This window comes from Sminthopsis crassicaudata, chromosome 3, assembly GCF_048593235.1.
Source record: "Sminthopsis crassicaudata isolate SCR6 chromosome 3, ASM4859323v1, whole genome shotgun sequence".
Lineage (NCBI taxonomy): Eukaryota > Metazoa > Chordata > Mammalia > Dasyuromorphia > Dasyuridae > Sminthopsis > Sminthopsis crassicaudata.
This window is the reverse complement of record NC_133619.1, coordinates 639,165,922-639,308,290: the sequence shown is the minus strand read 5'-3', so window position 1 is coordinate 639,308,290 and position 142,369 is coordinate 639,165,922. Positions and strand designations below refer to the sequence as shown.

The 142,369-nt window shown below is 45.7% G+C and overlaps 3 protein-coding genes and 2 long non-coding RNA genes across 10 annotated transcripts in view; 3 read left to right on the top strand and 2 right to left on the bottom strand.

Annotated features, from left to right (window-relative positions):
* Positions 1 to 526, bottom strand: part of TMEM160 (transmembrane protein 160) — a 3,211-nt gene extending 2,685 nt beyond the window's left edge. The window contains exon 1 of the mRNA XM_074306949.1: positions 240 to 526. Coding sequence (XP_074163050.1) covers positions 240 to 456 — 217 coding nt within the window. The 5' untranslated portion in view covers positions 457 to 526. The remainder of the gene's footprint in view (positions 1 to 239) is intronic.
* A 20,570-nt stretch (positions 527 to 21,096) lies between these two features.
* ZC3H4 (zinc finger CCCH-type containing 4) lies at positions 21,097 to 74,686 on the bottom strand. Of its 6 annotated transcripts, XM_074306945.1 has the most exons (17): positions 74,147 to 74,686; positions 61,099 to 61,318; positions 59,700 to 59,810; positions 58,179 to 58,398; positions 57,669 to 57,820; positions 57,129 to 57,225; positions 56,863 to 57,005; positions 56,477 to 56,587; positions 56,071 to 56,182; positions 55,601 to 55,710; positions 49,334 to 49,698; positions 48,774 to 49,177; positions 47,208 to 47,459; positions 45,315 to 46,560; positions 35,478 to 35,534; positions 22,006 to 22,061; positions 21,097 to 21,684 (listed from the first exon to the last, which is right to left on the bottom strand). In XM_074306945.1, the coding sequence occupies exons 1-16, from the start codon at positions 74,293 to 74,295 to the stop codon at positions 22,049 to 22,051; spliced, it is 3,762 nt and encodes a 1,253-aa protein (XP_074163046.1). In that variant the 5' UTR covers positions 74,296 to 74,686; the 3' UTR covers positions 21,097 to 21,684; positions 22,006 to 22,048. The 6 variants fall into 6 exon arrangements, with proteins under 6 accessions (XP_074163046.1, XP_074163049.1, XP_074163043.1 ...); XM_074306948.1 differs by lacking the exon at positions 35,478 to 35,534 and having other exon boundaries at positions 74,147 to 74,685; XM_074306942.1 differs by lacking the exons at positions 21,097 to 21,684; positions 22,006 to 22,061; positions 35,478 to 35,534 and having other exon boundaries at positions 43,378 to 46,560.
* LOC141564453 (uncharacterized) lies at positions 55,342 to 61,732 on the top strand. The gene is made up of 3 exons (XR_012488633.1): positions 55,342 to 55,429; positions 60,340 to 60,481; positions 61,617 to 61,732. It is a non-coding gene; the product is annotated as an uncharacterized LOC141564453 (long non-coding RNA).
* On the top strand, positions 71,782 to 73,092 carry LOC141564452 (uncharacterized). The gene is made up of 2 exons (XR_012488632.1): positions 71,782 to 71,923; positions 72,235 to 73,092. It is a non-coding gene; the product is annotated as an uncharacterized LOC141564452 (long non-coding RNA).
* A 14,454-nt stretch (positions 74,687 to 89,140) lies between the features above and the next one.
* SAE1 (SUMO1 activating enzyme subunit 1) lies at positions 89,141 to 141,206 on the top strand. Its single transcript, XM_074306941.1, has 9 exons — positions 89,141 to 89,416; positions 103,297 to 103,408; positions 104,391 to 104,567; positions 106,485 to 106,627; positions 108,043 to 108,142; positions 117,941 to 118,046; positions 136,009 to 136,153; positions 138,751 to 138,820; positions 140,287 to 141,206. Exons 1-9 carry the CDS (start codon positions 89,322 to 89,324, stop codon positions 140,377 to 140,379), a joined length of 1,041 nt encoding a protein of 346 aa, XP_074163042.1. The 5' UTR covers positions 89,141 to 89,321; the 3' UTR covers positions 140,380 to 141,206.
* The last annotated feature ends 1,163 nt before the right edge of the window (positions 141,207 to 142,369 follow it).

Sequence of the window (142,369 nt, the reverse complement as noted above, 5' to 3'; positions counted from 1 at the left end):
CCCACCGCCGGGGGCAAAGCCCGGGCACCTCTCCGGGCCTCATTCTCCCCTTGTGCAGAAGGAGGGGATCGGGCCAGGGGATCTTCCCCCAGTCTCTCCAGGACCTGGGCTGCCTCCCCTCCCCCAACCCTGCCCCGGACCCGCTCCTCCGGCCGGGCCACCAGGACCCCCCTACCCGGAGCGCCTCCTTCATGCAGACTCTCCTCCTCTCCCTCCCCCCAGCCTCCTCTCGCACTGACCCGTCTCGTGCGCCTTCCGCAGGAGCCAAGCGTCTGCACGGTCCAGCTCGGACACCGGGGGCGGCGAGGCCGCAGCACGGGCCCCGGGCCCCGGGCCGAAGGAGCCCCGGCCGGCCCGGCCTCGCTTCGGGGCTGCCAGCAGCAGCGCCCCCCGGAAGCCGGGGCGCCGGGCCAGGCGAGCCGCCCGACCCCACCACCAGCAGCCTCCGCCTCCCATGGCTCTGCGGCCCTCTCGGCCCCGCCCCGGCCCAGGGAGAGGGCCGCCGATCCGTTCATCAGCGGCAAGCTCAGTCCTCCTCCCTCGCTCAGTGGCCAGCCTGCCCGAGGACCCGCCCCTCTGTCACTCCAGAGAGCGCTTGCCTCGCTGTCCAGGCGCCGGCGAAGGCCTAGCCTCCCGAGGACTACAAATCCCAGGATGCCCGGGCACTCGAGGCACAGCGCGCACGCGCCAGGGACTTGGAGTTTTCCTGGGCCTCGACCAGTGTCCTTTAAGAGCTAGTCCCTCCCTCCCGTTTTCCTGATGCCATCTTTGGGCTCCTTTTTACGTCCAGCCAAGTAAAACAAACATTTATTAAGCGCTAGCTGTTTGTGTGCTTGTCAAGAGGCCGCCTCTTAGCCTAATTCAAAGTTTTAGGAAGGAGCGTTCTTTGCTCTTCCGAGAACCCGCCTGTGCCTCAGTTTCCTCATCTGTAAAAGACGCGCGTGGCTTATCGCCGGGCCCCCAGAAAGTGCCTAATAAATGCTGTGGCTTGATTGACTGCAGTACTCCCCCGCAGCAATTAACTATCCGCCTGACGTGGGCAGCCAGAGGATGCTCGGGGGAAATGCTGCTGACTCGGGTCCCATCAAGGGCGCCCCCCAGGAGCGTGACGTCACAGCCCTCTTAGTCCAAGAGGCGTATGACGTCACCAGCCCGTTCTCCTAGAAAACGCTCCGTGGCGTGGAGTGACGCAGTCCCGCAGAGGGTCGGAGCATTGCAGCTGCACAGCGCCCCCTCGTGGGCTCGCCCCCAACAGCGCTTCGCAGAGCTGATTCCTCGCGACCCCCGGCGTGGCCAGCTCCCTGGCCGCCAGGGGGGGAAGCCGGCCTGGCCCACGGGAAGATCCGCGTGTACGCGGAAACGTGGAAACGAAACCCGGACAAAGACTTTGCTCAAGGTTTCTCCGATAAAAGTCTCGTAATCCAGGCTATCGAAGGCTCGAGTGCCCGGGCATCCTGGGATTTGTAGTCCTCGGGAGGCTAGGCCTTCGCCGGCGCCTGGATAGCGAGGCAATACTGTGAAAAAGCCTCCAAACCGCCAATAACAGAAATGCTCGTCTCCTCGCACCCGGCAGACGCGGAAGGGGACGAGGCGGCAGCTGCGGGGGGAGGGGCCCACGCTCCACGACCCGCGTCGGAGTTTTCGTGCAGACTCCGGAGCGGTCTGCCGTCTCCTTCTCCGGCTCCTCTGACAGAAAAGGAAACTGAGGCAGGCGGCGTGAGGTGGCGCCACCAGCTAGCACGGGCGGAGGCCCGAGCTGGATCCTCCGCACCAGCTGAGGGGCGGCCCAGCCAGGCCCGAGAGCAATTCAGCACCGTGGGACTCAGCTGCGAACGTCCTGCCAGCCTCCCCCCAGAGACCCAAGAAAGGAAGAGCACCCGGCGGGCACAAACGTCTGGGTCCGGATCCGAGCCTCACGTGACAATCCACCGCATTCCGGCCTGGCCAGACCCGGGGGGGGGGGGGCCGGGCCCGCGCCCCCAGTGCGGGAGGAGCATCTGCTGAGGGACCTGCAGGGGGCAAGACCCGGGAGCTCCGGTCCCCCGGTCCTGCTTGCAAGGAAAGAAAGAGCCTTTGCAGGGAGGGAGATTGGGGAGGGGGCAGCGGGGGCTGCTTCTCCTCCTCCCCTTGTTCCTTCCTTTTCCCCTTCCTGACCCCTGCAGAGAGTGTTTCTAACGGGGCTGTTCTTGTCCTTCATCTCTCGTCTCTTTATTCTCTCCCTAGCAACTGGATTCGCTGATTGAATCAAGATTCCACGGCCTCAGTGCAGATGATTTTCCAATATCTAGCTCCAGTTCTGTCTCTGTATTTGTGTCCCTCAGTCTGTCTTGTTTCTGTCTGTCCGCTTGTTTCTGCCTCTGAGAGCCTTTGGAGTAGGGACCCAGGTATGACCGGTGTTGTGGGAAGAGGCCCACGCCAAGGGAAGGATGATTTGTGGGAAGAGTACCCAGGACTGAATCAGTCCATCCAACCCCATCACTTCTGTCTTCACAACAGCTCTCCCATCTACCCCCGGGGGCCCCCCCCTGGAGCGGACCTCCTTGCCTCACAGGGCAGCGAGGGAGCACCAGCGTGCACAGAGCACCAGGCCCGGAGTCCGGAAGACTCATCTTCCTGAGTTCAGTTCCAGCCTCGGACACTTCCTAGCTGTGTGACCTTGACCTACTCTGTTTGCCTCAGTTTCCTCGTATGGAAAATGAGCTGGAGAAGGACACGGCCAACCACTCCAGTGTCTCTGCCAAGAAAACACCAGATGGGGTGACGGAGAGTCAGTTATGACTGAAATGACTCAACAACAAAAGAAAAAGAGAGGGTGACCAAACGTACAATAACAAAACAAACGAATTTAGTAGCCTAGTGTTGAAAAACCACAAAGCCCCCAGCTAAGGAGCATGAATTCATTGTTTGTAAAAACTGCTGGGGAAACTGGGACACAGTGTGGTAGAAACTAGGATGGGGGCAGTAGATGGCACAGTGAATAGAGCACTGGCTCTGAAGTCAGGAGGACCTGAATTCAAATCCAGGCTCAAACATTAATACTAACTAGCTTGTGACCCTGGACAAGTCACTTAACCCCAGTTGCCTTGCAAAAGAAAAAAAGGAAGGAAGGAAGAAAAAGAGAGAAAGAAAAAAAGAAAAGAAAGGAACTAAGTATGAACCAACATGGGACATCATATATCAAGATAAGCTACCAACTAACACATTATTTAGACATAAAGGGTAAAAAAATTAATAAATAAGAAGATTGGGAAAGAAATTACCTTTCAGATCCAGAGGTGGAAGAGTTAGTGACCAAGTAAAAAATAAAGAAAATCAAAGAAGATAAAATGGACTATATTGATTAAATAAAATTTAAAAGTTTATAAAATTAATAAAACTAAAATTAGAAAATAAAAAAGTAATGGAGGGAAATCTCTAAAGTAAATTTCTCTAATAAGGGTCTCATTTCCATGTTATATAAGGAAATAATTTAAATTTATAATAATAAAAATTATTCTCCAAATGATAAATGTCAGAGGATAGGAAGAGTCAGTTTTCTAAAGGAAAAAATAAAATTTTAATTTATTTAGCCTATATGAATATATGCTCTAAATCACTAATAACTAGAAAAATGCACATTAATGCAAGGCTGACTTTTCTTCTCTTATCCATCAGGCTAGCAGTAGTGAAAAAAAAAAAAAAAAAAAAAAGGAAAATGACAAATGTAAGTAAACCTACAGGAAAACATATACTGATGCATTGTGGATGGAGCTATGAATTGATCTAGCCATTCTAGAAAGTAGAAAATATTTCCCCAAAGTCAACAAAATGTGAACCAATGACATGACTGCTAGGCCTGTACCCCTTTAAGAAACCAAAAAAAGAAGAAAAAAGGGTGGCGAGATCTTTGTTAGGATTCTTGTGGTTGTGCAAGTAAACTTCATAACTGATAAACAAGTAACAAATATTACATTAATTAATATTAGTTAATAATAGAGTGGGGATCCAAATGAATAATTTCTCAAATTTAAGTATGTATATTTGCTATAAGAATTTTGTTTTCAACTATTGGACTGGAGGGTAAAACCAAGATGGCAGAATCAAGGGTGAGATCTCCCAGATTCCTCTTCAACCTAGTAAGTAATGCCTCAAAAATTTTTGGAAGGGCAAAATTCACAAAAGGCCAAAGTAAAACAATTATCCAGCCCAAAACAACTTAGAAGGTTGGCAGGAAAAGTTTGTTACACTGGGGTGAAGTGGAGAACAGTCCAGCACAAGCTTTATCTGCACCCCATCCCACCAGACTAGAAGCAGATCCTGAAGGCAATTAAATCAGCAGTGGCAGCCATTGCTTTTGGAACTCTCTGCCCACAGAAGATAAGGAGGACAGACAACTGGTCAGAAGAAGATTAGAGGGATCCCTTTGCTGGTATTGAACACAGAACTCTGTTGTATTGCTCATACTCAGATATGGATCATAGTCCCAATAAAAGTAAAAACAGTAATACACCAGAGCTTGTGGCCACAGAGTAACAGTTCCAGGGTAAAAAAGAGTTCTTGTGATCATTCACAGACCAGAACACAGGCCAGGAAAGCAGTAAACACATCTTCCGTTAAATCATACCACCTTGGAAGAACCGAAAAGTTACAGATCCCTAAAACTAACTCTGAAAACTGCTGCACAAAAAAACCTGAAACTTGGAATAGTGGCCCCCTCCAGAAGCTTTAATATACAGTTAAAAATAAAAAAATAGGCTGGAAAAACTGAGTAAACAAAAAAGATCTTAGCATAGAAAGTTACTATGTCAATAGAGAAGATCACAGTGCAAACTAAGAATACAACAAAGTCAAAATTCTACATCCAAAATCTCACAAAAAAATGTGAATTTATATCTTGCCATGGAAGAGCTCAAAATCTTTTTTAAATCAAATAAGCGAGATTAAGGGAATATTGAGAAAAGATATGAGAATGATGGAAGGAAATCATAAAGTCAACAGCCTGGTAAAAGAGGCACAAAAAATATGGAAGAAAATAACTGAAGAATACTGAGAAAATAGAATGAAATAATGAACATGGTTTTTAAAAGCACAAAAAATCAATGAAAAGAAGATTTTTTTAAAGAATGGAATTGGCCAAATGGAAAAGGAGTTACAAAAGCTCAACAACCAAAAAATAGAATCAGACAAGAGGAAGCCAATGAAGAAACAATCAAGAAACATCAAGAAACAATAAAACAAAATAAAAAGATTGAAAGAAGAAATGTGAAATATATCATTTGAAAAACAACTGATCTGTAAAATAGATCCAGGAAAAATAATTTAAGAATTATTGGACTACCTAAAATCCATGATCAAAAAAACAAAACAAAACAAAACAAACTCTAAGTAGTAGCTTGCAATAAAGTATCAAGGAAAACTGTCTTGATATTGTAGAAGCAAAGGATAAAGCAGAAATTGAAAGAATTCACTGATCATTTCTTAAAAGAGATCCGCAAAGGAAAACTCCCAGGAATATTTTGGCCAAATTGCCAGGCCAGAGCTCCCAGGTCAAGAAGAAAACACTGCAAAGAGCCAAAAGAAACAATTCAATGTGGAGCCATAGTTAAGAACACACAAGATTTAGCAGATTCCACATTAAAGGATCAGAAGGCTTGGATTATGATATTCTGGAGGTCAAAGGAGTGAGGATTACAAGCAAGAATCACCTACCCAGCAAAACTGAATATAATCCCATAGGGAGGGGGAATATATAATCAATAAAATGGAAGACTTTCAGACATTTCTGATGAAAAGTCCAGAACTGAATAAAAATAACTGCTTTTCAAACACAAGATTTAAGAGAAGCATAAAAATGTAAACATGATAGAGAATTCATAAAGGATTCAATAAGGTTAAATTGTTTACATTCTACCATGGGAAGATGATACTTGTAACACCAAAGAACTTTCTCATTATTAAGGCAGTTGGAAGGCATGTACCCACAGGGCATGTGTATAAATTGAAAATTATGGGATTATATCTAAAAAAGAATAAATAAAATGATATCTTTAAAAATGTACTGGGAATTGGATAAATTATCTCACATAAAAGAGGCATGAAAGAGCTATTACAATGGAAGATGAGGAAAATAGTGAGGGTACATTTGGTTTTGTTTTGTTTTTTCTGAGGCTGGGTTAAGTGACTTGCCCAGGGTTACACAGATAGGAAGTGTTAAGTGTCTGAAATCAGATTTGAACTGGGGTCTTCCTGAATTCAGGGCTGGTGCTCTATCCACTGTGCCATCTAGTGGCCCCTGTGAGGGGACATTTGAAACTTATTCTCAAGAGAATCGATTCAAAGAGGGAATAACACACACACACTCAGTTGTGTATCAGTAATCTGTTTTACCCCAAAGGAAAGTAAGAGAAGGGAGAGAACAAAAGAAAGGGGAAACTGATAGAAGATAGAGCAGATTAGAGAAAATGGTAGTTAGAAGTCATCATTTTTATGGATGGATAGGATGAATGGAGAAAGAGAATAGAATGAATGGAGAAAAATGATGGAGGAAAATACAGTTAGTAATCATAATTGTGAAAAGTTTTTATAGAAAGTTTCTCTGATAAAGGCCTCATTTCTCAAATGTATAGAGAATTGAATCAAATTTATAGCCGTATGAAAACATGTTCCAAATCACTATTGATTAGAAAAATCCAAATTAAAAACAACTCTTGAAGAACCATCTCACACATCTCAGATTGGCTAATATGACAGAAAAGGAAAATGATAAACACTGGAGAGGATGTGGGGGAAATGAGACACTAAAGTACAGTTGGAGTTGTAAACTGATTCAACCATTCCGGAAAGCAATTTGGAACTATGCCCAAAGGACTATAAAACCTTGTGTGCTCTTTCACTTAGCAATACTATTATTAGGTGTGTATCCCAAATGGATAAAAAAAGAAAAAAGTACTTATGTGCACAAAAATCTTTATAGTATCTCTTTTTGTGGTGGCAAAAAATTAGAAATTGAGAGGATGCTCATCACCTGGGGAATAGCTGAACAAGTTGTGGTATATAATTGTGATAGGATACTATTATGCTATTTAAAAAATGATTACCAGGCTGATTTCAGAAAAACCTAGAAAGACTTACATAAACTGATACAAAGTAAAATGAGCAGAACCAGGCAAACTTTGTACACAGTAATAGCAACATTGTACAATGATCAACTATGAATGCCTTAGATATTCCCAATAAAACAATTCATTATCCAAAAGAATGTTTTTTCTTGGATGAAGTCTTTTTTTTTCCTAGTAAATTTATTTATTTTTAATACACATTGTTTTTATGAATCATGTTGGGGGAAAAAATCAGAGCAAAAGGAGAAAACGACAGGAGAGGGGGAAAACAGAAAAAAAGAAGTGAACATAGCATGTGTTGATTTACACTGAGTCTCCTTAATTCTTTCTCTGGAGGCAGATGGCATTTTCTGTCCAAAGTCTATTGGGATTGCTTTGGATCACTGAACCACTGAGAAGAACTGAATCTTTCATAATTAATCATCACACAATGCTGTTACTCTGTACAGTGTATTCCTGGTTCTGCTTGTTTTGCTCAGCATCAGTTCATGTAAGTCTTTCTAGGCCTTTCTAAAACCAGAAGATCCAACTCACTTCCAGTTGATCAATGATGGACAGAAACAACTACACCCAGAGAAGGAACACTGGGAAGTGAATGTAAACTGTTAGCACTACTGTCTCTCTACCCAGGTTACTTATACCTTCGGAATCCAATTCTTAACGTGCAACAAGAAAATTGGATTTACACACATATATTGTATCTAGGTTATACTCTAACACATGTAAAATGTATGGGATTGCCTGTCATCTAGGGGAGGGAGTAAAGGGAGGGAGGGAAAAATTGGAAAAATGAATATAAGGGATAATGTTATTTTAAAAAATTATTCATGCATATGTACTGTCAAAAAAATTTATAATTATAAAATTAATTTCAAAAAATAAATTTCAAAAAAATCAGCTTGTTCATCATTTTTAATAGAACAATAATATTCATTATCTTCATATACTACAACTTGTTTAGCCATTTATTTATCTACTCTCTTTCCAATTCTTGGCTATCACAAAAAGAGATGCTTACAAACATTTTTGCACATATGGGTTCTTTTTGATTTTCTTGGGATACAGACCTAGTAATGATACTGATGGGTCAAAGGGTATGCACAGTTTGATAACCCTTTGGGCATAGTTCCAAATTGCTCTTCACAATGGTTGAATCATTTCACAACTCCAACAATGCATTAGTGTCCCAGTTTTCCCATATTTCTTCCAACATTTATCATTATCTTTTCCTGTCATCTTAACCAATCTGAGAGGTGTGAGGTGGCACCTCAGCATTGTTTTAATTTGCATTTCTCTAAACAATAGTGATGTAGAGCATTTTTTCATGTAACCATAGATGGCTTTAATTTTATCATCTGAAAATTGTCTGTTCATATCTTTTGACCATTTACAATAGGGGAATGGCTTGTAATCTTATGAATTTGACACAGTTCTTTATATATTTTAGAAATGAGATGTAAGAGAATTCTAAAGAACTTATAAAAAATGTTATCCACCTCCAAAGAACGAACTGATATAATCTGAATATTGATCAAAGCATACTTAAAACAAAAACAAACAAACAAAAAAAAAACTATTTTTCTTGGGGTTTTTTTTGGCCTGTTTTCTTTCACAACATATGAAAATATGTTTTGTAGGACTGCACAATGTATAACATATCAAACTGCTTGCCTTCTCAATGACGGGAGAAAGTGAAAGAATTTAGAAGTCAAAATTTTAAAAATTGTTAAAATTGTTTTTACCTAAAATTGGGGGGAATAAAATACTGAATAATTTTTAATTTAAATTTTTTTTTCTTTTTGCAATGGAGGCAGAAGGTGGGAGGGAAAGAAATACTCATGCTCACTGAATTTTTTTTTTCAAAAGCAGATTAATGCATTGTTGGTGGAGTTCTGTGTTGACTCAGCCATTTTGGGACACAATTTGAAACTATGCCCATAAAAGTCAACAAACTGTGTGTACTTTGAGATTTTTGACCCATTGATACCACTACCAGGCAAATATACCAAAGACACCAGATAGCAGCTTTTTGGAAAGTTTTTAATAGTATTTTGTTTTTTCCAATTACATGTAAAAATTGTTAATATTCATTTTTATAAAACTTTGAATTCCAAATTTTCTCCTTCCTTCTCTACTCTTTCCCCTCCCTAAGATGGTAAGCAATTTGATATAAATTATATATGTATAATGATATAAAACATAATTATATTAGTTATGATGTGAAAGAACAATTTATAAAAAAAATTACTAAGAAGAAAGTGATTATAAAAGAAAGTGAAAATAACATGTCATGACCCTGTGATACAGTTGTGTCGCTACTGGATCTGTATACCAAAGAGATAATAAAGAGGGAAAAGGACTCTCACATGTACGAAAAATGTTTGTTGCAGTCTTTTTTGTAGTGGCAAGAAACTGGAACTTAAGTGGATGCCCATCAAGTGGGGAATGGCTGAATAAGTTATGGGACATGAATGTTATGGAATATTATTGTTCTGTAAGAAATGATGAGCAGGATGATTTCAGAAAAACCTGGAAAGACTGACACGAAGTAATGTTGAATGAAGTGAGCAGCACCAGAAGAACATTATACACAGCAACAACATGATTATGTGATGATCAGTTGTGATGCACTTCTCAGCAATGTAGTGATTCAAGGTAATAAATAGACTTGAAATGGAAAATACCATTAGCATCCAGAGACCAACCATTCAGAGAGACACTGAATGTGGGTTGAAGCATCGTATTTTCACTTTTTTGTTTTTTTCTTTCTCATGTTCTGATTTGTTCTGATCTTTCTTGTACAACATGGAAAATATGTTTAAAAGAATCACACATATTTAACCTATATTAGATTGCTTGCTGTCTTGGGGATAAGGGAGAGAAGGAGAAAAATTAAGAACAAAAAGTCTTACAAAAATGAAGATTGAAAGCTATCTTTACACATATTTGGAAAACTAAAATATTATTAAGAAAAAAAAAACTTTTAATATGCTTTGATCTGCATTCAGACTCCATCAGTTCTCTCTAGATGTGGATGGCAGTTTCCAATCATGAGTCTTAGAATTGTCTTGGATCACTGTATTGTTGAGAAGGGACAAATTATTCATAGCTGATCATCTGTTCAATTTTGCTGTTACTGTGTACAGTATTCTCCTGATTTTGTTCTCTTCACTTTGCATCATGTAAGTCTTTTGGGGTTTTTCTGCAATCTGACTGCTCATTATTTTTTACAGCAAAATTGTAATCCATTACATTCATAAACTACAGCTTGTTTAGCTATTTCCCAATTCATAGACAACCCCTCAATATCCAATTCTTTGCCACTACAAAGACGTGCTACAAATATTTTTGCATTATGTGGGTCCTTTTCCCTTTTTAATGATCTCTTTGGGATACAAAACTAATAATGGAATTGCTGGATCAAAAGGCATGCAGAGATCTATAGCCCTTTGGGCACAGTTCCAAATTGCTCATCAGAATGTTTGGATCAGTTCACAACTCCCCCAACAATGCATTAGTGTCCCAATTTTCCTACAACTTCACCAACATTTATCATTTTCCTTTTTTATCATATTAGTCAATCTGATAGGAGTGGGCAGTACCTCAGACTTGTTTTAATTTGGATTTCTATAACCAATAGTGATTTATAGCATTTTTATATAACTAAAAATAGCTTTTTTTTGGTATCCATTTTAAAAAATTTTCTTGATTTATTTTTATGTATTTTACCCTCCTTTTTATTCTTTAGTTTCCCCTTTTCATCATTTTAAAATTCTTTTACATTACGCTTTAGGGTAGCAACTTTTTTTTTTTAATAAAATATCCTCCTCTGAAGATGAATCCCAGTTCCCATAATATGTTTCAATGGTGAGGTTCATTCTTCTTTGCCAGTTCACTTTTTAAAAATAAATGTTATTAGTGTAAGCACCTTTGATCATGGGGTGAGAGGATGGTATCTCAAGCTTCCCTTCAGTTTTCTACTCTGACCACGAACCCCAAACCAAGAGCTCCACCCTCCTGAATGAGCCCACACCCAACAGAGTCCCTCCCGGCTGTCTCTACACTTACTGGGGGCATCTCAGTAGCATAGCTCGGCCTAGAAATACCCAGCCAGATCAATAGGTTTATTGGACTTAGAACAAGAAGACTAGAGCAAGTTGGTAAAGAACCAATATATGCTAAGGTCTCAGCCACGTAGGACCAGGCTAGTTTTTCCCAAATACATAATAAAAAATGTCCTTCTGACTTAACCACAGACCTGGGTCTTCTGGTCACCTAAATATAAAAATTCTTCCCAATTCTCCCCTACCTACCTAAAAGATTTGGTGACTTCTCAGGCTTACCATACCCTGCTGACCAGACACAAGACAATGGCAAATGTTTAGGCAGGGGAGCTCTGGCCCACTTGAACCAATGCCATCTCCTTGTGGGCTATTATTAATTAAACTTTCCTTTGCTAACTGTTAGGATGGTCTACGAGTGTCTCATTCTATTCCAAATCATGAGTCTGAATCACTGACTTAGTCTGAGATAAGTCTAGTCCAGAAACCAAGCTTTGAATTAGCTGGGAAGCCAGTTGTTCTCAGTGTTGGAAGCTGCCCAGTGGGTACAATCAGACCCCCATGGCAGAGGAAGAAGATGCTAAAATGATGGCCATTCTGCCTCGTGACATCTGCAAGGGTGAGCACGTGGCCCAAGAAATTTCAGATGGGTGGACACCATTTCTAATGGCTTCCCCTCTCTCTCTTGCCAAATTTCAATCCAAAGTTGGTCCAGGCTTTCTCTCCCCTGTTGTTGGGTGACCTGATTATGATGTCACTGGCTTAGAGGACAATGGAGTACTTGAACAGTCCAGTTTCTGGAGTAGAATCTTCTGTAGTCTTGGCGACAGTCTCATTGTGCTCTCATTATCGGTGCCTCAGTTCATCTCCTGCTCACTGTGACCTTGTCAACCTCTTGCTTGGCAATGCTGTGGCTGTCCAGAAGGATTCAACTGATGATACGTGAGTACGGCCTGAGTCTCCCCTTCAAGGACTCTTCTTGTCATTATCTCAATTTCTTGAGGTTAATTACTTGCAAAAAAAAAAAAAAAACATTAAAAAGAAGGAAGCTAAAAATCTAGAATAACCACAATAGCAAATCCTGCCAGCATAACAGTTAATGGAAAATAACCTTCTTCCTCTCAGAACAGAGGCAGGGAGCTACTGGGGTGCAACGTGACATAGCTGATCAGATTCAGTCCATTGTTTTTTGCTTGAGTAGATGTTCTTTCAATTCTTGCTCTTTGGGGGGAGGATAGAGTAGAATTGGGTAGAAGAAGAAGTAGCGGGTAATAGCCAGAAATAACTATAGGGTAAAGACAGAAAGCATTGATAAACCTGAATTTTTTTTTCCAAAATGAGATTGGAGAACATCAGAGAGAATTTCAGGAAGAGTTGTTAAGATGTTAAGTTGTGTTGAGCTACTTTTCTTTCTTTTTTAAATCTTTGTTATAAAGATTGGTTCACCAGTTAGAGGATGGAGGAAGGATAGATTTGGAATTGATAATGATGTTTTAAAAGAAGATTAAAAATGCATATATATGAACATATACATATATGTATGTATTTTATATGCCACATAGATAATTGTCACACATAACTGTATAATGTAATTATAGATAATTATATATTATAAAATGGGCCTTAATAAATATAATTTTATTGCATACTCTAATTCATTTATTATATTTATAGTATATAATATTTTGTATCTCTAATGAGACTAGGGTATTGCAGAATTGTAATGCTCAATCCTGGCCCCAGGAAAAAAAAAAAAAAGGTGAGGATATATACTTCCATCCCTGGAGAAATAAAGATCAGTGGGTACAGAATGTTATATAATCAAGTCAACAAGCATTTATTAAGCACTTACTATATGCCAGGAACTGAACTAGGTGCTGAGGATACAAAGAAAGGTAAAAACTATCACTATGTAGGACAAAAAAGATATAGCCAGGATAACTAGGGGGCAAAGAGGGAAGAGGAGGACTGGCAAAAAGCTTCTTAGAGGATGTGGACTTTTAGCTGCCTTTGGTTTGGATTAACTGGTCTTTGTTATTACAGAGAAATCTCCCTGGGTAAAGTGGGGGGAGGGAGCAGTGTATCTAGAAATCACTGGGACATAAAATCAAAGGCTCCATGGAAAATGAAGCTGGACACTTCTAAGGACAATGAAGTCTCTCCAAGTTAACTTCTAACCCTAGGGGCTCCTCTTTAACTCTTAAGTCATTGCCCAATGACCTTCCCTCCAACATAAAGCTTACTCCGGCCAGCTTTTTTCCTGACTTTTGGTGCTTTAATATTTTTTTTTCTCTCCATCCTTCTTTCCTTCTTCCCTTTTAAATTTCTCTCCCTTTCTTTTATTCTTCTTCCTTCTCTCCCTTCCTTCTCCCTCCCTCCCCTCTGTTTCTTTCTTTCTTTTCTTTTTTTCCTGGGTTTCACTATCAGATAACCATTCAAGGGCCCCAGTTGCACTATTGTGTAAGGCAGCTTTGACCTGTTCTATTTTCCAAATTGGGGCTGCTCCCCACTCCTGAGGTATGTGTAGTGGGGTTCACTACATTCCTCATTCTATGTCCACTCTTCGGTTTCTGACACACAGAAGCTGGAGAGGGTGATGGAGGCAGAAGAGAAGGGGGTCAAAGTACTCTTGGAGCCATCTATAAAGGTCACCTTTCAGCACCAGTATTGTAAATGTGGAATCCTTCTTTAGCAACGGTACTGGGAAAGTGGAACATTATTCATGTTAACATCAAGAATGGTTGATTTGAGTGGAAGGGTACTTAACAACTTAATGATAAGGAAGACTATGCTATATAAGTTATGGTGGCCATATGGTCAGGGAGTGAATAAGACAAATTATTAAGAACCCCCAAAATTCAGACCAAGCTCAGCTGCCCAAGGAAGGAAGGAAGGAAGGAAGGAAGGAAGGAAGGAAGGAAGGAAGGAAGCAAGGAAGGAAGCAAGGAAGGAAGGAAGGAAGGAAGGAAGGAAGGAAGGAAGGAAGGAAGGAAGGAAGGAAGGAAAAGAAAGAAAGAAAGAAAGAAAGAAAGAAAGAAAGAAAGAAAGAAAGAAAGAAAGAAAGAAAGAAAGAAAGAAAGAAAGAAAGAAAGAAAGAAAGAAAGAAAGAAAGAAAGAAAGAAAGAAAGAAAGAAAGAAAGAAAGAAAGAAAGAGAAAGGAAGGAAGAAAGGAAGGAAGGAAGGAAGGAAGAGAAAGAAAGAAAAAGAGAAAGAAAGAGAAAGAGAAAGAAAGAGAGAGAGAAAGAAAGAAAGAAAAAGAAAGAAAGAAAGAAAGAGATGTAGATCTCTCACTTGACATGTGTTACACCTACTGGGGTAACACTTGGCTCCCCACTTGTTCATGGGGTATTAAAAATTTTGGACAACTAGTAACAACACTTTTTGAACTCTGAAGCTTCATCCTCTCCAAAAAGGAAAAAGCAGCTGCCGATGCCTGAGAGTACACCATCCCTTACCCAGGAAGCCTTTGAGAGCTTTACTGGACATTGCTCACATGGAAAGTCCAGTGTTTGGCAGACTTGGGACTCTTGGATTTGTCTGGTGGGCAGTTCTCTCATTTGTAGCACTTCCTGGTAGCTGGGGTGAGCACACTGGCACCCTTCTGAGATGGGATATAACTTGGGTTAAAGGGCTTAGGATAAGAGGGAGAGCAAGGAAAGGAAATAAGCATTTATAGAGCACCTCCTGTATGTGTAAAGTGCAAAGCACTCAACAGACACTGTCTCATTTGGTGTGTATTTATCTTCTATTCTCTTTAAAGTAACATAGCTCAAAGGCCAATAGAGGCCATAGGGAATCACCGAATTCAGCTTTACAGATGAAGAAACTGAGGATTAGAGAGGGGAAGGAATTTGTCCCTAGCTAGTGGATCAACCAGGTCGCCCTGGCTCCAGCAGCCATTATCTCTTACATTACTTAGCTTTTGACATTAATGGCAGCTCAGTCAAATGTTAAGTGGAACTTATTGAACCGTGCACTCAGAGAGGGTCACAGAGCCTGAATGTGGTGGGTAGGGGGCTCCCACTCACTGTGTCCTCCACTGCTGAGCAAGATCAAATCCCTCACAGAGAAATTAGGGTGATCGGGATTGTGGAAGGAGTCTAGTGGGCAGTGAGCCACAGCAGGCTCCCCTTTGTGGAGAGGGCTGACTGAGAGCAAGGTCAAGGATCCATCCCAGAGCCCAGATGGGTCATCTTTCAGTCCTTGTGATGGTCCAAAGAAACTCAGCCTGGATAATTATTGTCATTTTAATGGGAAGCCTTTGATGCCTCCTAGAACTTGCCACTGGGGTGATCTGAGAGCGTCAGCCAAAAAGGGGCAATTGTTGGAGTGCCTTTAGCTGCCTGCTGTGACATCCTGGAAGACCCACTGTAAGCACTTCATTTTACTTAGGAAACTGGGCAGTTAATGCTTTATGTGTCTGCCTACCTGCTTGCTTGTCTCTCTAGAACACGAATCGATTGCAAGATACAGGAGACAAGGGCACAATATAGCCCATGGTCAGGACACGAGAGACAGTGGCACAGTACGGCCCACAGTCAAGATGGCCCTGAGCTCTACAAGCAAGGTAGAATGGCAGCAGCAACAAACGAACACGAGATGTGCGCATTTACGGCCATCTCCACTCCAAAGGTTCACATGAATTCTCTGTGTCTCTAAGGTGGAGCCTCTGAGCTCATTTTGGTCAAGTCACAGGATGCCCCCCAAGCAGCTTGCTGGTCTTTCTGCCATGTACCAGACACAGTGCAGAATACCCTTAGGGTCCTGGGAGTTTGGGGGCAGACAGGCCATGGGATGCCAGCATCCAGCCCATGGCCCACAGCCAGGAAAGGGAATCACGGACAAATGTCACGGACAGCTCCAGATTCAAAAGTTCCTAAGTGGGAGAGTTCAGGCACCTCACAGGCCTCCTTCCTTACTCAAAGGTTTCCTCAGCTGCTTTGGGGGCTTGCTTCTTTCTTTGCATAGACCTTCCTGGGCCCCCGAGCTTCACCATCCCCACGATAAATGATAAGCTGCTTGAGGGCAAGGACCGTTCAAGGCTCTCTTTTTAGTGTCTATGGAAGGGGAGGCCGGGGACAGGAACCACCTGGAGGTGCTGGCCTTCCTGGAAGACTTTATTATGTTTGGGATGACTTAAAAAAGCATGCAGAAAGAGGGCTGGAGAAATACTGGCTCTGTTAAAAGCATCCAGGTACAAGCGGATGATTTGAGTCTGGGTCAAGTGTCTCCTCTGGGAATGAAAACCAGCCTCGATGAAACAAAAGTGTTCATTCCACAAACCCTTCTGGAGAAAAATCAAAAGAAGATGATGCTTCTGGATGGGGGAGGTGCCCTTCCCAGACTGCTTCACTTCCAAGGCTCTCAGACATCTCCCATCCAGAGCCCTTCATCATCCAATTCCTTCACCCCTTTCTGCTCTTCCTATGCTACTCCTATGGCTCTAAATTGCAGCCACTGGCCTTTTTGCTGCTCCACAAATAAGACATTCCATCTCCCACCTGCAGGCATTTGCCTGGGCTGTTCGTCATTCCTGGAATGCACTTCCTCCTCATCTCTGTCTTCTGGCTTTGCTGGCTTCCTTCAGTCTCAGCTCCCGTTCCACCTTCTTCAAGAAGCATTAGTAATGCTTAGTTAATAATTCCCTCTGAGATTACTCCCATTTGTCTTACCAATATCTTATAAGTATAGCAGTCTCCTCCATTAATATGTGAGTCTCTTGAAGGCTAGAGTCAAGTTTTTAACTTTTTTTATAACTAACTCAGCATTTAAGTACCTGATATGCAGGAAGTGCTTAATAAATGCTTACTGGCTTATTAATTTGTCAAACCATTGTTGTTTGAGGTCTCATTTAGACCTCATTAGACCTAAATGAGACCTCTGGGTTACACATGGATGCTGCTGGGGGCAGGAGAATGAAAGACAACAGAAATATCTTACATTTTAGGTTAGTAGGGCCCATCGACAGTAAGACATAGTGTCCTACCAATTGACTGAAGTTCTGGGTATGGAGCCCAATTTCAGATATGGGTGAACATAATCCATTGACTTCTATTTTGATAAGGACTGAGCTGAATAACAGGGGCTACTTTATTTCTATCCTCAGATCCCTTGTACATGATATAGTGGAGAGAAGACCAGCCTTAGAACACAGCAACACCTGACAGGAAAGTTACGTAACCTTTCAGGGCTCTCTAAAGCATTAAGTTAGAGGAATTGCCGATACACTTAGATGGATGGAATTTCCACACTGAGCTTTTCTCACACCAATAGTATCACAGATGTGGACAAAACTACAACAACAAAAACTATAAAAGGTCTTGGTTAGTAGAAGCAACTGAAAATATAATTTTGATTACTTGAAGCTAAAAAAACTTTTGCATAAACAAAATTAATACACAGGATAAGAATGGAAGAGTTGAATGGAAAAAAAAAAAAAACCTTTCCAAAAAAACCCAAATTTTCCTTATAAAGATCTAGTATCCAAGATATATTTTAAAAATCAGATAAGTGGATAGAGCACTGGCTCTGGAATCAGAAGGCTCCAAGTTCAAATCCGACCTCAAACACTTGCTGAGGTATTGTTGGTGGGCTGATGAATCTGGAAAAGACGTAGGAAAGAAATTTGGAATTAAGCCAATGAAGGGGCTAATATATTCTTATCCTTGATTCAGAGATTCCATTACTAGGCTTATAGCCCAAAGTGGCCCTTGATAAAAAGAAAATCCCCTTATCTACCAAAATATTTGAAGCAGGAATTTTTGTGATAGCAAAGAAATGGAAAGCCAAGTAGATGTGCATTGATTGGAAACTAGCTACACAAGCTGTGATACATGAATGCAATAGAATATGACTGTGCTGTGAGAAATGATGCATGCAGTGAATACAGAGAAATATAGAAAGATCTCCATGAACTGATGTAAAAGGAAGTAATCCGAGCCAAGAAAATATACACAATTACTATAATAATGTGAATAGAAAGGAGAACCAGACACACACAAAATCCAGAGTGAATGTTGCAAAATGATCAAGCACAAGCTTGATTTGAAAGAAGAAATATGAGAAGACATTCTTAGACACATCCCCTTTTCAGAGGTAAGGAGGTTCCTAATTGCATATATTTTTTGCATTGTCAGACTTTTCTTAACATCCTGATCACTTAAGCTGATTCCCCCTCCTTTTTCTTGTCTTAAAAGATACTATTTGTTATGTGAGATAGCTTTCTGAAAAGTAAGGGATATCAGGGGAAATTATGGTGGTACAAAAAAAACAAAAAAAAAATCAATAAAAACTTTTAGTTTTAGAAAAGAAATTTACACAATAGAAGCTCCAAGCTTCACTCCCCTTCCCTACCCCAACAATTGCAGTATTTTTCTCTGTTTAAAAAGAAAAAAGTCAGCTATTTGCAACATTAATTGATAACATTGTTACTCTACTTACTCTACTTACCTAATAAGACTCAAAGTTAATATTCTATTGATCTATAATTTTGGCAGTAGCAGCTGTGTTGTTTTGTAAATGTGCCACATATGTCAAAGTGATACTTCAGATGTGGACAGTTGTATTCTGAGGGGAAGATGGAGCCTTCATTAGAGGTGGTTTTTTTTTAATTCAATGTAATATTAAAAATTATTAAAGCATGTTTCTGTTTAGAGTAGTGTAAGAAAAAAATTTAAAGTGAAATTTATATATTGTATTTTGTCTGAAACAATTTTTAAGTGCTTTTGAAAAGTTTGGGAGGAAAACATGTCCAGAGCATCAAGAAGGGCCCAGTGAGGAATAAAGGAAGAACCATTGGTAGCCTAAATGCTATTCCTTAAAAATGGAGGTTCCAGGAGGAAATGACCAATCCTTCAGTCACCAAGAATTAAATCCCTAACCAGGAGTAGAGATCTCCCAGAGGGAGGAGATAAGATGATAGAACATATAGTGGTGAAAGTATCTGCAAGGGTTAAGTTCATACCAGACCAAATAATGAGCAAGAAATCCAATGAAAAACCATTTCTTAGGCAACAACAGTACAAAAGGCCAACCAGAAGCCCACAGGCAATTGGAAAGGGAGTTCCCTGCAAAGCCAGTGACAGCACAGGATAATCCAGGACAACCAGGGGATGAACTGAAGAATTGTACACTGAAGTCCTCCTGTTCAGGGCCAGCAAGACTGGAGGCTTTCATGAGCAAGCTCCAGGGTGAGGACTGAGCACAAACCAGCACATAGATCCTAATACTGTTTCCTAAGACATCAGAGACAGGTCTAACCCTAAGAGACAGAGGAACCTGGGCAATGCTATTCCTGAGACACCATGCTACGTCAACCACTTTACCCAAAAGTAGAGCATTGCACATATGACCCTCATGCAAAATCTCAATTCAAAATTAATGCTAAAGAGACAGAGAAAACACCAGACAATATCAGAAATTATTGTACCCCCAAAGAAGGAGAATATAACTCAGTAACAACTAGAACCAAAAACTCAAAAGAAAAAAAAAATAGCTTTTACATCAAGGACTATAATAATGCAACCAATGCAAGAGAATAAAAAGGAGAAGCTTCTTATAGGAAAAAAAAAACTAAAAGAATAAATAGCTTAGAAGAGAATATGATAAAGCTTACCCCAGTAAAGTACTCACCAGAAAACTAAAATAGCCCAAACAAATCAATGACATAGTGTAACAGTAATAAATATTGGAACAAAAATCTAGAGATTGAAAAAAAATTGTAGAAAATATAAAATATACATATATGTAAAAAATCAACTGACATAAAAGGGGGGAAGATAATTTTTAAATCATTGGACTCCCTGAAAATGATTTAAGAAAAACCTAGGTTCTACATTCCAAAAAAATCATGAAAAGTAGCTATATTTATTAGAATCAGAGGGCAAAGATAAGAAAGAATCTGCTAATCACTTCCTAAAAAGAGCTCCATAAGGAAATATCCCAGGAATGCCATAGCCAAAATCCAGAGCTCCCATGTCCAGGAAAACACATTGCAAGGATTCAGAAAGAAGCAGTTTCAAGTATCAAGGCACTCCAAGTAGGATCATACAAGACCTGGAAGCTTCTTCCTTAAATGAAAGGAGATCTTGGCAATATTCTAAGAAGCAAAAGATAAAAGCTTACAACCAAGAATAATTTACTGTTTTATACACACACACACATATACACATACACACACACACACATATACACATACACACACACAAGTTTAGTGTAGAAGTATATGAAACTCAATAAAAATACAACCAAAGATAAAAAAGGTAAGCTGTTAAAAGAGAAAAGGAGGAAGGTAGATAAGCAAAAACAAATTCCTCATTCTTAAAGGGGAGTAGGAAAGATTCAAAGGGAAAAAAATTTAAAAATACGTGCTAAGACCTAGAATCTTAGGAAGAGGATGCCTGAGATAGTCTCTTGAACAACCAGGAAATATTTGAACCCATTATGATATATGAATGTAATGGAATATTATTACGACATACAAAATGACAAAAAGAAAAAATTTCAGAGAATCCTGAATGGTATGAACTGAAGGAGAATGAAGTTAGTAAAACCAGGAGAAATTATATAAAGACAGAAGCATTCTAAAGGAAAACTGCTTTGAAGAAGTTAAGCTCTCTGAGCCATGCAGTAATCAACCATGTCTCCAAAGGCTCTGTTACCCACCCATCTCCTGAAAGAGAAGTAATATATATAAGGTAAAGAATCACATGTTTTGGGATAGGGCCACTGTAAGGATTCTGATTGCTAGAAACTCTATTTTCATCAAGAAATGGGTTTTTTTTCCATTTCTTTCAGTTTTTAATAAAAGAGGGAGACAAGGAGTTAGCAAGAATAATGCAAAAAAAAAAAAAAAAAAAAAGGAGGGCCATTGTAACATCATTGAAAATGTGTTGAAGAGAACAAAAGCAAGTACTGAAAGAAACACAGATAAACAGGACTGTTTTGAAAATAACATAGAATTTATTATGTACTTTTTTTTTTAAAAGCAAGCAATATGACAGTCATGATTTCATATAGAATCTTTTTTGTGATCTGTTGTACGTATGGAAATACTCTTGGGTAAGGAGGTTAAGTTCAAAATAAAAAATAATTTTTTTAAAAAGTGCTGCCAATCCAGGGAAGACATAAGAATCATATTTCCTTCTCTTCTTTGTAGAGAGAAGAAGCTATGGCAGAAAGAGAGGGGTGAAAGGTGGGAACGTGGCATAAACCATTGGCCTTAGTTGTGTATCGGTTTAGCTGAATTTTTCCCACTCTGATTTTCCTTTTTTTTTTTTTTTTTAATCCTTTGTAGAAGGGACAGGTCACTGGATAGGGGAAAAAGGTAGGGATATATTAAAAAATGAAAGTGATGTAAAAACAGAAGTTATCCATTACAATTCTTTAAAAACAAACAAGTATGGCTAGGCATTTTGGAACCTCTTTTGAAGAGTGCTCCCAGGAACAATACGTTTTTGTAGTTTTGCCACCATCCTTCATGCCCAGAATGAGTGTGGACTGGGGAAGCGCAGGAGCAAGATGAAACTCTACAAGAAATGACAGAAGAGAGAATGTTGTGAGCCTTGTGAGCCTTGTGGAATCAAGATTCCCACCCTGAGGACCTTGTACACTTGAGGGAGTGACTGGGGAGAGCTAATGGCTCACTCAGGACTGTATTCACTCATGGTCAATCCTACATGGGGCCTGAGAAGACATGGCTACCCCGGGACTGCTACAATGACTTTGCTCCCTGGGGCCAAGAGAAAGTCCAGGTCCACCAGAGAAAAGGTTCTACTAGAAGCAGAGGCAGCAGGTCTGCACCAGGAAATGTGTTCAAGGGAACGTGACACTGATTTTCACATACTTACCTGGAGGAAAGAAGCATCAGCAAGCCATCAAACCTGGCCACCATCACTTCTCATCTCTAGAAGGGAAAGGAAAAAAAATATGAGTGCAAAGACCTTAGTGTTAATCAGCATTGGACCAAATACAGTAAGATAAAATCTGGGTTAAAAAAGTATTTATATTTATACTTATAAATATACTTTTATTTATAAATACAACTTTGAGTGGAGCATAGTTGGATAGTCACTTATATGAAAAAATGTGTGGAACTGGGGCAGTGGCGCAGTGGATAGAGCACCAGCCCTGAAGTCAGGAGGACTTGAGTTCGAATTTGACATTTCCTAGCTGTATGATTCTGGGCAAGTCATTTAACCCCAATTGCCTCAGCAAAAAAAAAAAAAAAAAAAAAAAAAAAAAGTATGGGATTTAGTGGACCACAAACTCAGTCTAAGTCAGTCATATGGTGTGGAGGCCAAGAAAGTTCTGAGGCCTCATTAAATGAGGCATCATATATTCCATCCAATCTGGAACATCAGAGCTGGGATGGATCTTAGAGAGTAGAATGTCAAGAGCTCAGAAGGTTCTTGAGGCACAGAATTTCAAAGCTGGGAGGGACCTTAGAACATGGAATGTCGGAGCTGGGGAGGTCCTAAGAGCACATAATTGGTCAAAATCTGAAAACACAGAATGTGACATAGTTGGAAGGGACTTTAGAACATACATACATACACACACACACACACACACACACACACACACACACACACACACACACACACACAAAAGAACACACACAGAATATCATAGATAAAAGGAACCTCAGAACAGAGAATGTCAGAGCTGAGATAGAACTTAGAATATGGAACATAGTAGATCAGAGCTAGAAGGATCCTAGTCAATACTTTATAACAGGGGACTCAACCATTTTGGGGTTCTGGAGCCTTATGGCTACTGGTACTGGTGAATCCAAAATGGTTCTTTTTAGGATCATATGTTGAAATGTATAAAATAAAATACATAGGATTATAAAGGAGATCAACTACTATTATCAAAAACATTCAGAGGCATGTCTACCTGTGAACCCCAAACTAAGAATCCCTGGATTAGAATACAAGCTATCAGAGCTAAACACAAAATGTCGTAGCTGACAGGAAACTTAGGATATAGAAAGTCAGAGCTATGGATGTCCATCAAAATGTTCAGGAGCATCTGACTAAGCTGTGGTATATGATTTTGATGGAATATCACTATACTCTTAAGAAGATACATGAGATATATAAATATATGAATATGTAGAAATGAGGAGCAAGATACTCTCAGAAAAATCTGGAAATATTTGGATGAATTAATAATGCAAAGTGAAACAAGCAGAACCAGGAGAAAATTTTACACAATCACAATAATATCATACAATGATCACTTTTGAATGATTTAGTTTATTCTCAGCAATACGATAATCTAAAATAATTCCAAAGGACTCGTAATGAAAAATGCTGTCCACCTCCTTAGAAAGAACTGATCTCAGAATCTGAATGCTTTACTTTGTTGTTGGGTGTTTTTTTGTTTTTTGGTCTGTGGTTTCTTTTATAACATGACTAATATGGAAATATGTTTTGCATGACTGCACATGTATAACCTATATCAAATTGCTTGCCTTCTTAATGAGGGAAGACGGGAAGAAGGGCGGGGGAGAATTAGAAACTCAAAATTTTAAAAGACTAATGTTGTTTTTAGATATATTGGGGAGGAAATTAATTGTATACACACATATATGTGTACACATGCATATATAAATACCTATCTATATCTATGTATATACATACATGTCAGAGCAAGAGACCTGAAATTATATACTATCAGGATTGAAGAGGTCATTTGACTAGAAATGTTTGAGCTAGAAAGGGCTTTAGAATATAAAGAGATGAGTGTAGACAGTGGCTTTCTTTTCTCTTCCCACCTAACTTGTACTAAAGTATTTAACCTATCTCTGGATTATCTTTCCTGAGGGTGACTACCACCTTCAGATACAAAGCCCACTCTGGGAGTCCACACTCCTAAAACCATAACATACAAGCTCCCAGAAGTGAATTTCCATCATATCCCATGCTTGCTGCCCTCTGGTAGGCAGAGATCACGAACTCCAACTGCTGCTCTCTGACCCAAACTGCTGCTCAGAGCTGGCTAGCTTGTCTTTTTAAGCGACACTAGGGCATCTCCAATATTTACCCAGTTAGTGGCCAGATTCCCTTTTTAATTTAATCAAAAAACTTTTCCCACATTTAAAAACAGTGTAGATTTGTCCCTGTACTTGGCTGGCCTATTAGTACCTTTTTATGTCTATTATCTGCCCTTTAATTGATAGAATTATATATATATCAGTTAAGGGAGTAGGGCTCCCTAATGACTATATTGAGGATGAAAGTAGTTTCTATTAAATAATCTTTTGTGAAGTCCCATGCCTTCTCTATATGTGAATGGGCCCGGAGTTTACACTCACCCCTAAACACATAATTGTACAAATTTGACAAGTTTTATAAAGTTCCTTAGAGTCTTACATTCATCTTGGTGTTTATAAAAGTGTGAACCCACCCAAACAACAATAAGAAAAAGGGGGAAAGTAAAACAACTAACAGTAGCAAAATAATATAGAATACAGAAAAGACAGAGGGGGAAAAAATTTTCCCTCCTGAAATGGGAATTCTAGGCCTAGAGATGATTCCAAGTGCAGGTGGGATGGCTGAGGAGAACCTTACAACATGGAATGTCAGAGTTAGAAGGACTCAGAATAAAGTATGTTAGATCTGGCAGAAGTTTAGAACATGGAAAGTTAGTTCTGGGAGGGACCTTGGAACATGGAATGTCAGATCCAGGAGGGGGACCTTAGAACAGAAAAGGTCAGAATTGGAAGGACCCTTAGAATAGGCAACGTCAGAGATGGGAGGAATCTTAGAACATGGAATGTCAGATCTGGAGGGGATCTTAGAACCAAAAAATGGAGCCATTAGGGCTAGACAGCTTTGTGTAAGATAGATAACCTCCAATTATATAAAATGAAAGATGAAAAGAACTGAGTATATAATGTAAACAGGGTCAATGGGACTAATGCATGTATTCTTGGCAATCAGATAAGGCTCCATCTTGTAGGGATTTTCAAAGTTCATTTTGTTTGTTGCCTTATGACTTTCAACCCAGATTTTCATCTGAGAAAAGTTAACACAATCTGGTTCATTGCCCAGGTACATATTTTGTGCCCACTATTTCACATAGCTGTGGTTTTCTGCTACCTCCTCTTCCCAAGTACAGTATAAACAACTTGAGGACAAGGATTGTTTTGTTTGAATCCCTAGTGCCTGGCACAGGGCCTGGTAATTAGTATGGCTTTATTGGTTTAAACAACTGAATTAAGAAAATTGAACTTGGACCTGAATTTATTATTAGTCTTGATGAAGAGGAGGAGGAGGAGGATCGTGGTGATAATGACGATGGGGAATAGAGACCGGAGTTGTGATTTCATTGGTTAAAGAGACTTCCAGGTGAAGAAATTCCCTGAACGCGGGGCAGGCATTCCTGCCTATAACCCCCAAAGTGAGCTGTCCAGGGACATACAGCCAATATTTGTCAGGGGCTGCACTTTAACATCCCCCTAGACGAATTTAATCTCTTTGAGGGCAGGAATAGCTCTTCACTGTGTCTTTGTACCTCCAAATACAACAGAAATAATGCATGCTTAATAAACACTTATTGGATTTGGATTGGAAGGTGATGTGTGCCATCTGCTGGACATCTGTGGAACTGCAGAAACCAGCCAAATTGAGGAGCTAAGGCAGTTGAGCATGGAGCAGAAAAAAAGCAGCCCTCCCCCCTGGAGGAGTCCCATCCAGGGCAGCCCTGTAAGTCATAGAGATAGAAGGCTCCCTAAAAGCCAGCCCTTGTACTAGTTATGCAAGTTCTTTCTGTGTGCACTGACTCGTAAATGAAATTACACTTTTGAGTTTTTGCAAGCTTGAATGCTTGGAATAACCTCAGCCCGACACTGGTGTTCATCCGATGGGTAGAGGCAATGCACCAAGTCTCTACCATGAGAGAGAGGGGAAAGCATCCGGATTCTCTCCGGATCGCAAGTTGGATGAGAGGAAGATATAGAGGGCCGAACTCTGGGAAAGTCTACTTAAAACAAGGATACTTATGACAAGGTGTTAACTCAGTGGAATTGATGAGAGAATAGTTCTCTAGTTTATATATATCTAGTATGATATAATGATATAATCACTCTAGTTTGATGTAGAGTTCCGGCCCTCTACGGAAAGTAATAAATGTCGATCTAAAAAAGTGCACGCAGATTTTGGCTGCCTTCGAAAAAGTGTCGTTTAAAGAGCTAGGGAGATGTTAGCCATGGTGTGTCCTGGGTCCTTAGACAGAGACCAATTCTAGGGTCATATCTCATGAGGGTCCTGACAAAACTGAATGTGTTGAGGAGGCAGAAGAGGACTAGGGGATATATTTAGGGATATATAGAATATATAGGGACTAGGACATATGAGGAGTGCCCATTGGGGATGTTCAGCCAGGAAAAGAAAAGATTCGGATTGGGGAGCAAGGCCATGTCATATATCTACCAAAGTACTGGAGCGGCTTTACTTTAGCCAGCTTTGTTTCGCTTGGCACACAGGGCAGAATGAAGAATAATGGGTGCATATTTTAAGAAAAAAAGAAAACTTTCCAATATACCGAGCTATCCAAAAGTGAAATAGGCTGCTTCAGGAGGTAATAAGGTACCCCTCAGTAGAGGTCTTCCAACAGAGATCAGATAAACCACTTGTGGGGAACAGTAAGAAAGGCTTCCTACTTGAGGACAGGCTGGCACATGACCTCTGAGTCCGTCCCCGTTCAGAGATTGTGAATTAAGCCAAGCCAGGTCCGTCTTTCCCCAGGTTTGTTGGGATCCCTTGAAGGAAAAGGGAAATACAAAAAAAAAAGACAGTCTCCTCTCAAAGCCTTTTGTCTCACGTGTCTCAGTGTCTTTTGTCTCACGGTCCCACAGACCTTCCAGGGACGTCTTCACTAGGGGCAGTGTGGGACACCTGAATTCCCAGCTCTGCCATTTATCCCACCTCCGAATCCTGGGTGGGTGACCTCCCTGGGACTGAGCTACCTCCATGCTTTTCTGTCTTTTGCATTTCACTGAGCTTCACTACCACTGAGAGATAGCCTCATCCCCATTTTATAGATGAGGAAATACAAACTCAAGCGAGATGAAACAGATTTGCTCCAAGACGTGTCAGGAGCAGAATTTGATCTCATATTCCTGAATCTAAATCATGACTTTCCCTAACTTTCCACAAGGAACATCTGTGGTTGCTGAATCCCACCAGTAAAAGCCATCAAGAACTTAAGAGCCTAGAGTTAGAGCTAGAAGGGACCTCCTTCAGCTGAGGCTAGTGTCTTACCCCATAAGGTCATACAACTGGTCTATGTCAGAGGCGAGATTTGAACACACAACTTCAAGAACAACTCTATTTATCATCCTATCTCACGCCCAATCAACATCTTCCTGTCCCCTATTAAGGCAGTGTGGCCCAGTGGATAGAGCTGGGCTTGGAATCAAGAACACATGAGTTCAAATCTCATCTCCTGAACTGCTACTACTTGTGGGATCCTGGGGCAAGTTACACAGATTCAGCGTTCTCATTTGGAAAATGGAAATAATGCCGACTGGAGCGCCTGAGGAGGATTCCTGAGGGAAGACCAGAGGAGAAATGATTTCTGACCCAAAAAGCTCGGTGGACGTGTCAGCTGGGGTGATGATGAAGGACAGACATCCTGGGCTGACTGAGAAACGCCTCTGCCATGAGTGGAGTGACAGTGACAGGTGAGAGCTTAGAGGGAGGGGACCCTTAGTCCGTACGTGTGATAGAGCAGGTGCCAATCATTGTGTTGGCTAGCATCTTATATGGCACCTTCCTGCTGGCGGAGCAGGAGTCCTGGGGGGTGGTAAGTCCCATCATCATAATTCCTATTATATAGATTAGGAAACTTGAGACACAAGGAGGAATGCTTTGCTCAGGGTCACCCAGCTAAAGTTAGTGCCTGAGGCAAGACTTAAACTCAGGGCTTCCTGCCGCCAACTTCTGGGCTCTACCTATACCCTTCCTCCCATGCTACCTAGCTGTGGCCCTTTAGGCTAAAAGATAGAACACGACTCTGATGGTGATATGAAAAAATAGTCTAAAAAGTGTGTGTATATGTTTAGTGTGAACACAAGGGTATCTGTGACATACATATATACCTGGGCATGTGTATAGATAAGCATGACACACACGTGTATATGTGCGTGCACATGGCAGCGAGGAAGCCCAGTGGATAGAATGTGGGCCAGGAATCAGGAAAATCTGAGTTCAGAATCTGACTCTGCCACTAACAGTGTGACCTTGGGCGAGTCCCTAATTCCTATTGCCTCCCAAAACCCCAACACATATATGTATACACACATATAAACACATGTTTACACATATATAACATGTATATTAATTCCTATTTATGCATGTATATTGTAAACCCACATACAATGCATCATGCACTCTCCACATCAATGGCGTCAAAACTCCAATAAAAATGGTTCCCTACAGATAGATAACAAACCGACTTGGAAAACTACAAATTCACAATTTTCTACATTGAAAGGTATATTCATTTTGTCATTATTTTGTCTCGATTCCATTTTAATCTGCTTTGGGCAGCACTTGGGATTTGGCTGCTCATTACTTGGCCCCTGACACCACCTGGCTGTACGACTCTGGATATGTCACTGCACATTGGAGTTTGGGGCCACAGACCACATTCTAAGTCCACCCCCTTATCTTTAGTTTTCTTTTATTAAAAAAAAAAAAATAGGAAAAAAAGAAAAACAGGAAAAGGAATCCAAAATAAAACAAAAAAAAGAGTTCACGTGTGCCCAGCAGAATATCAGGGAGTAGGCCATTCCCTTTTCAAATAAGCTGCCCCAGGGGACTTCTCTGTGCTGTGATCACAGGCCTGCATGAGTGGGTACTGGGCTGTATATCATTATTATCTATTACATGTTTTCCACAAAAGTCTAAAAATAAAGTCGCGCTTCCTTCCACTTTCTCCTAATTAGATTATGCTTTTAAGGAAAGCTCTGTCACAAGAAAATTGTGTTTGGTCATTAGAGAGCCAAGGAGGCTGCTAAGATTGGAAATGTTTAAATGTATGCCATGGGATTAGATAGACTGGAAATTGAAGCTGTCTAATTTTGTCTGAATGTAAGGCAAGACTTTTAACTTGATGAGTTGATTTAATGCTAGATTAGTGACTGATCAGTGGACAGAGATCTGCATGGGGAGTGAAAGGGGACCATGTTTGAGGTTTTATTATCATAGGAAACCCCTGAGGTACCTAGCAGCTGCTCTGAAATTTAGCATCTCCTTGCCCCGAAGCACTCCTCAGTGAATGACTTTCTGTAGGATGAGGCAAGACAGTACTTTGAACTTGGGTTTTCCTGAGCTCCAAGATTAGCTTTCTACTGGACAGCCATGCGTGGATAACCCACCCAGATAAATACGTAGGTAGTGACACATCCATGTGTGGCCCTCATCACCACTTGGGGGGGGGGGGACTCACTCTGACAAAGACAGACCTTAACCACTCTATTACTCGGTAGATTTGCCCGAGTCCATCCAGCTGAAGTTATTTGCCTTCTGTTGGGAGCTGGAATCAGGAAGATTCGGTTTTTCAAAACCCACTTTCCAGCACTTATTGTGTGACTATGAGCCCTTAATTAGCCCTCCGGACCTGGTTTTCCCCTCTGTAAAATGGAGTTATTAGTACCTGTTCTATCAACTACACAGGGTTGTAAGGAACCCTCTAAAAAATAAGCAAATCACTCAGTAAACTTTAATGCACAATGAGAATGCTAGTTATCATTGTTAGCAACAGCTCTACAGTGTTATAAATAGTACTATATCTACGTAATATATAAAGCAATACCATAATTATAATTCAGTACATCCAAGGCCATACATGTGGGTTCACCACATCCTGTACAATTTAGCCAGACTCATTAATTACTGCAGCCGAGAGAAAAGAAAACCAACTGGTGAGCAAACAGTGAGGAAGGAAGCTCTCCAAATGAGCTGGGCTGGCCTGTGAACCAGAGATAACAGAATCCAACTCCCCGGCCTGTCCTTGGTGATTTCCTGGGTGGGAGGCCCAAGTGCCTTGAGATAGGTTCTACACTCCCCAGGGAAGCTGTAGAAGGGACGCTTTGGAGCATTGCTGGTAAAAGAATTCATAATTCCATTTCAATGCTCTTGGTCCAAAAAGTCCTGAACTGAGGAAAACTTCTGGGAGAAGGTATTCGTGACAAAAGGTAGACTGTTAACTGGAGAAGAACATCTTGCAAACCAGGAAGTTGGATGCTGGCTTGAGCCTGGTATGGACAATTAAGAGTATGAGAAAAAGGGGTAAAGTAGAGCCTTGTTTTAAAAGTCAACAAGCATTTATTAAGCACCTACTGTGTACCGGGCACTGTGCTAAACACTGAGGCTAAAAAGGCAAAAACAGTCCCTGTCCTTTGGTTCTCCCTGAAAGTCACCTCAAGGAAGATGAGCCCCAAGTGGGGCTTGCTTTCAATACTCCAGGTCCTGACAACATCTGACTCCTCTGTACTAGGTCAGCTGTGTCATGGGGCAAGGGGAGTCTGAAGGTCACCATGTTGGCAGAGGCTGGCTGGGTGACCTGCGGGACGTGAGCCCCAAGCTCCTGTCCAATGTGGAGCCCAGCCCAAGCTCCTCTCTGGAGAGCAGACTGGGGTGTCCCAGACTGCATTTTGTGTTTGTCTGCCCCTCTGCAGCCTCCAACCACAAGCGCCTTTCCTCTAGGGCCAATGAAGCCAATAGCTGGCTGGGCCTGTGTTCAAATCCAACCTGAAGCGCTGCTTGCCTCAGTTTTCTCATCTGAAAGATGGGGATCATACCGTTACATGCTCAGCACAGTGCCTGCACAGAGTAAGCACTGTCTGCATCTGTGTACAGACACACACATCAGTGTTTTGGGGTCGTGGAGCAGTTAGTGGTGTCCGGGGTTTCCTGGTTTTGCCTTTTCCTTTTCCAGCTCATTTTACAGATGGAAATGTTGAGGCAAACGGGGGGTAAAGTAATTTGGCCAGAATCACCCAACTAGGGTCTGAGGCTGGATTTGAACCCAGGCCCAGCACTCACCCAGCCGCCCTTTATAAAGATTAGTGCTTTATTATTATCCTGTTATTCTCCTCTGCTTTTGCCTGGGCTCCCACAGAGGCCGGGAGATCTGTCTGACCTGGACTATCAGCAAATCACAGGAACTGAAGACGTGTTTGTGAACTCGAGATAAGCGGCAGGGAGGGACAAGGTAGGGGGAGTCGAGTCCGGCCTGGGGGAGCCTCCTGAGGGAAGCCCCCGCACAAACACTCAGCGCTCCGAGGCAGCCCCCGGCCCCTAGCAGCCCCCTTGCAGGCGGCCCATGCCACGGTGTGCGGGCTCGGAGCCAGCCACGGGTATCCCCCAAAGGGGACGACAGCACTTCTATGACCTATCCAAAGGGCAGGTGATGATTCCGTGCAATTCAATTCAATCAGCATTTATTAGGCAGCTACCTCGTGCCGGACACTGGGTGAAGCTGGGGAGCGAGGGGGTTACAAAGACAAAAATGGAAGAGTTCACGCCCTCAAGGAGCTTCCATTGTGGTTCTGGGGTGGGGAGGGGAGCTACAACTAGCCACTGTCCAGTCTGTAATACAAAGTATAAAGAGCATAAATATAAATACAAAGTGATCGGGGCTGGGGGGAGGGGGGAGGCCGGGGAGGTAATCAGGAGCAGCTTCCTGGAGGAGGAGACGCTTGAGTTGAGCCTTGAATAGATGTGAAGATTCCAGGAGATGAAGATGAGGAGGGAGGGGTTGGGGGGAGCCAGGCAGAGCAAAGACAAAATGGGAGGGGGGAGTATGGTGTGTGCAGGAAGGACCAGGAAGCCAGCCTGTGTTGTGGCGGGAATGGGGAAGGGGAAAGAGTAGAGATGCTGCCCTCGGGGCCACAGGTCCCACCTCAGCAATGTCCAAGGGGCTCTAGGGGTCACCCTGGAAGCAGGGGTCCTGGGAAGGGGGGGGACCCAGGGGCAATCCTCTGAGAGTGGGGGTGGAGCCGGGAGCGCCAAGGTCTGCATGTGGGGCCTGAGGAGGAGCAGATTCGGGAGGACTCCAAGGCTGAAAAGCTGGGGTTCTGGAGGACGGTGAGCAACACGAGGGAGCTGGGGGAAGGACGGGCCCACGGGGAGGTGGCCGCCCACCAGGGCAGGATGGGACGCCCGAGTCGAGATGACGACTAGGAGCCGCGGATGGACGTGGGGTTGAGGTTCAAGAGACAGAGGAGGGGGGTCATCTGCAGAGAGATGGGAAGGGGATCCCCGGGGTGGGGGGGGAACAGCCCATGGGGAGGGGGCTGCAGTGAGACAGGAAGCAGGAGGCAGGGTCCAGGAGGAGGGGGTGGTCAACAGCTGCAGAGAGGGCAAGAAGGGGGACAAGTATTATTCAAGGCCTGTGAAATCTGGCCCCAGCCTCCCTCTTCCACAGCAGGGGCCTCCCCCCTTTAAGGCCTATTTCTAGACACCACCCCCATCCTCCCCCACCCTGTCCCTGCCCTGTGGCGGGCCTTGTCTCCCAAGAATTCCCCTGCTAGCTGCAAAGAGAACCTTGCAAGTCTACCCCAACCCCATTTGACAGATGAGGAAACTGAGGCTGGCCCAGGAGCACACAGCTAGACTGTAGCTAGAATTTCCAGAATGGCTAGAATGGTGCTTCCTAATGAAATACTGAGAGAAACATTTCTACAGTGGAGCTATTTCCCTGGAGGCGCCTCGGCTCCCCACTGAAAGATGTAACAGGCTCCCCCGAGGTGTCTCCACAGAATTAGAACACAGCTCTTCTGAGTTATTTGTCAAACCACCGCCTCTGTCCAAGCCTTATCTCAGAGTTCCCCAAATTCCCTGGGGCAGGGCCACCTGAGGAGTAGAAGCAGCCACCGATTGCACCTCTCCTTGCCCTCAGCCTTGCCCCCCTGCCCCTGGAGAACCTCCTGTCTGTGCTGGAGAAATGGGGTTCAGCTCCGGGCATCCCACCTCCCTCCGCCCACCACGAACCTAACTCAGGAAATGGGAAGTAGTACAGCTGCTGCAATTCCTTGGTCCCGGGAAGGGGGAGCCCCCGCTTTCTCCTATGGATGCTACCCAGGCCTGTGAAGGGGCCCCTCCTGTCACCGAAGAGGCCTCTGCATTTTATCCCCTCTCCTGGAGCCCACCCAAGGCCTCAGGCCTTACAAGCAGGGCCTGAACTGCTCCTGGGGAAGCCCCCACAAGGCTCCTGTCGCTGTCCCCCAAGACTGTGGCCTAGGGCAGAGAACGCTGGGCTGATGCTTGCCTAGCCGAGCGGGTCCCTCCGTGGGCCTGTTTCTTCATCTGTTAACAAAGGAGTGCTGATGTCTTCTGACAGGGAAGAAAGGGAGCGACGGGGAGGGGGCGTCCGAGATGACCGGGCCCTCGCGGCACCGAGTCAGTCTCGGAGCTTCCCAGGGCTGCGGAGAGGACATATCTGGAAGGCTTTCTGCAAGCTCCAAGCGCCATCTAAAGGCTGCTGGATCTCGAACCCCAGCGAGCCAAAGTCCCGCAGGCCCGGCCGCAGAGCACAGGCTTTGGACTCCCTCGGGCCGCCCCACTGGGCGCGCTCCTCCTGGAGGGAAAATCCCAAGGCTGGGGGATTGAAAGCTGGCTGCTCTTGTTGGCCCACAGGGAGCAGGGAGCTGGGGGGTGGCGGGGGCGATTTCACAGCCTTAGACGGCGTCTCCCGTCCTTGAAGACTCCAGTGTGGAGAGACCCTCCCGGGGCAGCGCTCATTTGGGCTTTCTGGCCTTTGCTAACAAGCACGGGAGAAATCACCGGGCCCCAAATCCCAAACCTGAGCTTTCACAACTCTCTGGACCTCAGTTTCCTCATCTATTGAATGGGGTGGTGACGGATCTTCTGGCGCTTAATCTTCCAATAAGTATCAACCCCCTTCTTGCCCCCCCACATTTGGTCGGGTGCCCCCTCTTTTGCCCATGAGTCCTCCTCCAGACTAAATGCCCTCGAGTTCTTCAAATGTCGGTTCTGTGCCACAATCCCTGAACTTCCACGGGGGCTACAGGGTTTAATTCCACCCAACATCACTTGCCCAGCCCCCAAAGCCTGGCACTCTCAGTCATCCCCCTCCAACTCACCATCCCTGTTCTCAACAGCCAGGGTCAAACCTCCCAAGTCCTTTCCAATCCATAAGGTCATCGGGAACTGAGCCTATTCCTCCCCACTGGGGGCTCAGGACCCTCCTGTGTCCATCTGTACAGCCTCGCAGCCCTACCCTCAGGAACAGACTAAGCTGGGTGGCCTTGAAGGAGAGAGCCTGGAGGCCAGCCCGGGGTATCCAAACCTGCCCCACAGACTCCCTGGATTTCCCAGCTTGCATAAACGTGAACTCGGTTCCTGCAGGAAGTCCCCCCTCGCCAATCCTTGGGATTATCTTTCTCTTCCCCAAACTTGCCTAAACGATTGCTTTACCCTTGATGACCTCACACCATATATATATATGTCTCCAGCTTAATTTCTCCATGAAACTCTAACCCTGGGTCCAGCTTAGCCAGAGTCTATTCTTGTGGGTCGGGGGGTCCTTCCCAGCTCCCCCGGGAGAAGCCTCTCCGAGGCAGGCCCCCTCCCTTCCTCGCTTCTCCCCGGAAGCCACCCTGGAGATGAAGCAGGTCAGTAAACTGGGGACAAAGTTCAGCCAGGCCCGGGGGAGGGGTAGAAAAGCAGTCGGGGCATCCCAGAACCTCAGGCCCCACCTAGGATATCCCACAGATGGACAACAAGCCCAAGCAATGCTCAGCCAGCCTTCACAGGAAGCCCTTCAGGCTGGGAGAGCTCCCTACCTGCCAAGGCAGCTCCTTCCCCTCACTGGGAGGAAGCACTTTACACAAAGCCTAAATCGTCCGGCCCCTTTGCAGCAAGCCCCCGCTAATCCCGATCCCGTACTTCTTCCCGAACAGTTCATCCGCCTCCCAAGGTAAACGTCCCAACGCCTTCCGCCAGTCTCCACCAGGCTGGCTCGCGTCCTCTGGACGCACTTCCAGCTGCCTCATCAGCGCCTCCCCCAAGAACCAAATACAAGCAGGGGGCAGACACTGAGGGACGACGGGGGCCAGGAGGCTGAGGGGCCACCCTCTCCCTGGCGATACCCTGGCCCGACACCCTGACTCATCTCCTCCAGAGGGACCAGGGAAGGGGAGCCAAACCCGCCCCAGCTGCCTTCCTGCACACGTCCACGGCACCGTCTTCCCTCAAACCCTGACTCAACGGGAGCTCTGTGCCCAGCCCGGGGGAGATAAAGGCGTGGAGGACGCAGTCTGGGTCCGCATCTCGCTTACCTCCGCTGGCTAGACATCCTTTCACCACAGACAGCTTCTCCTGGGGGAGAAGGGGACCTGTTGAAAAGGGGGAAAACCCAGAGCTGAAAGAGAAAAGTTAGACACATTACACCCAGCCCCACAGGGAGAGGGGAGACCTGGGGCTTGGTAGCTCTGGCTGCCTTGGGCCTTTCCTAGGGCCTTTTCCCAGAAAACAAAGCGCTTCCTCTACACAACTGCTCTGAAACTCCCGATAGACCGCCGTGTGTACAAAATGGGGGTCAGAGACAGGCACCCCGACATCAACTAATCAGCAAGGAGAGAGGAAACGGCAAAGCTGGAATTCAAACCCAGGGCTTCTGGTCCAACCACTACACCGATTTCCCCATTTCACAGGTCAGGACACTGAGGCTCAGGGATAAGTAACCCAATAGTGAGTGTCCTTTGCAGTCAAAGACTTTCGAGGCCATTAGGGGATGGGGAAGGCAGACAAATGAGTAAGTACAGCACTAAGTGATAAGCCCATTAGTGAGGTGTTAACAAAAGTAGCGTTACATGAGGTCCGAGGGTAGGGGTCGGGAGGGAGATGGACTTGGAGAAGGCGGCTCTCCCCGAGGTCCGTCCTGGAGAGATCTAAGCCTGTGTGAGCTCCGAGAAACGTCTTCTCTGGGTCACTTTTCTCAAGTGCGCAATGGGTGGGTGGGACCAGAGCCTTCTGAAGGTCCCTTTGGGCTCTAAATCCTCCAGGCCCCGGGGCTGAGCGTCTTGACCCTGAAGGCCAGGCCGGGTTCCCCCTCCCATGTCCTTTTCTCCGCTTCGTGAGGCTCTGGAGTGGAAGGTGGAAAAGTCTGAGGCGGAGGGGGCAGAGAGCGGCCTTTTCATGCAGCATGAAATGAGGTTCCTAGACTGGAGGACCACCGACGTCCGAGGCAGGTCCCGACACTGCCCGGAAGAGCAGAGGAGACATCGGCTCGGTGCCCCGGGAGCTGGATGAGCACTTTGGGGTTTGCTAGAGAAGGGATCCTCATTCAGAATGAGCCGGCCTCCAGGGTCCAGCTCTGACCTTCCGTGAAATGGACGTTTTTTGTGTGTCCGATTTGTAGGGTCTGAGGGCACCAGTCGTCCAGATGCTCAGGCGGATCGTCAGTCAATAAACTGATTAAGCACCTACTACGCGCCAAGCACTGTGCTAATGCTTTACCTACACCACCACAATGGGCTCATCTACTCCACACGGATGGACGGATACCTGAGCGGCGGACATCTGTGAAAGAGCCAGGATTCCAAGCCTGGCTCCAGCATCTAGCGGTGGGACTGTGGGTAAGTCCCTCCTCCCCAGCCTCAGTTCCTGCATCCGTCGTTTGGGGATAACAAGCACCTTGGCCTCTAGCTCATAAGGTCATAGGGAGGTCGAGGCAGGCAAACCTTAATGGGCCATAAAAATAAATGCCAGCTCCTGTTTGTCACCGTTACCAGGGGATACCGCCAAGGCCTGGTTCTGCCTCTAATGTACTGCGGGACTTTGTCAAACAGGGAGCTGAGCTGACAGTTTAATGTGAGACCACGGCCACGTCCTTTCCCTCTCTGATTCTCGAGAAAATAAATTGCAATATAAAGCACACTGCCGACCTTAAAGCTAGCCACTCCCGTCATCACTGAGGCTCAGTCATCCTCTCTGGAAGCCTGACCACCATTCCTAAATCTTGCCCTCCTCATGACGGGCTCCCGGTGCCAGATCTCTGGGCTGGATCTCTTCCTTGCTCCCTAGAAAATCGCTCCAAGTTTTATGTTTCCATGACAGAGCCCCAAAGATGGCGGCCCTGGGTCTGGGTCTTCCAGGAGCTTCTAAGGCCTTTCCCAGTCCTGCCTCAGAGCAGGATGCCCGGAGATGGCCCCGGATGCAGTGGGAGACCTCCTGAAGGATCACGCCAAGTAGGAACGTTTCCATTACATGAGGGGTGGATATCACAGGGCCAACAAGGGAAAATACAGGACGTGTCTCCCTGGGCCAGCCGCCCCACGGCCCCGGCTTCCCTGGACACCTGATGGCCGTAGTGTGGCTCTGATCAATCAGAAAGGACCCCGGGACTCATTCACTGCCAAATGGCCGTCTCCACGGCCTTCGCTCGGAAGGGGCGCCCCAACTTTCCATGGCGGCCGTCTCCACGGCCTTCGCTCGGAAGGGGCGCCCCAACTTCCAAATGGCGGCCGTCTCCACGGCCTTCGCTCGGAAGGGGCGCCCCAACTTTCCATGGCGGCCGTCTCCACGGCCTTCACTCGGAAGGGGCGCCCCAACTTTCCAAGTGGCGGCCGTCTCCACGGCCTTCGCTCGGAAGGGGCGCCCCAACTTTCCATGGCGGCCGTCTCCACGGCCTTCACTCGGAAGGGGCGCCCCAACTTTCCAAGTGGCGGCCGTCTCCACGGCCTTCGCTCGGAAGGGGCGCCCCAACTTTCCATGGCGGCCGTCTCCACGGCCTTCGCTCGGAAGGGGCGCCCCAACTTTCCATGGCGGCCGTCTCCACGGCCTTCGCTCGGAAGGGGCGCCCCAACTTTCCATGGCGGCCGTCTCCACGGCCTTCGCTCGGAAGGGGCGCCCCAACTTTCCATGGCGGCCGTCTCCACGGCCTTCGCTCGGAAGGGGCGCCCCAACTTTCTAAATAGCATTCTCAATTTCTGGACGGCTCTTTGGGATAGAAAACTTTTCCTCAAAATTCATGACTGACTGCTCCTTGGAAACTCACGTTCCAAGTTAAGAGCTCTGAGACCAGGAAGAAGGCCACAGAGCAGCCCGTTTTCTCACACACTATCCTGAAGATCTTGGTCCTGGGATCTTCCTCCATGCTGCTCCCCCTTTTCTAGAACTATTCCACTCTGTCAATGGCTTCCTTAGGTACCTAGAACTCAGCAGAGCAGAGCCAAGGCCAACTGGAACCATCATCGGCTCCCTTGCTCTGGACGCCACTTGTGAATCAATGCAACTGAGGACGCTTTAACCGCTGGACATTACTGACTCGTGTGGAGGGTGGGGTTCACTAAGACCTCTGTTCTTTTTTCATAAACGTGGGCACGTCTCTCCCATCTTGTACTTGAGGATTTGAAAAACTCAACTGTAAAACTTTATATTCAAATCAATTCCTTCCTCCTGGGTTCAGCGCGCTGCTCTAGCCGGCCCAAGGATTTGGGGGTGTTGGCTCTGTGCTGCCCAGAGGCCTGTTAGCTAGTCCTCCCAGATTCCCATCTGAGAGCGTGAAAGCCGGGCTGTCTACACTTCGACCCTAATCGTTGTCAAACACGTAGAACAAGAACGAGCCCGGGGGGATGCCTGGGCTCCGGGCTGGCCGTCGCTCCTTAACGCCGATGCCTTGGGCTCGGTCACTCGCCACGGTCCCAACACCGTGCTGCCGTCCGGCTCTTCCACCGGCCCAGGAACCCTGCCCAGAGAGGAGAGGCTAACACACTTGCGTCGAAGTCGCGCCGGCTCCTTCGTGGTCACCATCTCCCTTCTTAAATGATGGCCAAGGTCCCTTGCACAAAACATTCGAGCATCTCGCCAGTCTTCTACGCCAAACTCACCGGAACACAGTTTTGCAGATTCCACGTGGTCCCTTATGAGAAAATCAGGACACATCTGCCCTCCTCTAGAGCTGTAGCTGCTCTCCTCCTCCTCCTCCTCCACGAGCTTTCAAAAGATCACCGACAGCCACTACGCGTCCATGGCATCTGCCCGTGCTTTCAGGGCCCCGGGATGGGCTTCTGTCCAGGCCGGGGACTTGACCTCCCTGAGGTCAGATCCTGGGTGGGCCAACTGCCTGTAACCACTTCTGAGCTATCCTTCCCAGCAAAGGTCGTTCTCCAGCGGGCCACTTTCCTTCCTTTTCCTCTCCGAGATCGGGGCAGGTTTTTGGCCATGCGGAGCACAATCTGCAGACCGCAACTAGATGCACTGGCAGGAAATATGGCCTCCCGCAGCCTGAGCCTGCTCCCCCAGGTGCTCCGGCCAGGAGTCCCTTTCCCAAGACAAAGGGGCTCCCTTGAGATCGCTAGTCTTAGCGATGGAGTCCTCATCGGGCCTCCCTGGTGCGCCCCTTGTCTTCCAAGGAGCATGAGGGGCTTAGGGCCAACTTGTCCCCTGGTCCCTCTTGGCATTTTCTCGGGGGTCTCGGGCATTCTAGGGGCCCCGAGGGTGGAGTTGGAGAACCCGAGTTCAAGTCTCCGCTCGGCCACCTGCTAGTCACGAGCCAGTCATTTGACCTCCTCATAGAGTAGTTGGAACAAAACGAGGTAAGGTATGTCAGGTGCTTTGCACGATCGTAAAGCACTACATTGCTCCTGGGCCCGTGAAAAGGAACCAAGTGGTGGGCAAGGACCCAAAGCCCGGATGGGATGGCAAAAACAAAGGGAGGGGAGAAACAGAGACAGGCTGGCCCCCGATCGGGGTCCGAGAGGCTGGTTCTAACTCAGCTTTTCTACTGACCACCTGCGTGCCTCGGAGCAGATGCATGCTCTCCCAGCTCCCCAGGAGCATCACCCAGGAGGTCCCTTGCAGTGCCGTGCCCCCACTCTTCTCTGGATGGAGACAGACCACCTCCCTCGTAAAACCCTCAGAGGGACGTGGAATCTTGTCTGTGCTAAAGGCTTCTCTTCTGCCACAGGGTGACTGCAGGGAAGGGGGAAGCTAAGGTGGGTCCAAACTCCGTCACCAGCAAGGGGCCTTGGCTGCCCCGGAAGGGCAGAAAGAGCTAGCTGGCCGCCAGGGCCGAGGGGCCTGGTACTGCCTCTAGAGAAAGAGAAGTGGACCGGTGCTGATGTAGGGCCTGTCTCCGTGGAGAAAAGAGCATGTCTCGATGGGAAGAGTTTCCAAGTCAGCCAACCCTCTCTACCCCAAAACACTCCCACCTGAAGAGACCAGGCTCCTAGGAGCCCAAGCGCTCCTTCCTCAGACAGCCTGGGGATGGATGTGGGCCCCGTTTTAAAGATGAGGAAAGCGAGCTGAAGAGAGATGCCCGGGCCCTAAGCCGCCTCAGTCCGAGATGATTCAGAGCTCCTGACTCATTTCCTTTAACACGTTACTTTTATTTTTATTTTTGCTTACTTTGCTGTCTTATTTTCCTAGTGTCCTAAGGTCCAATACTTACCTAGGTGGTTAGTAAAAGCAGGAAATGATTTGGGAGGGGTGACACTTCTTGGGGAGACCCTAGGCAAGGCTCTAAGGGGCCAGCGATTATGGGATTTTCCAGGAGATGCCTTTGGACAAGGGTGGGGGGGGGAAGCTGAGAGTACAAGTGGAGCTGTTAAGTGGGAGCACTCACTCCTGAGCTCCCCCAGGCCTTGGGAAGTCCCTCCTCCAAGCCCTAAGAGGACTTCTGTCTGCCTTTGGTGTGTGGGATTCCAGGAAAGCCGAGCTTCCCTTGGGACCGGCCGCTGTCCCAGCCTGCCTCTGCCCTCCACCTTTCCCAGAAAGCCTGGCTAATCAGAGGTGGCTCCTGAGGCCCAGGAGTCTCTCCATGCAAACGGCCTGGGGGAGGGAGAGCTGGGGCTCAGAGCCAGAGAACCCCTAACGAGCTGGGGGACCGCTCTGGGGGCCCATTCCCTTGGCTGTTAGGATGATGAGAAATTCTTCACCTCTGATAGGTGAGCGTCTGCTGAAGCCCATGAAGAACCAGGTCACGTCTGTCTTATTCATGAGGGGAGGAGCCGCTAAATCCCAGTAAAAGATGAATGTTTTCTTCTCTGCTCAAGTTCATGGGCCCCGCCTCCTGCCGCCTCTCCCCAGTCCCCCTGGGCCCTAACTCCGGCACCTGATGACCTTTGGGGTCCCCACAAGCCTCCTCACCATCTGGCCCTCCTCCCTCCCTCGAGGCCCTGTTTCTTTCCCAGCACTCCTGGGTCCTGGGGGAGGCGAGACTGGTGCTTTCTGTCTGTCTGATTTGCTTTCCCAGCTTCAGAAATAACACAAGGGCAAAATGGCTGGAAGCACGACACGGACACGTGAGCCCAGGGGTCCAGAAAGACTCCTGAATGACCGTGACCGGAGGCAGGACGGTCACACGGGAGGACGAGCGACAACAGACGGACGGCTGCGGTGTTGCCCTGGGACCGGCCCCGGAGCAGAAAAGGACCAAGGCCCCGGGGGGCTGAAGGGAAGACAAGGAGGAGAATCAGAGAGGGCCGAGGGAGGAAGAACCCACAGCAGCGACATCATGGATTCGCCAAGGATCTACGCCTGCTCTGGAAGAGCTCCATTTTCTAATTTAATTTATTCAATTTTAAATTAAAGTTCCCCAGGGTTAGCTTGCCTCCCTGGCCTGTGGCAGCTGGCTCCCTTGTGGTCTCCAAGGAGAATGGCTTCTTCCCATCCCACAGGCTTCCTCCTCCACCCCCACCCCACACCGGGCTAAGACATGATGTCATCCAGTTGATCCCTTTCCTTCTGAGAAGCAAACTGAAGTCCCAGGTCACTGAGATGCAAAGAAACAAGCTGGGATTTCAGGCCAGGCCCGCCCCCAAAGGCTCGCTCTGAGCCTTACAAAGGGCCGCTGTCATCACTGCTGACCCTGTGCCTCAGAGGAAGGCCCCAGGGCCTTCCCAGACCCGGTCCCTGACCCCCAGAATCTGCCCCCTGGGGCACGATGGGACCTGAAGAGGGAAGAGGGAGCTGCCTGGAGAGTGGGGGTCCGAGAAGCCCTCCCACACACGGCCAGGAATGGGACGGAAGGGAAGGGTTCCGAGGGGCTCGGGACGTGCCAAGCCAGGGATCATGCGTCTGCGGGTGCAGGAGCTGGAGGGGCACGGGCACAGCTGCCCCCTTCAAGAAAAGGAGGATTTTCGCATCTGGGTGAAGAATGGAGTGGAGGGCACCACAGAGCACCACAACCTGACAGGGGAGCAGCCGGGAGGGCCGGAGCTGGCAGGATGCCCGCGTGACGCCAAGATGACTCCAAGGATGACGGGAGAGCTAGGCCCAAGGGGAAACGTCTGACTCCAAAAAGGCCGACGAGCTTGCCGGAGATGGACGTGGGGCCAAGGAGCTGCCGGCCGCAGGGGCCGAGCGGGCATCGGATCGCACGAGGCCCTTGACTGAGGATGGGCTCCTTGCCACCACAGAAGCATCCTCTGCCAGAAATGGAGAGATTTCAAAGCCCAACGTAAACGTGGCCCAAAAGAACCGGGCAATGGATTCCTGAGCCAAACGAGAGGTGCTATCAAAGCCTCAGAGGCAGGGGGCTGCCCGTCATGGCAGGAAGGGGCTGCCCAGGAAGGCAGCGTCCAGAGGGAGCAGCTCCTTGGCTTCCTCTTTCCGGTTCCCACCCAGCAGATGGGTGAGCTACTAAGACCACACGGTAGTGAGGCCGTAGGATTCCTCTAGACCCAACTGGAACCACGTGGTGGAGAGAAGGATCGAGCGCCCCTCGGAACGCCAAGGAATCCGCGGGCTGAGTGACAACAGTGGCTGCCCCCAAAGGACCCAAGAACGGTCATCTGTCCCATTCACAAGAGGGAGGGCGGAAGGGACTTTACGGATCTTCTCAAGAGATGGCCTGATGAGCCAAAGAGAACTCACAAGAAGGGACAGATGGGTGGTCCCGACTCCCACGGCCCCGATGAGGGAACTAGGCCCGGGGAGGGGGCCACAGAGTCGGGGCGCGAGCCTAGCTTCCTGCCCTCTGCAGACAGCAGACATCAGGGATTAGAACAATCCCAAAAACTCCCGGCCTTCACGACGGCGTCGCGCCGGGACCGCCAAGGTGCCGAGGGCCGGGCACACGGGGCCGCCCGGCGGCTCCTCAGCCTCGCGGTGCCGTTCTAGGGAGCGTGCTCTCCACGCCACTGTCCCAGTGAACCAGTGCTGGCTAGCGGGGGTGGGCGCCTGTCTCACACTCTGAATCCTGCAGAAAATGAACACCAGCAGCAAGGGACCAGATCGCTTTAAAATAACTGCATCCTTTAATGGCAGTAATACAATTATTGGAGATGAAGGGACCACAGGGAAAGGCGCGAATGACATTTCCTGGAAGACAGATGTGGGATACAAAAAAGGGCGGGGAGGGGGAAGGGGGGAGGACTGCAGGAGAGCCATGCGACCATAATTGTAAAAATACAGTGCGGTATATACAGATTGGCATCAACGTCAACTCTGAAATAGTATTTACACTTTTATTACAATCTTGTTAGAGAACGATTTGTCCTTAAAAGCTCTAGCCTGATGAGAAAAACTATGGACGAATCAGAGCTCTGGGGGGTTCTGATCCCATTTCTAGTTCCTTTAAAAAATTATTTCATTTTAGTTTTACAAAAAAAAATCTCAACAAAAACACCGTATCTTGCATATTTTACAAATGCCCGGGACCTGGCCCTCTGAGGGGAGGGGGCGATCTCGGTCCTGATCATGTCCCCAGCCCCCTCAGGTCCCCCTCAAACACCTGATCGGCAGCAGCCCCACGCCCCTGCCCCGCCCCTAAGGGGCCCGACTGAGCGTTTCTACATTATTTATGGAACAACGGGAGGGGGTGGGCAAAAGAAGGGGGGCCAGAGAACAGAAAATAGTATGCAAAAAGTCCACGTTAAAAAGACCGTGTTTAGCCTCATTGGGGGTCCTGGGGAGGACAGCTTCCGGATTAAAAACCATGCCCGAGTTTCTCAAATGTTCAAACTCAAATCCCCTCGAGCGGTGGAGCCGGGGCAGCCCACACCGGGCCTGTTCCCGGCAGGGGCGCCTGGTTGTTTCTGCCTAGGTTAGCCAGCAGCCCCCATCTCCCCACCCCCGCTCCCGGGAGAGAGAGGCCCGAGGCCCCCCAGAGCAGGCCTCCCCACCCCGTCCTACCTGCCCTGATTATGTGTCTGTGGGTCACTCTTATAAGCCCCAAACCCACCAGGGTTTAAAAGGTATGAAACAGAAGGATGACCAAAGTAAAAACCTTCTCGAGACTGAACGGTTTGTCGGCACTAAGGAAGCGGGAACGAGGAGGGGGAGTGGAGGGTCTGGCCCGGCCTCAGGACAGGCTGAGCTGACCTCTGCGCAAGGGGGGAGGGGAGGAAAGGGGAGCCGAGAGGCCCCACCCCGCCTTGCCACCCTTGCCCCCTCGTCAGAGGACCCCGACGGGCATGGAGTTACTCGCCCTGGCCCGGCCCGGTCCCGGTTCCCGGGGGTGTCCCTCCAGCTGACTCCCCAAGATCACCCCCCGGCTGGTGTACCCGGGCCCTGAGACCAGGACAGCGATGGACAGAGGAGCTTCGGGCACTCATACACACGGAAAGGAACAGAGCACAGGACAGCCACACCACTTGACCCAAACCAGCCCCGAGACCATGGCGCCCTGGGGCCCAAGATGCACTTGGAAGGAATCTGGGCAGGAGACTTTGATTGTTCAATTAAAAAAGACATTTTCTTGGAGATAGCCTGTGAGTCATACAGCACTGACCAGAACCAGATTTTTATATACAATTTATGGAACCAAAAAAATAAAAAACCCCGAGCCCTCTCCCCCCTCCCCCCCACCCCCTTCCCCCTCCCCTGACATTCCCAACACTGAATGTGGCCATGACGTACAATCACAGGGCGGGGGCGGGGGGGCGGGTCCAGGTTAATACTACTGGCAGAAAGGGGATGCAGTGGGGTCAAAGCCTTTAAAAACATCTTTGAGGGACCCGGCATCCTGCTCGCTCTCTCGGGAGGGGCTGTTGCCAGCGAAAGGGCTCCCAGAGCCAGCCTTGGACGCCTGCTTCACGGTCCCAAACAGCGTGGGCACAGGCAGGTTGTGGAGGCCAGGCTGGGGGGCCCCCTCCTGGGAGGGTGTGGCTGAGGGGGCGGTGGCAGGGGTCGGGGTTGTCTTGGGGCGCGGCCGATTATAACTGTTGTACCTGTCCGTGGCCGCGGGCTCCGAGCCCGCCTTGCCCGCCTCCGGCTGTTCCAAGGCCGACTTGCGGATGAACAGGGGCTCTTTGGCCTTGGCCGCTGAGCTTTTGCCGTTGCCGTCGGGACCCTTGGGCTGAGCCCCCCCTTCGGGGGCTGGCTCGGCCACTTTGCTGCCAGAGTTCGGAGTCCTCGGGTCATAGAGGCTGATGCCGCTGAGCACGCTGCTCTGCCCGCCGCCGCCGCCTTGGCCGACCCCCCCGGCCGCCAGGACCCGCGGGTCGTAAGGGGCGATGGCTGGAGGCGAGGCCTCCCCGGAGGAGGCGGGGGCTGGCGCGGCGACCTCGGGAGTGCTGGGCTTGGGGGCACGGGAAGAGGCGGCGTCCCCGGGTTTTTGCAGCCGGGGATCGGCGGGGGCTTTCCGCACCCGGGGATCGCTGGGCTTATCGCTCGGACTGGGCGCTGAGGGGCTGGACGCATTGACGGTCTTGAGGATTCGAGAGAGCAACTCAAAGTCGGGCAGGTTGGCAGCAGAGGCAGTGGGAGCAGCGCTGGGGTCCGAGGGGGCTGTCCCCCGCTGCCGGGGATCTGAGGGCCCAGCGGCAGGGGGCCGGTGGAGGCGGGGATCGAGGGCGGGCAGAGACTGCAGGGCGGCGGGGAGAGAGCTTGCAGAGTCTTGTTTGGGGATGGGGACCGGGATGAGGTCTTCGGGGTTCCAAAGCACAGTGCGAGCAAAGCTGGGCTTGTTCAGGGTCACATCCTTCTTGATGTGGCTGAATTGCTGTAGCTGTAACCTGGGATCCCGCAAGGGGGTCCCCGGCAGGGCGTCCAGAGGAATGGTCACCGCTTTCTCCCTCAGAGCCCTCTCCCCTTCTTCTTCTTCCGGCGGCCCAGACCCCTTCCCACCACTGGTACACGCCGGGCCTGGATGGAGTCCGTCGGGCTTGGAGGTGGGAACGGGGCGGGCTAGCCGAGGGTCCGAGGGCCCCGAATCCCCAGAGCCCGAAGGGCCGGGAGCATCGGTGTGACGAGAGAGCCTCGGGTCCCTGGCGAGGCGCGGGTCGGCGGGTCTGCCCCCGGCGGGGCCCTTCTGGAGGCGGGGATCGCCCACGGCAGGCAGGGGTCCCCCGCCGCCCAACTCCCCGCTGGGCGCCGGGGGCCGACTGGAGGTCTGCTGTCGCAGGGTTTTGAGGATGGAGGTGACGCTGCTTCCTCCGTCATCTTCGTCACTCGAGTACCAGTTGCCGGTGTCACCTGTGAGAGGAGAACAGAGGTCAGCAAGCGGCCGTGGCCGACGCGCAGTCAATGGGCGAGTCCCTACCATAGCTGTCCCCCCCTGCCGAGGTAACGAGTGCGAGAGGCAGAACGAGGTCCGTGCGGTCCGTGAAGTCAAGGGCAAAGAGCCGTCCAGAGCCTGCGGCCTGTCTCCGGGCGCCTACTCTGGGAATCGTGTCACGCTCACTCCTCGGCTACTCGGAGCGAGGGCAGGAGCCGAGAGAGGAAGGAGCTCTGTACGTGGCCACGGGCCCCGGCCCCGAGAGCGGGGTCCCGGCCCGTCTCCGTCTCCCCCATCCCGACGGAGGGCCGAGGCGCCCGGGATAAAGAGCAGTGGTCTGTCACCCGGGCATCCTGAGAGACCTCTTTGGACCCTACATCACACCGAGGTCTTCACCGACTCTCAGGGCATAGGGGGCTACGACTCAAGTGTGCACCGTACAATCTGTGTGAAAGCACCAGGCTCTCGGCCCCCATGGCTGGCTCCGGCCACACTGCCTGCGGCCACGCCGCCCGGGCCGGGCCACGTGAAGGTGCGCCACGCAGGCCACCTCCCTGTGGCCCAGGACCCTCGGCCGGAGCCCCGAGGGCCCGGGCTCCGGGGCCAGGGGCACAAACACACTTGCCTTCCTCATTCTCTCGCTCCTGCTTGCTGCTCTCAGCTAGCCTCCTTGCCCTTTCTTCTTCCTGCTGCTTCTGCTGGATGCGCAGGTATAAGGCCCTCTGGGCAGAGGGGAGGAAGTCAGGGACACTGGTGGCGGGCTGCTGTCTCCCAGGGGGCCCTGCTTCGAGGAAGCCATCAGGCTCCAGGGGCTGCTCTGGGAAAACGTGCTCTCCTGCCTCGCCTTCCATCTCCTCATAATGTCCATAGTCCTCTGCTGGGGGGAATAACCACGGGGCGAAGTATTAATCTTTGGGACGCGGTGAGGAGTCGTATTCCTCGAGGGAGTACCCTGGCCAGTGAGACCGCGGCCCCACTGAAGGAGGCCCTGAGGAAGTCGGTGGGAACGCCAAAGCCATTCCTGCCCATCGACTCCCAACCCGAGAATTTCCAAGGAGAGAGAATCTTTGGGTCTTTCTTCCCCTACTCTCGACCGGAGGGAGCTGCTCCCTCATGCGGTGTAAGGAAAGCACCAAGGGGGGAGGGAGGACCAGACCGCAAGGTGTCCCTTGGCAGAGCGTCCCCTTAACTCTAACTGTCCAAGAACAGGTTACAGCAGAGAGGAGCAGCCGGGACTACTTGGGGCTAAGGACTGACGGTCCGTCAGCACGATGGAAGGAGCGCCGTGAGGCCGGCTTCAGAGATCACGGAGCAAGAGCGTCCCTAGGCTTTCTCCTCTGCACGCAGAGAATGTTCTCTGCCTCTGGGGTTCCCTCTAAATAGAGGAATCATTTGGGGAATGTAAAAGCAGGTTCTTTTTTCTACTCGGGGAATAAACTGCACAAGAAAGTAAGAAAGCCATGGCTCCTTAACGCTGCTGCCTGGGACCCCGGGCTACGTGCTTCATAAATGCTTCCTGATCGATTCTGCTTCTTAGAAATAACATATATTGCACATTTCAAACTGAAATAGTTAAACCTCAAATATACACGCGTAATTTTGCGCCAAGAATTCTACCTCTGTTGTGCAAGGAAAGCGGTGAGAACGAGCAGATTGTTTTTGCTGAAGAAAACAGATGAGATGCCTGTTGTTTTGGGGGTGGCTGCCGTCCTACTGACGTGACAAACAGGGCACAAGAGCACCTGTGATGGGTGTGCCGAGCCAGCCCGTCTCTGGTGAGCGAATTAACTAAATCCTCGCTCGTTTGCAGAAGGAAGGGCGCGAGAGGGGCCGCCCACATACAAAATCTGCAGTGCCCAGTGTGCCTATTAACCATCGAGCCAACAAGACAGAACTTCCCCCACAGGAGACGAGACGAGGAAGAGAAAAGGAAGCAGAGCCCAAAGACTGCAGACACAAAACCCGAAGCGATGCACAAAAGGGGGCACGGCGCTGCCGCTAGCGTCCGCTCTAAGTCACTGCAAAATCTGCGATGAGACCGCGAGCGAAAGACTTCAGCGTGCCCTCGGCAACATTGGAGCGGTCATCAGGAAAGATCACGGCCAGAAAAAAATCTCCCTTGCCGATGATTTAAACCAAACTGAATCCTCCCTGAAGATCTGCCCAGCCCCCATCCCAGCAAGGCACCTACCTGCCTCCCCCATTAGTCCAGGGTCCATCTCCATGCCCTCCTGCTGCTGGTAAAAGTTTTCATAGAAATTCTGGGCTGGCGGAACAGGGGGCATCATTCCGGAATGTGGGGAGTCTCCAGGACCATAGGGCATCATTGGTGGACCTCCGGGACCCATGGGAGGGCCAGGATTCATCCCAGGGCCCATCGGCATGTCCGGGTGCATGTCGGGGTGCATGTCCGGGTGCATGTCAGGATGCATGTCCGGGTGCATGTCGGGATGCATATCCGGGTGCATGTCGGGGTGCATGTCCGGGTGCATTGGTCCTGGCATGGGCCCGGGAGGTCCCATGTTGGGCCCGGGCCCCATTGGCCCAGGGGGCCCCCCAGGCCCTGGAAATCTGGGGGGAGGTGGAGCAGGATGTCTAAAAGAAAGCACAAAATGGGATTTTGACTCTATTAACTTCACGTGCCATCCTCCTGTCTGGTGTGAGACTGGTCTAAAGGGCCAAGAATCTACGCTGCCCCCACCCCGCCCCAGCTCTCCCTCCCCAGCAGCCAGCCCCCCGCCCGGCACTCACCTCACCCCCAGCTTCTCGGCCAGCTGTCCCGTGGGCCGAACCACAATCTCAAAGAGCGAGGGAATCTTCTTGTTGTACATGTCCTGTTGCTGCTGAAGCTGCTGGGGAGAGAGGGGCTCGTGCGCTGGCATGGGCATGGGCATCTGAGGGGGCCCAGGAGGTGGGGGTGGGGGTGGGGGCGGGGGGCCTCCAGGCATGGGCCTGCCATTGGGAGACGTGGGAGCCGGGGGCACAGGGGGCCGCGGGGGAGTGGGCAAGAGGCCGACTCCTGGAGGAGGCTTGGGCAGAGGGTTGATGCCTTGCTTTTTCAGCTCTTCCACTTCCTTCTCATCTTCCGCTCCTGCTTCCGCGTCATCAGCCAACATCTAACAAGGGGAGAAGGGACCGGGCATGAGGGGGGGCCTGCCGGGCATAGGTGGCGGCCTTTAACAGAGTGGTTCTTGAGGTCAAAGCTCAAGTTCTGGTCAAGAGGCCAGGGACCCGAGGGACTCCCTCTGACAGGACTGATCCCTGGAGGCACCAGGCCAGCCCTGAGCCGGCCTGTCTGAAACTGCTCGTGTGCCGGGCCTCTGGGGCCAATCTGCGCTCTTGCTTCTTTTGCACCAAGCTATGCCCTGGAGGTCTCCTCCAGCTGGAGGCCCCCCGAGCAGCAAGGACAAAGCTCCTGCCGTGTGCAGGGGCAAAGCCAACTGTCCCTGCCTTTGGAAACAATACACTCTTGGGAGCAGACACAAAATACACACACAGGAAAAACTGTGAAGAGAAAGCACCAGCAGCTTAAGGGAGAGGGTCAGGGACACCTGACACCCAAACCCCAAGGAGGAGGCTACAGGGGTCTGCTGTGGAGGCAGAAACGTGAGAGCTGACACAACCCCTTCAGAAAAGCTGCAAGATACCAAATAATACCACATAAATCATCAGCGTTTCTCTATGTTACCAACAAGACCAAACCCAAGAGATTGCAAGAGAAGAACTCGTTTAATAAACTCAAAATGTATCCAATACTTACAAGTCTACCTGCCAAGTTCCCACAAGAACTATATGATACAACTACAAAAATGCTCTTCACAAATATCGGGGGAAATAGTAACTGGTGAAGGGTAGACCGAGCCAAAAAGAGCAACCATAGTAACTAATTAATTTACTTATTCAGTGCCAAGCCAATCAAACAACCAAAGGATTAAATAACTTGAAAAAAAAAAAATAACAATTTATGTAGAGAAACAAAAGTTAAGAAACTTAAGGGAAATTTAAAAAAACAAAAAACAAAAACATGGGACTGAAAGAGATCTTAGAGAGCAGTAACCATCACAAAACGACTGGGTACTGTCTGGAAAACCAAAGTCAATCAACAGAACAGCTTAGGGACGGAAAATACAGAAGCAAGCAAAACTAGAAGCCTTTGGTTTGATTAAAAATAATTATTATTTGCATAATCATAATTAGAATAATAGGATGATAAATAACATTACCTTATCCTATCCTAATAGTGTCCTAACGTTTTAAAACCAAAGATTCCAGCTAAGAGGTTGCAATTTGAGAAAAAACTGTTGCAAACTGGACAGTAACCTAACAAAAAGTAGGTATAAACCAACATCTCAAACTACATACTAAGAGAAGCTCAAACAGGTAGGTACATGATTTAGCAATAAAGGGGTAACATCATAAACAAAGCAAGGAAGAAATTTACCTTTCAGATTCATGAAGAGGAAAAAGGTTAATGATCAAAATAAGGGTGGAGAAAATCACAAATTAAATAAGTAAAATTATTTACTTTTAAATTTTATAGTCAGTATTATCCATTTTACTTATTTAAAATGGATAATACTGACTATAAAATTTAAAAGTTCTGCACAAACAAAACTGATGTAGCTAAAATTACAAGGGAAGGGGGAGCTATGAAAAAAAAATCTTTGCCATAAGTTTCTCTGATAAAGAGCTCATAAGCAAAATAAATAAGGAATGCTTCAAATTTAAAAGAACCATTCCCTAACTGATAAATAGTTAAAGCACAAGGATAAGCATTTTCCTAAGGAAGAAATCCATACTACTTATAGGCAAATGAAAAAAAAAAAAAATCCCAATCACAAATTAGAGAAACTTGAATTAAAGCAACTATATGGTTCCATCTCACCTTCATCAAATTGCCCAAAGATGACATAAAGAGGAAAAATACTAGAAGGGCTATAGGAAAACAAGTGTATTAATTCTACTTTTGCTAATGGGGTCAAATGAACTCATTTGTTTGGTGTCAAAGTGACCAAAATCCCAGCATTCCAGGGTTGGTAAAAGTGTGATCCAGACTTTCTGGATTTTGGATAATTTGAAATTATATCCAAAAAGTTACTAAACTGACCTCATACCCTCTGACCTCAGAGATCAAAGAATAAAAGATACATACAGACAAGAATATTAGGGGAAGTGTTTTTCTTTTCTTTTTTTAAAAATAATGTTATATATAGAACTGGAAAATAAGATGATGTCTATCAACTGTAAATGGCTAAGCAAATTGGATCATATGAATGAGATGAAATTTTTTTATATCAAGACATAATGAAAGGGAATACTTTCAAGGGAAACCATGAAGATTTTAACCAAGAGAACAATGCATATAATAACAGGTGCAAAGACAAATTACAAAACAATAATATTCCATTACATTCATGTATCCTAATTTGTTCAGCCAAGATTTGAAAACTTTTTCGATATGATGAACAAGGAACAAAGAATACATAATGATTCTGAGGTTGTACGTTTAAGTGACTTAAGAATGGTAGTGGCTCCAGTCAGAAAGAGGGAAGTTCAGGACCTGGGAAAATTTGGGGAGAAAATTATTAAGTTCTGTTTCAGAAATACTGAATTTGGGGGGCAGCTAGGTGGTGCAGTGGATAGAGCACCAGCCCTGAATTCAGGAGGACCCGAGTTCAAATTTGGTCTCAGATACTTAACACTTCCTAGCTGTGTGACCCTGGGCAAGTCACTTAACCCCAGCCTCAGGAAAAAAAAAAAGAAATACTGAATTTGAAATGCCGAATAACCAAATGGTGCAGCAGAATTGGAGCTCAGTAGCAGATTTAAAAGTGATGGCCTCTGAAAGGAAATGTACACAGAGAGGAGCATTCCAGGAAAAAGGGAACATACATAAAGGCATGAAAGAAGCTAAGACTGTGCAGTGTTTCTGCAAACACTAAATGCTGATTACATGAACAGGCCAGTATTACTCTTGGTTGTAATTAAGGCATAAAATTGGCTTGCCTCTTAGTTGCCTCTTTTTAATTAAAATTTCCTTTTAAATTCCAAAGGACCCAAGATGAAAGATGCTGATGAATATAGACTGAAGCATGCTAATTTTTAAAAAACTGTCCTTATTTTTATCCCTTTATTTTTGTTTTCTTTTATAACTTGGCTAATATAAAGATTATCATGACTTCACACAAATATAATCAATATCAAACTGCTTTGCCTTCTCAACGAGGGAAGTGAGAAAGAAAGAATTTGGAACTCATACTTTTAAAAAAGAATTGTTAAATGTTTTTTACATTCAATTGGGAAATATCTTAAAAAATAAAAATAATTTTGAAATATTCTTTTCAATAACAACTAAGTTTATTTTTCCTCTGTTGAAGATTATCCTGCTGACATTAAAGATGCTTTTTGGCTGAGTTTTCTAATGGGACAGGGAATTTTTAAAAATAAAATAAACTTTATGCCAATCATATCCACAGAGAGATCTAGAGAGACTGAAATTGTATCAAAGTATAGTATTTTCACCTTTTTTGTTTGTTTTTCTTTCTCATATATGTTTAAAAGGATTGCACCATACCCTTTGATCCAGTTAAGTATCCCTATCAGGTCGGTATCTGGAAGAGATCTTAAAGGAGGGAAAGGGAACCACATGTGCAAAACTGTTTGTGGCAGCCATTTTTGTAGTGGCTAGAAACTGGAAATCGAATGGATGTCCATCAATTGGAGAATGGTTGGGTAAATTATGGTATATGAAGGTTATGGAATATTATTGCTCTGTAAGAAATGACCAGCAGGATGAATACAGAGAGGCCTGGAGAGACTTACATCAACTGATGCTGAGTGAAATGAGCAGAACCAGGAGATGTATATAGCAACAAGATTATGTGACAATCAACTGCGATGGACAAGGCTCTTTTCAACAATGAGGTGATTCAGGACAACTCCAATATACTTGTGGTGGGAAGAGCCATCCACATTCAGAGAGAGGATTATGGGGATTGAATGTGGATAGTATTTTCACCCTTTTTGTTGTTATTGTATGCCTGCTTGGTATTTTTCCCGCTTTTGATCTGATTTTTCTTGGGCAGCATGATAAATGTGGAACTATGTATAGGAGAATTGGGAAGAAGAAAAATTTAGAACAAAGTTTTACAGAAATAATTGTTGAAAACTATCTTTACATGTATTTGGAAAACTACTTTTTTACAAAAATGAATGTTGAAAACTAACCTTACCTATCTTTAGAAAAATAAAATACTATTAAAAATAAAGTTTAATTTTTTCCTCAAGTGGGATGTGAACCTAGGATGAAAAAAATTGACTGTACTCTTACAGTAAAAGACAAGCTCCACTCCACTGTAAAAGCTGTCTTGGCTCTGGGAACCAGGAGTGTGAGTTGGAAGATCACTAGAGGGAACCGCTCAGGAGTATCGTGCTCCCTAGACCGGCACATTTGGTCACACAGTTAATGGCCAGGGGATCCACCCTGATGAAACCCTGCCTTGCTGAGGGGCTGCATGATGTCTATCCTATGTAGGGCTTGAAAAACTTCATGTGAAAATAGCATGACTCAAAGAGCTTCATTAAGGAGCTATGAGTAGCCGCATAACTGTGAGAGCAGCGCTCTCTGATTCTCACCTCTGGGGTTTCTCACTCCTGCCTGGGGGGGGGACTAAACTTAACTCTCTGACAAGCCTTGTAGCACCAAGTTATAATATCGAACATCTAGAGAAAGAACGGTTTACACTGCGTTTGTGAAACTAAGGAATTAACTCAGACTAATTTAGAGAACACAGACCTTTCCATGAGAACTCTTAGTCCCATTTACAAAGATTTCTCTCTTGACTTTACTACAAAACACAGTCAAGTAAAGGCTAAAGACAGGAACAACCTGATCTTTTACAAGTATTTACTGTTAATTCTTTGCCAGGCACTGTGCCAAGTGCTGAGGAAAAAGGAAAGGAAAAGCCGAGACAGGCTCTGCCCTCAAAGTGCCCTAAGGAGCGTATGATGGAGAGACTGGCCTTGGAGCTGGGAGATCAGCTCATTCCCTCGTTTTATCTCTAAATTCTGCACAAAACTGCTACTGTTTCTGGTCCTTTTTTTTTTTTTTTTCCCTTTTAAATTATTTTTTTCCCAACTACATGTAAAGATAATTTGCTACATTCATTTTTTAAAGACTAAATTTTTCTCCCTTCCTTCTCCCCAGCCGCAGACAGCAAGCAAACCTGATACAGGCTATTCATGTACGATCACATTAACCATAGTTCTGTAGTTATATTGTGAAAAAAGAATCCGAACTAATGGGAAAAACTATGAGAGAAAAAAAACTAAAAAAGAACAAACAAGTGAAAATAGTATGCTCTGATCCGCATCCAGACTTCACAGTTCTATCTGTGGAGGTGGATGACATTTTTCTGGTCCTTTTCAATGGCTAATCCTAAATTGATTGTGATCCATCATCATTTCCCCCTTGCCCTGCTTAATTCCACTCAGCTGTCAAAAGATCTCCCTAAAGATGACTCCCCCCCTTGCTGGATGGTGTAGGATGGGGGGGAAGAGAAGATGTATCAGACTGAAAGGGGTGGGGGAGGTTGGACGGCGTCCTCTCCCGCTGGCCCCAGGCCTGGATCGCACTCCCTCCTCGCGCCCTGCGCCCTGTGGCTTCCGTCCAGCCCCAGCTCCATCCTGCTCCCACTCCCCCTTACTGCTGATGCCTTCACATGGTTAAAGTCTTTCCAACAGCTCCCTCCCGCCTGGCTGCAGCTGCTACCCTGTTGCCGTCCCCACGAGATCAGGGACTTTCACCTTTCTTTGTACGTGAGGCGCTTTGCGGAGCGTATGGCGCAGGTAGGTGCTTAATAAATGCTTACTGACTGCTTCCTTTCCCGGCCTCCCTCCCCGCCCTGCCTATACTTCCGAGGCCGACAGCGGGACGTCAGAGGCTCAGCTTCCAGACCACCCGGCCCGCCGGGTTCCTTAGCTGGCCAGCCTCCAAGGTCTGCCCCGCGCCAGCTTTACCTTGTCCAAAAGCTCCCTTGTCTCCTCGGTGAGGGGGTCGTGGGAGAACATGCAGTCGTCGCCATTGATACAGTTTCCAGTGGTGTGAAAGAGCTTACAAGGAAAATCACGTTTGGAGGGGTCAAGGAGAACGTCCTTTGCTGTCAGTCAGGGAGGGGCAGCCAGGGGCCGGCTGCTATATATCAGAGGATACAGTGGGGCTCCCTGGCAGCTGCCAGTCCAGTGAGCTTCCCCGTGTCCCAGGGCCCCTCAGTCTGGCTGGCTGACGATTCCAGCAACAATCACCCCCCCAAAAAACAGGACCGCACCCAGGACCTCCGCCACTATCCCCCTCTCCCTTGGTGAACGGTCAAAAATGAGGGGACAAGAGAGCACAGAGGGGTGAGACGAGCAAGCTCTGCTTCCCAGCATTATCGAGGTCTGAGGCCTTAATGAGGGCACAGCCCCCACAACTAAAGGTCAAAGGATATCATGCATGTACGGGCAGTTCTCAGCTCTGGCGCAGAAGCCTGTGATGTAAAACTTGCACAGCTCGCGCTTCTTCGGCAGCTCGATATCGTGGCTAAAATTGCAATGCTCTCCCTGGAGAAGGACACAGAACAGCAGCACCCACACGGGAGCCATGTGAAGGGTGGCCCGGCCTGCCCCCTCCCCCTGCCCCGGGCCCTCCCTCCTGGGTGACCCCAAGCTGGGAAAGGAGGGTGCTCCGGACAGTTCCCTCATCAGGAGGCCCCGACCAAGATTAAGAGTGACACTAAAACACACAGGCCATGGGGAAGGGTGCTGGGAAGGAAGCCCAGTCTCACAGGGGGACCCCAGGTATGGCCCAGCACCCACCCACCCACCCCATCCTGCACTGGAAGGGCCCTCACTCACCCATGTGCAGCGGCCTTCCACAAAGTACTTGCAGATGACCTTCCCCTTCTTGTCCGACTGCTGGTGGGGCTTGTCGTGGTCGTTCCTCCGATAGCCACCACCGCCACCATCCTGTTGGAGCCATAGCGAGGTCAGGAGTCAGCGGCCAGAGGTGCCAGGACGGAGGGGAGCAGGGGGCCCCCTGGTGCCTCCATGCACACACTGGACCCACCGGGAGCTAGTTCCCAGGGACTCTCCCTGACATCCCAAATGTCACTGGGAAACCTCTCAGGGACAAGGAAGCTAACTATGCTAAGGACAGCTAAGTGTGACTTGGCAGCGTCCACCCAAGGCCCAGAGGACAGCCGGAGACCCCCGGGGGCCAGCTCCCGGGAAAGCCCACTCACCCCCATGTCATCATCGTAGAACTCTTCATCATCGTTCATCCCTCCTCCTTTGTTCATGCCTCCCCGGCTCCCGCCTCGCCCGCGTCCTCGCCCCATGCCTTTGCCTCTGCCTCTCGAGCCACGGCCCCGGCCCCGGCTCAAACCTGACAGAGAGAAGACCGACTGGCTGTGCGCACTCTCCACGCGGACCCCGCCACCATCCCGCGGATACCTGCCCCCGCCCCACAGACACCCGCCCCCACCACCCTGTGGGGACCTCGGCCTACCTCGCCCCCGGCCATCCTTCGGCCGGCGGTATTGGTTCATGTCTTTGGAATACTCGTCATATTCTTCATCACCCATCAACTCCTCGTTCTCTCCAAACTAGAATTCACCAAGGCAGAAAGTTGGTTGAGGTGAGGGCAAAGAGGCCTCCACCCACATTCCCCACTCTCAAGCCAGAGCCCTCTCTGCACCACCACAGGCTGACCCTTCCCCTCCCCAACATGTGCCAATCCTTTGTAAAGAGAGCACAATGTTTAGGATGGCAAACAGCAGTGTCAGACCCTGCCTGGCAGACCCCAGCTCCAGCTGCCTCTGCCTGGAGGCCCTCGCCTGGGTTAATCTGCACCCGGGGCATGCTGTAACCTCTGGAGCTCAGTGCTTGTCCCCCTTCCCTCAGAAGACCCACTTAGGCTAAGATCCAAACAAATTGGACTGGGCCTGGGGACCCAGGCCCCAGTACCCTAAACCATTCTCTAGGAACGCTGCCGTTCTAAAGTCACCAAAGGCAAGATGGGGAACAAGCCAGGAAAAGCATCTCGTACTTCCATTTCTTCTTCATAGAAGTCTTCTTCCTCCTCAGGGTGGTCTCCCATGGAGCCTCGGCCCCTGCCCCGGTTTCCTCGACCCATTCCTCTCCCTCTGGATCCTCCACGCCCTCCTCGGCCTCTGTAGCCTCTTCCTCGGACTCTGGCTCCTGCAAGATGATGGATTCAATTGTGTGAGGGGAGCAGAATCAGAATCCAGGCCAGGCACGTGGAGCACTGCCCACGCTGGCCGGGGTCAGCCTTTCTGGACTGCTTTTGCCCTTTCTGATAAGAGCTATCTCAGCACTAAGGGCACAGAGTGGGTGAGGAGATGTGGAAAAGCAACAGCCCTCTCTGGGACGGAGGGCACACAGGGCACCAGACTGTTCGGTAGTATCAGGGAGGGCCAGGCTGCCCCTGCCAGACCCACAAAGCTCGGAAAGGCTACGGACCCCTTCCACAGCGTCCAGCAGAGACCTTCCTTGTCCTGAGTCCAGAACAAGGAGGGATTTCTCCCACAGGGCTCACCTCGCCCCCGGCTGCTGCCCTCCTTGGCCCGTCTGTACTGGTTCAGCTCCTTGGTAAAGTCATCATACTCTTCCTTCGCCAGGCCTTCCTCTTCCTCCCCTTCGTACTCATACTGCTCGTTCTCATAGTCGTCGTACATGCCGTAGCTCTTGCTTTCCATCTTTGAGTAGCCCTTCTTCGACAACGGGGCATTGTGGGATGAAGGATACTGCTGGTGAGACTGGAGACACAGGAAGACAAGGAGCAATGAGCTATCCCCGGCCAAGCTCCTGCAGGCCGCCAAGGGAAGGGCCTGGGACCACAGGCTGCAAGGCCAGCGGGAGCCCCCCGACCCGCTACATCCCCAGAGGAGTTCCCGTGGAGCCCGCAGGCCCTCTCCTGCCATAGGGGAGACAACGGAGATGGGCTTGAGGGTTGGGGTCAATGGAGAATAGCTAAGAGGAATCTGGTTTTTCTTGCTTTCTCAATGAAGGCAAGAATGGAAATGAGAAAGGGATGTGGATCAGAAAATAAAATTAAAAAAAAAAGCTATCTCTAATTCCAATAATAGCAGTCTATATAAATCAACTACAGAATCTTTCATGGGCTTAACTTCCTGTTCATAATGAGTTTCCTAATTTAAAAAGCCTTGTATACCATATGTCACAATAAAGTTCAAAACAGTTGGATCTTTTAAATTTTAAAACAAAAAAAAATTTTTGTTTTAATCAAGAGGATATAGGATTGTTATCCCTTAACTCTGGAGAGAGGATAAATTCTTAGCAAGTTGTCATTGAAGGTGAATTTTAAGAAATAAAACAGATTAATTTGATAATCTAAAAAAGAAAAAGCTCTTATACAATTACCTTATATAATTTTAATTCTGATTCCAAATTTAGGGCTCTTTCTATTATACTACATTGAATTGTCAAATCCTAATCTCTTAAGAGGCATTAAGAGAGTGAGATATCTATCTCCTTATTCCTTTTTTTTTTTTTTTTTTTTTTTTTTGCTGAGGCAATTGGGGTTAAGTGACTTGCCCAGGGTCACACAGCCAGGAAGTGATAAGTGTCTGAGACCAGATTTGAACTCGGGTCCTCCTGAGTTCAGGGCTGGTGCTCTATCCACTAGCTTCCCCTCTATCTCCTTCTTCTCAAAAAGATTTCTGGATTTGGTTTGGGGTTTTCATTTAGGAAAAGGGAGATAGGAGAATTCCTTTCCTAAGGAGAAAAAACAATCTCTCCAAAAGTAATTTCAATTTATGCCAAACTCAAAGATAGTATGATAAGATGGGGATTTCACTTCTGATATATAAATGATTTTGGTTACAAAAGCCACACGCTCCCTTTCAGCATCAATTCTAAATTCCGAGGGACAGCCTGCTAGCGAGGACTCCCATGATATAACACCGCTCCACTGGGATCACACACAACCGTGTGTTTTGCTCCCTGAGCCAAGAACACGGGGGTAAAAAGCAATGCTTCGTTAGAAGGGAATCAATCCCCAGGTGGAATACGCTGTTTTTTTTGCCACTGTACTCACAGATGAATACGGAGGACTATAATCACGATATTTCCGATGGCTTTTCTCGCTGGGGCTGAAATCAGAGTCTTCACTGAAATCCGAGAAATCGTCGCTTGAAGACGCATGTCGCTAGGATAAAAGGGAAGTATGTTTACAGCTTTTGTTACAGAACAGAATCTGTGACTTTCACAGGTTAGCACGGGAAAAAAACAGCAACAGAATTATCCATGTACATCCCTCTCCAGCATCTATCGTATCTGAAGCCTTCTTCAGACAAGCCACTCGCCTTCTTTTCAGGTGGCAGTTCATTTACCTGAGTGCTTCTAGTTCTGCCCCTTCCTCCAGGTATTGCAACAGCAAACATTTGGTGTATGTTTACTGTGTGCAAAGCCCGCTCTTAGCCAGCAAAGGCTCTAAGGCACTGGGCTTCTGGGGCCCAGTATATCTGACACTTCCACATTTCAAGGACGTTAGGAAGTCCCAAGGCCAAGGGCTATCTGACAGTCTGGAGGGGCGGATGGCCAGGGAAACCTTGTGGAGGAGCTGCTATCTGAGCTAGCTCTAAAAGTTCTTTTCATAGATCTCTTTTTTTAGAATAATGCTTTAAATAAATAAAATGCACTCGGTTACAAAAAAAAAAAAACAAAATCTTTTCCAGAGGAAAGAGAGGCTATTGCAAGCACGGTCCTGCTGTAAATCACAGTGACAGAGCATGGTCCTAGAAGGCTGGAGCACCAAGCGGGCCTTGAATACTGAACGGAGGAATCTGAATTGGAATCAGCAGTGGGGAGCCACTAAAGGTAAGTGCCAGCCATCTTGGTGTGTAAGCTCAATTCTGATATGGTATGGGCTGAGCCAGGTACAGTAGCAGAGGCTGGCTATGTCCTGGGCTGGGGCCAGAGGGCACCGAGAGAAGGGGACACGATGCCAGATGCGGATCCAGTGCAGGGCAGCATTTGCTGTCCAGGTCTCGAAGGTGAAAGGCAATGAAGAAGTGAAGCAAATCCTAAGGATCCAAATACTCACTTGCTTCAAGACTGCCATAGTAATGGTCCCAATACTGTCTCTAGTACTGAGTAAGCCCTTTAATAAACATTCACTGGCTGACTGACCACATCACTCCAATATTCAAAATCCATCCTTATCTCCCCACTGAGATACCAAGTATCTCCCTTCAGCCAGCTTCCGTCCTCTGGAAGGCAGCCCCGCCATGAGCTCCCCTCCTCTTGTCCTGTGGTGCCCAGGGTGAGCTGTCCTGGAGGGCAGGGATGCTGTCATTCCATCTGGAGCACTCCTCCAGGCCTCAGTGCAGTATGGAGCACCAGGAGGTGTTTGATAAATGCCCACTTGTTCATCTCAAGCTGAGCCAAACAGAAAGAACCCACTGCAGGAAAGAGCGAAGCTCTTGGCGACCTACCTTGTGTTTGGATTTCCGCTTCTTCTTGGAGCGCCTTTTCTCCTTCTCCCGTTCCTTCTTTCTCTTCCGCTTCATCCTCCGGTGAGCTTTCTCATCGTCCGAATCACTGTGATGCTTCTCTCCTTTCTCTCTTCGGCTCCTTTCTTGGCCTGTAGAGATATCCTGGGTCTCTTCGGCCCCGTCATCCTCCAGTTCTCCTTCTTCCAACTCTCCATCTTCCCTGTATACCCAAGGATATTATAACGTGAGAAGGCTTTCAAAGGAGCTTTGCTAGGCTGGGCTGCTTTCTGGTTTGAGTCTTGCCATTTAAAAGATAACAAGGAACAGAGGGATCCATAAATTTGAAAATAAAGCATTCCCTCACTCTCCATAGAAAGAAAGGCAGAGACACACAGAGAGACAGAGACAGACAGGGATCTAGAGAGCAAACCAGGTAAGAGTAGAGATGAGAATGTCTCCCCAGGAGGATGTGTGGGTCCTGTCTTGCCACTTCTAAACAGACTGCTTGCCATTTTCAGCACCGTCATTCTGAACCGAAGGAGCAACAGGGAAATCTAGACCACCACTGGACTACCCACAATCCTAGAGAGTCCCTGAACAAGTTTACTGAGGAGAATGGGACAAAGCATCCAGGTAAGAAATTCAGAGGAAGAGGTAGCAGTGGTGAGATGCTGTAAAATGTCTCCTTGTGACCCAAGAAAGGCAGGATACACAGGGCAGCCACTGTACCCCAGTCAAATGCCCACAGCCTCTGCCAGTCTCTGGGACCACATTAGAATGACAGGCTGAAAAGATTTAAGGGGAGAGACGCACAACGTCCCACCCTACCCCCCAACTTCCAGCTGGCTACCTAGTGGGACAGAGCAATAGGTCTGGAATCAGAAACATCTGACTTCAGATTCAGTCACAGACACTACCTAGTCATGTGACCCTGGACAAGTTACTTAGCCTCTGCCTGCCTCAGTTTCCTGAATTGTAAAATGGGGAAAATAACAGCACCTATCTTGCAGGCTTTTTGTGAGAATCATATGAGATTAATATTTGTAAAGTGCTTGCTTACACAGTATCTGGCATACAGTAGGTACTCTACCAATGTTTATTCCCTTCCTCTCCATCTAAACTTGCCTGAACCTCTCCAAGCTCACCTCTACCTTCTAAATAGCAAATCCTTCCATTCTGTGCTGACCATCCCACTCTTTCTCACTCTGAAGTGTTCTTCATCAAAATGCTACCTCCCAATGGAAACCTCAAGGCGGGAAAAAAGCAATTAAGGAGGGAGGGACCTCATCTTTTCTCACAGACAACAGTCAGACTCAAAGGCTGAAAAGAAAACGAGCTTCCAAATGCCTTCCCCACAGTCCCCAGAAACCTTTGCTTACAACTATAGGAATTCTACCCTTTCCAATTAATCAGTAAGCCCCAAAAGGAAATGAAGCCAGGTCCAGAGCTAGCAGGAGGAAAATAAGATGATTCTATCTCAAAGGCCTCGTCAGCAGCTTGATTTAAGGTCCAGAAGAACATTTCCACAATTCAGTTTTTCCACTCTACAATTGGAACTGTATGGCTGAAAAACATGAGGATAATAAGCAAGCTGATTAAGCCAGAGGAAACCGGGCCTCTGATCTTGTAACTAAGAATACACCCTCCACCACTTTCCTGCGTGGAATTCTTTTTCTAGGTATCCAGTAGTACTTCCTAAGGTATAAATCTGACTGGATAAAACTGGGATCACTGCTCACCTTTATTCCCAAACCAAAAGCATCAGGGACCCATCATAAAAGTCTCAAACTAGCAGAGCAAAGCACACTGGGTAAAGTTCAGCTCCCTGCCTCCCCAAACACAAATGAATCCACTCCAACTTCTAAAGAAAAGAAGCAGATAAAGCAGACTCACAGGAAAGACACACACAGACACATATCTGCCAGGCTCAACTTCAGACCCCCGGACACTCCACACTTCAGAAAATGCCGCTTTAGGCATGAGCCAGGCGAGGTATGGCAAGAACCCTTGTCACTAGCTCCCCTCCAGGAAGGGAAATGGTTAGTTAGTGTGCTGGGGCCATTATAAGGCGGCTCCCTCTAGGAGGCCTGTGTTCTCCGGAGAGAGCTAAATGGAAAATCTAATTGAAGTCATCTAAGAAGAGCAAAAGCCTTTGGGACAAATGTAAACCTCCTCACCAGAGGCAGACATCAGTGGCTGCATCAGAAGCAGGATACTCTGCTCAGGTGTCAGGCTCACCAAAAAGAGCGCCACGGTTCTGCATATGTGACACTCTAATGATTTATTAAAGGGACTCACCCAGCAAATCTAAATCTACGCCTGGAAAATGGTGGGGAGTTCCTCCTGATCACTGAGCCTTCAGGAAGATATTAAGGATCTAGAGAAGGATAATTAGCTGGAATTGTTAAGTTTCGCAAAGGATTTCTTTGGGTTACTAGAAGAAGATGACAAATGACAAGGAATAGAACCCAGTCAAATGTACAATGAACAGCTTATGCCAAATACAGACACCATTCCCACTGGAAGTCTGTGAGAGGACATGGTGATGACACCTTAGAGGGGGAAACTGAGGAAGGGCTCTTTAGAGCTCACACCGTCAACTAAAAGTAGAACAGATTAGAATTCCATTTTTCTCTCTCTTGATATTCCTTTCTCAGGTGTGAATTTAGTAAAATACCCTATGCCTAGCTCCCCTGAGAGTACTCTGACTGAGAAGGGGTGGTGAGAGGGAGACTGAGAGCCCAAAGCCTCCCAAAGTGATTAAAGGAGATGCTCATTCCGCCTCTTGCTCACTGGCCTGTGCTCCAAAAGGAAGAAAACAGACTGACCCACTAGATTTCCCACCCGAGGGCTCTTCAACACCCTGAGACTGCAATCGGCTCCCTGAGCTTTTATGTTCAGTGAGGTGGTACTTTGTATCCTGGGTAGTAAAGCCCTAGGACATTCATTAGCCCAAAGTGGAACTCATAGAGACTAGGAGCAGGTTCAGAAAAACCTGATGTCCATTCATGGATGACTGACCCTAATGGTTTATTAGGGAAGCCAGGGTGCTGGCGCGTCCCTAATCTGCTGGGGCTGTATTCCCCAAGCCCCGCTCCCTCCACCTCTCCCTGAAGCTCTTATAGAAGCACACGGGGCATGCTGGGCTATGATCGCAGGATGCAGAGCAATCCTAATGACCTCATGCGTTTCAATCCTCTATGGGGCTTTCTAAACTAACTTACTTCTGTGGATCATCTCACACAACTGGCTGCAGGTCAGTGGTGAAAGACATAACAAATGAAAAGATGAAAGAGAGGATTCTTAAGAGTTAAACGAGCAAGTCTTCACTTACTTGGATCCTCCTCCTAGCCATTTTCTGAGACTGAACACAACAATTCAACAATGGGGGGGCCCCTCCAAAACTAAAGGCAAATAGGATAGAATCAAAGCAAAATATCAGAAGAAAAATTTCTCAGGAAGACTCAAAGTCATCTCAAAGGAAAGGCTCATTGATCTAAACCTAGTTAGAGGCTGATCTTCCCATTACTCGTGATCTTTCCATCTCTAAACCTTACACTGAAAATATAATGGGGAACCACTTAGAAATTTCAGCTAGCCAAAGTGATCACTGAGACACTGCACACTCTATTTATACCTATCCAGAAGCAGGATAGGACAGGGCTCAAAAAGAAGGCCCAAATAAAAATTAATTCTACAAATAGCCAATTCTACCGCTTCCTACTCCTAAATTCCTCTGCCACAGGAGGCCAAAAGAGGAAGAGAACAAGCATTTAGTAAGTACCTCCTAGGTGTAAGGCACTGCACTACATACTTTACAAACACCCCTCTTTTGAGAAACACGGAAGTGGACTCTTAAAAAGTCAGAACTGTCTTTTGATGGCATCAAATCTAACTCCTTTATTTTAGAGATCGGAAAAAAATCCCACAGCTAAGAAGATGACACAGCTCATCAGGATGAAGGCCAGGGTTCAAGTGCCTTAGAACTGAAAAGTTCTTGAAGGTTATTTCAGCCAAACCCTTCATGAACAGTCATCTGCAAAGTGAGGTCTACAGTGATAAAAGAGCTGGACCAAAATGACACTAAGAGGAAAAAGAAGAGCCAGGAGGTATACCTGGGTCTCCTAAGCCAGGGTTCTACACCAGATTAGAACTCAGGTGGTATTCCTGACTTCTACTCCAGAGAGCTTCCCATTACACCACACTTCCCTCCTCCATCCCCAAAGCAGCCTACTCAGAAAATTAAGGGACCTGTTTCTGAACCTCCTAAGCAGAAAGGCTATTCGAGGGAATTACCCAAGGGCCAACTGGACACAATACATGAACAGGGCCACCGCTCCCTATGCTCTACAAGCAGGCAGAAATTCTTCACCAATACCGGACTCTCTACATAAATGGGCTCCAACAACTGTTCTCTCTCTTTAGGAACAAACAACAGCTATAAGAGGAAACATCTTAAGTGCACTGCTACCTATCAGAAGTACTAAGCAAGCCCACTCTGATACACCTAAAATGGAAGTTTCTCTTGAGCAGAGCTCCTTTTTCTAGGAGGAACAATGCAGTGGTAATGATGAAATTAAAGACGTTTCAACAGCTGTCTCAAGAGCACTGCTAACAAAATCACTAAGTTGGTATTTCCCTTATTCCTGAGAGGGGATGGGGGTTTGGGGGGGGAATGAGTGCTAAAACAGTTAAGAGACAAGCAGTCCAGGCCTCTTGAAAAAAGCAGTAATGGAATAACCAATCTCTGAAGAAGAGATGACACTGCTTGCAAATATTAATTCAAGTAACATGCGGGGGGGAAAAAAAAATACAAAGTCCTGTGAAACCGAGAAGGGCATAGATGATTGGGAAAGAAATATGGACATTTATGGCAATGGTGAGGGTTACCTGTAGAGCATGAGAGCCACTGACAGAAGGCGGCTAGCTAGCTAGACAATGTGAAGGCCAAGGCTATGGTGATTGGCAGCCCAAGCCCTAAATCTGCCAAGGGCCCGGGGAAGCTCTCTCAGTGTTCAGTAATTCAGGATATTCAGAATGTATCCCGAGGGTTGAAAAAGGCCCCAGTGGAACAAGCCCTCGAAAATTAAATACAGGCTAGTTTTCCCAAACGTTTAGCAACTGACCAATAGACCTAGCTAAGTTCCTCTGGAATCCTAAAATCTGACATTGCAGGAAAAATTTTACTAGGAGTTAGTGGGACTAGATAAAGCTTTTTCTTTAAGAAAATAATTTGAGGGCTCTGCCAAGTCCCTAAGAAAGGTCTCCTCGGCATTCAAAGGGTCTAAGTGGTAAAGTCACATCACCACCATGATAAAACCTGGTTCACGTATTTTCAGGACCAGAACAGTCTCGAAATAAACCTTTGGTCTTTCACGTGTTTTGCTGTGTCCTTGCTACCTAGGTTCATTAATCAAGAGAAAAAGAGTACTAGTCCAACCTCCCTTTCACAATTCTCAAGTGTGGTCATAGCCCAGTATCTATGACATCATCCCATGATCTCCATGGTGATGTACTAACACTAGCAACCTTTGAAAGCTGTAGGGAGGATGCCTGTCATACCAAGCAGAAACTGTATTAGGAAAATCAGGAAAGGTCAACCGGCAGCACTCATCCCCATTTTCTTTGCTTTCAATTTGCCCAACAATCTTGGGGGCCCCTGATATATTTCACAATAAGCTGAAGCCCACGGAGTCCACAAAAGCATCAGAGTAAGAGTAAGGAGGCCCTTTAGCAACCCTGCCATCAAATAGCTATTTTCCCACGTGTAAAATGAGGATGGTTACCACCCACCCTTCCCATCTCAAAGGCATAACAAGGCTATTGTCCAGACCAAGCAGCCTAATCAAACATTCTGAAAAGTAAAAAGCTCAACACAAACATGGCTCTGAGCAGAGTGCACACAGCCCCTAGCCCTCACAGAGTTATTCCAGCTAGAGCAACAAGACACTGAGCTTGAGTTATAAAGGCATCATTCCCTGTCACCCACCCCCAAGTTGCTCCAGAACAGGCCATCATACAGAGCAGACAGGTGCTTAATAACCATAAGGCAGCACGCCAGGACCCAGAATTGCTACAGAGACGGTCTATACAAAGCAACGGAATTGGTATTTGCCCTTCTGATTTTTAACAAAGGATGTCGGCACCCTGTTAAGAGTTAAAAGATCTGACTTCATATAATGGAATAATTGGGGGAAGAGAAAGGTGGTATAATAATACCAAGTATATTTGGTTCTAAGAGGATCGGCTTAGCTTTATAGATGGAAGACAGCTAATTGTCCAGAGTTACTCAGGAGGGAGAAAAAGCAGGCCTCAATCCTTTGTCCCAAGCGAAAATTCATTTATCTGCTTCATGTGCTCTAAGCAGCGGAGTCTCTCTATAGGTGTGATTCCAAAGATGAAATCCTTCTTAAGTAGTACCTTAGCATCTGGGTAGTTTAAAATAAAATTTACCAGGGAAACCTGGGGCCAGCAAGCTGCAAGCTGGGGCTTTTTCCTACCACCAAGGCAGCTACTCCCTGGTCTAAATGTTTAAGTTACTTGAATAATAGCAAAAAGTAACTTTGGGCAAACTTCTCCAAGACATTATTTAACTTTCCAAAAACATCTTCACCGACCAAGCACAATTTTCACCAAGCTGCCTATTAAGAGAATCTTTGAAATATGCAGAAACCTCTGAATTCCCTAACCTTTCTAGCAATCCAGGCCCAGGACCAGTCTAATCTAGGTCAAAAAAGCTGACATCAATTCCAAGAAGAACAATTTCTTTTAAAGAAAAGGCACCAATGATTCCGTTTTCAAACCAGAGAAGCCCCTCACCTGACAGTACCTATCTACTCAAAGTTTGCTGCTATCCTAATTCACTCTTCCCAGGAAAATCCCAATTTCCCTGGTTCGCTGACCTTAAGAGGGGAAGGGAACCTTGGCAATGCTCTACTGCAAACCCCTTACCATGCAAATGGAAAGTAGGACTCAGTGAATCAAGTGAGCTGCCCAAACAAGCTTCAAGACATGGTGGGACTGAGGCTAGAATTCAGCCCAGCACTCTTCCCCCTGGCTAACCTTCTATTTCTAAATTTACTTAAGATTTCCATTCTTTCCATACTCCACATACCCTCCTCAATGGAATCAAGACAGGCCCAGAGTCTCGAACCAACTGGCAACCTGACCTCGTTAATACTCCGCTAGTGTCCTGCAGAGGTCACATTCCTACATTCATTCAACAAATATTTACCTCCTACGTGCAAGGCTGCCAAGTAATAGGATTTAAAATGAACTGTAACAGGCCACAAAATGAACCCCTGGCTCGTGCTGTCCTTTAACTCAGGCAGGGAGCCACTGGCATGGGAGACATAATTCAGTGTAGAAGAAAATGGATTGGAACATTACTGATGGCTTGACTGACTCTGGGGAACAGGCCAGTCTCTGGCTCCTGACTGAGTGCCAAGGGCCCTGTGACCACATAGAGGCCAATATCTGCTAATGAGCGATCCCGATTCCCTTTGTACCTGACCCCTGGCTTTTAATTCCTTAGCCAAAGGGAAATGGGATGAGAGGGTAAATCACGGGCTAGTGAGCCCCAAGTCAAAGAACCAGATTAATAGAAACTGTACCAGAGCCCAATACTCTAGACTTCCATGCAGTTTGCCAAGGTAGTAATTGGTACCAATGACCAACCTTCTGCCTCAATTTCTCCATTCCAGAAATGTTACTGCGAATGAAAGCCAGCCAATGAGGATAGCACAATCTCAGCCACTGACAAGCTTAAGATGATACTTATCAGGTCAGAAAACCAAACAGGACAAGGAGGCCTCCAAAATCTCCTAGAATATATATACAACTCCAGCACCCAATTCATGCAGATCACAATTTAAATCAATTGAAACCTTAAAAGAGCTCAAAGAAAAAACAAAACAAGCAGCTAGCCTCTCTGCAAATACTTCTGCTAGGGACTGATCCCCCCCCACACACACACATACACACATGCACAACAGCCCATAATGATGCAAGAGTCCCAGATTAATGCTAGGCCAGATCACTAAGTCCAATTCTCTGAATTCCCTTCTAAAATGCTCCATGAGGAAGACTGGCCCCACTTCTGGCAGGTCTGTCTCCTTCACAAGAAAGATTTCAGAAGATGATTTTATTGATCACATTTCATAGTTATCTGAAAATAGTTTGTATCCATCAACCTTAACTAGAAACATCAGGCTACAGTATTCATCCGCACCAATTTAATTATTACTCCCCAGCAGAGACAGCCCCGCCAAAGAGATGGTCAAAGGGGCTAACAAAAGCCAGCCATAATCCTTATTATATGACTCATCCCAACACTTCAAGAAGTCAAGCACCACATCCAAGTAGATGTCTGTCCAGGGAGGATACGACCACCCCACTACCAGTCATCTATCTGGAATAAAAATGGGCCTACTGGCCTGATTTTCTATATTGATATACATAATACAGACATAGATCATCTAACTCTTGAGGTCTCAAGCCTTAACCTTTTGACCAGAATCACTTCCGTTGAAGGACTAAGTACTGTGTTCCTGCTCAGCTCTTTGGCAGTGAAAGCATAGGTAGCTTGCAGACATTTTCAGTTGAATGGTCCTTTATGCTGGCCAGATGATTTCCCCCCACATTTCCCAGCATACATTTAGATTCACAAACTGATGGAGATACATGACCTGACCTAATCCCAGCTTCTCACTTTCTAAATAAATAGGGGCCAACAAGCAGCTACTTCTAGAAGTCTCAACCAAGTACATCATTTTTTGGTGCCTCCAATTCCAAACTATCTCCTAGCTAATCTGCCAGCCAATTTAAATTCCATATACTTTACCTAGTCATAGTTTTTTTCTCATGGGCTCTGCGTTATTCTGTTCTGTGACTCAATTTAACAAATCCTCAAAGGACTCTGAAGAACATCTAATCCAATGGCCTCATTTTATAGAGTGAACTAGGACCCAAAGATGGGGACAATAGCTCAGACCCCACGATCACACAAAATCCCCTGACAGAACTGTAAAGTCTTCTACATTCTTATGATACTGGAATTTTTATCCCTTGTAACTCCATAGAAGTAGCCCATTAAAATTTTCTGGTCAGAAAGAGATTCCAATCATAATATTTTATGTTTTTCCAAGATCTGGCCTGTGCTCTGCTATGGAAAATAGCTAAACCTTATTGCTGTAAGATTTTCCAATGGTTCCAACCACCACATAACTTAACACAAAAGCACTACTTATTACAAAGAATGGCATCCCCAAAGTAACTATTTTTCCTATCACAGGAGGAAAAAAAAAGAGCAAGAACCAGGCCACTTTGCCCAAAAATAAACATGGCACAAGAGAGAACTTTCTACACCAACAAATCTAGAAACCTTCTCTCAAACTTATAGTCAAATGTTTACTTCTAATCTTGCAAACCAGGAAATAGACAAACAAACCCTAAGTCTCAGGAGCAAGACAAGACACTCAAGGTCCTTTGGGAAGACCATTTCTAGCTATGTTGGGGGAGGAAAAAAAAAAGGCAGGAGAGGAAAGGACTATCTCCAAACAGCTGCTGCTTCTATGGAATCCTGGGGGTTCTGTAGAACATAAAATATAAAACTATTCAGTTCCACCCACTGTTTGTGAGACCAAGGTCAAGCTATGCATTTAAAAAAAAAAAAAAAAAAAAAAAACAACTCCCTATCTGGGAAAGCAACTAATTTTTAGAGGATCCTGGCTCCTACATCTTAATATTTTTTCTGCCAAGAGGCTTCTGTTAATGTGTACAGTCCAAATAATTTTTCCTTAGATTGGAAACAAACAAACCACCTTTCTAACACTTGGCCAATTTCATTTTAACTGCTTGCACACAAAAAATGGCTTCCTTAGAAGGCAGGCTATGAAATAGAATCCTTCTATCTTTCTAAACGTTATTTACTAGATGTGCTGACAAGGATTCCTTAAACATCCTCCTTTTCTATTTTGCAACATCCAGGAATTTGTATTTTGAACTACACTGAGAACATCAGTTATTATTTTTTTTAAAAAGTGATACTGTAGCAAAGAATAATTTAACAAAAGTACAAATCCAATTTCAAGGGTAAGCCCTTTTTTTTTTGGGGGGGGGGGCGCTTTCCTAGATTAGATTTCATTTTCCTTTTAAACTAAAAGGATACATATTGGTGCAGGTCTGTATCAGGAGTGGGGAGGGGGTGGGGGAGGAAGGCCCCAAATGTACCCTGCATGTGGAGAAGACTTAAATGATAGGGAAACAGTTTCAACTTTTTCTTTACAAACTGTTTCACTTCGGGAATATGCATTATCCAATACACTCAACCTAAAAAACAAACAAACAAAAAAAACTTAAAAGGAAAACGAGCATCCTTTTCCACTGACCCAAGCAGCAAGTTTGTGCTAAAAGGAGGTCTCTCATTTCAAACAGTAATGGAAAGCTGCTGGTAGCTATTCTTGGCCACTGGCCTCTTTGGGAGTGGGAGTGGATTTCACACTGGAAGGGAAACTTGACATCAATGTAAAACAAATTCAGTTCCCTCTAGTTTGGCCCTAGAAAGGATGATTTTTCGGAAACATGTGCTCCCTGCGGGTGCTTCAGACATCTTTGCTCCAGCTTCTATTGCTATGTCACAATGCCGAGCTATGTGCTCACACTAGGCTCTCCCTCTCAACCACTGAGATCACTGACACATGAGCCCCGATTGCAGGTCAGACCCAAGAGGTTATGAAGCCACAGACGTGGTGAGAGCAGTAGTTATATGGGAGGGCAGTGGCCGACTCAACTGGAATCTGGACAGTGGTTCCCTTTCCCCCCAAAAGTGAGTCTTTTTAATACACAGACTTGTGGCTGGGGCAGGGACTACATGTGAGGGATGGCAAAGGGCCCTTATATGTACGGTACACAGGGCAAAAGGAACAGAATGGAGGTTCAGCATGTGTTTTGTATTTTTCCAAGAAACTTATGCTTGTAAAACACATCGGTTGTACAGTACTGCAAGTCATTTTGTTGATGTTTTTTTTCCTTTGTACATGAAGGACAGAGAGGGATATACTGGGAGGAGGGGCAGGGGGGTGTACTGACCACCATGATTGAGTGTGTAACACATTCACATGAACTTTTCACTGTAAGGCACGTGCTTAACAAAGGAACAGTAGAAGCAGCCAGAAGCTTGGGACTGGACAGTTCACAGAGTTTGTGCTTCAACAGTATGTTACAAATGACTTGGTCAGTTTAAACTTCCATCAAGTATCGACACTGTAAGACACAGGAGAGAAGATGTGAGAGAAAACGTGGACCACTTCCCCCCCCAGTAAGGGGGTGGGGGGAGCAGCAGAGCAGGGTGGCGGTTTAAAAGAGCAGATCACATTGTTCTCTGTCCTATAGACATAGGCATGGACTGGCACTGATACAGTATCCACTTTCTTCATAAAAGGATGAAGGCTGGAGATCAAGCAATGGATCTGAGGGGTAAAGAGGTCATATCCCGACCACATGTAGATTTCACTAATTGAGAACGATACAGTAGACTTTAAAAAAAAAAAGAAAAAGAAAAAGAAAGAAAGAAAACTGTGCACTTTCAGGGATAACTTAAAAATGATTAACTTGCAAGGATGTGCAACTCTCAAAGAGCCAACAAGAGCAGAGCGCCTGGTTTCAACAAACTAACTCTTTTAAAAGCATCTCTCTGGTCCTGGGCTAAGGAAGGAAGCAAAGAGAGAACTAATTTAATTACTGAATAAAAGAGACTACTTACCATCCCAACCCCTTGCATGCCATACACTTCTGACATAAGAGAACTCCTGAGAGGCCTGCTAATGAGTGTAAGCAGCTTGTGGTAAAGCACCTATCCCCAGGAGGGGAGGGGGGCAGCCCGAAGAGAAACCTGGGCTGGCAAACACTCCTCAGCTAATCTGTTTATTTTCTCCTTCTGTAGGCTGGCTGCAGTCAGGAAGTAGGGGTTTAAAAAAAAAAAATGCTCACCCAACAGTTGTGCTTGTGTCTCTGAACGTGGTGGTTTTTTTTCCCTTTGAAAAGACAAGTTACACTCTCTAAAAAGAGGCAAATTCCGGGTGCTGGAGTGGGGGGGGGCGGGCCTTGGGGTGAGGGTACTTGGAGCCCAGCAACTGTCCGGAGAGGCCCGGAGGTGCAGAGAATCCTTTCGAGGGGGAAGGCAGCCCGGGACCCTGGGGCCACATTTCCTGTTTCGGGCCTCACCCGAGCCTGCCCCAACTAAAGTGCACCCCACCCGGGAGAACCTGCCTGCTCCTCCCGCCCCAATGCCACTCTCGGAAGTGGGGATTCCTCAAGCCACTCCCTAAAAAATAAATAGAAATTTAAGGAAGAGGAATTTTCTAAGGGAAAGGATCCTACATTTACCCTGACTTCTTCCTCCTCTGAAAGCAGGATTTCCCCTCTTCGTTCCCCAAGAAAGGGTCCGGGAGCGACTCGGTCCCAAAGCCTTTCTTACAAAAAGTGGGGAGTGGGTACCTGGCTTCATCCTGATGGGGGCACGGGGGGTGTTCCCAAATCCAATCCCTCGGAAAGGAAAAAGGGGAAGGAGAGCAAGAGAAAGAGGGAAGGGGGAGAGAAAAGGGGGATGGGAAGAGAAGGGGAAAGGAGAGCGAGACAAAAGGAAAGGAGAGGAAGCTTCAAGGGGGGCAGGGGAATCCTAGGCTGGGCAGCGTGGTCCGGGCACGAGGCCCACGTGGTCCGCGGCCGCCCGGGCCTCGGGCCCCCACCCCGCCCCTCCCCCACCCCGTCGGCCGCCCCCAGCCCCGGTTCCCGAGCGCCCCTCTCCCCGCAGGGGGCCGGGGTCGGGGGCCGGGGGCGGCTGCTCACCTGGCCTGCAGCATGGCGCCCGCAGTGAGACCGAGGCAGAAGGGGAGGGGGAGGGGGGGAGGGAAGCGGGCCGGCAGCAGCGGCGGCGGGCGGGAGCCCGACCCCGCCCTTCCTTCCTACCCCCCCGCCTCCCCTCCCCCAATCATGGCCGCCCCCTCCCCCTCCCCCCGCCGCCGCCGCCGCCGCTGCCGGGTTACCCGACCTGTCGTCAGGGAGCAGGCTGAGGCCGGGGCGCTGGAGCTCACGCTGGGCGGTGGGGGACGGCGGCGGCGGCGAGGACGAGGAGGGCGGCGGTGGCGGGTCCGAGGCGGCGACGGCAACAGGGGGCGAGCCCGGCGAGCCGCCCTCCATGGCGGCGCGGCGCGGCCCGCGCCCCCGCCCCGCCCCGGGCCGCGGGACTGCGGAGGCAGGCGCCTCCTCACAGGCCTCCCGGCTCCGAAACCCGGGCCCTCATCGGGGCGGGCGGGCGACGGGCAAGGAGCGGCGGCGGGGGCTGGGGCCGGGGCCGGGCGGGGGCTGGGGCCGGGCGGGGACGGGACGGGGGGCGGCGGGAGCGCCGAGCGGGCGCGGGCCCGGGACCAGGCCGAGGACGAGGAAAAGACGGCGGCGGCGGCGGGAGGCGCTCGGCCCCTCCGGGACTCCCTGCGGGACGCCCTCCCGCCCTCCTGCCCTCCCTCAGCGCCGGCTGCCCGCGCCCGCCGAGCTCGGGACTGCACACAAAATGGCGGCGGCTGTGAGCGGACGCTGAGGCGGGGGGAGGAGGAGGAGGAGGAGCGGCGGGCCGGGCCGGGCGGCTCGGCGGCCCAGGCCTCCGAGAGGGAGGGGCGGGCCGGGCCGGGCCGGGCGGGGCGGCGGAGCGCGTCACGTCCCGGGCGGCGGCGGAGAGGGCCGAGGGCCCGAGGGGCGGGGCGTGGGGGCGGGCCGAGGGCGGGCGAGAGAGCCGAAAGTCCCCGTGGGGGCGGGGAAAGCCGAAAGTCGGGGACGGGGCGGGGCCTGGGGCGGGGACGAGGAGGCGCGGAAAGAGCCGAAGCGGACAGATGGGGCAGGGCCGGGAGCAAAACGGAGAGCCGCAGGGCGGGCCTAGGAGTGGCGGAGAGTGCCGAGAGGGCGGAGGGCGGGGTGTGAGGCCGTGAAAAAGACCAAAGTTACTGAGGAGGCGGGGCCTGGGGAAGCGGAGAAAGTCCTGGGCGGTGAGGGGGCGGGGCCGAGGGGAGCCCACTAAAGTTCCTGAGGGGGCGGAGCAAGGCCGCCCTCGGGGGCCGCCGAGGACTGACACATCCGATGGCGGGAAGCCTCCGCCCGCGCTCCCGGGGGATCGCCCTAGGAAGAATCCGGGGCCTGTCGGCCCCTTGCTCCACAGACTATGCTCTGTGGTCGCTCCCGAGTCCCGGCGACTTGGAAATTGCTGCTCCTGGAACCGAAGAGACTTGAGTTCAAATTTCTGTTGTGGACCCCTGGGCTAAACAGTGCCCCTCCCTCTGCTTCAATTTCCAGATCGTAGCACCTGCCCCCAGCGAGCTGCGGGGAATTGAGTGAGTTAGGGTTCCCCGGGCACCGCAGTCAAGCTCGCTCTTGCACTTGGGGAGAACGCACAAGGGCTTCACAACTCCGTGAGGAGTGTTACATTGTTACCCTCGTTTTTCAACTGTAATCATTTATGGGAGGGAGCTGTGTTCCAGAGTCCGGGTCTGCACTAGTGCTCCAGATCCGGCCTGGACACGACAGACAAAAATGGCAGTGGATACCTCCATGATCTTTGCCTTGAGCTTACTGGCCAGTAGGGTCTGCACCCATAGTAAGGCTGGCTATCTCCCACCCACTCCGGTAAAATCCTGCTCTGAGAGGCCGGGCGATAATTGGTAAAGAACGCTACCTCCCGGAGCGCCACATTCTGGTGTGTACTCCCCATGTCGTTCAGGACTCTTCATAACCCCATTTGGGGTTTTCTTGGCAGAGACAGACACTGGAGGGGTTTGCCATTTCCTTGTCCAGTTCATTTTACAGATGAAGAAACTGAGGCAGACAGGGTGACGTGGTTGCCCAGGTCACACAGCTGGGAAGTATCCGAGGTCAGATTTGAACCCAGGAAGATGTCTCTGACTCCAGCCTAGCGTTCTATCCATAGTCTACTTAGCTGCCATCTCCCCCAGTATATCCCAGCCAATTACGGGCGTCTCCCCAAAACCCAGTGATTTATAGCCCAGTGCCATCTAACTAGTTAACCTCAATCTTTTTACAAAAGAATATTTACTGAGAAGTTATAGCAAAAACAGAAAGGCAAGCACATGCCCTCCCAATGAGAGTCAGACTATCCGGCCTTCACCTCAGTCTCTGGAAAGAGCAGCTTCAAATTTTAAACAGTTGCTACAAAGCATCAATCCCACCAAGTTCTTGGCCAAGTCACTGCCTTTCTCAAAAGGTACATGATGTCTCATTGCCACCTGCATGTGGTGTTGACCTAGATCTCCAAGATTGTTTTTGGAACTATGCTGAAGCACGGGGTGTGGCCACTAGCACACATGGGCATGGACTCTTGTCCCCTGACCTCTGGCCCCCTAGCTTTTGGAACATCACAAGATTGTTCCAGCTTCCTTCATCTAAGTAGAGGTCTCTCCCAAGTCAAAAATAGAGGCAGGATCCACATAGCCAACTTTGCGCTTGGAAGCCATATTGCAACCAGATTGGGGAAGGAGTCTGTCATCCAGAGGTTTAGAACATTCTTCCTCACTGGATCACAGCCGGGAAACAGGTCAAGTTGCACACAATCACACACACACACACACATATATACATACATCTCCTCCCCCAGTCTTTATTATATGTGGACACACAAATGCTTGTTGACTTATGCACTCCTTTCCTGTTCAACAGCAACCCACTTAAAAATCACCACACCTAGAATACTCATGTTCATGCTCTGAGTCAACCCCATTACCTAGAAGCAGGTCTACCCAGTCTAGAATGTGGTAACAATCAAAATGGCACCTCAGCTCAAAGCCCATGGAATTCCTCCTAACCATTCTCCCCATTCATATGTTCACACTAAGTCATTTCAAGACTCCCAGCTCAGAGGATGAGGGAACTAGGACTGAAAGGAGAAGCCCCCAGCCTGGGGCCTCTAGCATTTGACCCTGTAGTCAGGAGACCTAGCTTCCTTACTTCTGTGACTGAGCAGGTCAGTGTATTTCTAATTAGACTTAGTTTCTTACTCTATAAAAATTAAGAGGCTCTTCAAGTATTTGTCATCTTTACCCACAATTGCCAATTCGATATTCCTATAATAGATCTGATGTGATCAATAATGCGGATGATGTAGACACCAGATGATGGCAGGCACCAAAGTTGGGGTTCAATCATGTGAAGAATTCTCAATGGCCATTCTCTTAGGCAAAAGGTAGATTTATTTAGGGAAGAGGTTACAGCAAAATGGAGGGATACATGAGACACCGGGAATGGTAAATATGAAACAGAGTGGGAAAGACAAGTTCCTGAAAGGGACATGGTACCCAAAAAAAGCTAGCTATGAGGAGGAGAAGTGGGGTTGGGAAATTAGGAGAGAGAACACATGACATGGGGGAAAGGGAAGGGGAAAGAAACCATGAGGCAGAGTGGCGTAGATGGCTGACCCAAAGGAAGGCAGCCCTATAAGTAGATTTTATAGGGAAAATTTAAGCTCAGGAACACGAGCTGACAGGGCGGGGCAAAGTGAGTAAGACTGTTCAAGACTGTACAGAGGGGAGGGGGTTTCAGGAGTTTGATGTAACTTGAATTTCAGGCTGGATCATCTCCCCAGAGGGAGGCATCCTCTATGCCTGCTCTCTGCTTCCTCAGGAATCAGTTTTTTAGTTTCTTTCTGTCAGACACCATTCAGGACCTTATAAGTGAAATGTCTTCCTCACTTTTGCCCCTTAGAATCACTTATTGTTCAGTCATTTTCAATTCTGCCTGACTCTTTGTGGTCCCAGTTGAGGTTTTCTTGGCAGAAATATTGCAGTGGTTTGCCATTTCCTTTTACAGCTGAGGACATTGAGGCAAATGGGGTGATATGAGTTGGCCAGCTTTTAAGTGTCTGAGGCCAGATATGAACTCAGGAAGTTGAGGAGTCTTGACCCTAGACCCAGCACTCTATCCACTTAACCTGGATGGTGAATCTTTATAATTCTTCAAAGCACAGGACCACTTCCTAAATTAGGCTTTCTCTGATTTCTGTTATTAATAGTTTCTCTACCTTGAAATTACCTGGTTTTACTTTGTATAAAAGCAATTCAAAAAGCATTTTTTGTCTATTATATTCCAGGCACTGTGCTAAACTTGGAAAAAGCCTTTGCTCCCAAGGAGCTTGAATTTTTTTGGGGGGGGGGACAGGAACATGTAGAAAAGCAAATACAATATAAATTCAAAATAATGGGGGAAGGAGGCAGAACCCTCTTTAATATAAAGGGCAATTTGTTACCAATAGATTAAGTAATCCAGAGAATAAATAAAAGGGTGGTGAAAGTGAGAAAAGGATCCAGGAGAAATGGGTAGGAGCTGCCAAAGCCTCTGAGTCTGAGCAAAGCATTGTTTTGTCACAGCTTTTCATGAGGAACCACAGCTATAATCATTGGAGTGCCAATTTCCAAATGGTACCTGAGGCATTGAAATAAGGCTCCTGAGAAACTTCTGATCCTGTCTCATAGTCCAGGCAGAGCTGGGTCACCCTCCCAGAAGTCTGGGATACCTGCACCGAACATTCAGAGCCCTGGGGAAAGTAAGCTCAAGCTTAGGGAACAATATGGCAAAAAGGGTCCTCCCAGCTGCTGACTGCTTTTTCATACCTGTAAGTTATTCAAACTATTCCCAAAGAACCTGAGGCTCTGCTGGGCTCTTGTCAACAGGGGAATCCTTAACTGCTCCTTGTGGATCCCTGAAGCCATGTCTATTTGGGCCCTAGCTCCCAATCTCTGGTGGAATTAGCCCCAAGGATTTAAAGACAGGAAGTCCAACATCCTCTGGACTCCTCAAAGATCACTTTGGTCTGATCAAAGGGGAGCCAAAGATAATTTCAAGGTCTCTCCTTTTCTTTACCCCACAGAAGATTTCTTTTCAGGGATCTTCCTGGAAGACCTATTCCAATTTCTGGAATCATCCCAGTTCTGACTAGCTTGATAATTTGTGGATGGGACCTGGAGGTTGGCCAAGTTTCTTCAACTTTGTGAAATGTCTCTTGTTTGAAGGACTTTTTACCCTTAGTCTAAAGTACATAGTGGATTAATTGAAACATCTTAGAAGCTAGCTATGGTCAGTCAGTCAACAAGAACTTAAGTACAATTACTTAGATTTCTATATAAATTAGTTTTGAAAACACAAGTTTGTTATAATAAGGGACAACTTAACCTTAATAGGCTTTCCATGTTTGCCTCTATCTAATTTTCTGATTTTCCTCAGTGAGAAACCATATTACTTCACAATACTTCACAAGCTAGGAAACCTTTTAAACACCCACTTCCACAAGGAAACTTCAGATCTTTTTTTTTTTTAAGATAAAGAACCATATTATATAACTTCTGCTCTAGTAGAAACTATGGGCAAAGGCCTGAGCCACCCAAAGACACTGAACCCTCCTCTCCCCCTCAATCTCCCAAATGCAGTACCTCGAGATTGTCATAGCCCCCTTCTAATGCCCCTCTGTGGACTTGCCATCAACTCTGGTTGCTGGCACCATGGGAACTAAGGTCAAAAAGCAGCATACGGCCATGGATGCTGCCACTGTTTGTTGTATTGTTAACCATTTAACTTGTATAATGCTTTGCTATCATTCTTATTAGGTTCCTATCTTTTTTTTTTAAATAAGTTTGTGTGTGTGTGTGTGTGTGTGTGTGTGTGTTGCCCATAATTCCATTTTCCACATAAGTTCCTGTGTTTTATTGTATGATTTTGCATACTATGATGATTTTTATAGCAGAACTGATTGTACCTATGTGCTGTTAAAGGGATGCCTTGAACTTTATTTTTGAGTTGCCATTTCTTCCAGAAACACTGAGCCCAGAGCAAGCACCACTACCTACTTGTAAGTAAGCAGACCATGCACCCTATCTTTATGGTCTAACAGTTCCCAAGGGAAAAGATTGTAGCTTTTGCCCTCGCCTTGTTCCTCCCCTGTGGATGGAGTTTTGTCCTTTTCCCATTTTTACTGTCCCCTTAGGTGGAAATTTGTGTTTTCTCCCTGTTTTACTGCGATGTCACAAACATGCAAGCTTCTGTGTTAGTGAACTCTTTGGGTCCAATGTGCATATTCATTTCTCTTGTAATAAACCTCATTTTCACGTAAGTTTCGTGAAGTTGTATTTGCTGTGACAGAGCCAAGCACTAAGGAAATACAAACAAAAAAGGCCCTACTTTCCTACTCTCATATATAAGACATAGGGGAGACAGACATGTAAACAATTATACAGCAAGATGCATACAGGATAGATTGAAGCTAATCAGCAGACAGAAGGCAGTATCAAAAAGGATCTAGAAAGGCTTCTGGTTGGAGGTCAAATTTCAGTTATTTAAAGGAAGTTAGAGAGGACAGGAAACAGATAAAGAGGGAAAACTTGATCTTTTAAAAAATTGTTTTAATCATTTAATAATCTGTATTTTTCCCAGTTACATGTAAAATAAATTTTTTTACATTTGTTTTTAAAACTTTAGATTCTCTCCCTTCCTCTCCATCTCCATTAAGTAGGTACATATGAAGTTACACAAAACAGTTCCATAAAAGTCATGTTGCAAAAGAAAACAGATCTCCACGGTACAGTGGGTAGAGGACCAGCCCTGAAGTCAGGAGGACCTGAGTTCAAATTTGATCTCAGACACTTAACAAGTCCTAGTTTGTTAGGATTACTAGGTGAGAATTCAGGTTGTCTGGACAATTACAAGGTGAGAACTCAGGTCGACTTGACAGTCTCTGGCTCAGACCTTTGGTTTGGGCCTTTAAAGGGAGTTTACACCTTAGGAATTCTAAGAGGAGCAAGCTCATTGGTTAAAGTGGTTCTTCCCAGAAGCCCTTGCATTATCCCACGCCCATTCTCTGGGAGGATAAAAAGAGGCAACATTGAGCCTGGAGAGCAGTCTGGACTGGGAAGGACAAGAGCTGGAGGAGATTCAGAGCCAGGGTTCAGGAAGAAGAAGAGGCTGACTGGAGGCTCCAGAAGCCTTCCAAGAAACCTGCTCATAGAGGAAAAGATTATAGAGAAAAGAAACCTCCTCCCAGAGAAGGATTACAATTGAGAGACAATCAGAACATTACACTAGTTGTGTGACCCTGGGCAAGTCACTTAACCTCAATTGCCTCAGAAAAAAAAAAAAAAAAAAAAAAAAAAAAGGGTAGAGGATCATTGTACTGCTGAGAATAGCAAAGTCATTCACAGTTGATCATACTAGAACATTGCTATTACTTTGTATATAACATTTCATTTTGCTTGAGTTTATGGAAGACTTTCCAGGTTTTTTCAGAGGATAATGCTCATTATTTTCCAAAGAAAAATAATATTCCATCATAATCACATACCATAATTTATTCAACCATTCTCTAATTGATACACATCAGAAGGCAGAACTTTCTAGGCATGAGGGATAGTTGATGAAAATACCCTGAGTTAGGAGATGGAGTTTCTAACTCAAGGAACAGCAAGAAGACCAATGTTAGTGGACTTTGAATGTAAAACACAGGATTCATATTGAAAAGGTCACAAAGTCAATTGAGTTGGTTAAATAGGAGATAGATATGGTCAGGCCTATATTTTAAGATTACTTTGGCAGTTAAATGGAAGTTGAAGAAGGGAGGGGCATGAGTTTGGGACTAATCAAAAAGCTACTGCAGAAATCCAAACTTGAAGTCATGTGGTTCTGTAGCACGGGATGGCAATGTCATAGGAGAGAAGGGGACCTACATGAAATATGTTGTGAGGGTTGAATCACCTGAACTTGGCAACTGATTGAACATTTGAAAAAAGAGAGAGTGGAGAGACAAGGTGTAGAGGCAAAAATGACAGATTTCCAGTCTACATGACTGGAAAGATGGTGGTACCCCTAACAATAACAGGGAAATTAAGATGAAAGGAAATTTGGGGAGCATATGAGAGACTAAGGAGATAATGAGTTCAGATTATAAATATGTTGAGTTTAAGAAGTCTGTAAGATATCCAGTTTGAGATGTTGAATAGGCAGTTGGAGAAGCAAGACTGGATGTCAGGAGAAAGGTAAGGGCTGGACAAGTAGATCTGGGAATCATCAGCATAGAAACAAATGACAATTGAATCCATGGGAGCTGAAGAGCTCACCAAATGAAATTATATGATAGAAGAAGATGAAAGGATCCACTTCAGGACCTTCAGGGATTGCCAACAGGAAGAAAACCAAAACTGAAACCTAGAAAGAAGAAAATACCTAGGAAAAGGACATAATCAAGAAAGGCAAAGGTTACAGAAAGGGGAACATGGACAAAGAATTAAAAAAAAAAAAAAAGGCCTCGGTTCATTTCTCAAATGGATAGGGAACTGAGACAAATTTATTTTAAAAGAGGGGGCATTCCCCAATTGATAAAAGATCAAAGGATATGATCTATGCTCAAAGGATTATAAAATTATGCATATCCTTTGACCTAATACCACTAGAGTATGGCATGAATCCCAAAAAAGATTTTTAAAAAGAATCTATATGTATGAAAATACTTATAGCTGTTCTTTATAATTAATAAATATAATTTTAGAACCTTATTTAAATATTTTAATTGCTTTGAGATTTGCAAAATTCTTTGTATTGTGTTATTTCATTTCTTCTTCCCTGGTAAGTAAATGCTCTTAGCTCCATTTTACAGATAAGGAAAGTGAGGCACAGAGTTAAAATACTTGCCCAAAGTAGACAACTGGTAAGGATTCAAACTAAGGTCTTTCTAGCAGCTCTTAAGGCAAAGAGTTGGAAATCAAGGGGATACCAATGAACTGAGGAATGGCTGAATAAATTGTGATATGGGATTATGACAGAATATTATTGTTCTATAAGAAATGACTGAAACATACTTTTTAAAATTTTCTTTTTTCCCTGAGGATTTTTGGGGGGCAAATCTATGTTTTTTTTGGTTTGTTTTTGTTTTTGCAACATGATTTTTACAGAAATGTTTTGCACAACTTCACATGGGTCTTCTCAATGGAGGAGTGAGGGAAGAAGGGAGAATCTAGAACTCAATCTTAAAAACAAAAAAATTAAAAATCATTTTACATGTAACTGAGGAAAATAAAAATATTTTTTTAAAAGGCCCTTGGTTAATTAAGATATCATTGATAACTTTGAAAAGAATAGTTCAATGAAGCCAGGTAGAAGAAAATGAAGAGTGGGAGAGGAAAGGAAGTAGAGATACCAATTATTATAAATTTTTTTTCTTCTTGCAATTGGCGTTAAATGACTTGCCCAAGTTCACACAACTAGTAAGTATCTAGGGCCAGATTTAAACTCAGATTCTCCTGCCTCCAGGGCTGGTGCTCTGTCCATTGCCCCTAAAAGCTCCCTTCTGAAGGAGTTTACTTTCAAAAGGGAGGAAAGGGAATGACAAGTATTGAGAATGTTATTTTTCTTAATAGGAATTTATTTTCCTAAATACATGTAAACATAATTTTCAACTTTCATTTTTGTAAAACTTTCCAAATTTTTCTCATTCCCTCCCTCCCCCCCACCCTTTCCAAGACAGCAAACAATCTGATATAGGTTAAATATGTTCAATCCTTTTAAACATATTTCCATATTTGTTATGTTGTGCATGAAAAAAAAAAAAAAACAAAGAAGGAAGGTGAAATTATGCTTTGATCCACATTCAGTCTCCAAAGTTCTCTCTGAATGCAGATGGCTCTTTCCATCACAAGTCTATTGGAGGGGCATCTAGGTGGTGCAGTGGATAGAGCACTAGCCTTGAATTCAGGAGGACCAGAGTTCAAATCTGGTCTCAGACACTTAACACTTCCTAGCTGTGTGACCCTGGGCAAGTCACTTAACCCCAGCATGGGGGGGAAAAAAAATGTCTATTGGAATTGTCTTGAATCATCTCACTGTTGAAAAGATCCAAGTCCATCACAATAGATAATATAATCTTGCTGTTTACTGTGCACAATGTTCTCTTGGCTCTACTCACTTCACTTAGTTCATGTAACTCTTTCTAGGCTTTTCTGAAATCATCCTACACATCATTTCTTATAGAACAACAATATTCCATTACACTCATATACCACAACTTATTCAGCCATTCCCCAATGGATATCCATTCAATTCCCAATTCCTTGTTACTGCAAAAAGAGCTGATATAAACATTTTTGCACATGTGAGTCCTTTCCCCTCCTTTATGATCTCTTTGGGACATGGACTCAGTAGTGACACTGCTGGATCAAAGGGTGAGCATAGTTTGATTGCCCTTTGGGCATAGTTCCAAATTGTTCTCCAGAATGATTGATTCAGTTCACAAATCCACCAACAACTTATCAGTGTCTCAGTTTTCCCACATCCCCTCCAACATTCATCATTATTTTTTCCTGTCATCTTAGCTAATCTGAGAGGTGTGAAATAGTACCTCAGAATTGTCTTAATTTGTATTTCATTAATTAAATGTAATTTAGAGCATTTTTTCATATGTTTGGAAATGGCTTTAATTTCTTCATCTGAAAATTGTCTGTTCATGTCCTTTGACCATTTATCAGTTGGAGAATGGCTTGTATCCTTATAAATTTGAGTCAATTCTTTATATATTTTAGAAATGAGGCCTTTATCAGAAACACTGTTCTGCTTCCCTTTTAATCTTGACTACGTGGATTTTTGTGTGTGTGTGTGTGCAAAAACTTTTTAGTTTAATGTAATCAAAATTGTCCATTTTGCATTTCATAACATTCTCTAGTTCTTTGGTTGAAAATTCTTTCCTTCTCCACAGATCTGAGAGGTAGACTGTCTCTTGTTCTCCTAATTTGTTTATATTATCATCTTTAATGTCTAAATGATGAAGCCATTTCAACCTTATCTCGGTGTAAGGTGTTGTTGGTGAATGCCTAGTTTCTGCCATATTTTGGGGGGTGTTATTTTTCATGAAGTTATTTTGAGTATTGGGGGAGACATGTAATAGGCTGTAATCAAGAAAGCAGTACACAGGCAGTAATTGAAGATTATACAGTGAATGGATAATAGAGGAAACAATCTGTTGCAGAAGAGAATAGGACCACTTATATATGTAGTAGTTATTCTGGGCAAGGAGAAGAGCCACGCCTGCATTTGAGATAGCAACAGAAGGCATCTAAGTGATTTGAGATGAAAATGAAGAGGGTGTTCAGTGAATGGCTTCAATTTTTTTTCAGTAAAATAAGAGACAAGATTCTACCAAGATAAGCTTGAAGAGCAATGAAAATGTTCAGAAAAGGTACTGTAGGAAACTGGATAATGATTTGGCTAGGGAGATACAAAAGGATTTCCCTGTATAAATGACCGCCTAATTGAGATTATGAAACAAATTTGTAGTGGATCCAGTTAGCGTGGTTTCATGATTTTCTCCATCAGCAGCATGTGAGTAGAAATGAAGTCAACAGAAATGGGAGTCATCCAAGGCTTAGGTCTGGTAGGGCAAGATTTTCAAGAAGACAAGGAGACAAGAGGTTAGAGAGGACTGTATAGAGGTGAACCGATTAAGATTGGGAAGGCAGGGGACAGCTAGGTGGCCCAGTGGATAGAACACCAGCCCTGAAGTCAGGAGGACCCGAGTTCAAATTTGATCTCAGACACTTAATACTTCCTAGTTGTGTGACCCTGGGCAAGTCGCTTAACCCCAGCCTCAGAAAAAAAAAAAAAAAAAAAAAAAAGATAGGGAAGGCAGGAGAGTGTAAAAACTGTGCTTAAAGTATCAAGGCTAAAAAGCATGGCATCATTTTGATCTTGTTTCCTCTTTTATCCCAGTTTAAAATAAATTTTTTTAAGGCAATGGGATTACGTGAATTGTTCAGAATTATACACTAGTAAATGTCTGAAACTGGATTTGAACTCAGTTTCTCCCAATTCCAGGGCAAGTGCTCTATCCCCTGTACCACCTAACTGCCCTTTAATTTTTTTTTTCATCTTCTGCAAACATTCTAAAATGTACTTGACAAAAAAAGAGAAAAAAAATTGTAGATGAATTAGAAGAGAATCTTTTTTTTATTAATTTTTATAATTATAACATTTTCTTTGACAGTACATATGCATAGGTATTTTTTTTTTACAACATTATCCCTTGTACTCCCTTCTGTCCTGAGTTTTTCCCCTCCTTCCCTCCACCCCCTCCCCTAGATGGCAGGCATTCCCATACATATTAAATATCTTATAGTATATCCTAGGTACAATATATATGTGCAGAACCGAATTTTGTTGTTGTTGTTGCAAAGGAAGGATTGTATTTGCAAGGTAAAAATAATCTGGGAAGAAAAACAAAACAAAACAAAACAAAAATACAATGCTCACAGTTTACACTCATTTCCCAGTGTTCCTTTTCTGGACATAGCTGATTCTGTCCATCACTGATCAATTGGAATTGGATTAACTCTTCTCTATGCTGAAGATATGCACTTCCATCAGAATACATCCTCATACAGTATCATTGTTGAAATATACAACGATCTCCTGGTTCTGCTCATTTCACTCAGCATCAGTTGATGTAAGTCTCTCCAGGCCTTTCTGTATTCCTCCTGCTGGTCATTTCTTTCAGAGCAATAATATTCCATAACCTTCATATACCATAATTTACCCAACATTCTCCAATTGATGGACATCCATTCATCTTCCAGTTTCTGGCCACTACAAAAAGGGCTGCCACAAACATTTTGGCACCCACAGGTCCCTTTCCCTTCTTTAGTATTTCTTTGGGATATAAGCCCAGTAGTAACACTGCTGGGTAGAAGAGAATCTTAAAGTCAAAAGAAACTCTAGAGAATGATTCTAGGGATCTCCCTCAGTACCCTCTTTCCTAAATGAAAATCAGGGGACCTTATTTGATCCTGGAGTTGAGCGAGTCAATTTATTGATTAGGGGAGTGCTTTAGAAAGATGAAATGTTACCTGAGCAAGAGTTGATGGACTTAATTAAAGATTGAGATTATTATTTTTAATCTCTTTATGACTCTTGGTGAATCCCTGAAGGGTTAGGCAGTGGTTTTTTTGTTTTTTTTGTTTTGTTTTTTAGTGCTATAGCCCATGAGCCCTCATTGGTGTATATGTATACAACAGGATCATCTGCTCAGAATCAATGAAGTTAGTCAGATTTAAGTAATTCCTAGAAAAGAGTTTTTACTAAGATAGCCCAATAAGAACAGTTGGCCCAAAACATCTTTCCAGAACATTGTATAAAACAACAAGATTAGATCCATTGAAGACATGCTCAACCACAAATGTACAGAGCCTTCCTTAGGGAAAGTGCACCCACGCCCGGGGAACATGTGAGGTAAAAGGGTCACTCGCAGCTCTTGATTGTTGGAAGTCTTTTTTTTTTTCTCTCATACTTGTGAGTTACTCAGTTTCTCATGGGCAGGGGGTAGTTTTTCTGCTGTGCTCCTTATGAATCATGCTTGTGTCCCAATGCAGACATTGGAGGCGGCTGATTTAGAGGCGCCACTCACGGGTCATTGCTTGAGAGATGGAATCCAGTGTTTCTCAGATGCCTTGAGGCTGATCAGGTCTTCTTCCAGCCGTCCTTCAAGATCAAGGGATGAGGGTGGCAGGAGATCACCTCAGCTTCTCAGAAGTGCCTACTTCTGGAGTATTCCAGGCTCGATTCCATTGTCATTTTATAGACAGTGCAATTTCCTCGGGCCTTCTGGACATGATTCTACAGCAGTCTCGTTCCTTTTTGGAAGACTTTCCCCTAAAGCCTGTGATTGCTGATGGACTGAAACTAAAAGTTATGACCAAGATTGATTTCACCTGTTTAAGGTCCCTTTCCGAGGTGGGATTTGATCCAGTAAAGCAGCCTCTTTCCCCTCTTACACTTCTATATATGCACGTTACCGTCTCCGTTGTGGAGCTGTCACTGTATCCCTAGAATTTTGTGCTTATATGTTTGTTTGGTCTCAAATTGACTCTGCCCCTCGGTATCCCTGTGTCTGGGGTAAGTCACCGACCTCCCTGATTCTCAGTTTGCTCAGTTATAAAACGAGGGGGTTGCGCATGATCTTAAAGGTCCCCTATGATCCCGTGAAATACACCGCGAGTAAAGAGCGTTTGGGGGCAGCGAGGAGGCACGGGAGAGGAGTCCGGCTTGGCCTGGAATCAGGGCAGGTACAAGAATGGGAGGGGAGGGGAAAGGCTTCCTTCAGCAAATGGGGCTTTACGGGACATGGCTCTTCAACAAAGAGATGAACTAAATCCGCTCCTATGGAGCAGTGATGAACTGAGCCAGCGACACCCGGCGAAAGAAGTCTGGGAGACGGCTATGAACCGCTACGGACAATTCCCAATCCCCTGTTTGTCCGCCTGCATTTTGGATTTCCTTCACAGGCTAATGGTGCACTATTTTGTGCAGCAGAACAACTGTTTGGAACGTATCCATGTATTGGATTTAACTTATACTCTAACATATGTAACATGTATTGGCCGACCTGCCATCTGGGGGGAGGGGACAAGTTGGAACAGAAGGTTTGGTAAATGTCAATGCTGGAAAATTGCCCATGCAGGTGTCTGGTAAATAAAAAGCTATGAGAAACAAAAAAGACGTGGTAAATGCTGGCTTCACGTGAGCTCATGTGACACCATTCTGGCAATGGCATCACTGGGTCCGAGGGCAGTGACAGGAGGCACTCGGAGCCTCAGTAGCTGTGTCTGCGAAAGGGGAAGAAAGCTGGACTTGACGCCCGAGCGTCCCCCCGGGCCAAGTCTAGGACGCCATGGCTTAGAGGAAGGAAGCCAGGGCTCTCAAGCAGCTGAGGGGCCAGCAGGGCCTGGCAGGCTCGGCGGCCGCTGTAGCAAAAGCGCAGAGGAGGGAAATGAGCGCACAGCGCAGAGGGAGCGGGAGAGGCTGGGTCAGGTGGTAGGGTAAGGAGTTGTGGTTAGAGGCGCCGAGGTGAAAAAGGCGGGAAGCGGTGTCACCAGGGAAGGGGGAGAAGCGGAGGGGGGGGGGGGGTCCAAGATGGGTCACGTGGCGCGGCACGCACGTGCTTGCCGGTGTGGGGGAAGGGAGCAGCTCTGCGCAGGCGCGCCGGCTGGCGCCTGCGCACACTTCGCCGGAGCGCGCGGCTGGGGGAGGGGTCCGAAGAGGTTGGCGGTTGGCGGGTAGGTCGCGAGCCGGCGCGCGGGCTAGGAGCTGGCCGGCGAGAGGGACTGAGGAGAAGGAGGGAGATAGCGTGAGGAGCGGAACCCGGCGGCATCATGGTGGAGAAGGAGGAGGTGGGCACCATCAGCGAGGAGGAGGCGGCTCAGTACGACCGGCAGATCCGCCTGTGGGGGCTGGAGGCGCAGAAACGGTGAGGAGCGGTGGGGGAGGGGCGCCGGAAGGGGCCGGGCCGGGGGCGGGGCTTGTCCCAGTCTAGATAACTCTTCCTCTCTCGCCCTAGAGGTGCACGTGACCCCCGTCCCCTCGATGGCTAGCCTCTGGAGGGCCGGCTTTCGCCCCAGGCCTGGTACGGCTTCCCCTGTGCCCGGGGTTCTGGGGACTGGGAGGAGCCGTCTTGTTCTGGCCGGGAGGGGGCCTCACAGACCTGGGCGCATGCTCTGAGCCCTAGTGACCGCCGGACCCTCAGAAGCACAAGTTTTGGAGACGTTGAGACGTGCCCTGGGGGGGGTCGCCTTTCCCCTGATGTTCACTGTTATCATTGAAATCCCTCCTAAACCCCCCTCCCCTACGATAGGAGTAGAAGGTTCTGGAAAGGTAGCGGTCCCGGCCTGGGGTCGGGAAGTCTTTTAAGTGCGGCTCCCGCACTTGCCGGCGGGGTGACCCGTATCCTCATCTCTGTTCCAGGGTCTGACACGGGGGTCAGTCAGGCGAGGCTGAGTCCGCTCGGTCCTGAGTAATGGGATTCAAATAGAGAGAGAGCCTTAGTCCTGGAGGGGGGCACGGCGCAGAAAGGATGCTCGGAGGGAGGGGGATTTACGTTCCGTCAAGCTAAGCTGCGGCAGAAAAACGGAGTTTTGTAGGAAGCCCGGCTCCCTGCAGCTCCGCCTGCAGATCTCCCGAGAGGAGAGTCAGAGAGCCGGGACGGGGGGAGCCCGAGCCGAGGACTCTTGGGGGTGGGGGAGGAGCAGCCCGGCTCGGAGGGAGTGCTGACATGTTAAAACTTGGAGGGAGTCAAGAGGCCTTTGAGCCCTTGTGGAAGAGCAGAAGAGCTCTCGGCCGGCCAAACCTCGGGGGCGGGAGAAGGGGAGTCTAACCGCCATCGCCGCGTTTTTGTTTGGCTCGCTTTTGCATTCTTACCGGACCGGTGATTCCGTTTGCAGAAAGCATGGAGTAGCACATTCTCGTCCTCATTACTGAGGAATGTGAGGCCCAGGTTTGCCTAAGTTAATGAAGTGAATCATTTTTATGGCTTAGTGAGGGCCAGAGAGCAGGCCCCAGACTCCCGTTCTTGGCAAAAATGTTCCTCCGCAAACTTTTATTTTCTTTTTTGGCAAACTCTTTAAAGAGGTCCTCATGTGCAAAACTATCTTAGGATGATAGACAGGCCTGTCTCGCCTTTGGGAAAGTAGGGAAAGGGGGGAGAAAATATTGGAGGTTATTATAAGACTCGGCTCTAGTTGCCAAAATAAATACATAATAGAAAGTATAATTTTCCACAAAGGGTAATTTTCTCTTACTCAGAGGCAGATCCGTCTCTTCCACCCCATAGCTGACAGTGGTCTTGAGGTTCTGGGCGGGCCCCAAATTTTCGAGCCTCATGCATTTGGCTGGGCACAGGTAGCGCCTTCCCAGCTCTCTCTCCCTCAATCAAACAACGACCTTTGTTAAGCAAATACCTTGTGCCAGGCACTTTGCCAAGTGCTGGGGATTCAAAAAGAGGCAGAAAACATCCCGGCCAGCTCCCCTATTTTTTCCCAGCATCTCTCTTTTTCCATCACAAGTCTATTGGACTTAACGTGCAACAAGAAAATGGGATTTACACACATATATTGTATCTAGGTTATACTGTAACACATGTAAAATGTATGGGATTGCCTGTCATCTAGGGGAGGGAGTAGAGGGAGGGAGGGGATAATTTGGAAAAATGAATACAAGGGATAAGGTTATTAAAAAAGTGACTCATGCATATGTACTGTCAAAAAAAATTATGATTATAAAATTAATAAAAAAAAAAAAAGTCTATTGGAATTCTCTCCATATCCTGGCTTCCTTTAAACCTCATCTAGGGGCAGCTAGGTGGCGCAGTGGAGAGAGCACCAGCCCTGAAGTCAGGAGGACCCAAGTTCAAATCTGGTCTCAGACACTTAACACTTCCTGGCTGTGTGACCCTGGGCAAGTCACTTAACTCCAGCCTCAAAAAAAAAAGAAAGAAAGAAAAAGAAAACAGCCAAGTCGCTTTGTCAGTTGATCTTCACCTAATCTTGTTACTTGTGTACGATGATCTCCTGTTCATTTCACTCAGCATCACTTCATGGAAGTCTCTCCAGGCCTCTGAAATCATCCTGCTGGTCGTTTCTTACAGAACAAGAATATTCCATAACATTCATACACACAGTTTATTCAGCCAGAGTGGGCTTGTCCTTTTTGGCCCTGAGAGCTTATTAAATGCTGTGCACTGAGTATACTCCAATCACTAGGAAACCGTGATGTAAGATTAAATCAATGCTAAATTAGATTTAACCATTGTCTCCTCAATTCCACTCAGTACCTTGTTTCAAGTTCTGGCCCATAACAATATCTCCTTGTAGGATCAGATCAATCACACTGAACCATGCTAAAGTAGATAATTATTGTCTATCAATTCCACCGACTTAGCACCTTGTAAGCATCCTTTGTTTCAAGTTCAGAGTTCTGGCCCATAACAGTCATCCACTCAGTTTCCAGTTCTTGCCACTACAAAAGGAGCCACCCCAAACGTTTTTTGCACACGTGGGTCCTTCTCCCTTTTTTGTGATTAGCGAACTCACATTAAGTGCCTGTGTCAGCCAAAGTTATGAATTTTAGAAATGTGCCCGCTGACTTCTTAGGAAGAGATGGATTCTGTTGATGGAGTGGTTTAGGTGGCTTTAAAGTGAGGGCACCAAAAGCTTCCCAATCGCCAGGCTTAAAACGAAGGGATCATCCTTGGCTCCTGCTCTCTCTCACACTGTTCCCTTACCCCCATCCCCCATCCAGTCATTTGTCCAAGTCCTGTAGATTCCAACTAAAGTCTCTTGCAGCTGTCCTGTTACCGGCCTTCACCTCCTCACACCCTCAGACTAAGACTAATGTTACAGCCTTCTGGTTGGCCTTGAGTCTCCCCATTCCAGTCCATCCTCCACTTTGCTATTGAAGTGATCTTCCTAAAGTGTAGGTCTGACTAAATCTTTCTCCCATTCCATAAGTTTTACTTGTTCCTTTTTGCTTCCAGGAGCAAATGTAAAAAATTCTATTTGGCTTTTAAAGTCCTTCTTAAAGTCCTTCCCCCTCCCTCCCCGGCAGTTGGGGTTAAGTGACTTGCTCAGGGTCACACAGCCAGGAACTGTTAAGTGTTTGAGACCAGATTTGAACTCATGTCCTCCTGACTTCAGGGCTGCCTCTCTGCTTTTTTACACCTTTCTCCTTTTCTTATGCCCAATCACTCTGCTCACTTTCTGTTTCTACCTCTAAGACAGTCTATCTCCCAGCTCTGGCCATGTCCATCTGAGATTTCCCATTCCCGGAATGTTCTCTCTCTGTCTTTGTTTAAGGTTTACCTTCTGCAGGAAGAAACTCTTTAATGTTAACGTCTTCACTTTGTCATCCTCTCCAACTTAGCCTTTGGATGTTTGTGTGCATGCCTGTGCATATGTGTGTGTATGGGTACACATATACATGTATTTTTGCATCTCCTCCCATTACTTGATTGTTATCTCCTTGAAACCAGGAACTGTTTCTGCTTTTTTTTTTTTTTTTTTTGTATTCCCAGAACTTAGGCCAGTGCCTGGCTTCTTATGAGTGCTTAGTCAATGTTGTTGACTTGATTTTTTCCTGAAGCATTCAGCAGCCTCCCAGGTTAGAGGATGGAACTGGGTGGGTTGGGTGTTTGGGGGATATCAGAATGTGTATTGAATTCTCCAAAAAGAAGGCAAGCTTTGGGGTGGAGAAATTAGGACCCAGGTGCTCATATTAGATAATTGTAGAAGTGACCTGGACAGGGTCACAAATCCCACTTACAGTTGGAAGGGTCCTTAGAGGACATCTACCATAACCCTCTTATTTGGCTCATGATGCTTCTGTGATTTGCCTTCAATTTACATAGATGATAAGAGCCAGAGCTTCATTTAACACCCAGGTGCTTTAATTCTAAATCCAGCAATGTGCTGCCTCATGGGAATGGGTAGAATGAACCCCAGAGGAGGAGGAGAGACCATGGAGCACTGGTTCCAGAAGGAGTCTTGGAGGTGGTAAGGAATGGGACATGAAAGAGGAGGATTCATTGTCTCATCAAAGAACACGGTTTCTATCAGTGCAACAAGTTGGAAGGAATATGAGGAGAAAAGGGCTAAGATGATGGAAAAATTGCCAGAGATCTTTGGGTTTGTAAAATCCCTAATTAATTTTTTCCCCCAACTATTCTGAAAAGTATTTTGTGGTCATGCTAAAAAAAATTTTGGTATAATTTTTTAAAAAGTGTTTATTAAATGTACCTTGTCTATTATCAACCATTTAGAAAGAAAGAAAAAGAAAAGTCTCTGTACAGACATGTATAGTTAGAATAAATAGTATAGTCAAAATAAGAATCTCCCATAGGATATACCCAAACCAATGTGTTTTGCTTTGGTTTGTAGTCTTTCAAAGGCTGGGCAGCATGTTTCATCACAATTAGAGTTCTAAAGTCTGTCAAAGTTATTTGTCTTAACAATAATAATGTTTACATTGGTCTGATTGTGTTTACTAGGCTTTGCATTGAATATCCATTTGGCCTTGAGAATCCCTTGCTACTTATATTCCCCAAGGTCAAAAGCAGAAAGGTTCCATGTACCAGAAAATTCATAGAAATGCTTTATATAGTATCAAGGAAATGGGAACAAAGTGAGTGTCATTTGAAGACTAGTTAGAGATTGTGAAGGTTATGTACTAGTCTTCACCAACATAGGAACATTGTTGAGGAACATTGCGAGAGAATCAGGGACAAATTAGTATGAACAGAAGACAGCAGAAACAGAAACCGTGAAATATCCTGATAACTTTATGGTAATTTTTCATCATTTTTATTTCCAAATATAGTCTGCTGCCCCTCTCTGTGCCATTTTTTGTAAGAAAGTATACCAAAAGAGAAAGAAAAGGAGACCACCAAATTGACATATCAACATTATGGGCAGTGCTTGCTTTCTTGATTGCTTCCTTTCTTCTCTCCCTCCTGTATTCTCTTTCTCTCTCTATCTCTCTTTGGAGGTAGTTTAGTACAAGTTTTATTATCCTCATTTTAATTCATTTGTTCCCCTTTTCCGTTGGGGGGGGGTCATGAAAAATTGGACACAAGTTAATTAAACAATATACTTTTAATGTATTTGCGTATGTGTGTGTGTGTGTTTTGTTTTGTTTTTTTCTTCAGTGACTTTGTATTTTTTCCATTTAGCCAATTTTTAAGGTATTTTCTTCAGTGGTTTTTAGTGCCTTCTTTACCATCCTTTTTTTTTTTTTTTCATGATTTTCTTATTTCACTCTCATGTCTTTTTCCAAATTTTCCTCTATCTCTATTAGATTTTTAAAAAATCCTTTTTGAGTCTTTCAGTAATTTTTTTTTTTTCTTTTGAGGCTTTCCGTGTAGCTATTTTGACATTGTTATCGTCTGAGTTTGTCTTGCTCTTTCCTGTTAACCATAGTAATTTTCTATGGTCAGGTTTCTTTTTTGTTGTTTTCTTTGGACCAGTGGCCCAAGATTTAGGTTTTTTGTGCTGCTGTTTTCAGAGCTAATTCTGGGGCTCTATAAGTTTTTAATTCCTCCCAGGTGATGATAATCTAAGGCAAGATGTGGTCAGTTTTCCTAACTTGTGCTGTAGTCTTGGAGCAACCACAAATACTTTTTTCTACCCTGGAACTGTGCCCCAGACCATATATGGCCAGTGTAAGAGTGCTACACCTCTCAAAGGATCCCCTATAATTTCCTTCTGACCAATTGTCTGATCCTCTTACCATCTGTGGACTTACGTCTGGAATGCACCATCAATTTAGTTGTCTCCAAAAATCTGCTGCTGTTTTGGCAGGTGTGGCTTGGATTACCCTACTGACAGAGTTTTCCCCGATGACCTTCGACTTATCTTGGGCTGAAAAATTGTTTTTCTTTGATTTTTTTTTTTTTTTGTTCTGCTTCAGAATTCATTTTGAGGTGTTATTTTAATGTTGCTTGGAGGGGAGTTTGAGAAAGTTTAAGAGAGTCCCTGTCTTTACTCCACCATCTTGGCTCTACCACCTGGGCAGCATTTCCTGCCTCAGACCTACAGATAGGAGACATGTACATTTTTTCATCTCTTCTGACACATAATTACATGGCATTCAGATTGTTTTTTTGTCTTCATATTTACATTGTTGTGATTATATATTTTTTCCTACTTCATTTGTTAATGTTTAAGTCTTCCCCTGTTTCCTAGATTTCTTCATGCTTCTTACCAAGTAGGTATAAACAAATTTTTCATTACGTTCATGCATCACAATATATTTTGTGATATTCTCTAATCATTTGACAACTCTGGCAATAATTCTAAGTGCCGTATCTGGCACTTGGGAAGAATTGAGAAAATGGACTTCCTTGTTTGCAGAAGTGGGGGACTATTGTGATGGGATACTATTTATATTGCCAAACAGTATTAATGTGTTTTGCTAAATTGTTTTTTTCTTTTAAAAAAGTTTATACTGGAGATAGTAGAGGAATTTAGTCAAAATTGAATGTGTTATAAAAAATGAAAAGGCTAATTAAGATAAAAATGTAAAGACTCAGTAGTTTGGGAGTCAAGAAGACCTGAGTTCCAATTTGACCTTAGAGACTTGACCTCTCTCTGTGTCTATTTCCTCCTTTGTAAAATGAGGGTGATAGTAGTATTAATAGCACCTTTGTCCCAGAATGGCTGTGAATGATCTGTGAAGTTCACATGGTAAAGCACTTTACAAATCTTAATTTTTAAATCTGCTGCTGCTGAGCTATGGATTGTTGTCTGCCTTTTGTTTTTCATATCTACACTGCCAGGGATAGTGGTAGAGATGTGTACCTTTTTTTTATGTAGATCTGGCTGAGTTACTAGTGACTATTCCCACCTGACCTATCATTCTGGAGCATATCCCCTAGGAGAACTTTTATGGTGGGAGGGTGACAGTGCTATTTCTGATGGCCTAAATTGAAATGCAGAATGGATTTTACAGTAAAAACAGCATTCCAAGTGATAATTTAGTACAGGTGAAATAGGATCTCTATGCTTCAGGGACATTTGAGCTTAAGGGCTTAGTTAGACTGGGAGACTAAAGTCTGTATCGCTCTCAAGTGTAATATTAAAAAAAAAAATCTTTAACATTCATTGTTTTATTTGAATTCCAAATTTTCTCCCCCTCTCCCTTCTTAGAAAGGTAATACCTATTATACATGTAAAGTTATACAAAACATTTCCATATTCGCTATGTTGCAACAGCAACAACAAAAAACAAGAATAAAGAAGGCAAATTAAGATATGCTTCAATTTGCTTTGAATCATGTCGGGGAAATGAGGGAATATGACCCAGCTATTCATAAACAGCTTGTATTGAACCTTCTTTGAAAAGGTAACTCATTCTTAAGTTAATACTTAAGCTATCTCAAGGTAAAGTCTGTACACTAAATCCAAGAGAGGTAAGAATTTAAACAAATTGGAAGTGTATCAGGAAAAGCACTATATTCAGCAAGGAGAGAAAGGCCAAAGTTGGAAGACTCTCAATCTTTCTGAGCCTCCACTTCCTCATCTATAAAATGTGAATGACGCTAGGCTTGCAGAAAGCTCTAATGTAATAATTTTTCCCTTGGCTACTCTACAAGGGGATTTCTCTTGACTTCTGCCCCAGGTCCCAGGAACTTCCCTGTTGGGATAATTTCATCCTGTAAGATCCCATTATCTTGGAGTACAGCCATCTCCTCCTCCCTCTGATTGGAAATGGGATCCTGTTCAGAGAGCTCCGAACTTAGGCATCTCCTACGGGCTTACACTCTTCCCCTTCCACTGTGCCCTGGGATCCGGTAACTCTCTCTCCCCCCCCCCCTTTGCCCTCCCTTTGTGGGTGGTCTTTACCCATAGATTGGAAAGCTCATCCAGGGTAAGGGCTGCCCTTTTGCTTTCATGTTTGTAGCTCTAGCATCATGCTTTGCATGTAGTAGGTGCTTAAGAAGTACTTATTAACTCATCACTCAATTGAAAGTTACTAATGATCTCTTAATTGACAGCCCTGATGCTTTTTCTCAGTCTTCACCTCCTTGGCCTCTGTGAAGGCTTTGACGCTGCTGAGTGCTTTCTCCATCTAGATACCAGCTCTCACACTGCTCTGCCTTAATTCTCTTCCTACCGGTCTGGCTAGACTGGCAGGAGCATCTTCCATGTTGTGCTCCCAAGCTGTAGTCATCCTTTCTGCCTCAATCACACACCCTCATCTCACTTAATTCCCTTTTCCAGCTTCCCCAGCTTTATCATCTCTATGCTGAAGGCTCCTAGGTCAAACTCCCTAGCCCTAAGTTCCTTCCTACTGCTCTCCAGCCTCACCAATTGCCCAGACATGGTTTGAATTGCCTGTCCATTCTGTAGTTCAATGTATCCAAAATAATTCATTCTCTCTTCCTCCCCCTTTTGCCCTTAATCATTTTCTGAATTTCCCCCAAACCCCCAGTTATCTGCTTCCCTTCTAATCTTGGCTGCATTGATTTGTGCAAAGCCATTTAAATTTAATGTAATCACAATTAACTGTTTTGCATCCTGTAATGCTCTGTCTCTCTTATGTGTGGTCTTAAATTCTTGACAGGTAAAATTTTCTGCATCCCTTTAGTTTGCTTATGATATCACCTTTAAGTCTGAAATCATGTGTTCATTTTATACTTATCTTGGTATACAGTGTGAGATGTTGGTCTGTACCTAGTTTCTGCCAAACTGCTTTCTAGTTTTCCCAGTGATTTTTGTCAGATAGTGAGTTCTTGTCCCCAAAGCTTGGATATTTTTCACACCTAGGTTACTATGGTTACTTACTGCTGTATTTTGTGTATCTAATCTTTTCCACTTCTATTTCTCAACCAGTACCAGATTGTTTGAATGATTACAGCTTTGTAACACTGTTTATTCATCTGTGGCTCCTCATGCTCTCTCACCCTGTGTATCTCATCCATTGCAAAATCCTGTTGATTGATTCTATCTCCATCTCTCTCACATCCTATTCTCTGCTCTACTTTTACATGGCTTTCAGCCTAGTTCAGCAATGGCCTCATTGCCTCTGTTTGGGACTTTATAAGCATCAAAAATGGTCTTCCTGCTTTAATTAAGTCTTTCTCCCTCCACTAATCTTTCACATAGCTGCCAGTGTTTTGTTAAAGCACCTCTCTGGCCATGTCACTTCTCTGCTCAAAACACTCCAGAGGCTCCCTGTTCTTGGATCAAATGATAACTTACTTGGCTCCAAGCTACCAGCCTTTCCTTCTCACTGGCTTGTGTGATTTTTGAAAATATATTGCTACCTTCCCCATTAAGAACACAAAACAGAAACCCATCATGCACGGCTAATGGGGGAGGCACCATGCAAATATACAGTAAATTAAATAACGGATAAATAAGGCATTAATAGAAAGAGGCAGGGTTGGGGAAGGCTTCCTGTAAAAGGTGGTGCTTTAGGTGGGACTTGAAGAAAGCCAGGGAGGTCAGTAGTCAGTGCAGAGAAGGGAGAGTGCTGCATTCTGAGGACAGCCAGAGAGAATGCCTGGGGCTGAAAGAAGAAGGGGTTTGGTTCGTTGGACAGCCAGGAAGCCAAGAGGACTTGATGGGAGAGGGAGGCGTGAGGAAGGGGCCAGATTCTGAAGGGCATTGAATGTCCAAGAGAGCATGTTGTGTTTATTTCAGGAGCAATGGGGAGCTCCTGGGGCTGAGGGGTGGTGAGGAGTCCAGGATCAGTTCTGGGTTGGAAACCTGAGGGCTGGTGCTGTCCAGGAAGGTTTGGAGGGAAGAGCAGAAGTTGTGCTTTGGACATGCTGAGTATGAGGTCCTGTAGGTAGCTGGGGATACAAGAGAGAAGGTCAGCAGAGAGTTTGGGCCAGGAAAGTTAATTTGAAAATTGTGGATAGAATTAGAACAAATTTCCACATTGGCAATGTCTTTTAAAATGCCCCTCCCTCAAGGGGGGGGCAGCATTTTTCTTTTTCTTTTTTCTTTTTTTTCTTTTTCTGAGGCTGGGGTTAAGTGACTTGCCCAGGGTCACACAGCTAGGAAGTGTTAAGCGTCTGAGACCATATTTGAACTCGGGTCCTCCTGAATTCAGGGCTGGTGCTCTATCTACTGCACCACCTAGCTGCCCCGGGGGGGGGGGGCAGCATTTTTCACTGTGAGTCTTTGGAGTCCTGGTCGGGGATTCTTCCAGAGAGTTCAGCACAAAAACTAGGCCATCTCATCCATATATTGCACATTGCAACTTGTTCATCCATCCTTTGTTGTATAGCCATCCACCTTGCCCCCTCTGAAAGAACGTAGTTATCTTTGTACATCTTTAGAGTGGTTTTGTTTAGGACCCTCTGGGGTTCCTCCATCTCTCTTAATTCTCTGTTGACTGAAAAGTATTTCTATGGGGCAGCTAGGTGGCCTTGAATTCAGGAGGACCCGAGTTCAAATCTGGTCTCAAGACGCTTAACACTTCCTAGCTGTGTGACCCTGGGCAAGTCACTTAACCCCAGCCTCGGGGGGGGGGGGGAAGAGCATTATTGAAAAGTATTTCTATGCCCAACTATGGGAGGAGGTGGGGGAGGGATGCACAACACACGTTTCTTTACCTCCTAAGATGAGAGTGCATGTGCCCCTCCTTTTTGGTTGGGTGGTTGTCTCCTTGTGCACCCCTAACTTGGCTTTCTTTCCTTGTACACCTTTTCCCCCTCTTTCCATTCTTTTCTTTAAGATCATCAAGACATAACAGAATGACTCCGAAATGACTCTCAGGCCTTGTCTACTTGGGCTCCCTCCATGAACCCTAATGATGAGAAGGATCAGAGGCCACACTTCTGTCACATCTCTGTGTTAGAGTGTAAGCAGTCTCTCTGGGTTTAATCAGTTTTTGTTGGTCAGAAGTTTTGACAGAAGCTTTCTTTGCTCCTTGGTTTCTAAAAGGAGTCCAGAGTTCTTGCAATTCTTATCTTTTCACCAGGAAAAGCTTTTTCATTAAAGATCCATTTCCCCCCTTCTGGCACTATCGCAGGGTAAATTAATTGTTGGCTATAAGCCCACATCCTTTGCCTTCTACCATATATTCTAGATTTTTTGCTCCTTTATGATGGTCATCGTTAACTCTTGTGTGAGCCTGACTGAGGTTCTTGGTGCTTGAATTCATTGCTTGCACTATTTTGTCTTTGACCTGAAGGTTCTAGATTTTAACCCTGATGTTCCTGGGAGTTCTCATTTTGAGATTTATTTTAAGAAGTGACTAGTGCAGGGATTCTCAAACTGCAGCCCACAGGCCAGATGCAGCCAGCTGAGGACATTTATGCGGCCCCACCGGATTATGGCAAATGGGCTGAGGGGTGAAGACAAAGTGTGAGTTTTTGTTTTTACTATAGTCCGGCCCTCCAACAGTCTGAGGGACAGTGAACTGGCCCCCTATTTAAAAAGTTTGAGGACCACTGAACTAGTGAATTCTTTCTGTTTCCATTTTGCCCTTTGGTTCTAAGAGATCTGGGCAGTTGAGTTCTCTCTTTTTTCTTAATTTGAAATAGGATGTCTAGGCTCCTTTCTCCAGTCTTGGCATTCCAGGTATACTTAATTTTTTTCTCTTTGCTATGTTTTCCACGTCATTTGTTTTTGCTGAGATACCTTACATTTTCTTTCTTTTTTAACTTTTTGACTTTGTTTTGCTATTTCTCGTTACCTCATAAAGTCATTAGCTTCTATTTGGTCATTTTAATTTTTGGAGAATTTGTTGCTTGGGCAGGCTTTATGTTTTTTTGTGCCAAGTTGTTAATTCCCTTTCCAATTCTTTTTCCCATAACACTCATTTCTTTTCCAGCGGTTTTTTCCTCAAGCACTTTCATTCTATTTATAAAAACACTTTTGTCTCTTTTTAACCTCTTAAACCTCATCTTTTTTCAGGTATTTTAGTTGAGTTTGTGCCCAAGCTATGTTTTCTCTGAATTAATATTTGTGTGTGTTTTGGAGTCACATTCTTTTGTGTTTGGGTCTTGAGTGTCCCTGTCACCATAATAGTTTTATTATTTTGAGGTTCTTTTTTTCTCAGTTCTTCCAAGGATTGATGTTAAAGCTGAACTCTGCCACACTTCTAGAGGGAAGGTCTGACCTTGTCTGGTTGCTGCTTTAGAGTATTGAGTATTATATTATTCTGAGATCTCATGGACAGCCTGGAGACCTACAGGCTCCTGAAGTGGTCTGATCTAGGGCAAAATCTGATAGTTGTGCTCTTTTTCCCCCAAGAATTCTACAAGCTCCTGACCTGGATTTGGGTCTGAACAAGAGTAGATGCTGTGGATTTTGCTCATATTAACGAACTGGAAAACTACTGGCCCATAGTGGCAGAATTGTAGACTTCCCTTTGGCCTGGGATTCCTGTTCTGGAAGCTGGAAGTTGGATGTGAGACCCCGATCTGCTCTTGGGGGCCTGAACTACACCATTGATGCTGCTGACTTCTGAGCTTATCCTTTCTCCAAATACTGCCTCCTTTCCCAGGAACACCACTGCTGATGGGCTTGTCCCCTTCTTATTCTCCTTTGGATCCACAACCTGGACCTGGAGAGTGGGCAGCAAAACTTCCAGCTGACACCTGTGCCTGTCTCAGGGCTAGGTGTGAGTCTAAGACCTCTTACTGCCCTGGTGTAGCCTTCTCTTGGCACTGGACAGTTTTGTGCAAGCCTGTCTCTCTGCCTTGACTCTGGCACCAGTGTCTACAGGCCTCCTTGTCTGTCCCACTGGATTGAGCTGGATTGGGCAAAGAATTCACAGTGACTTTTTCTGAATTTCTCTGTCAAGAATTGATAGTGAATCTTCTAAACTTGATAAGAGAGTTTGTGGAGAGAAATTCTTTGTATAGCTTCCTGTCCCTCTGTCCTCTTGGCTCCATGTCCATAAAATAATACTTCATCATGGTTTCTATCATAGTGTCAACCTCCACCTGGCAGTGCCCCGGCCACAGCTGGCCTTCACAGAGGGAATTTTCTAAACTACTGAAATCATAAGTCTGGTCCTTGTTCCTCTAGTTTTATCTATGTGGGAATATGTTATATGTTGTTTTCTTTTATCTAATTTAAGTTCCTTAACAGTGGAAACTTTTACTTTTGTCTTTATATATCAGATACCTTGTAGGGATTTATTAGTTGCTTGTTGGATAATTGATTATATTATTGGCTCACTATATTCAACTATTCCCCAGTTGGTGGGTACCCACTTTCCTTCTGGACCTTAGTTACTACAAAAAAAAAAAATTCCAATAAATATTTTGTAAATATGGGACCTATCTTTTTGTTTTTTTCCTTCCCTGAAGTCATATGTCTCATAGTTGGGTCAGAGAATATGTACAGTTGAGTAACTTTTCTAATTTAATTCCAAATTGTTTTTTGATATGGTTTCCTCCCAATTTCCTCCACTGTTAAAATGAGGAAGTTGGCCTAGGTGATCTCTGAGATCCCATAAAGCTTCCTTCTTTAACATTTTAATTATGTGATTTGCTAATGGTGATATAGAAGTTGTTCCTGTTTGGGTCCAGAGCAACCATACTAGGTAACAGAAAGAAGACTAGGGTAAGGTTGGAACCCAAAAAACCACTTAGGAGAATTAAGTTCCTTCAGCATGCAGAGCCTCCTGTCTATAATCAGGAAATCAGGAAGTTCGACTAGATAGCTTTTGGTAGGACTTTTCAGGGTGCAATCCCAGCATCTTAGGAATCCTGAAGGGCCTTCCAACTGGAATCCTTTCTGAAAATCTAACACATCCAGCCATTCCTGAAATTGGTGACATCAGTTTTTTATAATTAATTATCATTAATTAATTAATTAATTATGTCTCTTACAGGTTGCGGGCTTCTCGGGTGCTTCTTGTTGGAATGAAAGGTTTGGGGGCAGAAGTTGCCAAGAATCTCATTTTGGCAGGTGTTAAAGGACTGACCATGATGGATCATCAGAAGGTGAAATTCCACTTTTATTAATCTACATAGCAGTCATCTCATCTGCCTCACCTCCCAGCCAAGATTTCATAGGTTAGGTGAAGCAAGATGCTAGTGTTTATATTAGTGTGAATGGTTAGAGGTCTTGTGCATTGATGGGAACAAAACTGGATTAAGGCCCTAGCTCTACCTCTAAATTGTAGTCTATGTTGTAGTGTTTATTTTTCACATGTCGTGAATTTGCTTCTAGCACCCCACTTAATCAGTGCTTGTTGTTTGGCTGGTTATGCAAGCCTTCTTTCGTTGTTCTTCAGAATGATAGTTTTCTGTACCTAGATCTTGCGCTTAAGAGCAGAGGCTTTGTCCAGTTGTTGGACATTCAGCCTTTGCTCATTGGCCCTGTTGATCAACAGTCTTAATGTAGGGAAATGTTCCTAACAGCAATAACATTTTTCTTAACACAAGGGGGAGCTATTGACCTCTGAATAGGAAGAACAGTTATCAAGTGAAATTTTTCTCTCCTGGGAGGTTGAAGAAAAGAAGCAGGGAATGGATGTAGTTTTTATAGATGTGTTTAGGGTGTATATGTGTTTGTGTATTTGGCAGGGCATGTAGGGTAGGAGAAACCTTTTTTTCCTTTACAATTATTTTTTATTTTTCTGAATTTGACAAACACTAATAAAAACAAGCATTTGCATTTATAAAGAGAAAAAAGGAATGTATATGAAACAAAAAATGTTACTACATGAATTTTTTTAAAGCACTTACTAAAGTTATTTCCAAAGCTACCTCAATTGTTTGCATTGCCCTTTGAACCACCAGGGGTTTTTGTTGTTGTTGTTTGGTTTGTTTTACATACATGTACATTAATTTTTTAAATACACATTTCTGTATGAATTATATTGGGAGGAGTATCCATAAAAATTTCAAAAGTTCATCATAGTATCTTCTGTTAGAGATGTCTTTTGTGCAAAAGTTTAAAATTTTTAAAATTTATTTCAAGGTATCTCCAGAAGACACTAGTGCTCAGTTCTTGATTCCTACTACTGGATCCTCTGGACGAAACCGGGCAGAAGCCTCTTTGGAACGAGCACAGAACCTCAATCCCATGGTGGATGTGAAGGTGGACACAGACAATGTAGAAGATAAACCCGAGACTTTCTTCACTCAATTTGATGCTGTACGTTTTACAGGAAGTCAAAATCTCAGCTTAATTTTTCACAATATGAAAATTTCCCAGCATATCCTTTCAATAGGACCTTCTATTCACTTAGGCCTTTTTCTTTCTTGCTTCTCTTTCTGGCACCAAAGATCATGACATTTTATATTTGTAGGAAGAATCTCTGTAATTGATTTCTTTCCTCCTTAGCAAACATTTGGTTTACTTGTGGCATTCCTTGAATTGTTATTATTAGAGGATCTGGTTACAAGAGCCAAAGTGTCAAACCACTAATTGTGATATTTAGATGTACTGTAAATAGGAGCTGCTGCCGTGTTGCCCATTAGTCTGACCCATTTCCTAATAGAGCATCTGTTTGTGTTAATGGGCCCTCTTAATGAGACAGTGGGGCAGGTTTCTCCTTAATCCCCTTTACACATCTGTTCACTTATACATTTGGGTTTTAAGTTTGTAGTTGTTTGGAGATAGAAGTAGTTTTTGACTAACACACCAACTTGTTTTTCTCTTTTGAAAATGGGTTTATTTCCATTTTTTTAAAGGCTTACAAACTCTATCACAAAATGTGATAGAATATGGACTCAAAAAATTAATATAACATTTGTTTTTTTTTTTTTTTTTTCTTCACATTCCCTTCACACTTTCTTAACTTAGGGGTCTATGAACTTGGTTTTTTTGTTGTGTGTGTGTTTTTTTTTGTTTTGTTTTTTTTTTTTTGGCCAGACTCTTTATTGTCACATCCTTCTGATCCCGATTGATATTATATCCATGTGAACTTGTTTTTAAAGTATATTTTGAGAATTGCATTTAAAGTAAATTGGCTTCTGGTTATTTTATTTTATGCATTTAATACATGATTTTCAGGATTCCTTAAGCTTTTCCTTAACGCCAAGGCGTTCAGAACACACACAAAAAATTAAAAACCCTGCCCAAAAGGAAATATGTAGTCTTTGGAAGCTGAATTTCTTATCCTTGATTTGTTTCTGGTTTAAGTACTAAAATAATATCATGGCCGCCTCTTTGATTTAGTGGAATACAACGGGTAGTCTCAGAAACACAATGATCATCCCAAAGTGAGTCACTCAGTCTTGAGTGAAAGTCACTTGGTTTGAAACCTTTCCTATTGACCATTAATGCAGCTAACATTTCACACCAGATTTTGTGGAAATCCCAGCAGGGATTTGTTTTATTTCTGTTTTCCTAATATCAACCCAAAGGACAGAAAAAAAATGCCAAGTTCTAATGTAAATTGATGATCTCCATGGTCACTTTTGAAAAGTGGTTTTGATCCTGACTAAAGATTAGCAACCATTCAAAATTGGGAGAAACCCTTCTTACATACTTTGATTTGAGTCTTTCATGCTCTTCATGGTTTTTTTCAGTCTATAATTGACATACGCCTTTATTGCAGCCCAAGACTGATCATGTTGGCTGCTTGGCAGTGACATCACACATTGGGCATGGCTGGAAGATGTTTAGAGAGAGAATTCTTCGTACCCTCTTCCTTGTCCTCATCCTCCCTCTTCCTTTTTTCTAGTTAAGTTATCCTGCTGTGGAACTTCTTCATTTATTAACAATGCTTGTGCCCAAAGGGAAGATGATCTAAAGGATGGCTTGTTAAAGTATTTATAGACAAAGGAATAGAACCCATCTTGTTGCAGGGAGCTCAAATTGTTCAGTGTTTTGGGCTTTCTAAATCCCACTTGGGATCAGTAGAGTGAAATTGTATCTTAACATTTCTGAACACTGAAACCTGCCATTCTCCTTGTCATCTTAAAGTGGGATTCTGAGAACCTGTCTTACCAGTTTGAAACTGGTCTTAAACATGTCTGCAGAGCTTGTTCTTTAGGATAATTAAATGTCAGTAAAGTGAATCGTTGATTGCCAAAACTCATGCCCTGCATCTTTCTTTTTCTCTAGGTATGTCTGACTTGCTGTTCCCGAGATGTCTTGGTTAAAATTGATCAGATCTGTTACAAAAATAGCATCAAGTTCTTTACAGGAGATGTTTTTGGCTACCATGGATACATGTTTGCTAATCTGGGAGAGCATGAGTTTGTGGAGTAAGTGCTGGGAGAGGAGTTGAGTTCACAGCATCCTAAAAATGAAGTGGAATTGCATAAGAGGGGACCGACAGCCCCTTCTGCCCCTGCTTTTAGCATTGAGATAATTGAATAACATATTTCAACATGTCTATGATTTAATTCATCCTCTCCGCCAATCACTTCACAACCATAAGAGCAACTTGTGCTCTTAGATCATTCTTTTCCAAATCTTGCTATTCATTCTCCTTAGAAGATCCTCAACCCTATTGTGAGAATTACCAAGTCCTGTAACTGTGACTGTAGCAATTGAGGGGGATCTCTGTGTTCTAGGCTTGGAAATTTTGCAACTCCAGACCAAATGAAAACATTTTAATGTATTTAGAGGTTTAGTGCATATAAGTGCCTGAAAAACCAGTGCTTCTACTGATTTGCAAGAATGAAGAATCTGGACTTCACACCTCAGTCCAAAATGATCCAAGTATATCTCACTTTTTTGAGTGTGACCACTAGCTACTTCCTTGGTTTCAATTAATTATATTCTCTGTGAGCTTACATTATTCAGATCAGTTAAAATCTTGTAAAGAGCAAGAATATCCAGCTCCTCCCCCCCCCCCCCCCGTACAGCCTAGTACAGCACTGGGTGCATGTGTCTGTGAGTATATATATGTTTGGTGATTATTTGATTGGGCTTCATTGTCCTAACCTAAGCAAGCAGCATTGTTTTCTTCTTAATGAGAAGGCCCTCTGTGGAAATGGCATACCCAGAAGAGCCAGGGACAAGGATGGCCAGAACAGATATTGGCTTATTACCAACAGATATTGGTATTCGTTTCTTTATTAGAAAGATATAAGAACATGAGGATGATTATGAAGTGCTCTGAAGGAGAGGATGGGTTGGAATATGTCACTGATTCTCTCATCCATGACATGAAGAGGCTGGACTAGAAGTCAGTGGCCCCTTCCATTTATAAATCTGTGAGATCCCAGCAGTTTTATTTTCTGCGGAGAGGAAAAGTCATCAAGAGGAGCTCTGAAGTGCCTGTGAAGTGGGGGCCATGCTCCTTTTTAGAAATAGAATACCAGGGCCTATTTCAAACAGACATGTTTGAGTCCTGTGAGCTCTGTAGCCATAGGAGTATAGAGCCCTGAAAAACTGCAGGTCCAGTCTTTTGACTGCAGTGTTGGTGCCGCATTCTCTTGGATGCCCGTGCTAAAGTCTCTAGGAGGAGAGAACTTGGGCGAGTTCCTTTGGTCAGCTATCCTGCCTTGGAAGGTCATCAGACTGAAGGTAACATCCAGGTCCCTTTTTTCAGGATGCCCTTCAAAGAGGCCCAGAGGCCCCATGGTTGAGAAACCAGTTGGGGGGGCAATCAAACTAGGGACCCCAAAAGTCCTTCCATTTTTGAGATTCTATGGCTTATGTCACTTTTTAGGGAGAAAACCAAAATCCCCAAAGTCAGCCCAGGAGTGGAAGATGGACCTGACACTAAGAAGGCAAAGTTGGAGGCCACGGAAACAACAATGGTCAAAAAGGTAGATGTACTGCTGTCCCTCTACCCTTGCTGTCTCTTGGCCTGCTAGGAATTGGGTGGGAGGAAGGTGGGGCTGGGCAGCCACATCTAGAAAAAGTGAACTGCCTGGGACAGGGACCAATTTAAACTTAGGAGTTTTCTCTTTCTGTTCTTTTTCCTCTTCTACTTATAATAATCTTGGAAGAAAAGCTGTAATGTTGAAAAGCAGGTCATAGAGTAGACTATAAAAGAACTATCCATAGTCTTACTGACTATTCACGAGACCTGGTTTTAGAAAGGTGGGCAGCAGCAGCGTGTAATGGATTTGGAGGCAGAAGCTTTGGATTCTTTGTCTTCATTTCATTTTAATTGTGTGTTAAGGTGTTGTCATTGAGCCTAAGGATACAATATTAAGAAATAGGCTTTACTCTTAACTTGCAGTCTGATGGAGCTGGGTGGGCTGGGCTGGGAGAGGCAGTGGAAATGAGCACAAAGCAGTGGGCCAGACCAAGTTTTATAAGCACTTGGAGGTGAGGAGATCCCTTTTACCTGAAAAGGTGGCAGGTTGGTGGGGATCATGGGGGGGGGGGGGGTTGATGAAGGAGGCAACATTTTGCTCCTTGGATAGAAATGAGATATGGAAAGAGACAAATAGTCCTGCAAAGGCATGGGGGTTAGGGAGCTCCTGGAGCAGGGGTTCTTTATTAGGAGTCTATGTCCTTACATTGTTGTCCCAGAATCCCTCCTAAACTTCACCAGATCCCCAAAAGGGGTCAATAATCCTCAAAGAATGAAGAATCCCTGATCCAAAGCTTGCCACTAAGCTTGATGGCTTGGGGAAGGCTTTTGCTGAGGGAATCTTGGTTTCTTGTCTTTCAGTCGGGATGGTAATAGTTGACCTAGTACCTGTCACATGAGGTAGCTGTGGTGAAAGTACTTGGAACTATCTCAGTGTGAACTGCTTTTATTAAGATAGTTGTTTTATGGGTTAAAAACCTTAAAAACCCAAGGGGCAGCTAGGTGGCACAGTGAATAGAGCACCAGCCCTTTTGTCAGGAGGACCTGAGTTCAAATCTGATCTCAGAAACTTAACACTTCTTAACTGTGTGACTCTAAGTGAGTCATTTAATCCCAGTTGCCTTGGAGGGGGGGGACCCAGAGTCTAGAGTGGGGTGGGGAGAGGGGGAGGGAGGGAAAGTAGCACATTTGGTTAGTTTCTTTATTGGAAATTGTTTTATTGTCTGGATAGAGATAGGGAGAGGGGTTAGTTAGATGGGGACCAAGAAAAGTTAATGGAGGCAGAGGACAGATCAAATACTGGCTCTCTGGCTTCTCTTTAGTATTAAATGTTGTATGAAAAATAACAGGCAACATAGACATTCTAGACCAGTTTTTGTTGTTGTTTTAATCCCTAATTGCAGAAATCACAAACATGGAACAAACTCTTAAAAGTGTTATGTCTTAAAACCATGGTAAGAAATAAGTCTTGAGGAAATTGTAAAAATCTTTTATCTAAACATCTATTCACAGTAACTTAATTATCCTCAGAGTGTACATTGGTGTTTTGGCCAAAACTTAGCCTTCCCCCATTCCTTTCCCCCCCTCATCCTGCTCGGTAAAGCTTCTTTAGAATAGTAGGGAGAAGGTTGAGGGAGATGAATTGTTAACAAATGCTGGAGTATAAAAGCTGCATTGTGGGTGCTGTCAGTTTATAAATCACACCCTCTTAGCAGGGTGACACTTGGCCTTGGTGAGGAGGGGTTTATGTCTTTAAGGCCTTCTGGAATTGGAGTAGGGCTTTCACATTTAAATAAAGTTAGTGCCCAGCTTTGTTAGCCATTCACAGCTGGAAGCTTGACACTACTCTTAAGTCCTGCCCGAGCCCTGCCGAGTGGCTCTGGAAATCCCCTTGTGGGAGCTACTTTCTCTAACTATGAAGGGAATGTCGGCTGCCCTGTCATGCACTCTGGGGCTTTTGTGTCCCGGTTATCCAGCTTGTCAATTAACAAGCCCTTCTTCCTACCCAGGGCCCAATTTTAAGGTATCAAAATATTCTCCAGCTGACATTGTTAGTCAGCTGTTTCCTTGGACATTTTGAACTAGCACTAACCCTTATCTATTAAGGTTTTGATGTGTGTTCCTATTGATCATCTCCAGAATTCCAAACTTTGATTTTAGGGAGCTTCTCCAGCCAGCCCTATTAGCCTGAGAGTCTGTACCCCTCCATTCTGATTTTATTTTGCCCTGAGTCAGCTCTCAGGGCTTCAAGTAACCCTCTGCAAAATGGAGTGTTTGATGAGAATTAGAAACTCTGTGGCCCTTTTCACTTTGAAATTTGGTGGTTCCGATTCAGACCTTGCCTTTCCGTCTAACTTATAAAGAGTCACCAGTTAGATTATATCATGTATTAGTTCAGTGGAAAGCAGGCACCTCTGGCTTTTCCAGTTGATTCTTGGTGAGGGTTTATGCAGTCCTAACTCGGGTACAGAGCACCCCAAGATAGGCTTTGTATTCTAGGTCTGCCTGCTGTGATGATTAGAAACTTTTTTAAAAGGAAAACTCAGGTGATGATGGATGCCTTTCTGGAGCTCTTGAATACTTTTCTGAAGTCTGGAAAAAAATCAGTGGGAATGATTAGTGCTCAGAGGTAGCCTAGCCTGGCCCCTCTCATTGTAGATGAAGGAAAAGGCACAGCGGGGCCAAGTGACCTTCCTGAAGTCACATGGGGTGAAGGGCAGAGCCAGGTGCAAACTTCGGTTTTGTGTCTCATCTCCGAGACTTTTTCTGGTACACAGGGTAAAGCTGGATTCATCTTCCCTTGGCTTTCCTGTGCAGACTGGGTATCGACAAAGTTTTAGGGCCAGAGTTGTTTGGCCTGCCCTCCTGCACCTTGTGCTTCACCTGCCCATTCCACTTTAGAATCTGTTCCTGGGCATCATAGACTTGCTGCTCTGGTTCTGCTCCCCCTCCTCCAAAGCATCCCCTTGTACATGGGAGCCTGGAGGATATTTGAAAACAATTGTTACCTTCCCCCCTCCGTCCCCACCCAAGTCTACTTTTCTCCAAGCTGATTGGCCCTGGTGTCTTTAGACAATCTTTGGGTTTTGTCTTGATCCTGCTCACCTGCTGGCTGGAGGACTCTCCAGCCTATCAGTATCCTTCATAAAACATGGCACCAGGTGTAATCTTATAGCATATGTAACCTCACTCTGTCCTTACCTCTAGCCTGGCTAGTCCAAGGAGCGCTTTTGGCAGCTCTGGATTTCTTGAGCTTGCAGTCCTCTATAAACCTCAGATCCTTTACAGACAAATTGCCATCTGCAATTTTTTAATTCCATTTTTTAAAAGCCAAGTGTGAGATTTGACATCTATTTCCATTAAACTTTCTCTTGCTAGATTTGGCTCCAAATTCTAAAGTGTGACTTTTTTTTTTTTTTTTTTTTTTTTTAAGACAATCAGGATTAAGTAATTTGGTCACACAACCAGTAAATATCAAGTATCTGAGGTCAGATTTGAACTCAGGGCTTCCTGACTCTGGGGCCAGTGCTCCTTGACAATTTTTCCTCTGTTTTGAATTTGTCATCTACTTGTTACCAGTCTCTTTGATCGTGGTGTGGAATGTGTATTAGATGAACCATATCTTTAGTCCAGGTTCTTCCTAAAAATGTTAAGTAGCACAGCACCAGCTTAGTGCCTAAGCATCGAATTGCTGGGATGACCCTTTGTATCTAGTCATTCGGCTTGCCGTTTTGAATCCACGTCACTACTGTTGTGACCACATCTCTCCATGTTGTCCACAAAAAAGAACACAAGAGACTTTGTCCTATGCTATGCTAAAACCTAGATTAGTTGTGTCTGGGGCATTTTCCTCATTTAAATTTAATAGCTTCATTTCTCCCCCTCCCTCCAAAAAAAGAAAAAGGCAGTGACATTTTTAGTACTGTTATGCTGCCTGTTGCCACCAAATGGTTGAGGAGAGGAACCTAACCAGGATCGTGGGGTGAGGAAGTAACTAGAGACACAGATCAGAATGGGGTCACAGAATTGGAGGGTTGGGAGGGACCTCTAATCCCAGCCTCCCACCCAGCATCGGAATCTGCGTGGTAATGTCCTGAACAGGTGGTTTGCCAGCCTCTTATTGAACGCTTCCAGTGACTCACAACTCCCTCTCTGCCAAGTTGGTTGAATAGCTGAGAGAAAAGCAGAATAGAAAGTTCTGCTCTATATGAGACAGAATGAATCTGCCTGTGAGCGCTCCCCATTGCTCCTGTTCTGTTTCTTAGTGTCCAAAAGAAGTCAAATTCCTCCTTCCCATGACAATTCCTCAAGCATTTGAAAACTGTACATTATCCATGAACTTTCTCATGCTTATTAGGAAATACTTGCCTGTCTTCTTTTGCAGAATAGGAAACTGAGGCCCTGGCTTTCCATCACATCACTGTTTAATGGGTAGAAGCAAAAACTGGATTCCAGGTCTCCTTCTAATCCGGTATTCTTTCTAGTAATAACAATAATAATAATAATAAACAAAATGAGAAGCAGCTAATATTTCTATAGTGCTTTAAGATTTGCAAAACATTTTGGATCTATTTTATTTGATTTCTTAAAACTACATTTATTGTGGCATTTGTTTTATTATTGCTGTGAAGGAAGAAAGTCTGTGCCTTGCTTGCCCCCAGGGTTACATTGCTGGAAAGCTACTTAAGAGGGATATGAACTCTGATCTTTTTGGACCCTCGGTCTAGCCCTTTGGTTGCTATGCCTCCTACCCGCCTTCAGTGTTTGTTGACTTCATTGAACATGCAAATTGTGTAAGTACGTTCCATTTAGTTGATTTTTGAAACTGTTGAGGTTAGGAGATGCAGTCAGACTTTTCCCGTACCAGACCACCAAAATGGTGGCTTTAGGGTTGATACCACAAACGTATATTGGAATTACAAGCCAGTGTTGTAAATTATTTTGAAAGAATTGTAAGCATAGACATCCTCCAAATCAAGGGGCAAAGATTTTATTACACTGCTAAGAGTGGGCCAAATGCATAAAGATTTTTAACAAGTCTAAGAGTTTTAGCAGTGAATAAGAGGGGAGACTAGTTCCCTAAAAGTAATCAGGAAGAAGATGCCATGACATAGGCATACCCCATAGTGGCCTTAACCCTAAAAAGGAGTTTAGTATCCTAAAAGGAGTTAGTGGGGAATTGACCGTATTAGCTGGCTCTCTGATCGGCTATAGTAATTGTGGGCTTATGATGCAAAGAATTCAGCTAAGAATTCTACTGAAGATCTCTACCTGGTGTAGAGCGTAATAAAGTTCACTTAAACAAAAGGCCACCTTAAGGCCATTTAATTTCAGCTCCTCTCTTGCTTGCCTCCTGGAGTAGTTCGACTTCCAGATTTATGCAGTAATTCAGACTTTTTCTGCCAATGCCCATTCAGTTACTCTGGACCTCATCAGAGCCATTTTCAAAATTAATATAATGTCTATTTTCCAAGTTAGTTTAAAATAAGTTGTGAACTTAGGATCGTCCTTGAAACTATTAGTTATATTCTCTGTACCCCTCTTGTGCCTGGCTAAATAGGAGTTACATAATCCTGTAAATACGCCCAAGTGCCCACTCTATTACATACCCAAGAAGGACTTGCTCAGAGAAGATGCCAGCTTGCACCGGCAGAGGGAGTTTGCTCATAGCTACTAAATTGGCCAGCTCTCTCCCTATCTCTGTAAGCCACACTTATGCTATGTAAACTTCCCCTATCTGTCATCTGACCCTTAGATAAATTAGTCTGGCTTTGGTAGAGCTGCTCTGTGAGCACTTCTTGGTGTCTGCCCTGGTCTTTACTGGGCCGAATCAGGCAGCAGGACAATTGGGTTCCTTGCTGTTTCCATGGTGCTTTGTGTTTATTACCTCCTTTAATGACAATGTCCCTCTGAGACAGATCACACCAGTGTTAAATTATTAGTTTACAGCTCAAGCTTCATTTGCTCAAGATGTTTGTCCCCTTAAGTGAGCGGGCCAGGACCTCTGTTCTGTTGAGTGCTGATCTGCTTTATTTCCATTACCACGACTCAGTAGTAAAGACTGGGATTTGGATAGCTTCTGCCCTTTGCTGCAGGTATGACCTGGGACAAACCATCTGCTTCAGGCCTCAATTTCCTCTTATGAAAGGAAGAGGTAAGTTAGCTTTCTAAAGAGCTAATCTAAACTGGCTGATCCCGTGAAAACATAAGCAGTATTTGGAAACGGATAAGTCCCTAAATAAACAATTCCAATATTCCTTCTTTTGTATATGAGGCTGTCGAGGGCAGGATAGGTTCCTTGACTTACCCCTAGTCCCATAGGGCTAATCAGAGCACCAGGATTCAAGACCAGGCGTATTACTGTCCCTTCTACATTCCAGTGAGTGTGATTTGTGGAAGAGAAAGGTAGGGAATGGGGGCTTTAGGGACTTAGATTTACTCTAAATTCTGTCATTACAATAAGTATGGGGGTCTTGATTGAGTGTCTGAAAGATGTACTCGTGTCTAGTAAGAATAGAAATACTTTTTGTTTGCTCCCAAGGGATAGGTGAGGTGGGGATTCTGGAAGAAGGATTTTTCAGATAAAGGTTCTGAGGCCCTGGGCACGTAGTGAAGGGATTTGCCCAAGATCAGCTAGGAACATATGTCTTCTGATTTTGAATACTCTCCTTGAGACTTTCCTAGTATTTGCTGGATGCTGTAGAGGTACTAGATGAAATCCAGCAGTGCAGGGAAACTGCATTAAAAAAGTAGTCACAACAGTAAAAACAAACCTAATAGTAAGATGACTCTTATAGTTTGTTTTTTTTTTCCTTGGGAAAGGGCCAAGTGATGCCTCTGAATTAATGTTCATAGTTTTTTAAGCTTGGGTTGGAGGGCGGGAGAAAGTAGGTTATCTTCCATCTGATTGCATGCCCAGACCATGCAGCTAATGGTTTGGCTGCTCCTGTAAGGCTTCCTTAAGAGCTGTCTGGCAAACTGCTGTAGTGTTCGGCACCACTGGGTTAGCTCTATCTTTTGAGGTTATGCCATTTGCCAAAAGTGCTAGGGCAGCCAAACAATCTATGGTGTGTCATATAGCACTGTTTACAATGTGTTGGAACCACTAGGCAGCAGCTGTGGGAAGGAGGAAACCCATGTTTGTTTAATCTTCTCCAGCAATTTGAACTTCTTTCTGCTTAAATCATCTTAGTACTACTTGGATATTGTAGTTGAGTGGCCTAATATACCAGATATTCATCTCTTTGCATATGTTAACAGTCTTTAAAATTATCTTTTTCATTTTTAAATAGACTGACTCTATGTAAACTTTAGTTAGACTGACTGATAGTGGATTTTGTTATGGTTTAGTTTGGGGCTTGTTTTATAAACCAGCTCTCCAAATTAAGTGACTACTACTTAAGTGGTCATAGGCAAGAGGAGATTTTCAGGTGAAGGCATTGACGTTGTGAAGTAGGTGATTCTGGCAGAGCCCAGGAATAATGAAAGGGGAAGCTTGATGCAGTGGCATTCTGAACCACAAAAGAAGAACTGAGTCAAGGAGTTGAGCAGCCACAGACATAGAAGCAAGATTTTTACATTCCCCAGGCTACTTGGATGTAAAGGAAATGGATGAGGAGTTTGAGGATGGTCTTAGCAGGTCAGCAGAGTGGTGATACAACAGTGAAGGAAGACTTCCTTTTTCTGGGCATCTATTAGACCTTTCTCTGACCAATAGGTAACATTAAATAATTTCTTGGCTTTCCTTAATGGTAATTTTTTTCCTTAGTGGTGAGATCACCTAGGTGAATTGCTATTTTCAGTTTGCTTTTTACCAAGAAATAGGAATTGATTGATTGGGATGGAAGTGATTATTTTGTTGGGGAGAAGTGACACTTTTTTTTTTCATGTGAGATTAAAATTGACTCTATTCTGACTGGGAGAGAAAAAAATTTCATGAGAGTCAGAGAAAGGATTGGGAGGATCCTATGGCCTACAATTTTACAGGGGAAGTCACAATGTGGAATGAGAAGCTCTTAAAATTTACATTTTGGTGCCACAAGGAAACAGTTCTGGTGAGAAAGGAAGAGGAGAATTGCCTAAAAAAGAACAATTTGGATGTCCAGAGAACCTACTCAGATTTTAAAAGCTCATGTACAGAAGAAGCAACCAAGGGAAGGTAACAGGAATCAAATAAAAGTGTGGCCTGGTCCTGTCAGAGTAAAGTTCCTCATAACCTGGTACTAGTAAGGATGCTGAGGGAGAATGGAGAGGAGAATCACAGAATGGCTTGATATAGCTTCTGCTTGGGAGATGGGACAGTTACAGGTGACTGAGGAAAGGCAGCAGTGCATCTGAGGATCTGCTTTTGTCTTCTCTGCTACATAGAATGATCTCTGACCTGGAGGAGACAGAACAGAAACAACTCTTAAGTGGGGAGATTTTAGGAGGGGACCACACTCTCCTAGGCTCTCTCTCCCTCTTTCCCACCCCCACCCCCCCAGCTCAAAAGAACTGGGGGCATATTGTTGCACTACTTGGAGGAGTCCTTGAAAGATCAGGATGTTGTGAGGGGCCACAGCGTTAGAGATGGGGTGACTCGCAGTTTTCAGAAGAGACATGGCAGAATTCTAAACCTTGTTTAAGGGGCTGCTTAAGAGTTAACAAACTTTGTGATGAATTGGTTGTGCCAGACAAGCCTCTTTGATAGAGGTAGATTTAGACTCAGTATAAGAAAAGAGTCCCCCTAGCCAGCATTGAAAGGGCTTCCTTTGGCAGATTGTCACCAAAAGTCTGCAGGCCCAGCCTGGAGGACCGCTGGTTGGTCTGTGGTAGGAGGCCTGGCTGCTTCAGGTCTGGGTTGGCCTCTGAAGGCCCTTTCTCCTCAGTAAGTCTGATGGAGCCCGGGGCCTGTTCCAGTCCATTGTCCATTTTATTTGTAATTCTTGGTTTAATTACATCCAAAGTTATTTGAAATGTAGGGACTCCTAATGGGCATTTGGCAATCTTCATTGTGTTGGCTGCAATTTTGCTGGCTCCTGGAACTGGAAGTGACTTGGAGGTCATCTTGTGTCCCACTCCTTGTGAAAGGAAAGGATGGATGAACAGATGCCTGGGACACTTCCATGACAAATAGCTCACTCCCTCTCAGGAAGTAGCTGGTGCCATTTTCAGCCAAGCCTTATTAGGAAACTTCTGCTCTTTATCTTCTTGTTTTGCTTCTAGTTCTCTTCTCAAGGACCAAAGTAATCAAACCTGTCCTCTATGTTTTATTTGTGGAAGTATGATAAGACGTTAAAGGATTTGGGGCTGAACATGAAACTAACTGTTCAGATGACCATGTAAGTAAGGTCAGAGTCAGGGAACGCTGCTGTTTTTATTTTTGGACTAAAGAAACTGAGGCATGGAGATTTTCTTCATTTGGGAATTGGACGAGACCTTAACATTGCCTGATCAAAGCTCTTTAATTTTACAGAGAAGACATTCATTCCCAGAGAAGGGAAATGAGTTTTTCAGGGTCAATGGTAAGTAGACAGTGGAAACCAAGAATAGAGATAATTAGAGAGGTTTCCCGACATTGTGTTCTTTCTACTGGGCTGGGCTTGCTCTGCTTTCCCCAAGAAGAACAAGACTGTTAAAGGGCCAGAGGTTGAGTATTGGCCTCTGCTTGTCTTTGATTCACATGTCCTGCTTTGGCTTCCTTGAGAGCTGTAAAATAGATTTAGCTGGTGGAGTTGTTCCTTCCTAGGGGAGAATCTGCTTGCATGGATCCCGGCTCATGCATTTTGTAGTTAAAAGACAGCTTTGGTTTTTTATCCCGCAGAAAGTGCTTTTCTGTCCATTCAAGGAGGCTTTGGAGGTGGACTGGAGCAGTGAGAAGGCCAAGGCAGCCCTCAGACGGACCACTTGCGATTACTTTCTGCTCCAAGGTAAAGCCCTGCCCGCCAGAATGGTCTCACTCCTGCTGGATGTGCTTGTCAGCTTGGGACGGGCTTCGTGCAGACACCCTGGGTCCCTAGCAGGCAGCATTCATTTTCTCTCTAACCTGCTGTAAGTCACCTTACTATCTTGCATAGGACATTGGTGTGATCTGTCCAAAAGATGCATTTTTCCTCTTTTATTGACCGCTTACCCTTTGTTCAAAGGAAGTTAGATTCTTCTGTGGCAAATTGTCTCTTTAAAATGGTTTTTGTATTAAAAGAAGGAAATGATCTGTGGGTGACCTTAGAGACATTTAGTCAAACCTCATCATTTTACAGATGAGAAAACTGAGGCCCAAAGAAAGGAAGTCAGGCTGTTTGGATTTGACCTTTTTTCTCTTCCTGTTTGTAGGATTTGCACTTCCACTCATACTGTTCCCCTCCCTACTGCTCAGGAAACTTAAATTTTGATGATACATTTATTCAAGTATTGATGAACATTGGCTAGATGATGTAAGTGTTTCATTTCCGAGTGATGGCTCATGGTATGGTGATGTGGCAGTGACCTGGTGACCTAGAGTGTAAAGTTACAAGGAGAATGCCAGCCAAATCAACTTCAAAGACTCTCCTCCCCACATAGTAGCTGCAGGGATGAGCTTTTTGGCCCAAGTAACTTGCAAACAACCATCTGCGAAGGGGTGAGGAAGTGCAGTTCTAAAGGGAGAACCATCACATCCAGAGAGAGTAATCACACTGGCACAATCAAGTCTTAGTCAGCTAAGTCAGGCCCTTTGATGGAGGCGGAGACACTGAAAACACTGCCTTCAGGGAGCTTCTTTGTTTTTACCTTCCCAGGGTTGGGACTTCTGTGGTCTTTTCAGGCCTTGGCAGATGTGGCAATATCACAAGATTTAGGGCAGGAGAATTGAGTTTTACTATTGTCTGTGACAGCATTAAATTTTCTCATTTTTAAGAATCTAGTAATAAACGGAAAAAAAAAAATCCAACTGAACAACAACAAAAAACAAACAAGCAGCAATAAACTATTTGTAGAATTTTAACCAAAGTAAAGAATTGATAAGAAAAAACTTAGTCTCTCCCCATTCCTACCTATCTTCCACTCACGTTTCCAAAATGATCTTTTTAAAATCCAATTTGTTTTCAGTTCTTCATGCTTTTCCTCCCACCTCTTCTCTGAGTCCATCTCTTCTCTATCTGGGGGTGGAGAGCGTGTTTCAATATGAATCTTCTGGAACTAGTTGCTTCCATCGTCAAGCAGAGTTCCTAAGTTTCTCAGTTAAGTGTCTTTACCATATAATTGGTATCAGTTTGTATTGCAGCAGTTTATGCATAGCTTTCCAGGTTTTTAAAACTCACCATCATTTTTTTTTTTTTTTAAACCATTTCCTATAGCACAATAGCATTCCACCATATAACTATACCACAATTTGTTCAGCTATTTCCCATTCAATGGGCATCCCCTCTATTTCCAATTCTTTGCCACCACAAAAAGAACTGCTATAAACATTTTTGGTTATCTATAGGTTTTTCTCATCTTTTTCTTTTCTTTTTTAGTGGGTCTTGGGTATGGACAGAACTTTTGGTGCACGGCCCAAAATGAGTATTTGTACAGTTTAATAACTTTGGAGATATCTCTCTTCGTTGCTTTTCAGAGTCATCAGACCAGTTCACAGCTCCATCAACAATGCATCACCAGGTCTGTTTTCCCACAGTCTATGTAGCATTTGTCATTTTCCCTTCTGGTCTTGAATTTCTTTGTCTGAAAACTTTGATCATTTATCAATTGAGGAATGGCTCCCAAGTGATCTTAAGCACTGACCATGTCATCCCCCCTACTCTTTTATCTCCAGTGGCTCCCTGTTACCATAGCAGATATCTCTTGTTTAAAATCACGTGGCTTTTAAAGTCCTTCATAACCTTCCCCACCCCCACTTTTCCAGTTCTCTTACACTGCACTCCTGTGTGACCCTTGTTGTCCATTCCCAGAATGCTTTCCCTCCTCTCCTGAAGTCTCTGGGCTTCCCTGGCCATATTCGTTCAGATCCACCTTTCTATGCAGGAAGGCTTCCCACTGGGCACCCCCTAACCCTTTCCCTCTGAGATTACCTTTCTTCCATCCTGGTTGCAGCTTGTTCGCACATAATTGTTTCCCTCTTGACTTTCTGTTAGATTGTGAGCACTTTGAAGGCAGGGATTATCTTTTGTCTTTCTTGGTATCTCCAGTGCTTGACCCCATGGAGCCAGGCTCCTAGATAAATGCTTGTCAGTTGATTGAGAAGGGGCTTCAGCTCATTGGGTGGGCATCCCCCCCCCCCTTCCTTAGAGGAGGCAGGAATGAGAGCAGTGTAATGAGAGCCCACCTGGGGGGAAGGGGAGCCACTAGTTCATTGAAGAAGAAATCCCTACACTGCCTCAGAAGGTGTCAGGCTCATAGGATGTGTAGAAGGGGCTGTGTGAATGTCATTCCTTGTCATCGGATAGGTTCTCATGGCTGTCCCGAGTTTTGGGAAGGGATCGTGCAATCCAGCCTCCTGACTTCATGGCCAGGAAAGCGGTCTGCTGGAAGGATTCAGGGCCTTGTCAGGTATTGGGGGCACAAAGAGAAGCAGGGTACTGCCCCTGATGTCCAGGGGGAGGGACAATGTGCTGACATTTCAGGATTGTGGGTCATTTCAGAGGGAGGCACTGACATTAAGGGGATCAGGCAAAGATATTTGGGAGGGGGTGTCTTTAGTTGAGACTTGAAGGGAACCATAGCAGTCCAGAGGCAGGGATAGAGGGGGGAGAGCTTTGTGAGGGTGCCAGGAGGCCAACACCAGGGACCCAGAGGGCCAAGGGAAGAAGGTAAGGTGAGGAGCAACAAGATTGGAAAGATAGGAAGGACCAAACAGGAGCCTGTATTTAAGCCTTGAGGGGACAGGGAGTCCTGGAGTTAATTAACCAAGAGGAGGACATGGGAAGAATCCAGTAAAGAAAAGTTCAGCGCTTTGGCCAGTAAGTAGTGGGGCTGGTGGACATCAGAGCTGGGCCTTTAGGCGCTCCTCACTGCACACACTGCGTGGCCTGCAGCTCCAGCCCCACCTGGCCCCTTCCCAGGGCCGCCTGCTGGTCTCTTAGCCCTCAGAGCTGTGCAGGATTTGTGGTGCTCTGCCTCTCCTAAAGCAGCCACTCTGTTCTTAGGGTGGTGGCCATTGGGACGTGTTTCCAGTTACCACTGAGATAGAGCGAAGGGCCACTCTCCTGGGGCCTTTTTTCCATTAGATTGTGCCCAGCCCTCTGAGCCAGGGGTCTTGAGCTTCTTTATTATTCTCCCGTAGCGTGTTTCAAAACACCGAGGCCGATCTGGTTTCCTGTGGCAAAAAGTGGACTTTGATTTGTTCTTTTTTGAGGTTACCATGAGTTTATCAAAACAGGAGTGCTAAAAATATCAGTGCTGGTGTGGAAACGTTAACTTACCACAGTGAATAATAACACAATTGAACTTAGAACAAAATAAAATGGACCTTGCTTATCATTGAATGCAGGAAAAATCAGTTCACTTGACTTTTAAAATATTTATTTCAGTGAGCTCATTAAACAGAAGCTATGAGGAAGATGCAGGAAAGTGCTTAGGGAAGAAAGATTTGGGCTTTACTGACTGGTCAGTACAGCAGTCCAGGGCAGTTCCAAAGGGCCCGGGATGAAAAATGCTATCCACCTCCACAGAGAGAACTATTGGAGTCTACTTTTTTCACTTTGTTTTTTTCTTGCAACATGGTCTCATATGGAAGTATGTTTTTTATGATTTCATCTGTATAATTGAGATCATATTGCTTGTTTTTTCAGTGGGTGGAGGAGAGACTGGAGAGAATCCAGAGCTTAAATTAACAAAAAAAAATTTTTTGAAAAATAAATTTATTTTTTACAGAACTGAAAAATTCATCTTTTAACAACTTAATGCAGCTAGGTGGCGCAGTGGATAGAGAGTGCCTTGGTAGGAATCAGGAAGACTCATCTTTCTAAATTAAAATTCAGCCTTAGACACTTAAGAGATTTGAGATCCTAGACAAGTCACTTTACCGTTTGCCTCAGTTTTCTCATGTGTAAAAGGAGCTGAAGAGGGAAATGGCAAACTAACTGTAATGTCTCTGCTGAGAAAACTCAAAATGAAGCCACAACTGAAACGACCGAATAGTAATTTCTTAGTGGGTGCCCATTAGTAGCTCCGAGTTATTTTGATTGGAGTTTTTTTTTGCTTGTTAGTAAATCTCAACACTTTTTCAGATAGTTGCTAGATACTATTAGTAACTAATAGTATCTTTCTTCAACTATATTCATATCAAATCTTTTCATTTATTTTTTGTCATGAATTTGATAGACATCAGTTAATAGACATTTATTTCTCTCTTTTTTCTCTTTGTAAAACTTGCAGTAACAAACAATTATTCCTAACGAGGAAAAATAAGTTGCTTAGGTATATCAGATGTCAGTGGTCCTCAAGCTCCCACACTTCCCCTTTCCCAAGACTTCCTCCATTCCCTCTCAGCTACACCCAGTAATGGCCATGCTTTGTCCATTCTCATGTTCAGGAGCTCCAGAGTTACTCACTGATAACATTTTAGCCTTTGGTTTCTCTCTGCCTTAATACTTCTTCTAATGTTTATCCTTACTGTACCTTTTGATTTCTCCACTCCCAGCACTTCTGCCCATGCAGACCCTTCCCTGAGCCAGTTCATCCCTCGGCTCTCCCTGTTTTTTGGAGCTGTTGCCAGGCACCTCTCGCCATACCCCAGACCTAGTCATTCCCGCCATTTACTTCCTCTGATTGGAGCTATTGGAAGTCATGTCATGGTTTTACCATAAATTTCTTATATAGGCAAGGGCATTCCCAACCAACATCCCTCCTCTGGAGGCAGAAGATCTGGGGTCGGAGCTTATCTCTAGCACTCATTGCCTGTGTGACTGTCAGTGTCAGTACCCAGCCTTCCCCAGGGGTCCTTCTTTGTCCAAGGAAGTCCTTTGGAGAAGAGCCCTCTGGGTGGATGCTCTTCCCCAATCAGTTCTGTGTCCTGCTCCCAGCAGGAATCGTTGCAGGCTGACTTCTCTCCTCCTGCTCCCCACAGCTCTCTGTCTCACCGACTATCTCAGCCAGAGACCTTACCTCATTCTGCATCAGAATATTCAAGCCAGTTGCCACATTCCCTTTTCTTCTCAATTCTATTGCCTATCTCTACTACCCCCAACTTAGACATCTAGAAGCCTATTGGTTAGAGTTGTTGGACTCAGAAGTGGGAGACCTGGAATTAACAGTCTGCCTCAGAAGCTTCCTAGTTGTTTAGCTCTGCATAAATCACCCACCTGTTTCAAAAGATGAGGACCACTGAGATAATAGATGTAAAAGTGCTTTTCTTAAAGTGCACTATAAATGTTATTGTTGTGATAGCCACTTCCTTTTTTCTCCCACCATCTAACAGAGAGTGGTCCACCTATCTACTTCAGCTCAATCCCATTTCCTCCCATCTTCTCAGTCGGGTGCCCGCACTGTCATTCCCTCTCTGGAACCTTCACTGTCTGTTGGCAGGGATCCATTTCTGTCTGTCTTTGTGCCCTATAAAAAGCTGTCACTAAAACTGACCCTCTAAGCTATTGTCCTGCATCTCTCTTCCCTTTCTCAGCCAAACTTGATGCTCATTTCCTTGGCTTCCTTTTCTTACGCAGTTTTTTAAACCCTATGTAGTCTTCCAGCTCGTTATTTTTGTGGAACTGCCCTCACCAAAGTATTCAATGATCTCTTAGGAGTTTTCCCCTTCTCACCATTCTGGATTCCTCTGCAGGATTTTAGTCTTTACATTCCCCCCAGAGGGACTGTCCTCTCTTGACCTGGAGGATATTTCTCTTTCCTGGTTCTCCTCCTGTAGGTCTGCCTCTTCCTTCCAAGTCTGAATCTTTATCTCCTTTTTCTATTTAGACTCACTGGGTGACATCTTCCTGCAGATGATGCTGAGGTCCTTTGATCCAACAGTGTCTTTCTCCTGACTCCACTGCCTTTTGGACATCCACATCTTAAACATAGCTGATCTCAGGCAGAAATCACCATCTTTCCTTCAAGCCTTCCAGTGCCACAGGCTCGTGGTGTCTGTGGCATTCTCAGCCTGGCCCATCCTGTCAGTTGCCAGATTTTGTTTCTGTCTCCAACACGTCTCACATGACATGAATCCCTCTCCTTTTGTTGACACAGTCATCACCTTAATCGGGGCCATCACCTCCTCTTACCTTGATCATTGCTGGCCCTCTTTGATAGTGTTCCTGCCTCAAGCCTCACCACCTTACCCCGCTCTCCACAGAGTGCCCAGTACAGATCTGATCATGTCATCCTTCCCCTCTGGGGTCGGCCACCAGCTCCTCTTTTTGTTACCTGGACAGTAATCAATCCTCTCCCCAGACTCTACAATCCAGCAGCACTGCTCCTTGCTGTTCCTTTACACAATAGTCTTTGTTCTGCGTTGGGTGTTGCCCGGGCTTGGGATGCCCTCCATTCATGCCTCTGCTTCTTGTAATCACCTCAAGAGTTTCTGCAGAAGCTTTCTTCCCATTCTCATGCCCTCAGTTCTGAGCTCCCTTCATGCTCCCACACCTGAGGTTACCTTTCCCCCTTCTTGATAGGTATCATGTATGTACCTATTATTGTAGCTTTTCCATGACTGACATTCTAGTAGAAATGATGGCCTTTGTGTTAGGGAATGCTTATAAGAAATTGTACCCTGCGGCTGGAGCAGAGTTGTTAGCAGGAGGTTAGAGAATAGGTGTCGTACTAGAATTGTGTAGGTCATTTCAGGATGAACGTTCTGTTGGGAGCATGACTGAAAAGGCTCAAAAAGGGGGAAAGCCCTGATGACCGTCCTAGGGGGGCAGAAGAGCCCTGACCGGCCTCACTTCCCAGAATCAGGCCCATTGAAGCATGGTCTCATTTCCACGTGGGCATGTATCTGCCTGTCCCTCGGGGTTCTTTAAGAGTTCCTCACACTTGGCTTCTCCGGTTGTGTTAATTTCTTCAGGTAGGACAGTCCGTTTGATGGCTGAATTCAAAATACAATTAAGCCTGGGTTGCCCTGATCTTGGGCTCTTGCCCAAGGAGGCAGCAAGGTCCAGTGGACGGATGTTCAGTTCAGGTTCAGAGGTTTCTTGGTCTGACCTTTTCTCTCTGACCTTTTGGAAATGTCTCAACCTCTCATCAGGTTCAGATTGTTTCTCATTCACATATGATGGACTCCACTTCAAAGGGCTCTTCTTTAAGCTTGGATCCTCCTACCTTGACTCCCGAGAACTTTGGCGCCAGCTCCCAATTCATTTTGGCAAACAGTTTTTCACAAAGCATTTTTACCCCTCACTGTCACCCTTCCCAAGCTTATATAGATATAGGATGTAGACATGTTGCTCCCAGAGCTTGCCGCTATGATTGGGGAAGCGAGGAATGGAATCAGCTGAACCCTGGCTGATCCGAAGCTGTGACCAAGGATGTTTAAAATGATTCTATTCAGAATGGCAGCGTTTTTACCCCAGCCTTATCACAGATCTGTGGCATCGTGGAGATGGCTGATGTAGAAACCAAGTTTTGTCCCAAGAGACCACAGTCATTCAGAAAGGAAGCAGTCACAGCCACATTGAGAAGGGAAAGAGCAGAACCATGGGCGACTCTCTGCATCCTTTTTTCACAGCCATCACAAAAACCTGCCTTAGTTATCGGCTAGATCCTAGCTGGGGAGGAGTGGATGCCTCAATCCTGCCTCTGGGCCTCTGCTCCTCAGCCAGACAAAGGCGTCACGGGGGAGTCGTGTGCTGCTCGTGGTCATGTGCAACTCAAGTGCTGGGCCTGCGAGGGTCAGCGTATTGTCTGCGTGGTCACCATTGGCCGGTTGGCCCACCCCGACCCCCTTCCTGGCAGGGCTTCTTGTGACTGAGAAAAGCTGCTGCTCGCAATGAAGGGTGCCCTGTTGGGGACTCTCCCTGCGAACAAAAGATACTCTTTGGAAACTGGAGACACTGATGGGACCAGTACTGAAAGGGCTGCTGGGGCCACGTGCCGCCTCCGTTTCTTTTTGACTTTCTCACTTGTAGCAGATGCAGCAAAGAGTGCCCTTTCCTCATGGGGGGGGGCGGGCACAGTGTCATTTGTAACAAGCACAGACCATACGGAGTGAGAGCCCAGAAGGGAAAACAGCCCCTTGCGAGGCCAAACAGCTGGTCTGTACCCTGAAGAGAGAGCTTTCATCAAAGAGGTACCAGAACGACTGGAGGTACTTTTCCCAAAATGTATGTAGGACTTCCCTTTTGCCGTGCCAGACCTTTGTTTCCACGTTTGCTCTTTCCTCAGATACTGTCTTATGGCCACATCCACTTGTCCAATCTGAGAGAATGCAGTGCTGGACACAGGGCAAGACGCTTGTGGGCTGAGTCTTTGGCCGTATGTTCTTTTAGTCTGTCTCTGTCTCTGTGTGTGTCTCTCTTTTTTCTCTGTCCCTCTCTCTCTCTCTCTCCCGCTTCCTGTCCCTTCCTCCCTCCTCCTATCGCTGTGTCTCTTTCTGTCTCTCATTCTTTTCTGACTGTTGCACTGGGGTTCCTCCTAGCCTGTGTCTCTTCTCTGACCATCTTGCCACACGACCCTGCAGCCTCATTGTGTGAGCAGCCAGAGTAGAACAAAGCTCTTAACCAGTTTAAGGTCAATAATGGGAGGATCTTGTGGCAGTTAGGAGACTACTGACTGCCAGGGCCACATATTTCTTTTCCCTCTGTGGACCTATTTTTTTCTTGCTGAAGTGCTGACTCTCAAAAAGAGTTAATATAGCTTTGTTTGCTTTCTTACAAATAAGGGGGTCTGCCTGGCTTCTTTCCCAGAGGCCTGAGATACTTTTAGATGTGGTCAGTGAGGTATGTGTCCGGTGCCAGCCTGCCCAGTTAGGATCATCTCAGCAGAAACTAACAGGCAGGGGGTCCCGGATAAACATCCGAGCCAGCTGCTGCCCGTGCTAGGTCCTCATCTTGTCGCTGAGCTTATTTCTCTCCAGGATGGCAAAGCTTTGGCCTGACTGTTCAGGTTTTATCATCCACTAAACTAATGGATTCTTTGCTTAAATGACCAAGATGTCTCCATGACTTGCAGGGTTCCCCAGGAAGGCTGAGCCAGCACATATGTGAGCAGTTCCTTCTGATTTGCATCTCCAGAACGAGCGAGTAAAAACGTCCACATGGGGATCTCCCAAGAGGTGTCCTCAGCCAGGGCTTCCACAGTTTAAAATTTAGGAGCCCAAGTGACTTCAGCACTTTTATTAGTGGTGTTTCTTCTAGATCAAACTTAGGCTTTGGATTTAGGTTGAGAATCAACTCGACTTCATTTCTTCACTTGAGGATCAAAGATTAGATAGCTTAAATTCTTGCAGAGAAAATCCCTATATAGACATCTGTTAAGTACCTACTGTGTTCTTAGGCACTGATATAGACCTTGGCGATAACAAAGGCAGAAATGAAAGAGTCTTTGCCTTTAAAGACCATCCTGTCTATACAGGGAAACAACATAAATAAACATAAATAAGAGTATACAAAAATAAGCCCCCTCCTCAAAAAAAAAAAAAAAAATACAAGGTAATTTGTGGTATGGGAAATACCACCAGCAAAAGCAATCAGGAGGCCAGACATGGAAGGCATTATGGGAGCATGATGAAGAGTTGGTTGTTCCCAAGAACATGTGGATGTCTTCAACAGGAAGGGGAAATTAGGTTGTGAAAGGGCTTTTAAAAAATGAAATTTTCATTCTGAGCACCACAAAAAAAATTTCCATATATGCAGCAGGAAAATTTAGTGAAACTGTGAGTCTCTTCTATATCTCTTGCTTTAAAAAACAAGTACATAAATTCTCCACCTTGCTTTTGAAGTCGTCATGCCAGCTGGTGCTGCTTTCTGAACTTTCTGCTCTTACTTTTTGATATCTTAAGAAATACTGCAATGCCCTTCTTTTGGGGAACCTCACTCTTGTTAAGCCTCCCTTCCCAGTTAAAAGTGAGAGGAAGGAGGAGGGGAAAAACCAGGAAACCAGGTCGAGAAGCGGTGTGAAGGTCAGCTTTGGGGCTGCTTCCATAGCTGGTGCCTGAGTCTCTGAAACAGTTCTCTCCTAGGTCAGCATGTTGGCCATCCATTTCAAGGTGTCTTGTCTCTCTTCTGAGGTTGCAGGTCTTTCTTCCTCTAAAAGAGGACTTTCTGATCATTTTGCCAGCAGCTCCTTCTTGTCCCTTATGTGTTTTCTAACCCCTGCCCCATCCTCACTTGTTTCCCTGGTGAGTCTGATGGATTATTAGCCTCTCTCCCTTTTGTCTCTTTCAGATAAGAGAGGGTCATCTCCTACTCATCTGGCTCTCAACTCCTGTATCTCCTCTCAATTATGGGAAGCAGCCCTTTCTTCCTTTTTACATTGACGCCTCCCTTTTACCTTCCCTTCTCTTTCTCCTCTTTAGAATCATCAGAAGAAACTAACGTAGCCCCAGCTCTTCTGTTTTTCTTATTTAACTCTTTTACTAGATAGCTCCATGGTACAGTGGACAGAGGGCTAGGCCCTGGGGTCAGGAAAACCCTGAGTTCAGATTCTGTCTCAGACACTTTCTGGCTTTGTGACCTTAAGTAAGTAACTTAACTCTCATTTACCTCAGTTTTGTCATCCGCATATAATAAAGAGAAATCACAGCCTGCTTCCCAGGGTTGTCAGGATAAAATGCAATGATACCTGTAAAGTGCTTGGTAAACCTTAAAGTTCTCTGTAGATGCTAGCTAGCTCTTATTATTATTAATATGACATTAAGATTTTAAAGAGACAGTGAGTTTTTGTTTTGGGGTTTTTTTAGTGTATTAAATGCTAAATAGAATGTATTTGTTCCTAAAGATAATAAAGGGCCACTTTTTTTTTTTTTTAAGAAGAATTGGAGAGGAGGGAGAGACTTGGGTTAGACAGACCAGCTATGGGAAAAGAGAAATTAAGTTTCAACTTCAGAAAGTGCCATCTGCATCCGGAGTGAGAACTGTGGAGACTAAATGTGCATCAATTCATAGTATTTTCACCTTTTGTTGTTGTAGTTGTTTGTTTACTTTTTTCTTTCTTGTTTTTTTTCCCTTTTTGATCTGTTTTTTTTTTTTTTTTTTTTGCATAGCATGACGAATATGAAAATATGTTTAGAAGAATTGTACATCTTTAATCTGTATCAGCTCTCTTGCTGTCTTGAGAAAGGGGCAAGAGAAGGAGAAAAATTTGGAACGCAGGGTTTTGCAAAGGTGAAAACTATCTTTGCATGTATTTGAAAAAACAAAATACCATTAATGTAATTAAAAAGAAAAAGACATTCCATCTTCCATCCTCTCCCCGCCATATTTTCCTCAAACATAGTGCGCCTGAGAAAGGGACAAGGTCTACACAGTATCAGTGGCTCTAAGCTCATCTGGACTTAGCCAGTCATCATTCCCTATTTAGTCCTTGACTTTCAGCCATAAGAATGGCAGTCACCAATTTCCACATGATTAGTCTGAGGTTGCCCCGATAGCCAAGCAGGGATTTGTGATGGAATCTTTTCTAGTGATCAACTAGTGGTCAGGAGAAAAAAGTGAGAAAGGATAAAAACAGATCTGAGCACCTCCTCTGCTTTAGCTACATGGCCAAGTTGCCAAATGCCTTTGCTATAAGATAGTATTAGTGGTGGAAGAGAGACCCCCGTCACCATATGTGGTCATAGGAATTTCTAGCCCTTGTTCTATCATGTGACTAAATATCATTCACCGTGCGATGCTTGCCACCAGCTTGAGGCAAGGGAAGGCCAATATTTAATTCTTTAGTACCTTTAAATCACTTGGCAGACACCAAGAATTGAATGAGTGCCTACCTCTGTGTGCCAGGCACTGGAGCCAAAGAGACCAAAATTAAACTACCTTTGCCCTTATTGTGTTTACATATTGTCAAGAGGAAGCAGTGTGTAGCCATGTGCAAGGGAATCCCAGAAGATGAGGAAGATCAGAAAATGCCTCCTAGAGAGAGGTGCTAGTTGAGCTGAACTTTGAAGGAGGCTTAAGGGTGGGGGGGGGGGGTTGCATTCTGAGTCTGATGGTCAGCTTAGGTAAAGGTATAGTGATCACAGGCAGAATGAGAAGTTTTATTTTGGACTTGTTGAGCTTGAGATAACTATAGAACTTTAAAATGTCCAAGTCAGTGGGTTGTAACAGGCTGGAGCTAGGAACTAACAGGGCTCTCTCTGAAGATGTCACTTTCTCATTCGTTATAATTCCATCCACGGGAGCTAATCTAGACTCCAAGGGAAAGAGTATGAAGTGCAAAGACAGGAGGGGGGAGGGCTCTAGACAGAAAAGGCTACCTGGGGGGCCAGTGTGCATTTAGAAGAGCAGCTTTTACTGATTGGGATGACCGGGGCCTTTTGAGTTGAAATTTAAAAGATGGGTAGGTAATAACAAATAATTGATGAGTAGGTAGGCACTCAGGAAGAGAAGTGACATTTTCAACATAGGGAATGAAGAACAGGCAAGGGGTAGAAGAATATATTATCTCCTCCGGGACCAGAGAGTAATCCAGCTTAGCCGTCCCAGAGTTTGGTAAAGGGAGAATGAAGGGCTAAGGCCCGAAAGGTAGCCTGGTGCTAGGTTATGGAGGGGTAGACGAAGTTCCGGGCATAGGATTTGGAGTTAGCAAGTCATGGAGCACTTGTGATGATTTTGCAGTGGAGACCAAATCTGTCCAGCTCTGCACATGATTCTGGCAGTGATGTGAAGGGGAAGGAGCACCTGGGGAGCCTGCTGCATCCAGTGGAATGGGAGTGAGGGCCTGGGCTGGGACAGTACTGAGCACATTGCAAGGATATGGTAAGTAGTGAGCTAGGAGACGTAAGGGAGAGGCAAATGTGTCCACCAGCTAGTGGTGAGTGAACCATTGGGATGCTCAAAAACCAAGGCCAAGCCTGCCACTATTGCTCATATCGGTCATATTGGTTAGTATTCGCAGGAACAGATCCAGATTGGCAACAATGCTTCTTTAGCTCAGTGTCTGGCTCATAGTAGTCATTGAATATGTATTGACTGAGCAGTAAGGGAATTCTCCCCATGTCTTTGCTAGGCATGTTGAGAGCATATTATCTTGATAGGAGGCACCTGGTCCACGAATGATCCTTGAGCTGGGGAGCAGGGGAAGAAAATCCTCTTCTTTGTAAACTAATAGGTTCCAAAATTAATAAGGCAGGAAGCACAGAAGTCCAAAGACTTAAATTAAAAAGAGCAGTTGCCATAGTGGGTCATAATCCTTCTGGCAATGGCTCCAAGCAGGCACAGGATTACAGAGTTCACCAATATTAGGGTCTAAGCCATATCTGAAATTCTATATTATGCTGTAACTGATGACCACGTACAAATGATCATCTTCTGCCCTTTTGAAAGACCCTCAGGAGTAAAGTAGCCCATCCCACTTCCTGAGGCAGCCTATTCCAATATGGAAAACTTAGATTTTTGGGAAGGTTTTGTGACAAACTTTTTAAGTTTCTGTATGTTGTTGCTGGTTCTGCTTTTCAGAGCCTGGCGGTTCTCTGGGTAGAAGCCCTCCAAATACTTTAGGACCTTTATCAAGTACTCCTGAGTCTTGTAGAAAGATGTCATTCCTTCAGTCTGTCTTCATCTGTCAGAGATGTCCATCCAGGCCCTCAGCTCTCCTGATGACCTTCCTCTTGGACACTGGATGCTTCATTATTATTCCCCTTAAACTTTGATGCCCGAACCAAACACCGTCCTTCAGATTGGTGTCACCAAGGCTGGAGGCTGGTGACATGAGGACTAACACCACGTTACTCCATCAACTCTTGGGGTTGGAGGTTGCGACCTCAGAACATCCTCACTGTTACAGGCTCATGGAGCTCACTAAAACCCTCCAACTTTTCAGACAAATGCTGCTCCTGTACTTTGGCAAGATTTTTGGGCAAGCAAGGGTAAAACTTTACACTTGTCCTTAATTATATTTCATCTTAACAGATTCAGTTTAATGCCTTAGCCTGCCACAATCTTTGTGGATCCTGACCATCATACTCGATATATTAGCTGTCTTTTCTCTGCTTCTTGTTACCTTCAGATTTGATTAGTGCACCGCTATCCAAAAAAAAAAAAACAGCACAAGGCCAAACAGATCCTTGGGTACTACCTAGGACCAACCACTCTTGGAGTCTGGCCATTCTGAATTATCTAATTGGATTACCATCCTAAGGCCCATCTCTCCACCTTTCTCACTTGTGTAGTATAAGATCAAATACTTTGTTAAATCTGTAGACCTGATAGACCAGCTCAGTCTTATAGAAAAGATTGACCTGGTGAAGCTTTCGTGATTGTCCTAGAATTTTCACCTGAAAGGAAAGCATGCTTCAGTCTGTAGACTCTCCAGCTCATAGTATCTGTGCCAGTTTTCAGATATCTCTGGCATGGTTTAGTGATCACACCTGCTGGTTCTTTCAGTAGCCAAAAATATAGTTCATTTGGGTTGGGTGACTAGAATTTATCCAGGGCGACTAGGTGCTTAATTCGATCTTTGAATATTAATTCCTCATTAGTGATTTTTTTCCCCCCTCATTCTCCTTGATGGAGAAAACAGATCTAAAATAGTAAATGAGCATATCTGATTTCTCTTTGTTGTGGTTTATCATCATTCCCTCAGATCCCTTGATTTACTACTTTTCCACATTTCTTTAAGACTTAAGAATTGTCCTTGACTTTCCTCATGCGTCTCAGCTTTAGAATTCCTGGCACTCTTTTTACAAGATTGTGCCCTGTTTTTTATTCATCCTCTCTTACTTATCCTTTTTCTCTCTTCTGCGGGGTCTTTAGCCTGGGTTAATGAGTTCCCTATGTACCTACCTATCAGTCACTACAGACAAACTCCCCTTTTCTCCTCATTAGAATTGTTTTTCTTTGTCTTTAGAATTTCATTCCTGAGTTTCCCATCCCCACTGGATTTATTTCCCCTAAACCATCTAGGGTCCATGCCAGACTGTTTTCTCTCCTCTATCATCGTATCTCAGAAGGAGCAAAAACCTTCCTTCTTCCAGGGACTAAGACTCCTTTCTTCCCTCCCTCTCCTCTTGCCCCCCTTTTCAGTTGCCTTTTGTGTGTGGCCTTCCCCATTCTTGTGTTAAATGTTTTCTGAGGACAAGGCAGAGACCGGCTTTCTTTTTCTGATTTATTCATCCCCTCGCACTTAGTACTGTGTCTTACAGTTAGTAGTTTGTTAAGAAATATTTATTTTACTATATTTCTCCAAGATTCCCATCATTTCCAACCCAACTACCAGATCCAGAATAAAAATTCCATTTGTTGGTTCCTCTACCTTTCGAAGGATAAAATTACATTTCGGCAAGTCATGTAGTTATTCTTCATGTGAAGCATTTTTGAAACTGTTTAAGCCCCATTTTTAGCTTGTATCACTTTTCAGGATGATGAATTTCATACATTCACTCCTTCCTTGCTGAAAAGGTAGGAATATAAAAGTTTGTGGCAAATGGGACTCCAGTTCATCGAAACCTACTTCTTATCTTACATATGGGGGAAACTAAAGGGCTGAAACTCTGAAAAGGTGCACTGGAATCAGACAACCAGCACTTAAGGCTGATTATCTATTGGACAATACTTTATTAGCATATGCTTGGAAAATGGCCCTTCCCACTATTTTGTGCTGGCTCCATCTTTTGAGGTATACAGATAATTATAGGTGGCATTAGGGGGTGTGGAGTAAGACAAGCCAGAGTCGCTTTTGCTGTGGACGAAGAGAAGGAAGTTAATGGGGAATTTGTGTCCATTCCCATCACTACTCCCCCCTAAAGATCAAGGACTTTTGCTTATCCTGATTCTGGCTGATCCTGGGATCAACAGGGAGCTAACTCGAAACTTTCCCAGAACATGGTTACCTCAGGTCTTTTCAAGTGGGATTTACATCCTTGGCCTTTGACCCTAAACTCAGTGCTCTTTTTGACTACTGCATTCATTTATTTGCAGTAAACCTACCCATCATAGATTTAGCAAAAGTACTGACATACAAGAGTTTGGTGCTTTGTCTAGTCATTTAGACAGTGTACCCACTTATTTATAGAAAGCACACTTATAAATCTGAAGCTATAGAGCACGTATTCTCCATTTTTTTTTTTTTCAAACTGAAGATTTCTAATCTATTTAGTCTTCTCGTGTGATACCTCCTTCTTCTGTCCTCATGCTCTGATGAACTAACTCCCTTGAGGTGCCGCAGAAAACATATACACTATCTTCATATTCTGATGTAAAGGGAAGATAATGATGTTATTAAATCATTAAAATGTTTTAATAACATTTTCTGACCTGCGACTGATAAGGTAAAGGATACTTATCACTAGCCCTTCAGCCATCAGCTAATTAGCCTGTCCTCCCATCCTAATAGCTCTTGAAACCATCTTCTCTAGTCTGGCATGATTTCCCACCAAGATGAAATCACACATGTGTCCAAGTCTCTCAGTGGGGCTTTAAAAAATATTCACCAGTTCTTTCCGCTATAGTGAATACACTAGGACAGTGTTTTCAGGAACAGTGTACACTCTCCTTCCAGTTCCTCATTTCCCTTTCTTCAGAATCCCCTTATCCTGTAGTTTGCTTTATTTTTCTCTGGCTGGTAATTACCGTACATGTGCTTTTATTTGAACTCAAGCATTTATTAAGCATCTGCTGTGTGCCAGATTTGGGCAACTGGGTGGTTCATTGGGAGAAACTTAGATCTGGAGTCAGGAAGGTCCTGAATTCAAATCCAGCCTCAGACATTTTTAGCTGTATGAGCCTGGGCAAGACACTTAACCCTGTTGCCTCAGTTTCCTTATCTGTAAAATGAGCTGGAGAGGGACATGACAAGCCTCTCCAGTATTTCTGCCAAGAAAAGCCCAGATGGGATCATGAAGAATCAGACAAGACTAAAACGACAAAACCACTACAAAAGCATACCACATTGTTTTCTAAGCACCACAGATTCAGAGAAAGGCAAGACCAGTCCCTTTCTCAAGGACTTTGCAAGGAGCTTGCAATCTAATGGGGCAGCAGCATGCAAACCCTTACATAGGTACAAGACATATAAAGGATAAGTTGGAAATGCTCTTAGAGAAGACATTCATAAGCCTGAGAAAGGAGTCTCACAGAAGGTGTGGGCCTGTAGCAGAATCTGAAAAGAAGACAAGGTTAGTTTGAGGGCTGTCCTTGTGTTTGAGAAGTTCCAGTTTATTCGGTCTATGTATGTAGTTGACTGGGAACTCCCTGAGAGCAGGGTTTGTTGCCCTTTTTTTTGTCCCTCTGCCCTCCCTGGGGCACTTATTCATGCTTCTTGACCTACCCTAGGAAGGAGAGCACAGGGAAAGGGGCAGCCTGTGAATGATCCTGGGCCTGGAGAAGGCCCTTGTTGGAAGAACAACAAGGAGCCCCGGGTCATTCCAGAACCTCGAGTCACTCTAGAGCCCTGGGTCACTCCAGAGCCTCCAGTCACTCCAGAGCCCCGGGTCACTCCAGAGCCCCGGGTCACTCCAGAGCCTCCAGTCACTCTAGAGCTCCGGGTCACTCCAGAGCCTCCAGTCACTCTAGAGCTCCGGGTCACTCCAGAGCCTCCAGTCTCTAGAGCTCCGGGTCACTCCAGAGCCTCCAGTCACTCCAGAGCCCCGGGTCACTCCAGAGCCTCCAGTCACTCTAGAGCTCCGGGTCACTCCAGAGCCTCCAGTCACTCTAGAGCTCCGGGTCACTCCAGAGCTCGTTCCTCTTGGTTTCTCCAGTGCCCGCAACAGTCTTGTGCAAGTAACAGGCACACAGGAAATACTACTTGAGGGAACAAATGGAAACTCTTTGATATAGAGGTTTCTTATGGTGTCTACCTTTTCTTTTTTTTTTTTTTTTTTTTTTTCCTTAGTGCTTCTGAAATTCCGTACAGATAAAGGGCGGGACCCTCAGTCGGCTACTTATGGTGATGATTCTGAATTGTTGCTTCAGATCCGAAATGACCTACTTGAGTCCCTGGGGGTGAACCCCGATGTGCTTCCTGAGGACTTTGTCAGGTAGGTCTCTCCAACACCACCTACCTCTCAGAAATCTCAGGCCTCGCTCCACACCGCTCCTAGAACTCCTGAGAGCTGAGAGAAGATTGAGAAAAAGTGACCTACCCAAAGTCATTAATGTCAGAGTCAGGGTTCAAACTACCGGCTACTGATTATAAGCCTAGAGCTCTTTCCACTACCCCCACAGTCATCCAGCATTTATCAGGTAGTGACTGTGTGCCCGGCACTGTGCTAGTGCTGAAGATACATAAATGAAACAGTCTCTGTCTACAGTGAACTAATGCTCTTTCAGGGGAACCATATGTAGTCATATGAATAGATTATAACATATACAGAATTTATTTTAAGGTAAGTAAAATGAATTTAATCCCAGATTTGCATCTCATTTGGGCTGAACAAATGCATGGTTTGTAGGACAAACCGTGGAAGAAAATCCAACATAAGATATAGTTGAAGCACTGGCCCACTGGTGGACAAGTATGGACATGTTCCCTATCTCGGGGGGGGGGGGGGGTTCTTGATTTAGGATAATCATAGCCCGTGGACCAGTTCAGAGAAAGGAAGTTGAGGTGGCCAGCTTGGACCCTGCTCCATTCTCGGCCCTGTTCTCCTTAGCTTCTATTTAAATTGGACAAAGTTGTGTTCTTGGAGCAGGGCGTGGGATAGAGAATGGAAAGGAGAGCTTGGCTCTCCACATTTTTTCCCCCTTCTAGGGTAGTCTCCCTCGGTTCAGCAGTGTGGCTTCTTGGGAGGGCAGAGCAGCGGCCACTGAGAGTTCCCTCTGCCTCCCTTCCCTGTTTGATGGGACCTTCCCCAGATATGAAAAAAAAAAGGAATTTAGAAAATACCCCTCCTCCCACCTGTCTCCCCATCATTTTGCAAATAAATTCCCATGAGGGGGAAGAAATGTACTCGATGCCTTGTCACTAATTAGAAACCCAAGCACCACAATATTTCTCTGAAGTTGATACTGCTTTTGCTGTAAAAAATTTGCTGTGAGAATCATCACCAAGAAGCCTTTAATGGTCTTTTGGCACAAGTTCTTGGCTTTCTGGTGAAGAGACAGGCCTAAGGGAGAGAAGATTGTCCTGCGGTGATTCACCTCAGACCCGGCGGGGCTACATGCAGCCAGCATCCAGGGTTTTGGATCCTCGCAGCAGCATTCTTTGTCATTTGAAATTTCCAAATAATCTTGAGAAGAACCTTTGACAAGCCAAGCCTGCAGCTTGGACACACCACAGAGATAATACACTTAGCAAAAGAATGGAATGAGCTCTCGTTTTCCCTGAGAAGGGCAGTATGGGATCTGGCCCATCCTGGCAGGCAGACTCTGGGCAAGTCACGTAACCTGTCATTGCTCCAGGCAGCTCTCAAAGGCCCCTGAGCAGAGCAGGGAGCCTGCCCTAAAGTTTGGTTCCTAAGGCTGGTGAGGTCACTGCTTGGGATCACCACCATGGGAAGGGAGGAAATGGTCTGCCCTGAGAGGGACTGTATCTGGAAAAATGATGCAAGGCTACAAACTCCAAAGATCAGGACTTTTGGGGGTGTTATATCTGCCTTCTCCAGCCCAGCTCATCAGGCTGCCTGGGGGAATACCTGCTATGCTCTACATGGGCTAGGCCCTGGGCCAGAGTCACACGCTCGGTCCCTCTGGGTAAGGACCCCCTAAGAAGCAGTTGGCACAAAAGCTGCCCTGCAGAGCCTGCCCCCAGATGGCCATGCGCCTGCAGTCCATGAAGGGGCAATCTGCAGAAGGAATGTCTGTGACCCTCTCCCCGCCTCCTCCGAGAATGATAAAGGGGGCGGACGGGGAGGGTGCTGGGGAAGGAGCCGGAAGCCAGAAGGGGGCCAGCCTGGCTCTGTGTAACGGGCACTTGAGGGGGCTGGAAGCACTGCAGATAAGGACACGTACTGCCCGCTTTGTTCTTGTGGCGCCTCCCATTTCTGTTGGCCCAAACAGCTTTGTTGGTTGTCGCCCTCACGGGCCTTTTGAGCCCTTTTCTCTTAAGGAGGTGCCAGGAGGTCCCTGAAGGAAGCAGCCCTCGCTGCCCTGACATTAGACAAGTGACATCATCTGAGAAAGGGGTTTTTCCCCCTATTTTCTAGCTCTAGTGAATTTGACCTTTTATCATTGACTTAAAAAAACTGTTGAGAGCTTGGTGACCTTCCTTGTGGTAGGGTTGTGCCGCCCCTGATTTCCTGGGGTGGTGTTGGAAAAGATCTTACCCCCCGGGTTCAAGTCGGACTTTGTGATCCCAGGTACCCCTCCGGGTGTGGGCAGTCAGGACCATTTCCTGTGTTTGTATCTCCAGCCCCCGTGCAGACTCTCCCTACATGTCCCCACAGGCCTGCACCCTGGCATCTGGCCCTGGGGAGCAGATAGAGAATGGCGGGAATGTGACCGGGCCGGGCAGTGTCAGAGGCCCACAGGGCCTTATTTTTAGGAAAGACTGGGGGAGGGGAGGGAGGCAGAGAGCCTGAGGGTTGGTGGTGGTGAGAGGAAGCCCTGCCTTCCCCTGGCGCTGGGGGCTGTCCATTCCCATTGCCTCTTGGGCCCTTGCTCCCCCCTCACAGCCCTTTGGTTTTCTTTCCTTTAGCTGCTGCTTCTCGGAGATGGCGCCAGTTTGTGCAGTTGTTGGCGGGGTGCTGGGACAGGAAGTTGTAAAGGTAATTAATATTGGGGAACGGAGTGCATGAACAGCACAGCTGTCCTAGAGTCTAGCTCGAGGACACCATCGCTAATGTCCACCGCAATCCCCTGTTTTTATATTGACCTCCCTTGGCCTTTTCCTGCACCAGGGTCCTCCCCACACTCTCATCATTCTGTGTGATGGAAAGGGTGTGTCGGGGCAAAGAACCCAGCGGGACTCAAATAAGCTCCTGCTGGCGGACTTTCTTGGACCCACTTGTGGATTCATTCTTCAGAAGAAAAAAGTGACACAGTGATCATGACGCTTCTCACGGGACTGAGAGACGAATGTCTCTGGGTGTTAGGATCTCGGGGCATCCAGGAGTCCAGATCCCGGGGGACAGCTAACGGTGCTGGAGGCCCTGATTTTCATTGACTTTTAGTCCGCTTTGTTCAGGATCCCCAGAGGTTTGAATTGTGCTGTCTGTAGCCCAGTCCTTTCCTCGAACTTGGTGTTGCTGTTGCCCGTGTTCCTCCTCACCTCCTGATTGCTCTCCTGGCCCTGGGCCCATCTTGTTGTCGGCCTCCCCCCGTCCCCTCGGTGCGGTCTGGCCGGGCCGTGGGGACTGTCCCTCCGTACTCTGACTAGGTGAAAGAAAGGAGGTACAGGAGGGGAAGAATGGAGAGGGGAGAGAAGCACCAACAGCCACTGAGGCCATTCCCCCTCCGGCCCTGGCTGAAGGATGGCCCTCCCCTGCGCTGCCCTCGGGCAGGTTGGTGCCCTGGTGCTCTCTGGACATGAGGGTGTCCCTGTCCGGTGCCACCTCCTCGCCGGCTCCTCCTGCCGGCCCTGACAGCTGTCGGCTCGCGTCCTGTTTCTGTTTACCCCAGATGGCCGGAGTAGTCGGCATTCTTGGCCCGGGGTGTGTTTGGAATCCCTGCCTGCCCCGTCCTCGGCGCAGAGGACCTCCTCACCTCTTGCCCCCTCGGCCTGGTGTCTGGCCAAGCTGTCCCTGACCACCCCGCCCCTCATCCCGAGAGCCCCTCAGATAGCTCTGTAAGAGGCCTAGGAGAGAGTGGTCTGGGAGATATTTGTGTACTTGCAAGGGCCACACAAATGGGAGGTGCGGGGAAGGTGTTGTGGGCACATCCCACAGTCAGGGACTGACTCCTAGGGCCCTTTCCTGCTGTTCCATGCTCTCCGTTCTTCCTTGCTCTGTGCCCTCCCTGCCAGCCAAAGTGCCTCTGCCCTCCCTTCCCATGCCCACCCCCCAGAGGAGGATGGCACCCTGGTGGGTGAGCTCTGACCCAGCCTCTGCCCAGGACGCTTCCCATGTCCAGAGATCCCTCAGCCAGATTTGCCCTCGTGCTGGCTGTACCCCTCGGCTTCCTGAGGGCAGGAGGTCCTTGACCTCTTCTGAGCAGAGGGCACAGGTGACCCATTCCTGGCCACACTGCCCCTTCCGAATACTAACGAGGCCATTATTTTTCTAACTCCCCGCAGGCCCTGTCTCAGAGGGACCCTCCTCACAACAACTTCTTCTTTTTCGACGGCATTAAGGGAAACGGGATCGTCGAGTGTCTGGGCCCAAAATGAAAGCAGGTGTTGGGCCCCTGTCTGATGACCCGCGGCAGCCCCCACCCCCACCCCAAGGCCCCAAAGAGAAGAGCCTTCAGCTCCCTGATTCGGCAGGTGCCCTTCTTGTGTCACCGGCAGATTCTGGTCAATACGAGGGGCCTTGGAGATTGACTGTTGGCGTCTCGGCGTGCCCCTGTACCGCACCCATCCTCCCCAGGCAGAGGTCACTGACCCCAGCCGGGCCCCTTCCTTTGCTGGGTCCCCTTGGAGCTCCTCCCCGCCCTCTCCTTCCCCACCTGAAGTCATAGCCTTGAGCTGGGGAAGGAAGGCTCGGCCAGACATATTTAGAATGGCCTTGGGCGGAGCCTGGCAAGGGTGGGCACTGGGGCCTGGCACGGGGCTTGGCGTTTCAGTTTAGAATCCCTTTGGCGGAGAGGCCGTTTGGAATTGGGGCTTATTCCTGCTTGTGCTTAAGAGCCAAGTCACCCACTGAGTAGGACATCACTCTACTCTTTGGCTTCCCGAGGGGATTTGGGCCCTTTAATCATTGTGACTGACTAACAATCGAAGGCATTTTGAGGGAAATCTGGGTTTTAAAAAATGCCCCATCTACAAGCCGAGCCCAGCGCCTGCTCCTGAAGGAAGCCGCGGCGGTGTTCACAGAGCCTCTTCGGACGGGATTTCTCACATTTTTTATAGAGTTGGGGGGGGGGGCGTCAGTGTTTTGTTTTTTAATAATGTGTTGTTCTTTTGGTCATCCTAGAATGGCAGCTGTTGTGTTTCACATGTTTTCTATATTTTCCTGGATTCTGAAAAACATAATAAAATAAAGTCGGTTGCTTGTGGCTTTGTCTTCCGTGCTGGAGATGTTCTCGGGGAAGGGGAATCGCTTCCTCCCAGGGAGCTCGGGATCCTCAAGGAGGCAGCCAGAGGTGCCTTCCCGCCCTTGGCCTTGGATTCTCGCCACATTCCTGGGGATTACGGGCAGGGCCGAGAGTTCCACTGGAGAGTGAGAGGCAGGGGAAGGGGTCGGGATTTGACTGGTGCAGTGCCCCAGAGTCTCATGGGGAAAGGAACTGTCATCTGCTGAATAATTCCACTTAATGATGGCCGTGAGAAAGAGAAGTTAGGAATAAGGAGGAACTGTTGATAGGAGGCTGTGTTCTCGGGCGAGGATTGGCTGCAGCCAGCCCGGTTCCCCGCTCCATCTCTGCTGGGTGTGGGGCTGTACCTTCCCAGGGACAAGGCTCTATTGGCTGCTCCTGTTGTCGGGGAGGCAGAGTCTGCCCTTGGCTGCAGGCTTCCCTTCGCCAGCTTCTGCTCCCCCTTGAGCCTGGATGGGAGAATTCAGTTCAGCCGACACTCGATACCTGCTGTGTTTGCTTAATGGGCTGGGTGCTAACCTTCAGCCGATTGTTGATTCTTAGAAGGCACTCTTGCCGAAGCAGCCTGGAGAGTGGTCCCCAGAGGGCCGGCTCGGAGGCCGGGCTGGGAAGCTCGGGCGGGGGCCCCCAGCCAGGCCTTCTGGAAGCCAGGCTCGGGATAGCCCGGGGGTCCTCAAACTTGCTGCTCTCGGGACTGACCCCCGGAGTCCTCCCCTCCCTCCTTACACGTGAATTTTGTCTGCCTTCACCGCTGGAGATGAAAACATCTTCCTATTATCATAAGTGGTTGTGACCCCTCCCGCTCCCTGCAAATGTCATGAGGACCCCAGACTGAAAACCTCTGGCTTGGAAATGCCGGCTTTGGGCCCGAGGGGCTCCGGGTCCAAGTATGACATTTCGGGGGGCCCCCCTCTGGTGAGCAGCTCCCAGGAGGCAGTGGGGGACGAAGGTGGTCTCGTTGCAGAAATCATTAGCCTTGGGCAACCTTAGGCTTAGGAGCCCCACACTTGGCAGTGTCCTCACAACCTGGCAACAGGTAGAAAAGTAGGCCGGGTGGATTCTAGGAAGTCTGCCTAATGGGCAGCGGTCCTGGCATTGGAGTGCTCCGGCCATCTTCCTCGGCC

What these genes read in the sequence shown, in the direction of transcription:
- ZC3H4 (XM_074306942.1), bottom strand. Translation starts at nt 74,295, where the DNA reads ATGGAGGGCGGCTCGCCGGGCTCGCCCCCTGTTGCCGTCGCCGCCTCG. An exon ending in ATAGTCCTCCGTATTCATCT is followed by an intron (nt 58,399 to 59,699) that starts GTGAGTACAGTG and finishes CTGTGTCTCCAG; the next exon opens with TCTCACCAGCAGTATCCTTC. An exon ending in GGGCAGCAGCCGGGGGCGAG is followed by an intron (nt 57,821 to 58,178) that starts GTGAGCCCTGTG and finishes ATCATCTTGCAG; the next exon opens with GAGCCAGAGTCCGAGGAAGA.
- SAE1 (XM_074306941.1), top strand. Translation starts at nt 89,322, where the DNA reads ATGGTGGAGAAGGAGGAGGTGGGCACCATCAGCGAGGAGGAGGCGGCT. An exon ending in CCATGATGGATCATCAGAAG is followed by an intron (nt 103,409 to 104,390) that starts GTGAAATTCCAC and finishes ATTTATTTCAAG; the next exon opens with GTATCTCCAGAAGACACTAG. An exon ending in CGATTACTTTCTGCTCCAAG is followed by an intron (nt 118,047 to 136,008) that starts GTAAAGCCCTGC and finishes TTTTTTCCTTAG; the next exon opens with TGCTTCTGAAATTCCGTACA.